The sequence below is a fragment of the Amblyomma americanum genome, chromosome 9, assembly GCF_052857255.1.
Source record: "Amblyomma americanum isolate KBUSLIRL-KWMA chromosome 9, ASM5285725v1, whole genome shotgun sequence".
Lineage (NCBI taxonomy): Eukaryota > Metazoa > Arthropoda > Arachnida > Ixodida > Ixodidae > Amblyomma > Amblyomma americanum.
This window is the reverse complement of record NC_135505.1, coordinates 129,156,220-129,300,398: the sequence shown is the minus strand read 5'-3', so window position 1 is coordinate 129,300,398 and position 144,179 is coordinate 129,156,220. Positions and strand designations below refer to the sequence as shown.

Here is a 144,179-nt window from a genome sequence, read left to right as displayed (position 1 = left end):
GTAGCAAAAAAAAAAAAAAATCAGCGGAGACATTTAAGACAGCTTACGCGCGTAAATGCGTAAGACATCCAGCTTACATTGTGAAGGCGGTCGCCATGGTTTGCCGCGTGATATAACCCTATGCCACGGAGTGTAAAATTCTACCTCTGCATGGCTCTACGTAGCCACAGGCGCGGCGCCGCCGCATCCCATCACATCGGTCGCTGTTCTGTCTTGAGGGTATGGCGCAATTAGCTAATGAGTTAATGCCCGTATATGAAGAGCTTTCTTGACCTGACATTCATTCCACGCCGGTAGGCCTGGTGCCACTCCTGGCGCGGTGGTGCAGCTGTTATCAGGTGCGCCACTGCCCCGGGATGGCAGGCGCTTGCGATCCAGGTTCCTCTTTCTGAGCAGCCTCGCGCTACCAGTCATCACCTGCCGGGTTCCAAGTACACGCTATCTTTTATTTGTTCCATCGAGTGTCACCACGCACGCGCGCACGCGCTCACACACACGCACGCACGCGTAGCACACACACACGCACACACGCACGCACGCACGCACAGAAGCTCAGATTTTTGCTTAATATGGGGGGGGGGGGGGCTAGTAAGGCGTGCGCCATAGAAGGGCGCAGGGCGCGGAGCGAGTTCTGGCCTGCAGCCAGGGCACGACGCACAATGATGGGGCGCTTAAAGGTTCTTGTAAGAGCCGGTGTACGCAACTACAAGTGGAGAGCCTGGTACATTTATGTATGTCTCCATGCCAAACAAGCGAAGCAAATTGTGGCCCTCATGTTTTTGAAACACTTCGCCATGTCTCATATTTTCGTTCTTTTTCCAGTCATGTCTCTGCTTATTTTTTCATAAACTATAAAACATTTTGCATTCGTTTCAGTCACGCTAGAGGCGTAGCTCTAGAGCTTGTAGCGTGTGGTTACTTACGAGACAACTCTCAAAATTTTGTTTATTGCTTCTTTGGTCGTAGACAACACCTCAAGACTATGCGATACCTGTCATCACTAATCATGTGTCAGAATCAGCACAGGAGGACCCTTCAGTTTACCAGCCAGGAGAGTCTGACAGGCAACGTGACGATGTCGAGGTGAGAAGTTACTACGCCGTGTATGTATTAGAACGGTATATTTTCCTGAGGAGGTTCGCAGCACGTCTAGTCGCTTCCAAAGTCTGCTAATCTTCTCTCTGCCATTCATCAATATCAGTGCCGCTTGTTACTCGCTGTGATAAAACTCTAATACGCAATCCTATGTTAACGCACTTCGATGCGACTGTCTGGCTTTCCTGGTGACTTTGAAGCTTATTACAATCTCGTATCTCATAACTTTTATGCGCATCGCGTAACGGCGATAGAATCTGAAGAATGTTTTTTTTTCAGGAACTGCGTCATAGCTGAGTTCAAAAACCCTTCGGATATGCAACTCACTTTTTTTCCATCTCAGGTTTCTTGACAGTGCTTTTATTGTAGATCTTGAATCTTCAGTACAGAAGACAGATGGCCAGGGTGGTTCTACTCTGGGAGCAGGCGCGGAGCAAACTGAAGTGCGAGGTGCAATGTTTGTTTAGCTGGTGTTATGATTAGTTCAGGGGCACTTTTGGAGGGCCAGAATTACTTGTCGCTGGAAAGAGCGACTCAGCTGGTCAGGGCGTATTGGTAGAATGTACTCACTCCGCAGAGCTTCGCGAGAATTCTCCAATGCCATGTGCACCACGAGCGGTATGTTACAAAAAAACGATATTGGTCAGTGGAATGACCTGTTCAGTTTTTGCTGCTTGTTATGCTATTTTTGTATCAACAGAGTTGTCGAAATCAAAATTATAGAAGCCGCTTTCAAAGCCCCGGGCTTGCATCGCGTCGTATAACACCGATTAGATGCCAATCGAAACCTTCAAGGGAATGAACGCAGGGAGGAACAATGCGGTGTACAAAGGGGTGCCCGGGTTGCCGAGCGAAAGCGAAATTGTAGGCATCAAAGGCCTATAATTGAGCTTAGCGCGCAGCAAACCGCTGTACACATGCGGCTCTAGTAGTTGTCACCGAGCTGCGTCACGATTAAATCCCGGAGTCGTCAGTTTGCCACATTCTCCTCGAAGGGGTCATATATCGTATCATGTCAGGTATTCAGCTGATAATGAGGTATGTTCCCAAAAGTATTATGTATTTGAGTGGAGTGGAATGTATCCTTGAGTTCAACATTTCCTGCTTCATTTCAAAATGGTTGGCAGATAAACGCAGAACATAGACGTCTGCGCTTAACTGTAGGCTTCACATAGACAGCTGCGTATGTCAGACAAAAATTCCGACATATACTGAGAAAATGCTGCGCGGTCATTATCATCTTCACTAACTTAAATTCCCTGCTATGTACATCACACCACAATGAACTGATTTTTTTTGTTTTACTGAGACGCCATCGTATCGACCTTTTACTAGACAGTCCTCTAAAATAGCTTTCATCATACCGGCAGCTGTGCCTATAAATAAATTTGATGTTTTCAATATCAACCATTTAAGATGATGCTACAGCTGCACGGATAAATTTGGTCTTCACAGCCTTCCCAATGAACATACCAATTTAAACCTAATTTTACGAAATTCGGTGTGCCGCACATATATGGATAGGTACCAAGGAATGGAACGTTCTTATTTTTCTTAGAGCATGGCTGCTACGTCTTAGAATTATTCTTCTTGGAATATTCTTCGAATACTATTATTCATAGATTATGGTTGCTAAGAAGAGAAAAGCTTGGATACATTTAGTGTTCCAATTCAATGCGAAACAATGGCCATACAGTGCTAGAGTACCAAGTTCGCATTTGGCCTAACTGCACAAATCAGTGTTGGTGGTAACACGTTACATGTAACGGCGTTACCGGTAACGCGTTACTTTTTTGGGTAACTTAGTAACGTGCTCGTTACCATTTGGGATCTGAAACGGGTAACGTACTTACGTTAACATTTTTCGGTAACGTGAGGTGTCACATTACTAGTTACTTCTTGTTCCAGTTGTCGCCCACTCCGTTCCCTTTTTCTAGAAAAAAATCGGAGAGCACCTAAATTGATGTTGCAAATAAACAAACAGGTTCTCTCGACGACCTTTGTTGCGGCTGGTATGCATGCCAGATACACCTGCCCTTCACGACGCACCAAACTAAAAAAAAGACACGATGCCATAAAGCACGAAACACGTGCACGAACATGCACTCTCACACTCGACTTCGCCTAGCTCCCCTTCCCGAACCACTCACACACACAACTCTCTACAGAGTGGAAGCATGCCAACCCTTTTTAGCATCACATTTCTCAGAATTACTGTAAATTAGTTGAAAGTTCAGCGATGTTTTCTTTGGAAAGTTAGAATTGATAATGAAGTGCCATTTTGTGTTTAATATATAAATAAATAATAAAAAAGATAAAGTACCCCACATTCAGAGGATGGCTCTCACCCCGTAGCAACCCGTTAGAATCCAACCACCCTTGTAACACTACAGGCAATTTTAGGCCACTCTCACATTGCTAAGCTCTAGCACCATTTGCGGAAAGTATTCTCGTTAAATCAGGATATCGCGGAAAATGGTTGTTTGGGCTTGAAGTTTTATGTGAAATATGAGCTTTATAAAATTGTTATCGTGAGTTCTTAAAGCGAAGTAGCAATTATTAAAATTTATGGCCGTGAAGTAACGGCAAAGTAACGTGCGGTACTTTTTTCGGTAACGGTAACGCATTACTTTTTTATAGGTAACGTAGGGCGGTAATGCGTTCATTTTTTCTTAGCGTAGCGAGAAACGTATTTAGTTACATGTTTCCCGTAACGCCTACAACACTGGCGCAAATCCACTGTTGTTCGTTTTCTTCCCCCATCTGCTTCGCTCCCCGTTGAGAGGCTTATTTCTTTGAAGGGAGGACGCTGCAGCCGACATCTTTTAACAAAAGGCGACTTCGCATACGGGGCGGTGTTGAGCTTTTGCTTTGCTCACAAAACAATTGGAGAATTATAAATTGTGGTGCTTAACGTCCTGAACCGAGACAAGGGCTATGAGGGACGCCGTTTTGGAGAGCTCGGTATTGGTTTTGATCATCTGAGGTTCTTTAACTTGCACTGACGTCGCATGAGAGCCTTTTGCGTTGCGCCTCTTTCGAATCGCGATAGCCGCGGTCTGTATTGAACCTGAGTCTTCTGGCTCTGTAACCGAGCACCCAAACCACTGAGCTATCGCGGTGAATATAGTTTGGTCGAACTTTCTGAGGGCTTTATGGAGTAACACGCCCACGCCATCAGTTTTTCCTTCTGAATACTTCTGCCACCTGCCATGCGGAACACCGTATTTTATCCGATAGATGTTGGAAGTGGTTTAGCATGTATACATGGAAGAAGCTGTGCGTACATACACCATTCGCCTCCTGACAGCTGACATGCATTTCATTGTGATGCTTGTTTCATAATCGAAGTAATTAATCCAGGTTATTTTACAATGTACACATTGATTTACTTTCAGATGGACTCCGACCCACTAGGAGACAGTGTTAACTCCAGCTTCGAAGTAATTTATAAAGCAGAGGCAAGAGACGACTCGCATTCTCATGAACAGGTGAGTTGGCGGTGAATACATTAAAATGATACAGAGTATTTTATTCAGCGTCGTCCGTCTTGTAAGAAGTTGATGACGTCCTAATGTTAGCACTAAGTTGCTAGCTACACTGAAGTCAAGGATAATTAAAAAAAATTCGGATGATTTACCGTACTTGGGCCTAAATGCGAAGGAATGGGCTAGCACTTGGGTCTTCACTCCAATTTTGGTTTGAGGCTCTTGATTTCAACGTTCGCATACTTCAGGCAACTGTCCGTGAAATCGGTGAGGAGGGGCCTTAGTGCTAGCGCACTACAACTGGAGGGTACACATAAGCAACACCTTACGGTTATGAAGAGGTAGCTTTAATGGGTTAATGCCCATATATACGAAACTAGTAATTCTCTTCTTTGTATTCATATACCCCGGGGATTTCGCATACCACACCTGACAAAGTGGTGCAGTGATTTCTACCATCGGTGGGCCTTGCGAGTTCCGGGTAGCAGTTCCTGAGCAACGTCTGGCGACAAATATGCAGTTCAACTGTAACCTATAATCGTGGGCATTTTGCTCGAAATCCGATGCGATAGTTGTGGTGGCGTCGCACGGTGACTTAACCCAGGCAGCTCACCACACTGCAGTGACACAGGCGGACCGCACAAAATGGAAGCTTTATTGCTGTCACACTAACCATTCTTCGTGTTCCGGCACGGTAATGTGGACTGACTGTGCCACTCGCACAGTTCATTCTCGATTTTTATGTTCTTTAACTGCATGCACACAACGAAAATTCAGTCCATGCCGAGCAAATGGAAGCGGGAAATGAAATTTATGTGTTTGAATTTGCACAAGCTCATGGTAATGCAGCCTTAAACCTTGCTACGTTCACTAGAAATTACGTTGAAGCTTCGGTGTCCCACGCGATGCAAGCTGCCATGGGATTTTACTGGATTGAACTCAGCCATCAACTGGATGCAAGTTTACAATTTGAAATGACATTTAATTATGAGGTGTTACCAAGCCACTCTACATAAACGATTTGGTCTTCACATCGCTTTTACCAATCACTCCCTTCATAGGATTGGAGTAGTACTTAACCAAACTGCTTACGCTGCAATGTACTAGCAACTATGAATCACTGCTTTCGGAGGTCACAACATGCGCTGTCGAGAGGAGAGCATTTGAAAGCAGTTGTGATATGATCGAACATCCTCTCTCATTCCAAAGGGGCTCTGCAGAGCGCATGGGATAGGTCACTAAGTCTGGAACCTGGAGGCTCTTCATTTTCAATCGAGAAAGGGAGTCTACGAAAAATCCGTGCGCAGTGTGAAAGTATACAAATCGATTACGAATTCTAGAAAAAAAAACAGGTTGTCTGATTATCTCTCGAGTCGTTCTCTGACAAATCCTGGTGTTTCGATGTTTGAATTTTATGAATGATGCTGCTTTCTGAACGATTTTTAACGTGAAAGTGGAATGTTATATGTACTTTCTCGTTGCAAAAGTTGTTTCCTTGCAGCCTTCACAAAAAAGTTACAGCGCATAGGTAAGGCCTTACGCTCTGCGAATGCGACAGCATCCTTCGACCTAAACGTCTACTACGCCTTAAATCAATTAACGTTAAGAGCTCCACCTTAAAGCCTTTACCGTAAAAGACTTACGCTGAACGCGTTCATCTGAAAGTTCTTTGACCTAAGTACTCTGACATTCTTCATCCTAATGCCCTTTATCAATGCTAATGCCATTAATGACCCTGGTCATTATTTAGGAATGTCCTTTATCATTTCAAATCTACCTTTATCAGTATGACTTCAACTATCACTAGCCATTGTTATTACTAAATTGTGATGTCTCACCTAAGGTCTTTGCATGATTACATTACTATCTTATGATCTACTGCTGGTGTCACACAGGACCATGGTGACGTAACTGAGGTTTTCAATCACTGCTGCTCGAGAACAGCGCAGAGCTTCGCTGCCGATGAGCAAGACAATGCTATGAGATGAAACTTTGTTTTAATATCTTTTTTTAAGTTGTTCGTGGAGTCTGAAAGAAGTGAGACTGCTTGGAGATTTCTGTCTCGGTGCAGATGACATGCAAGGAAAGAAACTAAATCGGTCTATAGAGTTCAGTGTCTTCCACTTTGCGACATAGTAGCTGTAACGATTTTATCGTAATACAAGCTCATAACTTCTTTCCCAGAATTCAAAATTTCAAACTTTTGTTCTTCATGACCCTTTTCATCCTCCCACAACGTGAATCATGCTCCCCCTTCCCCACTATAGATCAGAGTCATGTAGAGCACGCACATATATGCACCCTAATCTCTTTAGACAGCGGACTCGCAGCGAAGAAGAGCATGGTTTTTTGACGTCACAGCCCATTGGTAAAGCGATAACAGTGAAATCTGCAGGAACGCTTTGCACGTAACTGAATTTTCGGCGCACTTTTGGAATGTCAAAAACAGCAGCAATGTAAATTAACGAGATATGAGATTATAGCCACAGCTGTTTCTATTGATGTTGTGTGCAGGGACTTCTCTTTTTGTCTCAGGTGTTTGACAAGGTACATAGGCTCAGGGGGTCTCTGGCGATATATAGCTGCTTTGTCGGAATTAAATACCTGATGAATAGAAGTTCCAAGTGGTCCCGGTCTGTTTTTATAAGATGTGAAGGGCAAGTGGCAGCAGTTTCTACTGTTTATTTAAATGTGGAGGTTTTCAAGACAACTGGCATAGTTTGTAGTAATTCGCAGGTTGCGGGGGCAGGTAATAATAAATTTCACAGCATATTTGAACGCTCCAGCGACAAGAGGGTTCCTGCACTTACGAAGAGAGTTACGGATGCCTACCGAGCTTGTACAAAAACAACTTGAAGTCCAATACACAAAGCTTCATGCACGAAATAAAAAACAATCCGATAAGTTAGCCTGGCAAGCCTAGCAATTTTTATGCAAATTTGCCTCCATTGTAGTGAGGACTTGCAACAAGAGGGATGGTATGCGGGTAATCGCACGAGATGTAGTGCGTCATGCACTTTGGTGCAGTGAATTTGAAATTTCGTTCTTTATTAGGAAGGAATTTTTTAACATCCGCTGAAGCAAGCGACATGTATTATGCCATTTGTTTCAAGGAAGACCACCACTAATATTAAAAATAGGATCTTTGACATCTAAAGACGGGTTTTGCTGCACAATAATGCCTCTGATGGCGGATATCAGAAAACGTTGAATAGTAAGCTGCTTAGCTAATTTCCGATTAATAACTTTTTAAACACCATAGCCAAGCAACTAGTAGCAATTACAGATTTCTAGGCGGTCCTTCGTATTACCTATTTAATTGTGTAGAGTTCAGAAAGCGTGATTACCGTCGGCGTAGTGGATTGACAACCTTGGCTGTTTCTACTATAGTGACGTGCGCTAGAGGGTTTGCTTTGCCTTCACGTTTTAAGAAAGCCCACGTATTACGGTACGATGCAGGAAAATTTGTTAGCCTGCAGCAGCTAGAGTAATCGCGTTTTCGAAATTTTAAAAATTCATATGAATATTACTACGATAGGCTACTAATGTGTATTTCGAACCAGTTGCCTACGTCTTACAGTTCAGGACTGAGTCATGAGAAATTAGCCAGCCGGCTAAAGAGTTCACTTAATTCTCCTGTTTTATAATGTCCGCCCAGGCTGTTATTTTTCTGTCGCATAAGCTCTCTTCATACCTCCAGATTACTTTTTTTTAAAATTGACCCACCCGTTATTTTTCTATAAACAAGCGCAGTCACAACGTTCTCCGCATTTACAGCAAACCAAATCCAGTATCGTATTTAGAAAATTCCTGCCTTGTCTCTATAGCCTCAGATAAGGAAGCGCTAACCCTCTAGAAGCACCAGAGACTAGTAACCTTAAGTATGCACCCCATTTACTAGAAAGAAGCTCCTTTAAAGAGGGCTGTCTACCGACACGCCACCACCCTCGATCCACATCTCCACTCCATCCCCGCACACCGTCACCTACCAGACACGCTATCTACTAGCAACTCCGTCTAGTCTATCCTCCTGGATAAAACCCACCAGCAATCCACCTATCTCCAACCTCCACAAGTCCTCCTTCCACTAGAAGCCCATACAGAACCGGAACAAAAAAATTAAGAAGCTTTCGTAATCACATTGTCAAAGAAGGAAATGCGATCAGGTTGTCTCATATGGTGTCTACGATAAGTGTCTAATGTTGTTGCAATTCTCACGCAAAATCTTCTGTTGGAACCGGTTCCATTGCAGTTACATGCTATAAATGATTCAGCACTTCTGAATGCTCGAGTAGGTTCTATTGAAAAACGTGTGATTATACTAATCCAACCTACTCCGAATACACAAAGTAACCCGAATAATCTATCTTCATACATTTTTGGGATTGGGCCTACATCCAACATTTTTTTCGGTTGTTTGGAATTTTTGTGGGGCGGGGGAAAATTCGGAATTTTTGGGGTTCTCAGATTTTTTCAAGTTCGAACTGCGCTATGATTGGTCCGCTGGTTGGAGGTACTGTTAATGACACACGACCCTCTCAATCGCATTCATACATTCTCATAAACCTTTGCGATGAGGAACGTAAATTGGGCATAATCTATTCTCTCATATTCTTTCTGCAGCCAGCAAGTGCTGACGATGAGGACATTATTTTCATAGTAAAAGGCATGGCACGGCTTAACATTTCTGGAGAGCATCCGGAGAGCTGTACAGATGCCTAAGTAAGAAGCCCAAAAAAACTCTTATTACGCTTACCGCTGTGTAACGTGAGATAAAAAGACAGCTGTGCAGGTTTCACGACTTATTTTAGCTAAACAATTTGAGAGCTACGTAACTGTGCATATAAGTTTAGCGCCATCTTTACAGTTTTCACAAGAGGCTCGTTCTTTCACTCTCTCCTCTCGAGTCCAGCTGTCTAGTTGCGTAGCGGTAATGCCGCTGAGCCTCTCCTCGGCTGGCGTGTTTCGCAACAGCCCTTGAGGACGCAGAGCCTCACAATAATCCGCTATCGACATACTCACGCTTCTTCCCTGGAAACAACTCACAAAGTTATTCCCGTGGAATCAACCTTCTAGTTACGCATTTCTCCAATCTCTCCGTCCACTCTATCTAGGGTAACTCTTCCTATTCTCCTTCCATGGTAACGGCCCTCCATTGAAGCGCTCCTTCGCTAACGCCATACCATACTTCAATAGTAATAACCCTCCTCCTTAGACGACAACCACCATCCAGTTACGCCTTAGTACCCTTCCACAGAAATCAATCCCCGCAGGTAGTTCCCTTCGCAACTACTGTACTGTTCTGCATTATTTCGTCCTCGCCATACCCTCCTCCCGCGCTATAGCCACCCTCCGTGGCAACAACCTCCCAGGTACGCACTCTTCGGCTCTTGCTTTTACTTTTTAATGAGTCAGCATTCAGATTATAGTCGCGCAAAAGATTTCGGGCTTCTTTGTCGCGAATTTTCTAATTGGCCTAGAGCGGTCCCCCCTCCTTTTCGGAGGCGCTAGCCTGACCAACGCATTATGAAGAAATTATCTACCTAGCCAGGGGACAGCAAAATAAATTACTGCTCGAAATGTGTCAAGCGATGTTGAAACGGCAACACAACCTGGCCATCATGTCACGTGGCAGCCTGCCCAGCGTGTTCTCCGGTGCCTGCCCCTCCATCACATGGCAATTAAATCGATTCATTAAATTCAAAGCCATTGCTATCTGCCCGCCGTGGCGAAGAGTACGAGGCTTACGGGAGCTCGGGTTGAGCAACCCGACTAGCATAATGGCCACCTGTCTAGGCAGTGGTGCATTGCTTAAAGGTTGCGCCGCTGTTCCAGTAGTGAAATTAGGACTTCCCGCGATCTATGAATGGAGTTGACAGGGTCGTGAGGCTACCAACATCAAACGACCACCACCTAGTGGAACAATAATAGGGCACCGTCAAATTGAAAATTAAGGGGACCCTCAAAATTTGTGATATGGCCCACCACCGAACATTTCCAAGGACTCGCCAAATTTTAAATTTAGGTCCACGCTAGAGAATCGAAGGATAGCATAAGTTAATTTGTGGGTCCAATTATAATTATGTCATGTGATAATAACGAAAGCACTCGAACACTCTAGAAGGCGATTACACATGCCTACCATATAAGAGCAATGAAATCGGTTCAAACTGGGGTTTTGTCGAGAATGTATCGCAAGAGGCATAATAAACGGTCATTGTGCATACCGTAGGGGATAACCTGAATAGTACTGATTTTATGCTTTAAGATTGTCGTCAAAAATTCCTGCAAGTTTTTTGCTCGGACACCATCTTTCTTCGACCGTAAACACCCATCGGTTGCGGTTTCCTCCTCTCTCGCCATAGCCTCCATCCACGCATACCATCCTAGTCCTGCTTTCGCAGTAACCAACCTCCGGTTGCTGATTGCGCTGTACACACGCTAAACCTCTGTAGCGCCCACCTACACCGCACCCCAGAGACGCTGAGACCAGCGCTGACAGCCGGCGCCTTGGTGCCGGCTATGAAGGGAAACATGAAAAAAGGCGGCGTGTGCTGCGTGCGCAAATATGGCACGGGCAGTTCAGCTCCGAAAGCCTGCTATGCTGGTTCGCTTTTCCTGGCACTGCGCTGCGACGCAGTGGTTTCCAACAGTGACGATTGCGGCCTAATAGATGACCGACCCCAGCAACAAGACGACCTTCAGCAACCTGGCAGTGCTTCGGGCCCAGCGGATGCCGCAACCATCCATCTCCACCTGCCCTCGTACTGGTGCATGAACTCAAACGTGCGGTTCGCCCATGTGAAGATGTCCTCCTCATCCATCGCGTCACCACGGTTAGGTCTCGAATCCAACAGTTCATTTCCAGCCTATCTCCTGAGGTGACTCATTATGTGGCGGACGTAGTCTCTGGTGCCTTGCGCGATAACTCATCTCAGCGCCTTTACCAGACCATTTTCAACGTCTTCACGACATCCGAGCACGAGCGCCCCTCCAGCATCTCTTCACCAACAAAGACCTGGGCGATCACCGATCCTCGCAGCTGCCATTGTATAGCTACGTCCGGTGCATCCTTATCATGATGGTCGACTTCACCGGTTGGCCCTAAGCAACGTCCATTCCGGACATCACAGCGAAAACAGCTGCATAGGCCTTCATCTCGACATGGCTTGCCCGCTATGGCTACTCTGCCATAGTCACAAATGACTGCGGCCGAGTGTTTGAATGTTCCCTTTTCACTACCCCCCGCCATCTGCATGGCACCAAACGCTGCGTACCACCGCATAAATTTTTGCGCTAACTAAACGGTCAAGCGGCTTCATAGTCAGCTCAAATCTGCCCTCAGCCCACCCCTGGACGCCGGTGACTGGATCGATCACCTTGCTGTGCTACTTTTCGGTTTACGAGCCGTCGCGCGTGGAGGCCTTAGCTGTTCAGCGGCCGAACTAGTCTTCGGCGCACCCCTACTGTTTGCTGGAAGAGACAGCACCTCCTTGCGGTCCCGCCTTGATTTTTTGACCGGCGCATTATCGTGCATCCTCACCTTACGCATTCGATGCACTTCATAATGCGAGAGGCTGCAAAGGCGCCACTTACACCTGCCTATGCCGGCTCTTATCCTGTAATCCACAAGACGACGAAGCTTTTGACCGTACTCTTTAATGGTAGGGAAAACGTGGGCACGCTGGACAGCTTCAAACCAGCGTTCCTGGAGATGCCTTCCGAGGAGCTCCCCGCGGATGTCATTGGCATATCTGCCGACCTATCTATCTCCAGGGCAGCTAAATATTTGCCTCTTCGATGTGTTCATTTTGCAGTTTCCTTCTGGGTGGGGGGGGGGGGGGCTGCAGCGACGACCTACACTGCAATGGAGAAGTGCGGAGACCAGCGTTCACAGCTGGTGCCTTTGTGACGGCTCTGAAAAAGATTAAAAAAATATTAGCGGCGCGTTCCTTGTGAGCAAGCACACACGGGCACTTTAAGTAGCAAATGCATGCTACGCCAAGGGCCCCTCTTTTTTGGTACTGGACTGCGACTCCGTGATTCCTTGAACCTCGACAACCTGCATCCACTGCAAGCACCCTCCCGTTCCGCATACCTTCGCTCTCGCCATGCCCTCTTTCTTCAACGGGAACTGAGTTTGAAGTTAACCGCCTATAGATTACGCATTCCTCCGACCTCGCCATACCCTCCATCTGGTGCCCTGAGAACAAATTAAGAGGCAGGGGGGCCACCCTGAGCGACCGCACCTCTCCGCTCTCGCTGCACCCTCCACCCACGGTAACCCTCCTGCAACTGTTTCCACAGTAACCCTATTGTACCTGCTTCCACGGTAACCACGCATTCATCAGCGCTCCCAATACATTCCTCTTTACACGTGAACCAGATCAGAAGGTAACACCTTGGAGTTAGGCATTCGCTTGCTCCCGCCGTGCTCTTTTCGACGTAACCCTTCCTGCCCCTCTTTACACGGTAACCATCAGATATGCATTGCTCCGCTAATCCCATACCTTCCTTTGACCCTTTCCACGATAACGACTGTCCGCTGACGCAGTCCCCCCACTCTCCATACTTTTCTTACACCGTAATCTGCTCCTTCTGCTTCGACGGGCGCCATCGTTCAGTGATGCAGTCCTCTCCTCTTGTCGTATCCTCCTAATCCATGGTATTCATCCTTCTTCCGTGGTATCCCTCCATCTCCCCCCCCCCCTCCACCGCGAGGTATTTGCTGTGGAAGCTGCTCTGATTTTGCGCATTTGTATGCTCTCGCCATAGCCTCCTCATTCATAGGAACCACCCTCCGTGGCAACCTCTTTCAGATTGCGCATTCCTTCACTCTTCTTTTACCCTTCTTTCACATAAACACATCTCATCCACGGTTGCTGCACTGGCGCATTGTTCCGCTTTCTTCATACCTCCCTCCTTTCGTGCCACACTCACCTTGCGCGGTAACTCTCCTGTATGAACGGTAACCATAAATTGGCTGCCGGTTCCGGCGGTCTCGCCATACCGTGTTTCTTCCATGAGTGCCACACTCCGTGCCCGCAACTATCTCATTGCACTCTCTTTCATTCTGGCCACAATCTCCCTGCACGATCACTTGTTTCCTTAGAGCGTACTCACCTTCTGGTCGCGTATTCTTCTTACTCGCCATACCCTCCTCCTTCCACAAGTACCATCTTCCGTAGCAATCACCTTCCGGTTGCATATTCCTCAGCTTGGCGGTACTCGCCTGGAGAGTAACCATCCTTCTTCCACTGTAACAAACCACCAGTTGCGCATTCCTTCTTCCTGGCAGTAGCCTCTGTCTTGCACAAAAAATCGCGCTCTGTAGCAGCACTCTCCGGTTCAAGATTCTTCCGCTCTCCCCATAATCTACTTTTACTGTATCTTTGTTCAGCGCATAATTTTCTTCCTGTCGTGCGTTTTTGTGGTCTCGCCTCTCACCACGCGTTCCGCCGTCTACGGTAACCTGTGGTTTTGGTAACTACCTGCCGGTCGCACATTCTTCCTTTCGTGCGAAACTCCTCCACGCTAACCATCCTCATTCCGCAGAAACCACCTTCCACCTTGTGCATTCCTCCACTCGCAACATATCCTCCTCCTTGCACGGGAATCGGTTCATAAGGTAATCACTTACCATTGGCTTATTCTTTCTTCCTTTCATACCCTCTTCTACGGTCACCCTCCTCCCCCTCTCGCCTTTGGGCTCCCAGCCTCTGGTTACGCAGATTACTTCTACTACGACACAAAGCGCGAGGAACATCCCTTTAACGGCTTTCGCAGTTAAATGATTTGAGGCCGGAATATCTCTTTGTTCCATTGAATAAACAAATTAACAAAGCTGATTGTGGCTATTCCTCATGTAACGAGTGCAAAATATATTTCATTCGATTTCCTTTTGTGAATTTTTCAGCGCCATACCACTCCAGCTTTTCAAGACGGGAATCGCGACAGAGGAGCTGCAAGTACTGGGGTGGTCTCTCAGCCGTCGAGCGCAGGGCCAGCCACGGTAAGTGACAATTATTTACAATGCTTTAATTCTAAAATAATTATGAGCTATCGGTGTCCCTACAAAGTTGCCATGCAGAGGCTGTAGAGAATAGCCACATCGAGAGAAATGGCAATAAGTATAGCTGAATGTGTCTGACAAGAAATTGCCTGAATACTGTAGTGCATCATCACGTTTAGTTCGTAAAATTACTTTTTTATCCCATGTTTCTTTCACAGTATAAATGGGTAAGGAGGACACCAGGCGGGGACGACGCAGCAGCTCTTTCAAAACCAGTGAAATGGCAGAGAAGCGATTTGTTCTAGTATGTTACACATTCTCTTCTGACACGGGCTGCGGAACGCTGCACTTATTTTACGCAGTATGGTGTCTACAACATCGTCTGCTCAAGTAGCCGGCGACTGGGCCCTCTCATGTTATCTCAGGGTGCTTATAGACATCGTGCGCGGCATCCAAAGTGAAATGCTAAGCTTTGCGCTTGCATTTGTAGTTCACCCGTACACCGTAGTGCACAGGCCTTAGCGAGTGAAGAGTGCACAGCTAAAAAAAAAAGAACACAGAAACTCGTTTAGCATCGTGAGGCCGCTGCGTTTCAAAAGTGATCGTCACCTTGAGCGATCTAGTTCGGGCTTCGCCTATGAGAAACGCGCTAAGTGGTGATGGATGAAATACATTAATTTCGTTTTAACAAGCACCGAAGTTGCTGGCTCAGATCGCGCCTAATTTTCAGCGAGATGAGCAAAGAGATAGGGGAAGAAGGGGCGGGGGGGGGGGGGGGGCGCTGAAGCTGACGGATGCTATTGCAAACGAAATGCAGTACATATGGGAACATGCGGTGTTTGATGCCGCTGATGTGAGAATTCTCACTATAATCCTAAGGCATAATTGTGAATTTGTACATACGAGAGGTTTAAGGTATGTATGTCATGCGCTGAAATCTAGGCAATGAGTAGCAGAGCTTACAAAAAGGCCCTTCAGTTACTGTCTATATCTTCTTTTTGCAACTTTAAAGTGGGCATGTTCTAGCGCAATCTTCTTTTTTCAGGAACAAGTACAAGTAGTATTTTGCAAAAATTCATCCCAATATTGGGAATTTGCATCGGGTGATTTTTACAAGAGATGGCAACTGTTGCTCATGGAGGTAGCGTGGAAATTCCGGCTGATTTATACTTTCGCAATGAATTCCTAAATGGCAGGCTTCGACAGGAAAATCTGCAGCATGCAACGATACCCTTAAGCCTGCTGAAAGCACTTTGTCGAGCAATTTATTATCTCTCAACGCTGCATTAGATGACAGTTTACATGATTCATGGTGTATTTCCCACACTCCCTGCGACTTTTTTTTTCCGGCAACGAAGGGAAAGGGAGAGGGGTGGAGAGTCTGTAAATGTGGCACTCCAGCAATAAAGTAGAAACAGCGAGATTTGAAACTGGGAGATTTGAAAACAACCAAGGTCGAGCGCTGTGAGCGCTCGTACTTGTGTGCCTAAGCTTCTGTTCCACAAATATTTCTGCCGCGAAAAGGTCACGTGGCGTGTTCCTCGCTTCGCGTTTGCTTCGCTCCGTTCATGTAATGCCCCTTTGGGGCCTCTAAGGGGAAAAAATAAATGATGATGATGATGATGATGATGATGATGATGATGATGATGCAGCTGTCGCTACCTACGAAAACATCGTGTAGCTGCACGTACCCAAATATTGTGTTGCAATAAGAAAGTGTTTACCTTGAATCTGAAACGTTGCAAATATTCTGTTATGTTGAAATGTGCCTTGAACAGCTATGCTTTAAAACGAACCTGATAACTACCACCTGGGAGTAAATTCCGCTGCGGGAATCTAAAGGGCGTGTTTTGACTCCGTACCATTAGCTGTATTGCCTGAAAAGTTTGTCGGAAAATACATTTATACTTCGTGCTCCTGAAATGTCGCTTTGAAACTGTTTACCTCTGAAACAGCTACGCATGGACGCGAAAAGTCTAGACGGGATGTACTCTTGGCTTCCTATGTAAAATCCTCTAACCTTTGTCTTGTGTGTTTACTTGATTGTAAACCCAGACAACGCACACTAAGACAAAATTTGTGGATATATACAACTAAAACCTACAATACACCCATGAAGCTTTTGCCCCCATGGATATGGCAACCCCACACGACAGCCGCAAGGAGACCAACGAGCGTCGCAGGAGCAAAAGACACAGATAGTGCATTCACAGTAGACGGGCTACCGTAATTTCGGTAGGAGCAAACATGTTGGACGAAACATGGACTTTCTATAGGTAAACCCTAGAGGACAGTCTATAGGCAATACAAAAGCTATAGACAGTATATGAACGGTCTATAGATTTATAACCATTCACGTTTAGTAGACTTTTGTCTATGGACAGTTTATAGACTAAGAACAGAAAAATAAATATCTGTAGGAAGGCAATAGAGTCCTTAAGAACAAACAGACTGTCTACAGATCATCTTTTAAGGGTAGTCAGACATGAAACCATAACAATGTCTGTAACCCGCGCACTCGCCGGCAGACTCGGTTTTCCACTCGTCACTTGTAGAATACCAGTGACGATGTTCGCATGACTGACGTATGGACGTCGTTGCACTCTCAGACCTCGCGCGAGCGCCGTCTGAAAACTGTGTGCGGTGTGTCTCACCAGCGCTGTTCGGCAGATCAACTGTACGTCGAAAATTTCAAGCTTATATAAGGATACAACATTTATGGCTATACTCTCACCTTAGTGTTAATAGAAACGAGCTATACAGGTGTCTTCATTTCGTACGCTTACAGTACGCAGACGCACTATGACGACGACTACATTACAGCTGGTTCTGGTGAAAGCTGGCCTGTGTTCACTACTGCGATTTGCCGCAGCTGCCGCTCAGATAATGCCCCGTATAATTCTGGTGGTCCTGAAGTGCCGCGTTCCCGTGCCTCTCGCATTGAAACCTATGCACCTATCGGACCTAATCACAAAAGTTCGGTAAAATGCAAATTGCGCCTCAAAAAAAATAAAGTTATCACTGGCTTGGACGATGTACAGATATGTAAAGAAGCAATCTTGATGAGTGGCCGTTACCGTCATTGGCACATCACGTAGTGAATTTCCCGTTGGCAGCGTTGCCAGGTTAGACAGCCCCACAGCATCATTTTTTAACATTTGTTTAGTGACATTCGAGCTGTCTGCAAAACAAATTCACAAGAAAGAAGAAGGCCCCGCCGCGGTGGCTCAGTGGTTAGGGCGCTCGACTACTGATCCGGAGTTCCCGGGTTCGAACTCGACCGCGGCGGCTGCGTTTTTATGGAGGACAAACGCTAAGGCGCCCGTGTGCTGTGCGATGTCAGTGCACGTTAAAGATCCCCAAGTGGTCGAAATTATTCCGGAGCCCTCCACTACGGCACCTATTCTTCCTTTCTTTCACTCCCTCCTTTATCCCTTCCCTTACGGCGCGGTTCAGGTGTCCAACGATATATGAGACAGATACTGCGCCATTTCCTTTCCCCAAAAACCGATTAAAGAAAAAGTGAGCAGTAGATATAACAAAACGCTAGAGATCACTGCGTCTACCAACATTGGAAGAATGCGAAGGCATTGGCGCCTTTTTGACACTCGTCGCTTCCGTTTGCTTCTCCCTGAGTCCACTGACGTTTGCTTGCAATTAATTAACTGATTAATATATGTCAAACTTTTTGTTTGAGTAAGTGTCACTTATTCATTTATAATAATTATTGTATTTTTTATTTATTTCACTTATTTGCCAATTTTCCCACTATTTTGCCGTCCATGAATGATTTCTCGTCCACTCACTATACCGACGTCCACGCTATTTCGACGTTTTTTATATTATTGACTCTAATTAATTAACTAATTATTACATTGACATCGAATTTATTGCGCATCGTCCTCACCGCATCCTCTATCGATCACAATTATTGGCTTGATGCTATCTCTTCTGAAAACGGCACAATCGCAGAATACACGTTTTGGGGACACGCTTTGGTGATACGACCCCGTCAACATAGCCTAGAAGTGCTTTCGCATTAAAATCAGAAGAGGGGGCATCTAGGGAGCCGGGACACTCGAATCGGGAGGACTGTGAGTGAACTCAAGGCACCCACTTAGTTTGGTAGGGGTATGCAATTAGGCTTCGTGCTATTATATTGAGACGAACAAATTGAAGGTCTCTCTTGATGACCGACGTGTCGCGGCGCGCATTTCGTTGCCGCCGGCGCTTGCTAGCCGTTGCATAGCCGTGCGACAGACGCGGCGCGTGTCAGTGTTTTCTGTCGACTGAACCTATGGCAATACCTTCTTTTTATCTCTCTAGGTGGACACTGCTCCTAACTGCGTGCACACACACAGCACTGGCAACGCAGTTCTTCTTGTTGTTCTTTGTGCATTTGCATGTCGTGTCATCGACGGAGAACGTCGCCGTGCAAACAAACCACTGCCACCTGTCGGCAAATTGATTTCACGCAAACGCACTTCAGTTGCACGAAGCGTTCAGGTTCGGAATGGTCACGCTTTCCTGTGCTGTGTGCGTGACACCGCAAGCATTAAAGGGACACTGAGGAGAACCCTATCAAAAATTTTTTTGTTAGCAATATCTGATAGTTCGGAATTTCATGGCTTTGTTGACGCTTGTCCGGGAGCGAAAGATGCATTTATTTCAAAGAAATTTGGATTCGAAGTTGAAAAATTTTTTCCCGCCGTTCCGATTCAAACTCGAGAGCTCGCAACGGGCGCACCTTAGGCGCACTGCCGCCTGGCCTGGCAACGACAGCTTCAGTTTTAGAACACAGTTTGAATATAGAGCTCACAGCAAGAGCGGGTGCGAAACGCGACGTGGAGCAAAATGCGACATTTTGCTACGCAGCGAAACCTAACTTTTAAACCTCCATTACATTTATCTAAATAATTATTTGGGATGCCCTCACACATCTCTACTGAAGTTCAGCTCCAGACTGAGAAAACTGTTTTTTTCTTTCGTGATGAAAAAAATTTCCAGGCGAGCCTTTGTGAATAGGAAAATAGGTTATAAAGGCGCGTATATCTTCACGCCACCTGTTTCGGTACTTTGGAGCGCAAGGGAGCAAACGGCCTGAGTTAACGTAAGCATTTAATTATTTATTACAATCGGCTATTGGTCTCTTCTTATCCGAGCAGTATGATTGTTTTACCAGAACGCGTATTTACAGGATGAGTTATTATACCAGCAAGCTACACGTAAGGCGGAACGGGACATCATGGTATTGGGCATGGCCTAAAATGTCGTTATAACTGTATGACTGTTTCCGACAAAGCTATTTTTATGCTTTATATTTCTGTCGTACAATACGGACATAGAAAATGAAGCCATTATTGCCGACTTGTGAGACCGTGACACGAAGGAAGCTCCAAAAAACAGCCAGCTGTGCTAATGCCACGAACTGAGCGTTTTGGCAGATACGCTCGGTAAAAGGCCCAAGTTCCCTACTGACATTTGTCCCTCGACAGAACAACTTCTCAGCATGGCACATGCCATTACCGCGAAGGTGTCCAAACAACAGAAAGCAGCTTGTACTGCTGAAGGTGTGAGGAGTGTCATGAGGTACCCTCCTCCAAACATGAGAAGGTGCGCCACCAAAGAGACGCTTGGACTTTTTGAAGTCAGACAACTTAGCGTTACTACTGTTGCAAAAAACAGGGAAGTTTATGGTGATGAAAGACGGTCACTGTAAGGAAATGTCGCTTACTGCCCTGGAAAAGAATTTTGCTGAGACCAACTTGGGACAAATACACGTAAAACGAGTAAAGAAGCAAGCAGCAGACTTATGTGCAAGTCTGGATCTGGGACACCTTGCTAGACAAATCAAGGACCGCAAACAGCTGAGCCTGTTTGCAGCTACTGTTCACCGTGAAAACACACAAGGAAGGAAATTCGTTCCGGACAAATATTGATCGCAGGCAGACGTATCAGAGGTGTGTCGCAGGCTTTCTACAAAAGGAACCTTTCAAGACTGCATGTGGAAGACCAGTTTAATGTCCGGGGTTCTGAAGAAGTCATCGCCTTCTTGAAGAAAATCACTTCAGTTACCAGCATATCGGTGGATGTTAAAGACATATACTTTAACACTCCAGTTGCGGCTGCATTGACAGCAATTCAAGAATGTATTTATCACTTTGGGGCAGTCAGGTTTCAAAATATGTGTGACATTAGTGTCTCAGCTTTCGTACAGTTGCTGAAAAAATACCTCAGTTCTTTGGTTGTGGAATTCGGCTCGAAATTGTACGTTCAACAAAGTGGTACTAGCATTTGGTCGTTCATTGCCGCGGTCATTTCGGATATGTACATGGCAAGAGGAACCGGGCCTTGAATTCAAGATGTGCACAGTTTGAAATACTAAAGGCATTTTGTTTTGTTGATGATTTCCTGCTTTTTTAAAGACCAAACTAGATTATCCTAGTTTTGTTCATGAGCTCCGTAAATACAACGTAATGTTCTCCAGACCTTCCAAAATCATGGGGTTAGGTTCAACTCATCAAATCGTACAACGGCTCCTGTGTAATTTAAACAAACTCATTACTTTAAATATCTAGTATCGCCTGCTCTCGACAAGAAGCTCTAGTACGCATAATTCAGCAAATTTGACCACATTGTCACCCTTGACTACATTAATTCAACTAGACTATCAGTGATCCACCAAAAGCCTTCCTAAAGAACTTCATCTTGTTCGCAAGTGACCACAACAGAAAATATCTGCACTTCTTTCTACTTTTTTCAGCTAAATACTGGAACGACCTTACCATCCCGATCGCTATAGTAATGAAGCTCGAACAAACTATATAAATGCCATCGAAGAATACATTTAACTGTTAAAACCACAGGTGCAGGGCTTTCTCGTGCTAAGCTAAATTAGATAATTAAGAAATATTACCTCACGTTGTAGTTCTTTTATCTGTAAAATTCGACTCAGAGAGAAAATACTCTTCTGCTTCAGCAAAAGAATCCATAAAAAGGTTTGTTTTCATAGATGAAACGTTGAACAAATCAGGGGGCACTCGTCTTCACTCTGTGTAGGCTTAATGAGAGCCTAAATGTTGAAGATGTGAAATCTTTACATTTCTTTCTTTATTTCCTATGCAGTGCCCGCCTACCAGTCCACCTGCAACCATTGCTTTGACCCTCTGGGACTGGGTAAGAGCTCTTTACTTCTAGTGCAAAGTCTATTTTGTGAAGATGGAAAATAGCTTCGCAATAAAACTTATAAAACAGCTATGCATATGGCAATACAAGAAAGCTGTATTAATTTCAATATTATTAGTCTCATGTAATATCCCTCAAACACGAGCCTTTCTTTAATGCGAAGGATGAAACAATGTCTTCGAGCTATTGTAAACGCCACAGTGTTCTTGAGTATCTAGTATCTAACATTTAAAAAAAAATTATTCGGGCCCCTCAACAATTTGAACCAGCGAGCAGAAAGCGCCGGCACTGAACTTTATAGCTGCAAATTGACGCGTTCAGTTCGATTATAGAAAGAGCTTAGATTTGCTAACACATCCCTGCACACCCCCGCAGGTTCCAACATGGCGTATAAACAATTTCCTTCACTAAACGGAAACTAGCTTTTGTAATTATCAAAATGGCTTACGCACATGTTAATTGTGTTCGTTTGTACGCGGAGGTTATAAATGATATTTCAGAAGACCACTCAACCACTCCACCTAAACCACACAACACTATTTTGTAGCACAGGCTCGCTGTACACTCGGTTTTAAGCAGCGCTATGACTTTCGCTGGTCGTTATTTGAATCCCATCGGCGTTTCATGCCGCATGCAAACGGCTAAGACCCTTCGCCGTTACTGTGCTGATCGTGAATGTATTCTTGGTGTCCTCCAATAGCGCGATTGCTTACAAGCTAGGGCCCACAAATCATAATCAATGTGAATGAATGTCAGTCTTTCAGAAGGCAGAGGCAGTCCTTACGACGGGTATTAAGCACTAGTACCTGAATCTGAGAGGCGATTAAGCCATTGGAAATGAAATTGAGGGAAAAAATGTTATGAGTATTGCCTAATAGCCAAATTTTTTTGCTCTTTTTGTATCCATTCAAAAGGGTTAGCTTTTATTTGAGCAATTTCTAGCTTCCCAATGCTACAGTGTAGATGGTTCTGATATATATATATATATATATATATATATATATATATATATATATATATATATATATATATATATATATATATATATATATATATATATATATATATATATATATGTGTGTGTGTGTGAGTGTGTGTGTGGAGGGGGGTGTAGCGTTTTTGTTTGTCAAGAAATTCAGAACAAACAGGGCTGCAAAAAAGGCCTTTACATAGTAAACTCAAAAGGAAAACCACGGAGCTTTACGTTTAATAAGCAAGAGCATACACTCGTATGAAAGCAGCATGCGAGATTTGATTCAGTTACTGTGTTTACGAAACACTCTTGGCTGTTTTCAGTTCTTTCAAGTTTCTATTTTCAGTGTTTGAAATATTCAGCCACAGACATCCCTGATTGTAAACTGGTTTTGTGCCTCTTTTTGTTTTCCAGATTAAATCGTGTGGGCTTGGTGAAGCTGCAGCGCCATTCCAGCGAAACTAACCTTTCTTCTCGACATGAAACTCAGAGGGCTTTGGAGACAAGAGAAATGTTAATACTGAGAAAATTATCTTCTATAAACAATCTCGTATTATTACACTCTCTGCCCTGCAGGCAAACGACAAGAAATCACTCATTTATAAGTGAACAGAACATAGTTTCCCTTGCCAGTCTCTACGCATAATGCTTGAAACCTCAGCAAGGTCCCAATGTTCCAAAAGCTAAAGGCAGCGCACATATTATACATAGATTCCTTGAATGCACGCTTTGCGGGCGGATCCACGGAATTCAGCGATGTTGTACGACGTACGTCCCACAGACGCCTGTTGTAGAGTCAACGTGGATAAAGGTGTTCGCTTTCGGATTGGCCGTAGAAGAACCGGAAACCTTGCCTGGTGTGATAGTTACTTGTTCTATAATAATAAAGCGACAGTATTGTATGCCTGTGACAATTCAGACTAGAGATTGCACCATACGTCGTACTGAGAACGTTGCTCAGTTACTGCCTGCACCCGAGGCCATCACAATGGAATTCGCTGCGGTGGCTGACCACGTTGCAGAAACGCGCACCCAGGACATCGCACTCGCCATATACCCTACGCGATGAAGTTGGAGCTTCATGGCATTCGAGAAGAGGCGTATCTAGCAGCAACGGTAATCGCCAGCAAACCTAAACAATGTCAACAACAAATTCACGTACTTACACACAGCACCAAAGCACCCGGCTGCCTCGCCGGTCCACCGAGAAGACGCAGCACCGCGTACAACATCAAGGAGGCATGCTTGACTTCACAGAAAGATTTAGGAAGCACCGTAAGTGCGCGCCGGATCGCAGGGTATGAAGGGTGTCTTGGCGACGAACGGACCCACCAGCTGGCGAGCGAGGCTTTGCTATCTTTTTCGAGCAATTTTTGCGGAAATAGGACCCGCAAGTCTGATATCGGTACAGATAGTCCTTCGGGACGCTGCGTGCCAGCGGTGTCAGAAAAGATTTGAAGTTATTCTTAAAAGTAGGATTTTGAGGTAAAGATATGCCTTTTTCAGCATAGTATTAGCACTGTTGGCGGACACCAGAAAAGCAGTTGTCTTAAGTAGTAAGCAGGTTAGCTAGTTTATTAATAACTAACTTTTCAACTAGTAGAGTCAGACGCCTAATGAGAGTTAGATATTTGCAGCCAGTTGTTAACAGTAGCGATATCAGTTTTCAAAATTTTTGAAACGCGATTACCATAGGCTCCGTGGCTCGAAAAAAGCTGGATTTTTTTTATTGTTAACGAGCACTGAAAAGGTGGCGTTGTTTACCTGCTTTTGGAAAGTGGATATATTATGGCACGATGTAGACAAAATTCGCCGAGGCAGAGCACAGAGGGTAACTGCGTTCTAGAAATTGTAAAAAACTAATATGGCCGTAACTAACGACCGGCTACAAACCAGCAATTGCAAACAGTTCCCTATCTGTGATAGTTTAAATTTAATTATTAGAAATTAGTTAACCCGCTTAGCACATTACCTAATTCACTGGCTTTCCGGTGTCGCCAAAAATGGTAATCCTATGGCGCCAAAGCCATGCTTTTGCCCCAAAAATCCAATTGATGAAAATTACCTAGAGTTGTCCCTGAAACACCCGGTATTTGCAGGTAGCCCTGCTGTTGCCGGAGTGATTTTCTTGTTGTTCACTCACTAAATAAACAAAGCCTGTGTCGATGCGAGGGATCGAACCAGGGCCTTTGGCGTTTGAGGCGGAGACGCTGCCACTCCACCACGACGGCTCAAGGGTTAATCATGAATAAAGGCGCATCTAGTGAATGCACGGGTTTCATATATTATAGCTTCCGATGCAGAAATGTCAGCGCTTTCGCTACGTATGTCCTGGCCTAACAAAGCTAGGACATCAGCAATTTTTTCTAATGCCGGAAAACGTTCGCAAGTGAGACTTTGCATCTTCTCATGGACGAATGAGTGTCTTGTGCATTTTAGGAGCCACCTGCTCAGAAATCTGGGCGCGTACTTCCTCACAGGAAGTGATGAAGCTGTCAGGTATTAACGTATTGAACCCGGTTCACGTCGAGAGAAACCATAAGTGCATTTTGTGCTTGAAATGAGTGGTCATGAGAACGAAGGAAAGCAGTGAGACACTTGCTCTTGCGCATTACCACCTTTTCAGTTAGAACGCTAGGACTTAATGTTCCAGGCAAGGAATATATGCGCGGTATAGGATGTAGATAGTAAAGAAAGGTACAGATGAACAGACGTGATTAGTCGAAAGGCGCATAATATGAACTAGCACTTCGGTTCTCACTTAGTTTGAGCTCGAGGCTTGGTTTCCAAGGTCACGCAGACTTCGATCGGTGAAATCGGACGCAGACGATCGGTGAAATCGGTGAGTAAAGGCTTGGTGCAAACGCTCTAAAACGGACTCAAGGGATCTTGCCCTGAAGCCCCGCCTTAGGGGTATGACGCCTTAGCGTTAATGGTTTAACGCCCAAATATTCCGATTCGGTCTTTGGCTACTTGACATTCAGATATCGCTGAGAGTCCTCTTACCACTCCTGGCTGAGTGGTGCGCAGGTTAAGCATTGCGTCACTACCCTGCAATGGCAGGAGCTCCCGTTAGTGGTGCTTATGAGACCCAGGGAGCTCTTCCAGAGGAACCGCTCGTGATCACTCATTCGTTCAACTGCCACCTCCTAAGATGTGCAGGTTGTGATGACGTCTTAAAGACTTGTGGCCTAGGCATCCTCGGTCGTGCCACCTATATAGAGGGGCCATGTAGATTAAGCTTTATTCGTTTGCTCGCCGGCCACAGCTTGCGTCGGCTGCGTTACATGTAGGAATCCAGGAAAAAAAGTTTATAGCCACATTATCAAGTTATGAGTAGTGTTGTTTAGTGCTTGCGATTTCTAAACCACGCTCGTATAATTTTACATCATGTCACGAGATGCAACAGCGTCCGCCGTGTTCTTCCCTCGCTGTGTCAGATACTCGTGCCGTCTTGGCTGTTTAGAAAAGCGAAACTCCTGTGTTTATTTTCGCTCTCTTTTGTGAAAAACGTGTTAATAGAGTTAGTTCCTGAATTAAGACCGTCAAGCGCATATGTCTACTTTCATTCGCGTGTCACCGAGCTATGAGCTGATGTCAAGGAGTCAAAGGTTTGCAGGCAGTTTGGTTTACTGGTAATCCTTCTTAATCTTTTGTGCCCTTGTGTAATCTACATTCATTTCAATGTGTAGGTCTGTCAGAACAACATGCAATAACGTGCATTAACGTGGCAATAACGAAAATGTTAGTTGTTGTTAACGCCCGAATTTTTACTTGTAAAACAGGGCTGGTAGTTCTCATGTGTGTTAAAAGTCGCTACTACCAAGCCAAGTGTGGCCCGCCCCCGTCCCGTTTCAAAAGAAGCGCTCCCACCTACCTCCCTACCTGCCTGCCTGCCTGCCAGCCCAGTGCAGTGCCAAGGTTGACCCCACGCCTTCTTGCAGAAAACTGTATCTGCTGCAATGCTTCTGGCATTCAATCACAACATGTTCTGTACCTTGAGTGGATGGAGCGTTGAAGGTGAGATGAAAACTCCGAAAGTTTGAACTTGCACAGATTCTATTCTAGTACCAACCATTGCATAGAAACAAAGTAGTTGGGCTCCTTACTCTTGAAAGAGGTTGTAGATCGTGCTTTCTTTAGAAGATTCCCGCTAAAAATGTTTTCCTTTCGCTGTCATTTGTCCAAGAATTTTAATTAACATATTAACACTCATGTTCACTGCAAATAATTGTGCAGTTTGTGTTCAATTTGCAGTGTTTCCATAAACACAAGACAAGTAGGCATGCACAACAGGAATTGGTGAAATAAACGTAGAGCTTTTGGAAATAGATGGATTGCTTTAAAAAAAATATCTTCAGAGCCTTGAAGCGTGGATTATTTTAAGTAGCCTAAAAATGCATTCCCTTGGTGGCATGTGGTTGTTTTGTCCACTTCCTAAAAAAATAAGTGTATCTGGGCTTATAAATTGCTACATTATTGAATACCCATTGATCAAGACTGCAAATATATTAAATGGAAACATTTCTCCAAGATTTCCTGGCTTACGGTAAGTTCTCGCGTTATATATATATATATATATATATATATATATATATATATATATATATATATATATATATATATATATATATATATATATATATATATATAAATATATATATATATATATATATATATATATATATATATATATATATATATATATATATATATATTCAAAGTTGTGAAACGCTTCATTTAGCCATAGATTCATTTTGAGTCGACGTTTCGGACAGAGCTTGTGAGAAAGGACAGGCTCTGTCTTAAACGTCGACTAAAAATAAATCTATGGTAAGTGAAGCGTTTCACTACTTTGCATTTGCCTCTGGCAACCAAATACGTTTATCTTTCTATACTTTATAGAAAGATAAACGTATATATATATATATATACCCCACGAAAGTAATGAGGTCTTTAAAAGTACTTGCCAAAGAGCTGGAAATTTGCACGTTGATGTGTGGCCACGAAGAGCGAAATGAATAGCTTTTCCTGCGAAATAAAAAGTAGACTTTTGAGGCTACTACCACCAGTAGCAAACTAATATTGCCAAATTTCAGCATGTAGCGCACGACGTGGTTACACAAGCCAAGGGGTGTTTAAAAAAGGGAGCGGCAGGTGGTCGTCCAAACAGGCAGAAACTTTACATAGGGAAGCCATGGTGAATAAAAAATTGGAATAAAAGTACTCTTCAAATCAGTCTGCTTTCACCTGAACCGCCTCATCCCAAAGTGACCTATAAACACATCCTGACACTGTGCTCAATGTGTTGAATTTAAATACTGCTTATGTTGCATTTAGGCAAAATGAAATTAAATAAACACTGCTCCTCATAACAATACACTAATGCCAAAGTCGCCCCATTTAGCATCTCTTTGTCAATATAAATTCATTACTACAAGCAATGTAGCCATGACAGCCATTATTGCGTTCAATGCGCCACCTTAACAGTCCACAAGTCTGGGAAATGTAATGGCCTCCGTTGTACGCGTTTAAAAATGTTAGTCAAACTCGGAGAAATACAGATGTACAAAAAATAGTTGTTTCAACTGAAAACTCTCTAAAAGTGGTATATGTGCCCTCCTTTCTTAATATCTGGAAAAAAAGCAAAAGTTCTCGTTTTATCTATTGAACTACTTTGAGGAATTTATGTGCTTTAGCATGAAGACAAATACGACCGAGAGAAAGGGGAATAATATTGTACTAAGGAAATCGTATTGCTAGGCGTCATGCGGCACTGTGGCGACTTTTTCATTCAGTTTGTGTTTATGAGCCAGCTGCAGAGGTGAACACGTGCTGAAGACGCCAGTAATTTAGTTAAAAGTATCGGTGGCCTGTGCGGCGTAGGCGGCATTTTTTATCTCCACCAACGAGTCGTTATCGACGAGCTTCTTTCTGCCGCACTGCCACTTCACATCGCCACGTTGTTTGCTCTGAGAATTCTCGATGGGCCAAGAACTAGTCTTGGGAGGTCTTTACTTGGGATACCGAAATAATACAAACGTTTTCTTTATTCTTTGCGGAATAATTGTTTACTTTTTCGCTTCTTTTTCCATCCAAGAAATAAACATTAGGAAAATTTACTTTGTCATCTACTTTTGAAAACTTTCGCTTAATCTCTGCTGCCATTTTTTTTTACTGCGAGTCCACTCTCCTTTCGCGTTTAGCATCGCGCAGTCAAAAGACTCATTCGCGGTGCCAAAGTGTTCTTCCCATATGTGCATTTAACTTTTGCGCTTGAAAAGGGTATATCTAGAGCGTGGAGGGGAAAAAATCCTCGAAGCACAAAATGAGTTCATTCCACAAAGTGCAGTTATGAGATAATGAGAGTCTTAAAAACGTAAATGAAACAAATTAAGCCCCTCATCACGCACCGCTAGATTAATTCTCATACGAAGATTCACAGTCATTGTTTCCAGGAAGATTACCTTTTTCATACAATACAAACACTAAATATCGATGCAGGCAATTAAGCAGCCCAACTCTGGGCAGCTGCCTCGCAGCAGGGAACTCAGGAGCTGCGATAAATACAGTGCAAACTACGATCTCAATCACGTGTAAAGCTTCACGTTTATCAATTAAAGACACAGAGCAGCCACTCACGGTAGAAATGCACTGGAAAAAAAATCATTCAGTATAATGCAGCCTTCTTCAAGAAAGACAAAATATAGTCGCGATATTTTTTCAAGCGCACATTAGAACAATTTGCCCACCAAAATATTTTCCACAGTATTGCAATGGTTCTTTCATCATGGCAAACCTCCGCCTTCTGTGCTTAGGGAGCAGTGTTGAATTTTAGCTTTGGAGTAGCGCACCTTTCTGGCGCAGCGTCAAGTGCAGGAAACACAAACTGCTCATTCTAGATAGAAACATAAAGGCCGGTAAAGCGGCCAATCTAGTCTATAATGCGTCTGCCAGTCATTTTTTTGCGCTATTATAAATGCTGAGAGAGCGAAATAAGAGCAAAAAGACTTAAGTCCTGGCTCTCCAGGTGTTGTTTATCTTTAGCACTCTGTTGTCGTCGTTGCTCTTGACTTCGTTATCAGACGACAGTCGCAAAAAGTGTGCCTCCGCGTTTTCAGTACAGAGTGCAGGAAGCACGGCACACATTTCAGGAGCCTTGCGATATCGCCACGGTCCCGACGTCATCCCTTACCTTTGCGCAGCAGATAAGAGGTCCTCGGAGGAATCTAGCTCCTGGGGCCGGCAGAAGTGACGATGGCTGTTGTAGCGAGAGCAAGCTGGTCTAGTCTAACTGCACGACGTTCCCAAGCTCATATCTTCTTCATAATAGGAGCCTTTTGCACTCTCGTTGTGAATTCCAAAGATGTGGCGCCCGAATTGGTGAGCGGAAAGTATACATTCTTGCCTTCCTTAGAGGCTATGCGAAAAGAGCAACCGCCTAGGGAATCCCGAATCAAAGGCGTTGGCAGTGCTCTGTCTGGAACAGCAGTGTTGTTCCGCGGAGGAAACTGCGTGTTTCACTGCCTGGTTTGGTGAGGGGTGATGATATCATTGCATGCGTTCAATAGCCCATTCTGGAGTAGCGATCTTGGCTTTGATGCGTGCGCAGTCTGAAGGACTAAGATAAATATTGCCTCGAGCTCCACTGTATTGCGCTCACTTACGCAGCGTCACAATAAAGTTGCATGTTTCCAGCGTAATTTGGCACGTCGGCACATATCCGCCATAATAATTACCACAAGGCCTGTAACTCTGCTTCTCGATTTTATTAAGTGGGATGAGCTGAAGCACCCCAGAGAGCTGCTGAAGCAACAATGACACCAATGTGCTGCACGGGATGCTATCCAGATATCGCGCATTGAAGCGCCTTACCAGAGGCGTAAGGACACCGGCTACGTCGGCGCTGTGCCGTAGATCAGTTCTGAGGAATAGGAATGTGAAAGTTCCGTGTTCAGTTGTCGATCCCTGGTGGAACAAAGCTCAGGTGGAAGAGGTGCAGTTGTAATGTCTTTCAACATAAAGCGCAACTGGATATGCGGAACTAAAGTGCGTACGGGTCTCCCACTTTAAAACAGGTAACGTACGAAGAATTGCGCCATGCGGCTCGCTGGAACACGCTTTATAATGAAACATTATCAGATTGTACTGCTTACAGCCATTTCGGGTTCCTCGTGCGCGCATTCCATGTTCTACTCAAAGCTCGATGGCAGAAATCGCCGTACGGGAGCTCATGCAAAATGTATAGCACACGAAGGAGTTAATGCGCCATGAAAAATTAAAGCAGTCATTATCACTATCAATTATTAGAATCTCAAATCTTTTTGCGGTCCACACGTAGGGCGGAGTGAGGGAAGGAAAATAAGGCAATCACCAGCAACATAAAATAAAAGGCAGATGCGCTGCATTGTGCCCATATATATAATAAAGTTGTATTACCATGTCTTAATAAATCAGAAGCTTGTTCTTAGAGTTATTTCCTGAATTGTTCTAATAAAAATGGCACCCTAAGGACTTTGGTCGGTGTATCCATGGAAGCCAGAAAAACAAAAAAAAAAACCTTTAGGAACATTTTATTGATTGTAACGCCCTAGCACTTTTTGTTAACCGAATCACAGTTCTAGCTTGGGAACTGAACTGCGCTCAACCTATACACCTAATTTAAAGAACTAATAGAGCGTCCACTGTACGTAATTTTCTGGCCCAGTCTTGGCGTTTTTGTTATAATTAGGTACTTACAGTGTTTTAAAATTTAAACATGTGCCTTTTGTCACGATTAATAATTCGTTCTCATTTTGTAGTGTTTCAAGTGTAAACAACAGCTATAAATATTGACAAAGTTCATAGAAGCTGCTAAATTTTTCGAAGTAGGAGGTGCGGCTATACAGGGTGTGCCAGCTAACTTTAGCCAGCGTTTTAAAATACGCCTAGACACTCTAAGACGGCACGACAAAATACGTGCTGTTGGCTATTGCATGTAGTAAGTCACACTATTCTTGTACTGTGCTTAATTGGATAATTAGTCAATATTAATTAACCAACATCGCAAGCAACGAAGATAGGTGGAAAAGTCCAAAGAAAAAAGTTGTAGACCGATCCGCGAATGGTCCAACTGAACAGTTTCTATGTTTCCATCTATTACCTATGGGCTTTTTTTCGCTCATTGTAAATGACCGCGAAGTACAAAAAAAAATACCACCAGACATGCCCGCTTGCGCGCTGCGATTGTAGTGCTCTCAAACGTTCCTTGTAGGAACGAACATATCATTTAGTCCGGTGTGCTGCTGCTAACACAGGTGACAGGGCTGCGACGTAGGCGTTGGCTATGCGATTTGCGCAAGCGATAAGGACTGTGTCTGTCTGCTTGTCGCTATCAAGCGCCACAAGAGAAGCATACCGCTGGCCTATCCGCGCAGCCATCTGCGGCGTTGCTGCCCTGTCACCTTTTAAGCGGCATCACATCGGGGTATATAATCTGTTTGTTCCTACGCTTAAGGTTCGAGCGCACTGCAACCGCGACGCGCAAGCGGGCATGTCACGTGGCATTTTTTGTATTTCGCGGGCGTCTGCAGTGAGCAAAAAAAAACTATACGTAATAGATGGAAAGTTAGAAACTGTTCAATTGGACGTTTCGCGGACCATTCTACAACTTTCTCGTTGGACTCTTTCGCCTCTCTTCATTGCTTGCGAGGTTGGTTAATTAATCTCGACTAAATATGCAATTAAGCACAATTCAAAAATAGTGTGACTTGTTCCATACCATAGCCAGAAACATGTGCTTGGTCGCGTTGTCATAGAGTGCAGCGGCACATTTTTAAAATTTGGCTAAAGTTAGTTGGAACACCCTGTATATAGAAAGAATATTATTTGGCGCACACGCACATTATTTCGCTTATGCAGAAGGAACCGGAAGCTGACAAGTTTTTCAGCAGCAGGAAAACGTGGTTTTGTTTTTTTAAAAGATGGCGTCTGAAGAGCCCAGCGAAGCTACAGATGCCCTCGACGAAGAAATCTCTGTTTCCATCACTGAGGCAAGTAAGTTGGACATCTCACACGTCAAAACTCGAACTACAGCACGCGCAGCGTTTTCACAAAACATTTGAACAAATTTATTCAGGAACCCACGCAGTAAACAGCTATAAGGCAGAAGGAACACGTCACTAAGTGCTCCTCCCGATTCGTGGCCTCAAAGGCGTTCACTTTGAGACCACCACCACTGCCCCACCACCCACCCACTTACTGTTGTGAAAATGTGCCGTGTAAACTTTAACATGATTCTACACTACCCTAGGTTTTCAAGAGGGCAGCGTCAGTGCAGTCACGTGACGTGTGTCATGTGGTGTCACGTGGCAGGTCATATGGCCTACTGACGTCATCCCAATCCGCCCATCGTGGCAGGCGGCAACTGCCCCAAAGGACATTGGGCATTTCATCGACAATTTACAGACAATCCGTTCAGCAGTGTGTGTGTGGCGTTTGTGAACGTAGCCATGCAAAGGAAGCTTTTACATATCACCAGGGTTAACCAAAGTTTAAACCACAGCTAATTTTTTGTTTACTTCTAGTAAGTGTGCTACTTATGGACTAAATTTTTGAGGCGGCTAAACATCACTGAGATGAACTGCACTTTAACCTCGTGACATTGCTGTGGTGAATGAAGGCATTCAAAATAATTCAACACATACTTTCTTGAAAACTAATAGAGCAGTGAGAGAGATTTTTGGCGAAGTTGTAGGATTCACGCGTGGAATTTGATGCCAAAAGAAACTTTTTTAAAATAATTTCAATGCTTGAGCATCACCATTGATGTTTTTTAAGGTTTCTTTTTAAATCTCAAGATGACGTGATTACAATTCTGCTTTTTGCAAAAGCGTATAGGCATAAGTGTGGCTTGAAAACTACGAGGATACAGAACGCTGTTTCAGGGAAGCCTAACAAAATTTTAAACAAATATGATTTTTGAAGTGTTGAGTAGTGGCTTCAGCGGATATATGTTTTGTGGACATCCGGAAACATGCGAAACATGTTAAGTAGTATGCTGATTAACTAATTTTAATAGCACATTTTAAAAGTATTTCAGTCAATCGCCTATTTCTCTTTAGCGAGGTTTATCTGAGTGTTATCAACACCTGTATCACTTTATTGAATACCAAAAATGCAATCGCTTTCGACGTCGAAGCCTAACAGATTTTGGCCTTAGCTCGCCCGTGTCAAGTATTGCGCGTCTCGTGCCGCGCGCTCTACAACCTCTATGGAGTCTACGTCACTCCGTGGCGAACGCGCCACCTGACCCATCCTCCCTGCTCTATAGTAAACGGGACAGTGAGGGTCCCGTGACACGCATGCTTTGGAGTGACGTTCACTGGTGGGCTTTTCTGTGCGCGCGCCAACGACGCGTGATGGCTGAGATGTGCCGCCAGAAGCCAAAATTCATTGAGGCAAGGCGCCGTAGGCGACCACTTTTTGTTAATTCTAAATACTGTTGTGGTTATCACTAACGGCAAGAGAAAACTCGCTAATCATAACTAGCCATCTAACCAATATTCAAAAAGTTAGCAATTTTATATTAGTTAACATGATTGATCTGTTCTCTCACGTCAGGCAACAGTGATATAATAATGCAGCAGAAGACATGTCGATACCTCAAAAAGCCCGTTTTAAAAGAAATTCTCTATCTTCCTCACTGAAACAGTTTGTATGTATAAAGGACTATCAAATTTTGCTAAGTAGCGCGCTAAGTGCTAGTTCTATGAGGAAGCATAAAATTTGCGTCGTATATAATAATATGTTCTTTCCCTTTCCAATTCAATCAATGCACTATTATTTAGAAGCGCGTCAGTGTCATCAAAACATTAGTCGTGGTTTCAATTTCCTATAAGAAGATTTTTATTCAACCAATTCAAATTCCTTGCATTTTGCCAACTGTCATTTTCTTTTGTAGGTCCTGGGCTATTCCAAGATTTGGAGCACAAGATCATAAACGGAGTTGACGTGCAGCTCACTTGGGAAACACCAGAGGACTTAATAAATCTACATAGCTACATAGTTGAGTGCAAAGATGCCGACACAGGGCGCCAGGTATCGCAATTAATTGAAGGCGGAAGATTGTTAACACAAGTCACTGTGCCACTGGAAACACCGTTGGCTACATTCGACTGTAATCTACTCGCCGTCAGCACTGAAACCGGGAAATCAGTAAATGGGTCCTCTGCTAAGTTTACTGTATCAACTGGCAACATCGGTGAGTCGGAGCAGAAAGTAAGGCATGGTCCTGAAAGCCCTCATTGCACTGTCATAAATGTCATTGTCATTAAGAATTTTGTGGCCTCAGCCCTTAGAGATCCGAATTGTGGCTCGTGTATTAGAACATGATATATACATATTTGTTGTCAAACGCTAAAATCGTTTGCGTGTAGCATTCAGCCTAGTAGGTAAGAAAAACTGCCTGTTAACCCGGAATTTTATTAAGTCGCCGTAGTCTTTGAATTTAGTTCTTAACTTGAAGCAGTTCAGAAAAAATCAGTCGGAATTATATTTAAGTAATCAAAGCTAAACTCGTGCGGATGAAACTAATATTTCAAATAATTATTGGAGACCTAAAATTGGACCGTGCTAAATATATTTCGCTTTCCCAGGCAAAAGCAACGCGTCGTAAACAATAACATGGGTCAAGTGAGCCCCATTTCAATACTGACTGGTTCAAATATTAATGTTCCCAATTAGCACTTAGAGAGTGGAACAGCCTCAGTCCATGCATTACTATAATAGTCAATTACTGAGCAAACTTAACATTGGTATTGACAACAAATCTTGTTGTTACATAATCATTTTCTGAGCGCATCTGTTTTGTTATTGTACGCATGCTTATTTAGTTGGTTTTTTTTTCATGCTCAAAACGATTAATTCCAAATAAAGAAAAATAAGCTACCTATACCATGGTCGTACATTTGTAATGTATGATCATTGTATTTGCCTCTGTATATTTTAACAAGCAGCATTGTTTTTCGAACTTTGTTATTCTTTGTGTAATGCTACCGGAATTAACCTTGTTTGATGTGCTATTTCATGGTTTGCGTCAAAGATTTGTTGAATTTGCATACTGCCGCTTGTTGTTTCTTAACATGCTGACAATTTGAATGTTCCTGTTAATTCAACTACGCCTTCCTGCCACAGTGCAAAATGGGGTTAGCAATGTGTTTAAAGAAATAAGGAAATAAAAATCGCTAGGCCACTTGAAGCGGCACAAATGTGGGCTTAACGAGAAGTCATAGTCAAGAGGAAATCAATTCTCGGCTAGCTGCAAGCACCTGTGATCATAAATTAAAATTTATTTATCGACAACAAAAAATCAGAGCATAACGTTTTCACGCCATCTCTAATACTTCTCGATACACATTTTAATGAATGCATTATAATGCTCTCGCCCTACTCTCCTCTTCTTTTTCCCTTCTCCGGATTTATGCTGATCCCCTTATTCTCTCTTTTTGACTGATTTCGGTAAGCTAGAGCGGAAGACAGGGATAGCGGAAGGTTGTATAACATATCACAGAGGACGGAAATATATAGAATACTAACACTGTCGAAAAATTCCTGTTACGCTTGCGCCTCCATAGAAAAGTATTAAACAGCTACTGTTATGTTTTCAGATGCTGGAGGAGGAGAAGAAGGAAAAATGTTTATTTCGAGAAGCCCTCCACCTTAAAGGGCGTTCTCAGTAGTGGGGACACGTGGCTGGCAGTGCCGGAGCGGGGTGGGCTTAGAAGCCCTCTTTTCTCCTCTGTGATGGCGTTCCTCTATACCGAGTCCGCAGTTAGAGCAGCTGAGGTGTCCTAAGCATTGCAGGAAGAGATACAGTATGTAGGGAGGGGGGGGGGCGTATGTGTGCACGGAGAAATGTGGAGGATCAGTCACCAGTGAAAGAGGAAGGAAGGCGGGGAAAATATACAGGGTTCTGTTGAAGTTTCCGAAGGATGATAGTGCGTTGCTTATTGTTGCGTTTGGGGAATCTGTTTGGGGAGTAGGATTGCGGCCACAGTTCCATGAGCTAAAATAGTGCGGGAGGGCGAGTTTCCCTGTTGATTGCCCGCGATCTGAGAATTTTTGTTCTTATTCTTCCCAGTGAAATACAGGAATTATCCTTGAAGGAAAATCTACGAGGCTAGCTTGAGAGGTGCTAAAGGTCTAGTACAGCAAGTTACGAAACTAAAATAAATAGGAAGAGAAGCAGGGCGTGTGCACGCCCGCAGTCAAAGTATACATTTATCACGACAAAATTTCCGCTCTCAAATCGGAGAAATGAAAAATGAGGAAAGCAGTAAGCCACCAAAGATGGTCTAACGGGATGCAGGACTTTGTGGCTTAGACCTAACGAAATCACGTGCTCAAGGCAATGCTCACGTTAGCAAATGAACAGGGATCCAGAGAAAATTAAATCATAGACGAGGGGGACTCAGCAGTAAGGTGTGAAGGGAGCAAATGAGTACTATACTTGCTGGCGTAGTCAATTACTTTCACAAACTGGTTTGTTAACGCATTTCCATATTTTGCTATATATTTTGACAAGCGCATTCCATTTTGAGGTGGTGCAGAGGTTGCTGCTTTTCTAAGCTCATCCAAAATTCAGTTCAGAAAGTGCGGTCCAAATTTTCAGGACTCTTAATGGAATACATCTACACATAAGCATGCTGTGAAAAGTCTCCTGACATATTCGCATATTTTTTTGAAGCACGCCACGATACCGCAAGACAATGACGACATAATATACTAATTTATGCTGCGCTTTTTTTTTCCTGCAAGTAGAAAAGCCTTTGTGTTTTTACCGCGCTACTTTTCACAGATCCTCCAATTCATGTTGCTCTTTCTGGCCGCACAAGCACCAGCCTGACATATACATGGACCGCTAATACGACGCCAAGCATGTGGAAGGTTGTAACCAAGCGAACAGACCAGCTGGATGGGAATGGAACCCACAAGGAAGAGTACGGGGAAGGAGAAGAACTAACTGTGAAGCACACTGTGACGCAGCTTGAACCAGCAACTGAGTACAACATTTCTATACAGAACTGCCGTGGAATTTTCTGCAGCCAGCCGATATTTGTGGCTGGTGTGACGGATGTTTCACGTGAGTGAGCTTTTTATATTTTTGTCAGAGCCTCGTTTTAAAAGAGAACAACGCTTGACAATTCGTACAGGAAAACTCAAGGCTCACTAAAGTGATGTAATTGGTAGTAATGAACAAATGGGTTTATTACCTAAATATTTTTACGCAAGAATATGTAAGAATGTGATATGTGATAAATTTGAAGCACGAACTTCAATGTTACGGCGTCGGAAGAAACTTTCCTGTCTCATTGATTAGTGAGGCTTTAGGGGCAGGCAGTGGTATAATTGTTAAAAGAGCACTTTTCAGACGATATGCCATGAAAACCACTATTTATGGCACGTTAAACAAGTTAATACTGTACATGCATTCCCTTTGCCACGCGTGGCGCCACTATAAGTGCAAGGTGAATACCAGTACTACTCATGTCTTCTGGAAAAATAATCGATCTTATATGCCCCCAGCGTCGCGAATTATGACTCACTGCATGGACTACATCATTTCCTAATGGTTCACAGTTCCGGCAGAACGCTGTGACGCCGGCATGCGCAGCTGGACCCATATGAATGACCATTAGATGGTCCTTATTTTACTTCTTGAAGCAAAAACTTTTCAGTCATGACAGAAAAAGGCAGGTTTGCACAAACTAGTGAATTAAACCCGTGTGCAGATAATGCTGAAATAATTGTCATACAATAATTAATCACTCCTTCTATTACTCTCCCGCATTACGGTGTTCCTTTTGTCGATTTCGTACTGGGCTAGCGCGAGTTAAAGTGAGAAACTACCGTGTTTACTCTCTTGATTTGACACTTTTTTTCTTTAAACGAAGGCTTCCAAATGGGGGTGCACAAATTATGCGGAAAGTGTCTGAACACGTCATAAAAATTCTACAAAATAACGCGCAATATATACTACTTATTTCCCCTCGCTGGAAAAAAAAATTCGCACCAAATATAAGACGCATTTTCTCTCGCGCCAGGCCCAACGTTATGCAATTTCCCGTGAGACAGCATGACGGCTTGTGCGCAGATCAAAGCAATAAATGCGGAACGATACAATCAGCAAGCCAGCAGTGTGCGGCAAACGAGACAACGGGCGATCAAAATTCAGGGGGGCACTTTGTTGACCTAAAGTGCGGTGAGGCGAAAGTTTTTAGCGCGTTGTTGCTGCTTGTGTCACTGATGTGTGGATGATAAGGCGTTGAGTAAGTACACCATTGTTTGGGAATCTTAAATGCTGGAGACACTGGAGGGTGTTTCGAAAGCATCAGTCTGATCCGACGCATTTCAGCGAACACTCTCCAGCGTCCTGGACAAGGAGAGCCACATATGCGTTGGCAGGAAGTAGCGTAGTCGTTAGCACGGGGGGCTGCGGAACGAAAGAATGGTGGCGGAAGATAAGATCGGGCTTGTGGTTGCCTTTGAGGCAGTGTTGCCTGAGTGCTTTCGCAGGCCATGTTTGGTTTAACGATGTTGAAACCCTACCATTTTTAACGCGATAGCATTAAGGAACTCGTGTCGCAGAAAAGCCAGCGTCGTCGGCGGCGTTAGCCGTGCGCGAAAAATCCCTCCTCCTAATCCTCCTCTTCCTCCTTGCAACGTACGCCACTACCCCAACAGATAGCGCGCGACGGCAGCGCCTCCCGCTCGTCTCGTTGGTGCAGAGCGGGGCCGTGCGGGCACGCAGGAATCACGCGGTGAGCGGCGAACAACGCAGCGCACATCCAAAGCGCGTTCACCACGAAGCTTGCGGCTTGCTGCCAGTTCGTTCGGCGCGGACGCTATGCTGGCGTTCGGGGCATCGGGTTGTCGAGAACTATGTTCCGACGAACTACGACTGCAACTTGAGTCCCGCGCGTTTCGGCAAGGCGCCTGGCAGAGCTTCTACGTCGTTTGCCGCTCCGCGCGTCCGTTTCACGGTACGTAGCAGAGCGATTTGTCTAACAGGCTAGGCGTCGCGCCGAACGGGCGATGGCGTTCCGAGGACTCTCATGCAGTGCTGCAACACGCTGTCACGTTCCACTCTTAAGGGCGAAGCTTAAGCGCCCTCCAATTTGATTTCGGAAATGCGTCTGAAAAATTTCGTGGTGCGCAAATTACGCGAGTAAATATGGTATCTATGGCACATCCTAAATAAAGATATGGAGTGAAGATGAAAATGTGAAACTGGTTGATCACATTACCGCTTGCGGTTTCGTACTTCGGCTGTACACGACAAAGAGTTATCAGTTGAAATGGACACGTATTGCTGGATGTGGAAGTCCACCATATTAAGAATAAGGTAGTCCTTTCCATCGGTGATATGTGATGGCTTCTCTTTTAGGCGAGGTATTATATCCCCTATTCCCATTCATAAATTCCTCGCTTTAAAACAGCCTTAACATGCATTTTCTTCAGTGACTGTGTTGATCATGCGTGGCACGGAACCAGTTATGTCTGCGTTTTGTGTAGAAACATATCATGGTACCGATTTAGGTCATCGCTTTGCAGATGCCTTTTCTTTTTCTTCACGCTAACCTACTTAAAAATTCAATTGCTTCAATTACCCCAGGCGTAATTAAGTGCCCTTTAACGATTCTTTAATATTAACTATGCGTAACTCAAGATTTTGACAATACGGCTCTTTTTTTAGTAAACATTCGTTGTTTTTTTTCCTGTAGCCCCAGGACCAGTGCAAAACTTGCGCTACAAACTCATAAACGGAACGATTTTGGAGGTTGCATGGGATGCACCGGAAAGCTCCAAGAGAGTGGATGGCTTCTTCGTTACATGCGAAAGCATCAGTTCCTGTATTGACGTCTCAAAACAAGTTGAAAGCGTAGGTCCTTCTAGTATGGTGCTCCTATTTCTTGAAGAGCCAAAGGAGATATTCGAGTGTGCGGTACTAGCCTTCTGCACGGACTCTGCTGGTCGGCATCTCAACGGAACAGTTACGAAGTTTGAAGTCTCCACTGAAGGGCTCTGTAAGTAAAAATACTCGCTAACAATTAGGACTTTTTTTGCGAACTGGATAGCTGTCGGGATACCGGAAACTCAAGTTGTCACTGCAAAGTAAAAACAGTATGCTTCTAATTGTGCCAGAATGCAGTAAGGTTGGCAATTCTCGAGGGCACCTTGATCAAAGTATGGCCAGTACTATCATCATGAACAGTTAACGCACAACTGAAAACTCCACACCACCCACTGATAGACCCTAATGCTCGATGCCAGTAATCTACGAAACGCTGATGTTCGGCACATCGCGTACTGAATAACTGACTCCAGAACACAGAGTATCGTAGTGGCTGCGGAGGGCTTTGCTTTAGGGTGTATGCACAAAAGCCTAGTGGAACAATTTCTCAGTCAATTCTTTCGTGCTGATCTAGTATTGGTTTGTGTTAAATACACAACCACTGAGAATTATTATGCGGGATGAAGTCTCTCTCCGGAAGATACACACTATTCTTCCGTTAACCTCAATAATATTCATATGTCTGGAGATACCGCAGGTAGCCATTTAGCCACGAGATTGTTTTTGGCCTGTCAAATTGATGACCGCAGTCCTTCAGCGCGGACATTACCAATACGCAGAACGTAAACGTGTGCAGTGCGTATTCATTCGTCAGCTCAACAACCAGTCTAAGTAAACTGGAATGTTTACTAAGTAAGCAGTTAAATTTCAAAGTTAAGTTTTATTTTCCTTCACAATAGAATTGTAAACACAAAGAACGTTCTTGAATGTGCTGTACATTAATGAAATTTTTCGTTTTAAAGATTGTTGATTCTGATTTTTTCTTCTTGGGCACGCAGATCCTCCCGAAAATTTGAGGCTCTTGGAAAGAAGTGATAAAACCCTTTCGCTGGCCTGGGCTCCCGATGTCAATTCTACGGTGTGGAAGATGTCAGCCTGGCGCGTATTGCCATCTGGTGATGAGCACGACAGCATTCAAGAGCACGGTGAAAGTAGCGGAAAAACTGTGAAGTACATTTTAACAGACCTTAAGCCGTGGACAAGATACAATGTTTCTGTTCAAAACTGCCTTGAGAATTTCTGCAGCGAACCAGCGGTACTTCTAGCTTCTACGGATGCCGCAGGTGACTGCCGTCTTTAGTTTACACACACACGCACACACACGCGCACGCACACACACACACACACACACACACACACACACACACACACACACACACACACACACACACACACACACACACACACACACACACACACACACACACACACGCACATGCACACGCAGGCACACGCAGGCACACACACACACACACACACACACACACACACACACACACACACACACACACACACGCGCGCACACACACATATATATATGCGGTTCAATGTGTGTTTGCTTCTGCGTGTATGTGTATGGAGAGTTGAAAACAATCATAGACAAGACAGAAAAGCTTTCAGATTTTAGCATATCGCTCACCTCTCGCTCTTAATGAATTTTTAAACACGCCCTTTTTTAAGTGCAATGTTTAGTACCGCTGTATGTAGCGGATTTTTACGAAATCAAACTCCACGTTGCGGTAGCGCCGCGAACTACTTTGAGATGGATTCGCATGGGCGGAGCCAAGGTGTTTTATCCTCTGTCTTAGTGGCTGGCCAGCACTTTTGAAACTATAGTAATCATATTCTGGCTTTAAAAATGTATCTTATGAAAGCTATAACAAAAATGATTCCACGATAGGGGGGGGGGAGGGGGGGTGTATAAGAGCTGCCTGAGTTTAATGGAGCGAGCAATACAAAGAAATCATGGGGGAAGGAGGTTTCCAAACCCTATTGAACATGTTGAAGCCCATGGCTGCCCAGTTATCGACAGCCAGCCTTTATTTCTAACATATGATGTTTCTAGAGTAGAATGGCCAATGCAAATACGAGAAGACGCACTTTGCTTACAAACGCCGTCGAGCATACACAGCTATGATAGGCTCATTTAAAGGCCGAGCACTTTAGTGGATAATTGATCCAGTAATTCGAGGAATAATTAAGTCCTGTGCGTATTGTGCTATGACACCTGGTTCTCTATTGAGAAGAGTGATGTCGCGATTTTATTAAAATTTTATTATTGATTTTTCTCCTACTTTTGTGACCCCATGTCCTTGCTTTCGCTGCAATCAAGTTAAGCAAGCGGGCGATTAGCACGAATCGAACATAGTCGAATAAAAAAAATAACATTGTAATGACGCTCTAGTATTTATTATATGTATTGCGAGCGCTGTTGAAGAACTCAGAGCAGAAGGCACGAAACTGCTACGAAAAGACGGTGTGGGGAAGCAAGAAACCTCATTATTCTTGCCTTCGAAGAGTAGACATGTAGACAAAGCATTATATACATTTAAAGTAGCCGTGGCTATTAAAATTGGTTGGAAACAAACTGTTAGGAAAGGAAATGACGCAGTAACTGTCTTACATTACTGAGCCCTTCCCTGTCCTCAAAGACCAATTTTTCGACAGAATAAACGGAAATGTGCAAGTTTTATCAAATAAACCCGAGCGACTAGACTGAAAAGTTCTTCACTTATTGGTCCTAAGCAGCAGCGTTACCAAATTGACAATCGCTGCGTGTTACTTGGCTGTAGTGTAATCAATAAACCACGCTTGTAGTCTTCTCATTCACATGTTATCATAGTCTTTGTTATCGGTTTCAAATTATCTGCAAAGTGCGCTCCGGGCAATTTAAAAGTCCAGACGGTGATTGCTTCCCCGTCCGTCATTTATTCCTGCGCACTGTCAGGAAGAGAGACTGTTTTGCCCACATGATGTCGCTGCCAACGTCAAACAAGGTCTCGGAATTAATCGTGAAATAAAATTTAGGAAGAAGCGTCAATTTAACGAGGCTGCGCGTGGGAGCTGTCCTCCTTAAAGTCGCCATTTTGAATCATTTTTGGCGCCAACTCTGGGTCGTAAAAACTGCGAATGTTAAATACGAAAATTCTGAACCTTTGCCTTCGATCTGAACAACCGTAATACGCCTTAAAGGTGCACTCCAATATGTACGGTTGGCGTCAGCCTTCCCTAGAGGGGCCTAGCGCCATGGCACCCTGCAGGAAACAGCAACAGCTAATCGCAATTACTAAGTTATAACGTTGTTGCTCGTACAAAATAAGGGCACGATGAGGCTACCTGACAGCTGTCTACCCTGCTCTGTATTTGTTTTTAATTTTTGAAGCCTCCTAGGCACTCCTGAAGCACTGAAGAGAAGCTTGACGCCGTCGGTGCTAATGCAGCGATTCTTTTGTGGGCGAGGTGGAGGTGTCGCGGGAAGAACTTATTTTCTAGCAGTCAAAAGGGAGCATTCTGCCAGAACCCGAACTCGCTTGCGTATCCTTTCTAATTTTATCAGAGTGTGCACTGCACGGCATCATATGCATGGTATTTCTGAAACACAAGCCGCTTTCTGATGTAAATTCAACGCGCTTGTTATTTAAGATGTTTCTCAGTACTTTACAATCGCAAATAACGTGAATCTGAGAAGAATTCAATAGGCGTATTACTCTTCCGAATTATAAAACTGAGTTGCACTGGTCAACACCTGTAAACGCTCGCCCCCCCTCCTCTTATTTCAGAGTTGCTTCTGAACAAAAAACACAGCAAGCTAAAAACTCCTACAATACTTTCGAAACCCCCTTATGATCCAATTATTTAAGTGAGAAGTATGTTCGTTCCCTACCAGTTCCCACACTGCTTCATGTTTGCGCATAACAGTGTTCAGCACTCCCTTAAAACAAAATGCAATTGACACGCCAGTTCAGCGCCTATGCTCCATCCGCTCATAATTTTTCATTTGTAGTGGCCATAGTTTGATTATTCTTTATCATGTAACATATTTTATTGTCCTGCGAAATCTTTTGGCGGATGCGTGAAAAGAACGCCACCTCAATTCACTTCTTTCTGACAATCTGCCTGGAGAATTTAGTCGTCGTTTTAAGATGAGGCCTGTGTGAAGACCGCATCTTTATGTGAACTCTCAACAGAAAGGAATAAAAATTAAGTAATCTCTTCTGCAGTGCACATCCTTTTATGAAAGGGGGTGCGCTAGAGAACCGCTTACTTCCTTTCTACTCCCATATATGTGCATTCGCTTTTACAGCATATTTATTCACTTCTATTTACAGCACGATCGCTTAACAGCCGATGTAGTTCTTTAATCATTATGTGGCAAAGCGTTAAACATAAGCAGTATACGCACGATTAGCTATGATTTAGTAAAAGATCAGTATGTTGTAGTTTACGGTAAATTATCTATACTTTAATAAAAGAGCATTATGTGCAATAGACTGACACTGTCTTCAGTGCTGATGCCTGTGATCAGTCAACGTTCTTAAGAGGGCACTGCGCCAAACAACAATCTCCGTTTTTGTTGCCTAAAACCGTTTCGCCACTTACTGCCTTTTATTTCACTCGTGTTTCAGCACCGTCAAGAGTGGAAAACTTCGCTGTTGTCATCGAGAGTGATGTGAATGCGCATTTCACATGGGAAAGACCGGATCAGCCTAACGGTCCTATTGACGGCTACCACTTACTGGTCTACAACGAAGACAAGAAAGAAAACACATCGTTTACGGTCCCGGGAAACTCCACTGAGATCCGCATGCATTTTGCCCATGAGTTCAATCGGTTCCACGCATCCATAACAGCCTACAACGTAGCCGAGTCTAATGAAACTGTGTACAGCCCCGTATCGGAAGTCGAATTCCAAACCTTTGGCAATGGTACGTATGCAAGAATCATTCAAGCCGTAATTTAGGTTCACGGGCACTCAAGAAGATTCACAACCTATTTTATGCTTACGCGTCTTTGTTCTTTGCGCCTTACAGGGCAGTATACATGTTCTGAATGGAGTAATCGTGAATAGCTGAGGCGATGTGACTGAGGACCTTGAAATTCGCAGGTTTTTAATGGTGACGACTAATCTATTAAGCCCCTATATGCAGGATTCTTCAGCTATGCACTATGGGCATTTATTCTTTGCGGTGGTGTGTTTCTAAATGCAGCAGGTGGCTTAAAAATCTGCTGGCAAGCTTGAAACTCCGTAATTGTTTAGTAGATGAAAAAATTATGCGACCGTTTCCTGATATATACGGTGGCTCGTTAAATGCTCTGAAGCGCTGATTTCTAGAACTTTTTACAGGTAGGGCAGAGGAGCAAGGCAATTGACATGACCTTTTAACTGTAATTGTGAGCATGTTTACTCAAACTTTAGAAGACATTGGAGCGGAAAATCAAGCTCGGCCTTAAGAATATGACGCGATAACGTTAATGGTGATTGTGTGGCAAAATTGGCGATTCTGTGCTTAAATTTTGGAGATCCCGGGGAGTCCTCATACTAAAACTAGCGCAGTGCTGCAGACGTTAAGCAATGCGCCACTGCCTTACAACTGCAGCTGGTGCCATCGGTGGTCCTTGTGAAACAGAAGTTGCTTTTCCCGGGCAACATCTCGCGTGTAATCATTATTTGAACTGACAACTGCCATCTAGGGCAGTTTGTTCACATACCGATGGGCAGGTTGTGATGACGACACAAGGTTACGTTGCCTATAATAAAACGGCCTATGGGCGTCTATAGAAAAAGCTATGTCCGTCTATGGCCTTTTACGACCGTTTATACGTGCCCTAAGCGGTGCTTGTCAGTTATTGAAAAATCTACTCCACTAGATCTACAGCTTCGGAATCATAAAATTGTTTCAGCTGTTCACAGAAAAATATATCCGCCTGAAACTGCAGCTATAGACGGATACATGAAAGGTTTATGGCTATATGGGCCAAATACCTATATATCCGGCCATTGGGCATTTTTGTATGGGAGGTGGCCCACCAACCCCTTAGGTTGCTTTTCTGGGTATTTTTCGTGCATCTTTCACTCAGAGTCAATGGCAACGACACTTCATTTACTGCAACACGAGATCCTTAACGCTGTCACGCTAAGATTGTCTTCAGTGCTTGAAGTTTGCAGAGGCAGTTCTTAAATTTGTCTCGCATGCACTGATCCAGCCTCTCATCAATAAGCGAAGAAAATAAGTGGTAGGGAGTTAACAAAGCGTGTCGGACTCCTTTATCAGCAGAAGAAACTTCATATCAAGAAAAGATATTGTGAAGATCGAGCCAACTACGGCCCTTTTTTGAACTTGATTGCATTGCAGGTGCCTGAAATAGCTAACTTACTCTATTCTGTTGCAGGACCAATGCCTCCGCGAGTGGAAGTGAGTGATATAAAAGACCGCAGTGTGCATTTGTCCTGGAAACAGCCGTCCGACCCAAGGTACCTCATCGTGAAGTTTATTGTGAAAGTCAATGGATTTGACGCAACCGCAAAACCAGTGAGAGTCAACGAATCTGGCACGACGTCAACACCAGAGTACCATTTGAGTATGAGTGATTTGGAAGTCTGGAAACATTACTACGTCACTGTAGCATCTTGCATCAATGACACCACATGTGGACAAGACACCACGGTGGAGTTCAACACGGAATTCGAAGGTACAGAGGCTGATCGGAAGATAACTGCGAATTCATGCTAATTTCTATAACAAAACGAGCAGCAGGCAATCACGGGGCGAACTCTTTTATTGTCGCCTGACTCTGCCTCACGCTGAATAGGAGCTAGTTTAAAGGCGAGAATGGCATTAAGATCTGCATCCGGAGCCACTGCAGTTTTGCAAATAACCAGTTACGTGTGACACACCTTAATAAAACCAAGCAGTTAAGTTAAATTGGTTATTCTGATGAGTGGTGCATACTGATGGCCTGATTGTTCGGACTTGTCCGAGGATCATTAATGACAGTCTGTACCCATTTAATTACTGTCATTTAATTGCAGTATATCTTTGCAAAGCAATTTACCAGAAGCTCTGGAGAGCATATTGTTTTTTCAGTAATGTTATTTGTGTGCAGTATAGACTACATTAGTTTGCTCTCGCCAAGCATCTTGACCTACTGCTTGGCCACCTGAAAATGATAATTTCAAAAAAAACTTGCAGCACCATCCATACCTCTGAACCTGACGATAGGCGCTCTCAGTTCTGACTGGATGCTGGTGCAGTGGGAGAAGCCGCTGATTTCCAACGGACCATTGAGTGGATATAACCTAACCATCAGTGACGGCGTCACCCGCTTCCACGTGACCACTACACACCTGTCCTACAACTACACAGAAGTGGTTCCCGGCACCTCGTTTGATGTGACAGTCTACGCTTTCAACGACGTCGACGGCGTAGTGAAGTGCGGAGCCGTGGCATCAGTGGCGGTCTCCTCCCTGGAATCTGATAGTGAGTAACCACATTTTCTTTGATAAAAAATGAATGATAAGGATCTAACAGATATATGAGAAATGCCGGATATTAGGTTCACAAGCGCCTAAAAATTGCTGCCGCGTGGAAGTTAGCATTCTTGTTCTTCTTGGTACTAGAGCGTCAGGGTCATTTTTCGAAAGAACCGGTGAAAAACAGCATAAGAAAAATTCCGTTCGCAGGATAGATTTTTTAAGGAAAGATAGTGCTTCATTTGTGCGTAGAAATGCCTCCCTGCACTCACTGTTTGCCATACAAATGGGTTAGCTGCAACTTTTTAACATGGACATTGAGGGAGGAATTTGAGAGGTTTCATCTGGTGTTCTAGGGCGTTCGTGCAACGATGAAGGTAACAAAAATCATCTGTCTTCGTATAAAGCCTCTGAGGCAGGAAGGACTACGTAGGTACTCTTTAGCATCACTTAAATGATGTCGCACAGCCACTTCCAAATTGCTCTAATCTTCTTGATGGTGGAATGTTTTTTTCCTATTCAGCTCTCAGTATGGCTGGAATTGCTACAACGAGGATTCTCATCGGGGCACTAAGTGGCGCAGTATTGGTCCTTATCATCGCCGCGTACGTCCTACATAAACAGTGCCCACCAACAAGGTGCGTAGCATGCATCTCCTGGCATTGTAACGCACTTTCTTCATAGGCATCAGCCCCGTAGTTCGACAAATGTGTTTTTTAGTTCTATCCTGACCATAGTTAACACTGAATTGCGCCAAATTACAAGACAATTTTCTTGCTATTGGAGATATGTTTCTTGTTGGTGGAGTTGGCCGGAATGCTGCGACAATTTTTGTCAGGTTATAACGCAATGTGTTTCTAGTGCGCATTTTTTTTCTAGCGGCTACCTTTGTTGTACGTGCAATAAAAAATTGAATTTTTTGTTGTTTGAACACTCAGGAACTCGGGAGAAGAGCTGCTCTTCGAAGACATCCCTAAGCCACGTCGCTTGCTTGTGGACAACCTCTAAGTCATATTTAGCAGGAAGTCCTAAACTGGTCCTCTTTTTGCATTTCTGCATCTCGTCAATAAACGAGGCATATTTATGTGGCCGTAGGAGAACTGTAAAACCATAGCTGATGCTCAAAGGCATTCTTTTTTTTTTCATTCAAACGCATGGACTCCAGTGTGAAAAGAATGTGCCATGGTTTTAGCGCCCCTCATAGTAATCATTATTAACGGGAACATAAATGAGCTCAAAGAAGAAATAATGCAAGTAATATGGGGATAGGTCATGATAAACTATGACCTGCAACCACGATCGAAGAATGCTACAACAAGAAAAAAATTTATGCAGGTGTTGTAAAAACTGCACCCTATGATTAGCAGACTCTTAAGGAGCTATACTTGTTTTGGTGCAAAAGCAGTGCGAAAGCGAATCGAAGGGCACTCTAATGCTGAAGGTTAGCTACTAACAAATCAATTTAATTTGTGAAGCAGCGTTTTATGGCAATTTATTCCGGCAACGTTCTCCACACCTGCGCTGCATTAACCTGAGAAGAGAACAGTAGCTGATCCACAGAGCCTATTAAATCGAGAAGTGTGGGAAACACTCAATGTTACGAAATGGTATAAGAGGATTAATTGCATTTCTTCGTATACCCGCGGAAAACTGTCGGTTTTTGTCAGAGCCAATTTAATTATCTGTCGTTTAAAAGTATGCACACAGCTCACCGAATTCGCTCTAGTGCTTCATAAAAGGCATTCTTTTTCTTGTTCGCTACTGGTTGCTGGAATTTAACATGTGTATGTTGAAATGTTAGAGAAATCGGCATTCGGCGACGATAGCTTTTTCCTTCATCATGCTTCTCGTTGCTTGTTGTAAGAATGTGATTAAGGGAGGTTTTAACATGGATAAACGTTTCACTGTCACCGTCGCCGCTAGTGCCAGGTCTGAATGCAGCATTATTGGAAGACAACGGGCTCCCCTTGAGTCGTCAACAGAATATTGCTGAAGAGGGCTTAAAAGGCTGCAGAATGATCTTACTGGAGGGTGTCCTAGCCTTGGTCACACGCTTCTGTAAGGAGTGTATGCGACCGCGCTAAATAAAAAAGCGGGACCGGAGTGCAGTACAGCCTTCTCTTTTTCTGAGCTTTAGCAAGCGAAAAGGGTAAAGTTGATTCCTGCACTTTCATGTGTCATTTATATGCACTTTTGTTCCTGAACTCGCAGGATGCTTTTTGACGTGCTGCCGCTTGCACAATGCCTATGGCGCTCTCCTTCTAATGTGCCACTGTTGTTGAATTCAAGTTGCAGACTCGGGGAACTTCCGGATCAACTTTTTAAGCTCGACTGCAGAAGCGAGGTTATTGGCAAAGCAGCTAGCTGTTGTGGGTCGCTAGTTCCATTCGCTGATTGGTAGTGGTTTCTGAGCGGCTTCCCACGGCTGCCCTGAAACCTGCGGATTCCAATGGATATGACGACGAACCTGTAGACGTGGCGGGCTTCGCATTTACGTGATTTAATTACGTAAACACAAGAAAACAGAAGGGAACGAAACATTTAGAAAATAAAGTTTATTGCATCTGAACTTCCAGTGTGCTCCGCGACGAGCGGAGGACAGGGACCGACTCACTCTGCGGTGGCTGTGAGGCGAGTAAAAACTGACTCGTTGGGTTAAGGTAATAGTTCGCCCAGCTGTGCCGTAAGCGGCGCCGGCTGACTCACGGGTCTTGAGCGCGCTCGGCGCGAACAGGAGACCGTGGACGGCACCGTCAGTGTTGGCGCTTGGCGCGAACAGGAGATCACAAACGGCGCCAACAATGGCTCCTTCGCTCTGTGCCATATGAGCTCCTATAAACCTTCTTCCTGGCGTCTCGCTGTATTTAGCTCTAAGAAAACCTACGTGCGAAGGCGAGTGTAAGCAGTGTCGCAGGCTCTATCGCGTATGGGCGACGTGAGTGCTCCCGGCTCGCTCTAGCATAAGCTCTAGGTAAGTACCGTGCGTCGAAGTCGCTTAATCAAGGAATGGGTTGGCCTGTGCGAATCCCCAGTTAGATTTAGCATTAACAATGATGCTTCCATCTCGAGTTCGCCGTACTGCGATCACATTTTGAAAGTGTAAAAGGGAAAGAGCCCATGTGCTTGGACATTGGCACATGCTAAAGGACCTGCGGTAATAAATTTAATTTGCAGAGCACAATCACGGCAAGAATCAGAGCTGCTAACGCGAGCATGTAACGGAAAATTTGTGGATCGTATCATTATTTCACAAATTTAGGTCACAAAGAGTTACCGTAACATTGTGGAGCCCATTAGTACGTATCTGTCGCCGCATCAGCAATGTGATGCAGATTCTTAAATTAGAAGGTAGATTAAGCTAGGTAATTTTGGCATTAGTCGTTGATCTCCTACACAGAAAATGCAAACCGCTGCCATTTTGGCGTATCCAAACTCGCGCCCTTGAGCCCAGTCCAGAAGGGTGCTCTGTGGTTTCGAAAGTATACATCCGAAAAAGAAAAACTGGTAGAGGCTTAACACAGTTGAACCAACTAGACTTGCGAAAGCAGGTGTTCACTCAACTGGAAGGTGTCACTTAAGGCAGCCTTAAGGATATGCCTTATACTTGGTGGGTTAACGTCAATATGTGCAAAATTTATCATTCTCTACTTAAGAATCATAGACAGCGGCGCGTCATCGTGCCACTACCAGCGCATAGACGCAGCGCTTACGAGATGCGCCACTGTTATGGCAGGTGGTTGTGTATATCACAGCCACGGGTAGGTATTGGGCCACCCATGTTGCTTTTTCAGAGGAACTTCTCGAGCTGGCGCGACGCTCCTGTTAATTTGACCAAACTTACCCGAGTTACTCGAGTAACTCAGGTGAGCTCAGATTGTAACTCGGGTTGCGAGGCAACGGCACCAGATCGTACTACGTACGTACGTAGGGTGACAAAATTCTTGGTTGGTGTTGGTGAGCGTATGGGTGCTTCCGCACTAGAGCACATAACCGTACGCTGCTAGTGTGCGTCACACGCCATACCTGCCGAGACTACGCGCATTTTAGCGTTGCTTACAACTCTGCCCCCCGACGGCAGATGTACCTGCATTTGCACAAAATTTTATGCTATCTTTAGTAACTTTCATTAACTTTCTTTACCTGAACTGCTTGTGATGCGTACATATGCTATTTACCAGTACTTCCCGAGCTTTTCACAAGAGCCAATATATTTTTTGCAATCACAAAAATGCACTTCAGCGTGCTAACCTCACGTCCAGGCAAAGAACACAAAAAAATTTAGCCTAATTCTATCCAAAATCTTTGCAATGCAAAAACTTTGGAGAACAGCGGTATCATATCTTTTTTTTAGCTTTCTTATGGCGCGGTGATAGTTAGGCTTCATAGCAGCTGCATCTACTTCCTATTTGTTCCAGAGCAAACAAAATTCAAAATCCTTGCATTGGCAGCGTTACATACAGCCTTGAGGTATGTTTAACGAGGGAAGCTGCGTTGAATATCTACAATGCTGCAATTGTACAATTTGTGTCAAGAACTGCATCGGGGAGAGTGACGATCGAGCAGTCGCTTTCCTTGGCCCAAAAGAGACGGTCATAAGCAAGTACTGTTTCTTTTTTCTTCGGAGTACATCGAACATTGTTTGAGTATGAATTGTACTTAAAAACTGAAGAAAAATTGCGTTTCAGTTCTCACTGCCCGTGATCCGTCACATAATCTAATAGAGTGTTCACTGGTTATAAGTAATAACACGTCAGCTAATTCAAGATGAAAACTTCAAATCAGTGCTCATGTGAAGCAAGCGCCATCCTGTATTCATTATCTGAACCTTTTCAACGAGGTTGCTATAGTTTCAAAGGAAATTGCTCAAAAATATCAGTTTAAGAAAAATGTTTTAACTAAAACGCTACCCAGACATAAAAAAAAATTCAGATTGTTCGTCTGGAAACTTTTGCTAGAACTGCTTCAAATTATTGGAAACAATTAATCTGGCTGGTGCATAAATGGACACATATAGCATAAAGCATCACTACAACTAAGATGACACCTAAAAGCTGGTCCTACAATGTTTTCGCATCAGTACGAAAACGAAGTGAAGACGCAACATCCACTGTGACATTACAGGTGAAAATTTTGTGACTGCCAGCAGCCCAAATCCTTCTAAAATAATAGTCTACCGCACCGCGACAGAAAGCTTCATTTCAATATATGTCGCATGGTTGATATCATGTAATTCTAGGAACAGTACTAAATGTCCAAAATATACCTGCCCTCCAGAACAATGAAAATGTTTTTCAAAGGATCACTAAAACAGGGTAACGACCCAAAAGAAAACATTCGAAGAAGTCTTAAAAAGGCAAGCTGGAACTTACTCGCAATCATACCTGATGAAGGAATGGAGTAGGTTCTGAAAAGTCGCGCTGTTTTTTTTTCTTGATGTTCTTGTTTCATTCAAATAAATTTTTATTATCGCTTTCCCACGATGAACTGTGTAGATGTGGAAAAGAGTTTTAAGGTCTTTCAAAGTCACGCTTGCTTTCCGCATCTGTTTTTGATAAAAAATATTCTATGACGAGTTTTAACACACTTTATATAGTAGAATGCGAAGACATTAAAAATTCCTCCTTCTCGGGTACTCCTTCTCTTTCGCCGACATTCTGCCTACGCGCTCATGTATGCGCAAATGGGTAATTATATTCTTTACTGTATTGTTTTCCGCCGAAATGTTTTAGTGTATTAAATGTAATTATTTTGATAAAACTTGCAATGGCGGGACCGGTTGTTCACAACGCGGTGGGCCAGTTGTGATGACGTCATAAAGTCACTTGACCCCGATCGACCATCTATAACTTGTCTGCTGCCATGGTGGCAAGGTGTGATGAGGTCACAGGGTCACGTTGCCTCTTTTGCTCAAGCATTGCGACCTGCTTTTTTGAAGCACGGACCAAGCGACGGACGGACGCCGGTCTTTCTCAAGAAGGGACTTGTGATGCTATCGGATTGATGCCGATGAAATTGTATCTTTCAGGAGATTACATAGGTTGACTCCACACGGTAAGACACAAGGTAACACAGGGTAATCCAGGGTAACACAGGGTAACACAGCGTGCGAACGAAAACAGAAACGCAAATTCATTCATCCACAAGGTTTGTTGGTTCCATTTTTCTTTTTTTATCCATATATGCAGCATCCACGGTACAAAAGAACAAACTCCAGGAAGGGAATGAGTCTTTTTATAAATATAGCCACTATAAAATTTCGTGAATTAGTGGCCACATTTATGCGCAGGACAGAATGGTTTCTCAAATTTCTATGACAAAAAAAAAGCGCGAACTTCACACGGACACAGAAATGGAAAGCGAGACAATGGCTATGAATAAGAACAATTGATATGCGAAAAACGTAAATGAAAGAGAGATGAAAGCAACGAATTATCCCAGAATTTTACAGAGGTGACAAACGGGAATACTGCTGCACCAGTCTTCTTGGCTATGGTGCTAAGATACTGTAGCATACATGGAGACTGAACGCCTTCAGCTAAAATTTTTGATTGAAGTTCGCACCATACAAAGTAACAGGCTTGACATTGAGAACGCTTACATGAGTACGGAAACCAGCGCCTTCCCTGACCACAGCTGCAGACGTAGTACATCCTGTAATGGCAGCTCTGCGAAACACTGTCATGCTTGAGCTTCCATCAAGATTTGCAGAAACACGGCCTACAATAGCTTACATAGGACATAAAGGTTGGGAAATGGCTTGCTCGTTATCAAATACATATCACGGAAAGTAAAACTGAAAAACCGTAGAAGAATGTGTTTTATAGGCGATCTTTGCAAATGTGAAATTTTATAACTAATTTTTTACATAATTGAAGGTGGCTCTGGCGAACTCTCTGAAGGTAAGATTACACACAACACGTATACTTTCTAGATTAAAACATCTGACCGCCACTACCATAGCTTAGTTGGTAGAGAACCTCACGCAACATACGCGGCTTGTCGGTTAGATCCCAATGACGACAACGGGTTCTTTAATGCGGAAGCTCTAACCATGAACTTCAAAGCCTAGCGAAATTGTCTCTTGCCGATTGTATGTCCGAGAAGAGTGAGCTCTACGTTGTTGTTGTTGTTTTTGAGGCACTGTACGCTCATCCTCGTCTTCAACGTAGCACAAATCCGTTTCTTCGCGCTGGTTTCAATATATGCAGTTCGCCGCGGATCGTGGCCCAGTGTTAGCAACGGCTGTTCTTTTTAAGTTGTATCCAACTATAGTAAACATAATCTCTCATTTTTTTCTACTGCTCCGGAAATCGATTTTCTTTAAGGCAAAAATTTATTACATCATTATTTCGCCATTAATGATCATCACTAAAAAACATACCCTTATGTATTTCTTCGTTTTACTGACTGTTGGATTCCTCTATATTCAAGAAGCATGCAAAATGCTAAAAGAAGGAATTACGCTTTACAGTGCCTTTAATATTGTTCGTGCAATGAAAACATGAGAAATGTTTCTTTGAAACAGCAGGAAATAAACCAGCCTTTAGATTTACTGTGATATGGCACACCAACAAAATGCGTTGTAAAATCTGACATGAGCTACTGCTTCATCTTTACGCGTCAAAATATTGGCTGGCATGTTGGATATATCTGTAACATCAGAAAGATGACAACAAGACGACATAATGTTGGTGGCATATACCGTTAGCAGGTCAACGTTAAAAAACGAAAAACAACATTCACTTGAGGGAGGTCTGAAATAAAGAGAGGCAGATCATACTTTCTAAAAACCAATGCCGGGCTACGAGAATTGCCATGAGTTGAAGAGATGGAGACTTCTGGAGGGCAGCATATGCAACGATGATGCCTGTGTGACCTCCAAACCACGAAATGCGTTTACTGGCTCAAGAAGTTCTCTGGACAGCTTTTCTCTGCAGATTTTCAGTACTTCATTATTGGTTAGCATGGACAGCGACCGTTTGTTGTGCAGTGTATTCATGTCTGACCAAGGCTGGAATTAGACAATGCAGCGTGCGCTCTCATATATCATTAGGGTAATAACTATATATCTTTGAATAAGTGAGTCAAACTAGAAGAATATTGTAAACTACAGGCGATCCCCACTCAATAAACACACAAATGCAATTTGCGATGCAAAAACGCTTCATCTTTATATCTAAACAGCAGAACATGCATGAAGGCCTGTACACCACGCTCACACCAAATTTTCTCCGCAACCGTCAGAAAGTCAGCAGACACCAATTAACAAGTCCAATTAACCAATTAACGACTATTTCTTTATTTCTTTTCCTCTGTTCTTCCAAGAACTGTAACACAACCTTCGTAAGGCCAGTTTAAGAGTACGCGAAAACAGTTTGGTTCTCCCAGTGAATAACTAACATCATAAAATTAGAGGCTATTCCACTAGACGTTAAAAATAATATATAACAAATACAAGCGAATTGATTCCCCGACTCTGCTTGCAGCTTCATCCGGCTTTGCCACGTTATCTTCCCGAACAAGACAAGTGCGCCTAAAGTTTTGGTTCCAATATTTGGACCGCCACTACAAAATAGACCTCCAAAAATACGTAAACTGCCCACAATCACGACCATCGCGGCAGAAACACCCATGCACTCGAAACCGAGTATATGTGTCATTATGACAGGTTCAAGCATTCTTTCTTTCATCTCTCCAATAGCGAATGGAATCATTTGGATCATAACATTACTAACACTCAGTTCCTATCTGCTTCCACGTCCTCTTTGGATCGTTTCATGGTAGCGCAGTATGATAGAGGCGTTGCTACCTTCAAAAAAACCTTTTCACAACTTTTTCATGTATGCGATGTTGGGAGAATTGTGAAGTTGTTACTTCCATTGGCGATTATGTGTATAGATACACAGTTAAAACCCGATTTAAAGCCGCCGCGGTGCCTCAGTGGTTATGGCGCTCGGCACCTGACCCGAAACACGCGGGTTCCATCCCGGCCGCGGTGGTCTAATTTCGATGGGGACTGAATCCTAGAGGCCCGTGTACTGTGCGATGTTAGTGCTCGTTAAAAAAACCCACATGGTCGGCATCCCTCATAGCCTGAGAAGGTTTGGGACGTTCAACCCCTTTAAACCAAACCGAAACCCGCAGCCACGAAATATTTCGTTATATCCGGAAAATCGTAAAACAGCGGAAGGCACTTTTTCGCCCTTCTAAATGTGAAAATGTAACGTAGCGGTACTCAGGAGCTATACTGCGGCATCGTATTCGCCGGCAACCCGCACCTGCGCGTATCAAAAGTGCACGAAAGCGGCTCGAACCGCTTGTGCGTGAAAGTGCCATCTGGTGGAATATATTCGAAGTCAAGTTGAGAAACACCGCCGATTGCCGAGTCCTTTGTTCCGCACAGCGGCGCAGCTTGCTGCCCGGTCAAAACAGAACCAAGGCCGAGCCTTGAAAGCCTGCATGTTACTATGTGCACACGCTGTTAACGAGCTGCAAAACATCGTGCGAAAATAAGTGAGCAATCGCAATTTTCTTGCTCTTTTATTCCCGGAAAAGTTAATTATATCTGGTTTAGCGGTCGTCTGTTGCGTTATTTGGGGTTATTAAGAACATTGAACCCTATGGGCACTTCTCGGATAATCGAATTAGTTCGCTAGATCGGGAATGTTGTAAAATCTGGTTTCGTTATATCGTGTTTTAACTGTACCTTTTGGCCACGGCCAATTTCTCTCTTTTTTGCGCACCTGTACTTTTATATAAGGCGTGCTGCCTTTGAATAAGACGTGTATGTTTTTTCTTTATTTCCTCTTTGCAATGTATTAGTTGCCCTGGCTATGACCTCCTGAAAAGAACGGCATTTTTGTGAATAAATATAAATAAATATGAACAAAAGAAAAGAAAGTGGTTTTTTGTTCTTGACTCTCGCAGAATGTAAATAATGCAGGTTCATTTCGGTGGCCAATAAAGATTTATGCAGTCTCTGAACATATTGGCTTCTTTCACAACCGTTTACGTGGACATCGGGAGAGCTTTTTTACCAGAGTGTTTTTTCTGCCCCCCGGACGCGCGACACATATCGCTTTTATCAGAAAGGCTTCTTTGCTTGGAAGCTATCTGCTCGCAGATTAGAAGTGGCCTGCAGTCACTGGCGTTCACTTCTGTGCAGCTGTTATCGTTATCACGGCTTCACCCCAGAGAGGGAACGTGACCTGGCGAGAAAAATTTCGATCTCTTCTGGCACTGGACCTGAAACGGTATTGTCATCGTAGCCGGCTGGTTACTGCCAGTGAACTTCTCTGCTAAACACTACAGAACTGGTGAGTAACCAGCGATCTTAGTAATCGCTCGGAGGTCGCTCTTTGCCGTTGTTGTACTACCCGCCGTTCTATTAGCTGCTGTTTGTTAATCTCACGTACAGCGCCGGTTTAGACTCACTAGGCCTCGCTGGAACAGTGGCGGCGATATGCCCTATAATGCGTTAAACTGAAGAAAGCCAGACGTTACCACTTCTCAGGAAAGTAGTCATGAAATTTATGAGGGTGAACGCGGAAGCGCATGTCCGATAGTCTCTAACCCTACCTGTGTCAATACGCAGCTTCTACTTTCAAAACAAAATGGAAAGAAAGATGTGTTACTTCATTTGGCAGAAGTAGGCAAGGAAGCACAACCTAGTCCACCATGTTGCGAAAAGCGCTTCATTTGGCAGAAGTAGGCAAGGAAGCACAACCTAGTCCACCATGTTGCGAAAAGCGCTTCATTTGGCAGAAGTAGGCAAGGAAGCACAACCTAGTCCACCATGTTGCGAAAAGCGCTTCATTTGGCAGAAGTAGGCAAGGAAGCACAACCTAGTCCACCATGTTGCGAAAAGCGCTTCATTTGGCAGAAGTAGGCAAGGAAGCACAACCTAGTCCACCATGTTGCGAAAAGCGCTTCATTTGGCAGAAGTAGGCAAGGAAGCACCACCTAGTCCACCATGTTGCGAAAAGCGCTTCATTTGGCAGAAGTAGGCAACGAAGCACAACCTAGTCCACCATGTTGCGAAAAGCGCTTCATTTGGCAGAAGTAGGCAAGGAAGCACAACCTAGTCCACCATGTTGCGAAAAGCGCTTCATTTGGCAGAAGTAGGCAAGGAAGCACAACCTAGTCCACCATGTTGCGAAAAGCGCTTCATTTGGCAGAAGTAGGCAAGGAAGCACAACCTAGTCCACCATGTTGCGAAAAGCGCTTCATTTGGCAGAAGTAGGCAACGAAGCACAACCTAGTCCACCATGTTGCGAAAAGCGCTTCATTTGGCAGAAGTAGGCAAGGAAGCACAACCTAGTCCACCGTGTTGCGAAAAGCGCTTCATTTGGCAGAAGTAGGCAAGGAAGCACAACCTAGTCCACCATGTTGCGAAAAGCGCTTCATTTGGCAGAAGTAGGCAAGGAAGCACCACCTAGTCCACCATGTTGCGAAAAGCGCTTCATTTGGCAGAAGTAGGCAAGGAAGCACAACCTAGTCCACCATGTTGCGAAAAGCGCTTCATTTGGCAGAAGTAGGCAAGGAAGCACAACCTAGTCCACCATGTTGCGAAAAGCGCTTCATTTGGCAGAAGTAGGCAAGGAAGCACAACCTAGTCCACCATGTTGCGAAAAGCGCTTCATTTGGCAGAAGTAGGCAAGGAAGCACAACCTAGTCCACCATATTGCGAAAAGCGCTTCATTTGGCAGTAGGCAAGGAAGCACAACCTAGTCCACCATGTTGCGAAAAGCGCTTCATTTGGCAGAAGTAGGCAAGGAAGCACAACCTAGTCCACCATGTTGCGAAAAGCGCTTCATTTGGCAGAAGTAGGCAAGGAAGCACAACCTAGTCCACCATGTTGCGAAAAGCGCTTCATTTGGCAGAAGTAGGCAAGGAAGCACAACCTAGTCCACCATGTTGCGAAAAGCGCTTCATTTGGCAGAAGTAGGCAAGGAAGCACAACCTAGTCCACCATGTTGCGAAAAGCGCTTCATTTGGCAGAAGTAGGCAAGGAAGCACAACCTAGTCCACCATGTTGCGAAAAGCGCTTCATTTGGCAGAAGTAGGCAAGGAAGCAGAACCTAGTCCACCATGTTGCGAAAAGCGCTTCATTTGGCAGAAGTAGGCAAGGAAGGACAACCTAGTCCACCATGTTGCGAAAAGCGCTTCATTTGGCAGAAGTAGGCAAGGAAGCTCAACCTAGTCAACCATGTTGCGAAAAGCGCTTCATTTGGCAGAAGTAGGCAAGGAAGCACAACCTAGTCCACCATGTTGCGAAAAGCGCTTCATTTGGCAGAAGTAGGCAAGGAAGCACAACCTAGTCCACCATGTTGCGAAAAGCGCTTCATTTGGCAGAAGTAGGCAAGGAAGCACAACCTAGTCCACCATGTTGCGAAAAGCGCTTCATTTGGCAGAAGTAGGCAAGGAAGCACAACCTAGTCCACCATGTTGCGAAAAGCGCTTCATTTGGCAGAAGTAGGCAAGGAAGCACAACCTAGTCCACCATGTTGCGAAAAGCGCTTCATTTGGCAGAAGTAGGCAAGGAAGCACAACCTAGTCCACCATGTTGCGAAAAGCGCTTAACGCGTATCGCCGTATGTAGGATTAGATGCAATCTGCCACGTACTCCCGTCTTCACGCTTATAAATTTTATTGCTGTACTAAGAAAGACTGAATTGACCCGGTTCGATTATGTCTCCGCATATTGCGCAAGATTCATTCGGTCTTCTGCAACGTTATCTGGCGTACGTTTCTCTGAAATGAAGCGGTGATGTTGAAGTGTGGCATAAGGCGTGCTTTCTTGCAACCAAGATCAGTGGCTGGGGCACGACATTTATTGACAATAATTGAAAACACGGCAAAGCTTGTATAAAGCAGCGCAAAAACAAGACAAAAATGTTACGTTTTCGTTTCCGCCAAACATAACTTGTTGTTCTTAAGATTTTTAAAACGTTTCCTATACGTTACAAGCAAAAGTTAAAGTAACCATGCCGTAACCTCTGTTAATTATTTACACTTGCATGCAGCTTTCTCTAAAATGCCGTAGTAGCATTGCAAGAATATGCTGGTCCGGCTTGCGGCTTTGGTGAAAGTAATAAACCTCAACTGATAATGACAACAAATTGCAGTTAACCTGTATCGATACAGTACCGCTATGTAATCACATAGTAACTACTCACATCGAAAACGGAGCTTTTGTAGGGTAGAAAAGAACAAAAATTGAAATAAATGTGTCGTAATAAACATTAGATTACCCAAGCAAAGTGTGCATTGACAACGACTTACGACGCGGATCCATTTGCTACGCTGCACCGCCATTCGCTATATAAAACGGTTCCAACCTGTCATTTTTGATGACGACCTCAATAGTTAGATTCGACTGTTGGGAAGAATTTTTAGTCCTATCTTTTCGCTTCCCTAGAAACGTCAACAACATAGACACACAAAGTACTAAATTAATTTTTCCGCAGAAATTTAACTAAAAAGGTTTATCCTGACTGTACCTGAAACCAACGCTTTTTTAACGACTAAAGAAAACGACACCTTATTTGTAGAACGCAGCAGAGCCGATGTGTTTAAATCACTTAACTTCCAAACCTTTTCTAGAAGTTATTGAAAGTTGTAATAAATGTAATAAGCAAAGTTTTCCAACAAAATATTGGTGATGCGTCTGAGATCTACGGCAAGCACAATAAAATTGATTTACTGAAATGATCTGCTAATTGATGAACATTTTTACTGAAAAAAATTACAAATGTACTAGTACGGAATGCTCTCAATATATTTGTAACTGCTGCATTGTTATTATTTAAACATTATGAAGAAGTTAACACTAAGATATTATTAAAATGTTTACGTTGAACGTTGCACTAAGGTTTGCCTTACAACACATTTTGTTAAAAAAATTAAGAGCACTGCATTACCACAGTGTTAACTTCGAATGCACGGACTTCCCTCCACGTGACGTCGTACTGGGGGCCTGCGCATGATATTTCAAGATGACCCCTAACGCCCTGGCCTCCTTGTCTTTATGACCATAAAATTTTGCCACCGCCGCCAGCCTAATTTAATCTTTTTATATTGTAACCGACAAACGTAGCAGGACGCAGGAAGCACAGACGTTTGCAGGGGCGAGGCTTGCCGAACCGCCGCGCTCATTCAAGACAAAGAAGACTTTCGGCCACGCGCTGGAAGACAGGTTCGGCTACCAGGTGGCGCCGGCAGAATGTCAGGAGCGTGGCAATATATAACATATATCGGTGTTTGACAATTTTAGCAATACAGCAGTTACAGACTAACATGTATTGTCCCTATAGCTTAGGCAATATATAGCATTATTTTCTTGTTTGGTGTTACCTTGGTAGCTTAAGGGTTTTAAACTAACAATTCATCCGGCTGCTGTAGAAGTGTAGTGGTCGTTACATGTTACACAAATGTATCTCACTCGCCAAGTATTTGCGAATGGGCGGAAACCTGATAAAAGAGTTAAAGCGGGTCAAAACCATGTGGAGACAATAGGAGTGAACAGTCTCTTGTGTGTGGTCTGAGATAGCTGCACTCTGTTTGAAGATAAGGTGATAAGCAGGGTAAAAGGCCCTCGTTTTCATTGCGTTATCAACTTTCGCCCGTCGCTATTGTTGAGGTGCCTAAATCCGCTATGGTGTGTTGACTTGAACAACAGGTAACGATAGCTTTGGTGGTAAGTTGTCTAAAACATTGTACTGTAGTACAGTGTAAGACTGCCCATCTTCCACCACCATAAAAGCCTCCTTCTTACATAGCTCTTATATGCTCTTTCGTTATAGGAGTTTCGTTCGGTACAATGCGCCTCCCACGCTTAGCCATTTTGCCAGTTTTTGAACACACTATGAACAATGCTATTTAATTATTTCTTGAGTGATTTTCAATACGGCAGGCCCTTTTACGATGCCCTGGAAGGGTGGAATGCGCAATTTGTACACTCAATCTAAAGCCACATGGAGACAAGTGTAAAACAAAGGCCACATGGCCGCATGAACAGATGCGTGATCAGAGCTGAATTATAGATAAAAAACAGATCATGGAGAATCGAGGCAGACACGTACTCAAAGTGAATACGTAAAATGGACACAAAAAGAATAGGACCGGTAACATTGTTAAAAATACAAATAAATCTAAACTTGCGTACATAGGTTAACCATGAGAATGAAGAAGAAAAATAAGGCTGACGCAAAGAAGCGTGTGCTTTTTGTTCCAGAAAATGATTCAGCAGAACGTTCAGCAGAATTCAAGACCCAGTGTACAGCCGTGAGGAAAAGTGGCATAAAACACACATGGGAAAACTGCATCGAAAGGCCATCTAGCGACAGCGACAGTGGTCTAGACAGCTCAAGGGGGACCAATCTTATCTGCAGGCATGTCAGTTGGCTCTTTTCGGTGTGGCGCTATTGCTCGGTGAAATGCCGAGTGGGGTCGCAGCAGTGCCGTACCTTAAAGGGACACTGAGGAGAACTCTATCATTTTTTTTTGTTAGCAAAATCTGATACTTTGGCATTTCATGGCTTTGTTGCCGCTTGTACGGGCGCGAAAGATGCATTTATTTCAAAGAAATTTGGATTCGAAGTTGAGAAAGTTTTTCCCGCCGCTCTGATTCAAACTCGAGAACTCTTATGACGACACGGAGAACTCTTATGACGTCACAGAACGGAGTGACGTGATACGTGACGTAAACGCAGACTCCGTGATCTCTGACGGCTAGCGGTGCGGCGCGCAACCTTGCTTTGCTAGCCTCAGAGTTTCGAGGCTTCCATGAAGTAAGGAAAATTCTTCCAAGGTGGCGCCCCTTGTCCTAGGAAGTCATCACGCTTGTACTTGCGAGATTCGCCTGTGGCGGCGACACCTGCATTTTGGTTCTTGCTATTTTCTACATTACAAGAGCTTTGTTTCCAGTAAGAGTGGCGTTTTTGTGATCAGGAGCTGCTATTCTATCGATACAAGCCAACTTCAATTTATCCTCAGTGTCCCTTTAAGCGTTGACGAAAGCGTTGAGTTAAAGCTGTACACCACAGTCATGGCCTTCTTTTGGTCGACTTCCACGCTTGCGATATCGCGGATCTGCGGAGGCCGGTCATGCGCCGGTTGCCTTGCCGTATCGCGACCATGTAGTAAAAACAAAAATATGAAACAAAAAGGCCACTCACGTGGCTTTTATCGCGTCGGAGCGTTTAGGCGAGTAGGAGTGCGACGCATCGAGCAGAGCTAATATGTTTGTCGATAAAATGAGGCCCCGCCCCAATTGTCTCCATCGCAGATAGCTGTTGGTAGATGTCGCTGCAAGGCTGCTTTCTCGAGCTCCGCCATCGGCTGCGTGTTGTATATCACTTTTGCTCACGACAGTACATAACTCAGAGCATTATTCGGCCTCTCATATGGCCTCTAACTTTGCAGTAGTTTTCAGTCAACGCATGGTTCACTGAGACGTCCAGTCGATTCCATTCTCGGATGGCAAAAAGAAAATTGAGTTCCTAAATGCGTCTGAATATTAACAATAGCCAGTTAATGTGTACCCAAGTTTGTGCCGTGTGTTTCAGTGGCTGTTGGTTACTCTTATATATATATTGACGCATTGATATTATGTAATTTGCGTAGCAGTTGACATAAAAATTTTGACCTTGCGTTTTTAGCTCTAATGGAGAGAGGCGCCAGGGATGAGATAATAGCAAGGGTTATTGGGGAGTCAGTGCACTTATACTTGCTATGGATTCATCACAGTGCCTTCACCCCCCACCCCCCCTGGTGTGAGCTATCGAGTTCTAGATATATGCGGCAAATCAAATAAACACAATGAAGTGGCCACCTACCCACCGTGGTACTGCGCATGATCATGGGAGCTCTCTACCAGCTGCTTGTATCTCATAAGTCCCACCGGCGGCTGTGTTTGAAACAGCTACTTGTCGGGGTGTTGCGCATGTCTTAACCGCTGCACTAGTGTGCTAGTATTGGTATGGAGACTTCCCGCGATCTATGATTGCGATTGAGATGGTCATGACGTCGTAAACACCACGTGACCACTAGTACACCAATTTCCCAAAGCATCAAAATAGCCCCAAATTTTGAATGTAGGCCCTCTTGAAAAAAATTAATTAAGGTTCATTACTGGTGAGTAGTGGGCCGATTAAGGTGAATCAGTAGGTCGTAATACTAAAACCCTTAATGATAATCCAATGAAATTCACCCGAACATACCTGGACGGCCTGATTTCTGCATACCAAATAATGAATATGGAACCAGTTCCGATCGAAAGATTGGCGGGAAAACCGCAAGAACTTATGGCAATCAATGTACACATCACAGCAGGCACCCTGAATGCCATAGCATTTTCTTCTTTACGCATGTGCTTAAGAATGCCCTTTAGTTTTTCGCAACATCGGTACGGGAGGTAATCTACTTTTGCTGGAATGGGTATTTACTTCGATTCGATTAATATAAAAAAATCAGGAGCCCTTGATCTTCTGCGGAAACTCTCTCAATGAGCAACTTCACAAATCCATAGTTGGTGCCTTATACAAGCAAAGAGCAATTTCCGGAAGGAAACGTCCTGTCTAAATCCAATATATGCTGGCAGGTTGGTAAAGTGGCAGCAACTGGCGACATGCAACAAACCACTGTAGGTCCTTAATGTAAGACTGAAAACAAGCCGTTCAAGGCTTTTATATGTGTAGAGTTCGTGATTTGTTTCCCTATTGTCTTCTTTATGCTTTTTCGGGCAATAAAGAAATTTTTCTTGTTGGAAATTTTGATGGGTAATTACCTGTTGATTTTTAGGCTATAAGGATTCAATATGTCAGTGTATTATGGGGCGAGTAGAGCAGAGCTGTCAATCGTAGTATTAAAGTTAACAGCTAACCGAACTCCAACGGCGCGATCGTCGGCTCCTTGGCATTGGCTTGCGTTGACCACACCTCATGGGCGTTACAATAAACCTAGAGGCTGATGCGAACAACAAAGTCCAATTTTACAACTTTGCACTTCGGTCTAGTGAGCACACAAAACAGAGTCTAGCCTTTCCTGTTCGAGGGGCAGCATTTCCTGAGCCCACGAGAGCACACAGTGCTTTTGAGTGCTGATGTCGAAAATCAGGTGCATTCCCACGGCGTTGTCAAGGCGCTGCGTAATTTATTTAATTTCCATTGCTCACTCTCCTGTTGTACTGTAATTTATTTTATTACATATGTCTAGTTATTTTGGACTATAGCACGCCTTGCCATCCAGACGTGTGTTTCCTTATGCTCTATTTTCTGCTACAAACATTCATCCGTGATATCCCTAAAGCTTACGTATGTAGAAGGTGCTGAATTAAGACACATTCGATTCATTTTTAGGCTTTTAGATCTCATAAGCTCTCAGTGTGGAAAAAGTATTACTTCTAAATATAAAAATCACTCACCGATCTCTTAAATATCAATTTGGCTTTTGTGTTCTTCTTGTAACTTTATTGATTTGCAGCAAATATGCTCACACAAGATCTGAATAATCGCAAAAAATAAAACGGAAAAACTTGAACTCAAATATGTTTGGCTGCCTCTCTCAACAGCCGTAGCGGCAGGTGCACAAGCCAGGCAGCACACAGAGCAGCGAACTACAGAACAAGTTGTACGTATTACCGTTGATCGTTTGCAGACAAAAAGAGTTCACATGAATCGGACAGTTAGCGCGAGGTAGCGATACTGCAGCTACAACAGTTTACCAGAAAAAAAAGATTTGGAAGACACGACATGGTAGGAATTTAGTACCAGTGAGTTTGTAATCGCATGATAGACACGAAACGTACGAACACGTTTCAGACGCTGAGTTCAGTTGAATAAAACACCACCTGTAGCATTCAACACCTCAACCTCAACCTCAACTTCAGTTGAAAAAGCATCGGGATTCAGGAAATCTGTGAAATACGTCAGCGCGCTTGGTAGTAAACAGAAAGAATATGAACTAATTAGCAGAACCTTCCTTCCGATTATGAACAAAACTGAGGTAAAATTGTGGCTCGTTAAGGTATTTAGTGCGAAGGAACCTAGGGGATCTGGATCTGCTTCCGCTATTCTTTGGTTTCTTTTTTGCCTTCTACGACCAATGTGTATACTGACCATAAATGCAAATGGTTTCTCGGCTTTCATTTATTCTTCCCCTCCTTCTCGCCTTCTCTTTGCTGGCCGACTGATTACGCTGGCGACTGTCCAGGATAATGTCCCTACAGCATCTTCTCGCTCGAGGACTTCCGATGTTCTTCAATCACGAGGCGCCTGTCAGAAACCTGTGAGAAATGCTGCTACATATCTGACAAGCGGTTCTGGCCAGTCAAGTTTAATCATGATAACAATTTGCTCTGATGAAGGGAAGTGCGCTGTAAACGTTACTCTCTCGGTGATACGAGAACCGCGTCTAGAGAAAATGTAAGAAGGCGGTTGTGACAAAAGATCAAAACTAAGGGCATGCTGGGGAGGGCTGTAGACTTTGTGGGCTCTGTGCATTTCGCCTCCATCGAAACGCGGTCGTCGCCGCTGCGTCGCCAGGATATTGTCAAAAGCCCTGCAGCTCTACATTCAAAACCCCTAACCATCGTGACACAATCTAAAGTCTAGGACTGCTAGACAGGACCAGTGTAGGCAAAAGAAAATACGGCAGGAAAGTGACAGCTCCACTGCCCGCACGTTTAACAATCACTCGGATGTACAAGCAACAAAGAGAAGTTCCTGCTCCTCAACAACGTCAGGAGATGCAGTAGAGCCCGAAGATGAAAACTGCCCTACCGTGTGCCTGTGGTAGCTCTTGATATGCGAGTATTTTGTAGTTTTATTTTTATGCCGGCAACAGAACCTATTCTTGCATATTATTGCTCCCTAAGACCGTGAAACTTTCAACCAATTGGTATAAAACAATGCTTAGTGTTTTATTTTGTCCTTAGAGTGTAAAACACGGTTTTAGGAGACAGACACACGGACGCCTCGTGGGCCAGATGTTCGTGATAGTGGACAGGGCGGTTCAGTTACCGACCTCATAACTGTGGCCGACCTCAACACCATAAAACAGGCGGTATTTCTTTCTTTGTCCTTGTTGCTTAGCGCTGTTTTAGGAGACAGACACACCGACGTCTCGCGGGCCAGATATTCCTGATAGTGGACAGGGCGGTTCAGTTACCGACCTCATAACTGTGGCCGACCTCAACACCATAAAACAGGCGGTATTTCTTTCTTCGTCCTTGTTGCTTAGCGCTGTTTTAACATTATGGAGCATTTCCAACTCGCCCAATCTGCCGTTCTTCTACAGGCGGTATTTGTCTAACGTCATGCGCTTAGATTTTAGTTGATGATGCACCACTCAGGGAGCTGGTAACGCTGCAGTAAGCTCCAAGCAGATGCGTGGGTGCTAACAGCAACTGGCCCCTCCCGGGGTTTTCATCACGGTGCGCTGGAAAATCACGGGCTTCTTATTTTTTTCACCATCCGACTGTTTTTAATCTCATGTTCTGTCACGCGTTTCTGTTCCAGGAGCATTACAAGTCTTGCCGGTTAAACAGGAATATGGAATGCCCTCTTTGTGGAATATTGCAAGAAAGTATGAGCGTCGCGCACCACTTGCGAGACCAGTGCCCAAAGAGACTTTTGCAATGCCGGTCATGCGGATGCGACGTTGCGGCTGCCGAAAAGCCGGTGAGCTTCTCATCGTAATTAGTAGTCAAGATTACGCGAAATGATACAAAGAGAAGTAGCGTCTTAGATCCTGCTGTAAGTTGCAGAGTACGCTTAACTTAATGCAGTAATAAAATGCACGAGTGGCTAAATTTCGTAAAGTATTCTGCTGTGCGCCGAATTTAAGGTACCGGAAAAAGCTAAAGTACTGCACAGTCTTTTTCCACAGGAAAGACAAACTGTTGGAGTGAGTAGTAGCTTAGGACGTCGGGGTAGTTGACTCATCATGAACCATGGCGCGCGACAACACGGGACACAGCGAACGAGTACCCGACTAACAACAGCGCAACCGAGGTTCAGTAGCGGAGGACTTACGGGATGAAACATGTTTTCTACGCTACTAAATTTCATCTGCGTTTTGGCTGCAGTGGCGACCTCCCACCTCCAGTCACACTTTACGCCAAATTTTTATGTACACATGGCGATCAAGATCACTACGATAATCATTGGTTGCGGTGCATCTTCGTTCAATTGTTCTGTGAAAATTTAATACCTTACAGGGTAATGTCAGGTGCAGCTTGACTGCAGAAGAAAGACTGACTGTGCTGTGAATACCAGTCAGATTTAATTGCAAGTATTCTCATCGAAAGACATTCGAGGATTTCCGAAAGTTGAGTCTGTTTAAATAAGCATGCCAGCAGTTACTTTTATTGCTGGTGCTTCCACACTGATCTTGTCTCTAATGCGTAATTTCTCCTACCTGTACCGTGGACAAATCGAATACTATAAGTAGCTCAGTTCTTGATCGATGAAAGACATGCTAGCAGTAATAGTGAAAGGGGCGATTTTATTATGCAAACAAACGTTTTTAGCCAAAAAATCGCTCCTCGGACGAGCACTGAAGCTGTCATTTCAAAGGCGAACACATTTAGTAATCGCCCAGGAAGAAAAGACATTGATGTGCTTGGTCAGTAAGTACGCATCAGGTGGCTTTGCTATTTCAAAAGCTCAATCGGAAAAACTTTGCGTTATGGTTTCATAATGTTTAACGTCCCAAAAAGACCCAGGCTATGAGGGCCGCCGTAGTCGAGTCCTCCGAATAATTTTGTCCACCTGGGATTCTTTAACGTCCGCTGACATCTCACAATACACGGGCATCTGGCATTTCGCCTGAATCGAAATGTGACCTCAGCGGCCGGAATCAAACCCGTGTCTTTCTGACCAGCAGCTGAGCACGTTAATCACTCAGCTACCGTGGCGGCTGGTTAGGGAAAATCAATATTCAGGGTGTTTCAGCGAACAATTTCAAAGATGCTCACAATTAGGGAGTTTGAAATGACAAGAAAGGCGTTTCAGCAACTGTAAACCAAAAACGAGGAAAGGTGTATAAAATTCATAGAGATATCGAGCCTTCTTCTTTTCATGAAACCATCCCTCCTTGCCAACCAAATTCATCGGAGTCCACAATTGACTCTAGAGCTTCCAAATACACTCAGTACTACCGGAAGTGCAATCGGTCGTTCACGTTCTACGAACAGGGGCGCCGAAAATACCTCTTTAACGGCACGTGTGGTAATGAGTTTTTCTCTGCCATCGCTTGTTTGGCTCAGTGTTACTTCTGCACCATCTATTCTATTGGAAGATGTTTCCGAAGTGCCCCAGACCGGACGACAACTTTGAACGCTACTCTTCAGTTACGTGCATCAACGAGCCCCAGACCGGCCGACAACTTTGAACGCTACTCTTCAGTTACGTGCATCAACGAGCCCCAGACCGGCCGACAACTTTGAACGCTACTCTTCAGTTACGTGCATCAACGAGCCCCAGACCGGACGACAACTTTGAACGCTACTCTTCAGTTACGTGCATCAACGAGCCCCAGACCGGACGACAACTTTGAACTCTACTCTTCAGTTACGTGCATCATCGAGCCCCAGACCGGGCGACAACTTTCAACGCTACTCTTCAGTTGCGTGCATCATCGAGCCCGTAGCGCCCTTCCGAAATCTGAGACAACGCCGGCGTAAAAATATCCATTGTCTCCGCATTACGACCTATGCGTCTTGTTGTCTCCGTAAATCACCAGGGAGGTTCGCTTTTTTCACGCAGGTGGTTTTAAAGAAGACGATTTACAATCACGCACGTGTCTGTAAAGGCTTTTTAATCTCATCAGCTGCCTCAGCTGCAGCGCAAGTTGAGATAGCAAACTCTTCCAACCAGCACCTGCTCTTCCCAACCTTGTCAGAAGTGCTTGTTTGGCTAATAGGCTAGCTTCGTAATCATATCTCGGCAGAAATATGTCTTCGAAAAAGCGAAGCTTCGATCTCTGTTTGCTCTCTTTTTTGTTTCACCCAATGGCAAGACTCCAAATGAATATTTTTTTCTAACAGAAATCAAAATAATTTCAATTCCTGATTGCACAGTCAAGCTTGTAGGCTTATCCGAGTCAGCGTGGAATAGTGCAACAACGTGAATGGGATTTCCTTCCTTTCCCTTTGGTACATAATCAAGCAGTCATAAGTTGTAAACCAGCTCTTTTTAGTGCGCGTATTCAAGCTATATGGAGCCAGTAAAATAGAATACCTTAGTTTCATTGGTCATGTGCTCGGTTTTGTTGAGAAAAATCCGGAAAAAACTTTTTACACTGAGTAATACATCAAGAAATAGGTGTTAGGCTCAGAGTATTGGAATGTTTTGCTTCATGTTCCACATTTTCTCTTCAAGGTGCATGAAGAAGAATGCGACCAACGTCCTGCGACATGCCCCCATTGCGAGCAAGCAGTCAGCAACTTATCTGTGGTAACTACTCTTCTCCTGTCTATTGTAATACTGGGCGGATCCCACCTTCAGTGTTATATTTCTATATTATAAATTATATAATAATATATATTATATATTATTTATATTATTATAATTATATTATATATTATATTTCAGAAAACAGGAAAACATTTGTCGCAAACTAAACTGAACACTTGGACTTTAATACGTTTAATGGGCTCTACTTACCGCCTCTTCATAAATGACCGTAAATGTGTTGCCGTCAAAACAAACCGATTAATGAAAAGCAAAACGTTCTAAACTCGCGAGAAGTTGGAAAGTGTGGATGTTTCATTATTAGAATGAATGCGATTTGAAAACTGATAGTTCTTCCTTTTATTGATGCCAATGTTTAATTCTAAAGCTCAGATAACATAATAAAGTGTATACTTTTGTTTTCATAGTCTACGACAGCTGTTTTCATCACAAAACTGGCGAGTATTATCCAGTACTAAAGACATGGTGTCAGTCGATACGACCACGGGTTGAAACATACGGCTTGTTCCATTGAATTGCTTCGGTATCTTTCACTTTCGCATAAGGCACTGATGCATTTAAATCAGGTATTTTCGGTTTGAAGTATAATGTTACTTAAAGGGTTGCAAAATACTCTGCAGTGAGTGAATGTACTCTCTAACAAACAATGCGTGCAGAAAACGCGTTTCTCTTTTATGTTGCTCAGTCTGAAGCTCACATGGGCAAGCGCTGTTTAAAGAAAAGGAATGCTTTGGAATGAAATTCCAGATATTCCATTTCTCTCAAAAATTAGTTCATTTCGCTCTTTAAGAATAGTTTGGAAGCAAAGCTTTGGACCGCAATAAAAGATATAAATGCGTAGTATTCGACTCGTAAAGAAGATTTTCAATATTAATGCATATCTGTTGATTAGGATATTTTTCAACTGAGTTGAGGCTATTGAAAACACACGAAACTTCTGGCCAGATACCTGTCTTTCCGGCCGACCTCATTGCTGTTCATTTAATAAACTTATTTCTCTCTCTCTATGTTTCAAAGGGGTTTTGATTTTCATTTAACTTAGTAGAGGTCCGGGGATTATTCTCTGACTTTTTGCGCTTTAGATTTGCAAATGGGGAGAACATTTTACCGCAGGATAAGCACATATTCGTGGTCTAAATAAATACTAAATAAAAGTGCACAAATTCTGGACGTTGGACCTCCATAGAAAATGCAACTGAATGGATGTCTTCTCATCAGAAGAAAAACTCGAGAATAATATAATAAAATCAGATAAAATCCTCAATAACTTTCAATATTAAAGGAAGACATATGCCTTCTTTATTTCTCACTGAAATGTCCAAGCAACCAAAGCTTTGTTCACTGGGCTCTATTTCTAACTGGCGATTTTACGAACCGGCACATGATTTTTATTTCGTTGCGGGAAAGAGTTTCTCCGCTTGATTATCTCCTACTCTAGTTCCCTGTAATCACGTTAGGCGCAAAGGGCTTTATTCTGTACAAATCCCGCTGTATCACTGTCGCTTATTTTTATTCGACGGCTTATATTTTATTTCAGCTCGAAAATGAGCATTATCCGGTTTGCCCATTGATACCTGTAAATTGCTCATTTCAAGAACTTGGCTGCACATTTAAGGTAAGTTATTTTTACCTCCTGCAACTTTTATATCTTCTTGATTGCTGTATTTGTAGAGCAAGAATTAAAATTCGCATGCCATCCTGCTGTTGAAAAGAAACGAATGGCTACAAGTAGAGCCTTATGATATCCGAAGCGGGGTTTTGGGCATTGGACGTTTGCACAAACTACTAAAACATTCTTTTTTGGCCCTTCTCGACAAGAGGTAACTTTATTTTTGTCTTTCTTGTGGCCATCGTTTTTACCTTTTTTTAAGGCAAAATAACGGCTAACAGTCTTTTACTGCAAGGTACATGTTTCCTGTCAGCGGTCTTGAGTTAATAACGCGCATGCAAAACATCATAGTTAGCCCAAAAAGTTAGCAATATGATGGAATGAGAAATGTATATGCAAAAGCAGAGACAACGACCTCATCTCGCCTAGTATTCCTAAATTTGAAGGCTAAGAATCATGAGCTGCGGTCCAGTTTCTCACCCTTGTGATATATTTAACCACTGAAGGTAAGCGAGCTTTGCAAATTTCTGCAAGAAGTGCTTGAGTGTGATTGTGGTTAGCAAGACTATCGCCGATACACCGATGGGCCAACATTTATTTCCGTAGCCGCCACGATGGCTCATTGGTTTTGGTGCTCGGCTGCGGACCTAAAAATCGCTGGTTCGATCTCGGAGGTCGTCTTGCGATGGACGTGAAATGCTAGTGGCCCATGTGCTGTGCGATGTCTGCACCCTAAAGAACCCGAGGGGATCGGTGACCAAACTTATCTGGAGCCTTCCGCTACGGCGTCTCACATCCTAAGTCGCTTTAAGACGTTCAACCCCATAAACCAAACCAAACCATTTATTTCTGATAGAGATTACCTATTTTTTCAAACTTATCTTTAAAAACCAAAAGCCCCGACATTAGCTTTGCTTTTAACACGGAGTTGTTTTCGAATTCTCTGCACTGCAGAGAAGAATGGGCGTATCGAAGTTAACCGTTGTGAAAGTTACACAAGTGATGTCCTATGGCCAAAGCTGATCTCGCCTCAATGTATCCATTGAATTTTTCATTAAAGCATAGCGCCAATAGAGGATTTTGTTTCCTCTGTTTATCTGCACTGTCCCCTACTGGAAGCAACACCCTTGTCAATCGCTGCGTTGACAAAGAGTGCTGCGGCTCGGGAACTGTGCAAAGAGGTGGTAGACGTAAATGAACGTAGAAACATAAACACTACCACAAATCTTGTATAAAAAATTTTTAATGGATAATGCAGTGTGAAGAAAATTTTTGCTGTACAAAGCGCTGAGGCATAAAAAATTTTATTCGGTAGCTGAGGCAGCAGGACTCTGTGGAAATTTGGATCAATGCCTTAGCATCCTTTCAAACTTCCCAAGGTAAGCTTCCACCACAAAAATCAGTCTTCTGGTTCTACTTTATGAAAAATAATAATTTATGCTAAAGGAGGCGGAAAACGTCGTTTTGCAGGGAGATTTGATGTCAGCTTATCCGCTGAAGCGCAGTGCTGATTTTCGCACACAAGACCGCAATTTTTTATGCAAGGAACGCGCAACCTATCGAGTATAGGTATCATAATGATGGGCGTTAGAACAATGAATGAACAGTGTGAACTGACTCGAATACAAATTTTTTGTTTCAGTATCGCAAGAAATCTTGCTCTAAGTCTGCGAACTACACGCTCACAGAGCAGCAGTGTGCAGTTGTTACTAAGTTTGGTCAACTTATAGTCGCAATGAAAAAAAAATCAAGTAACTGAAATGATGTAGTAAGTCTAAGATTTATTTTGAAAAACAATATCTACTGTGTTACTTGAGAGATGTACTCTTGTGATGGGGAGCAAGTCTGCAGAAGTATGAAAAAAAATGTACTGAGCGGCCAGTCAGACACAGCGGAAGCGGACAGCAGGACTGTCGGAGAAGATTACGAGTAGATATGCGAGTTAATTTAACGCACTCTACGACGTACTAACTGCCAGCATGCTGAATGACACTTGAAATAATAGCACAAAGATAGCATTGTGCCAGCACTAATATATGAGCAGAAAAATCAAAGCCAACGAACAACCCTGAAGTTCTCTAGACAAAACATAAGCGGAAGGAACGAGACAGGGGACGTAAATGGCACATATTTTCATGAAATCCGGTATACGAAAGAAAGACGTGGCATCAAAATTGATGGCTGGATGTTTATACTGTTATGAAAATAAGGAACAGTCAACACGGCTATAGTCAAGTGTTGAACAAATGAGTGACCTTATAGATTGAGGGTGCTGGCACTAAGTAGCCCATATTTACATAATTCTTGATTGGGTACCACGGCTTCTGAAGCATAGTCCAGAGTAGACCACGACCAAGCTGCACTTCTTCCCACCCCCGGCGTTTGATTAAATCTAACCAAGTTTATTTTTTCTACATAAGTGCAATGCTCATAGCTTGAGTGCCAAAACGCCGTGAAGACAGCTTTACTAGGCCAGAAGACATTTTGGCATCATCTACTTCATATACAAAGCACAGTGGTTCAGACGCAAGTGAAAATTACAATATGATACATGCGCCAGATCAAGAGCATAATTTAAACTACAAAAGCGAAAAGAGCAACTACACAAAAATAATACTTCTCTGCAAACAAATGGCATTCTATAAAGTGTCGTACATTGAGACAGGGGTGCATAGAAAGAAAATATAACAAGTGCACTCCAGAAAAGTAATCGTAAGTATGTGCCTAGTCCAGAGCAGCAAAGAAAAAATAAGAGTGTTTATTGCTGGAAAAAGGAGGGAGAGAGGTAGTCTGAGTTGGCTCAGTTTAGATGAAGCAGTGGTGTCCGAGGAACCTGCATGCAGTAGCTTCGTGCTGCAGTGAGCGCCTCTTCCTGATGAACACTCATCGCCACTCCACATTGAAAAAAATTTACCCTGATGCCCCCGCTTCTGCTATGTGTTTGAAATTTGCGCAGTTTTTATGGAACTCGCTGTGAAATCACCCTCCTTAGATCTGGAAGCTGAGCTTGTGTGTATGTCAATGCGTGCAAGCATACGTGGTATTTAGTGTGTGAGTGTGTTTGTGAGTACGCGTGCATGTGGGCGTGGGTGCGTGCATGCGTATTGAGCATTTGCATGAATGCCCTTTCTATAAGAACAGCTATCAGTTGCGAACTGATTTATTTTTATTTTCCATGCTGTCATTTTGCGCTCTCAAATCTGTTAAGCTATGCACATAAGAACTTTTAATTCATGTTGGTATTGCTTATGGCTATTCTTATTCAAGTAAGAAGAAGACCTTGCCCAACTGCCTATCCTTTCCTAGAAAACAAACATCATTGGGCTGGGTGACTTGTAAAGTGTACCTTACTCTTTTGAAAGAGACACCAAGTTAGACGTCAACATGAAAACAGTATCTACTAGCTTGAAATTTGGTCCTCATTTATATCTGCATTCTCTTATCCGACGTGTATCACACTAACTGCTACGCAACATTCACTTGTTTTCACGTCTGTTTTATGAACGAGTGTTACAGATAAATCAGTAGCCGACTAAACTAGCGGATGCATGAAACATGCGCTAAATACTTTGAGTAGTAACGCAGCAAAACTCAAAGCTTATGTGGGTAAGAACTGAGGTTATAACGGCTTTAAATTCTGTAGAGAATATAAAAAAATGTTTACACGCATTAGATTCTTCAAGTTCTCTGCACAGCTGTGCGGGGTGCCAAATTGTGCAGTGTGTAGTTGTTTCTGCATTATAAGCGGCTTGTTGAAGATTAAACATTCACTCTTGCAGGCTCCACGAAACTTGATGGGTGACCACGAGTCCAGCAGCGTCCATAATGTTTACCTCATTGCAGAAATCTGCAAACTGAAAAGTGAAAAGGAGGTAAGCGGCATACAGACGTTATCAAAGACACCATGCTGTCACGTAGCTGGTGACGACCGGCACAGAAGTCCGAACCCATGCGCACTTTGGTAAAAAAAAACGCGCTGTTTATTTCGGTGAACTATGGCTATCTCCTCTTGGAGATCATCATCATCATCATCATCATCATCATCATCATCATCATCATCATCATCAGCCTTACTACACCCACTGCAGGGCAAAGGCCTCTCCCATGTCTCTCCAATTAACCCTATCCTTTGCCAGCTGCATCCACCCTTTGCCTGCAAACTTCTTAATCTCATCCGCCCATCTAACCTTCTGCCGCCCCCTGCTACGCTTACTTTCTCTTGGAACCCACTCCGTTACCCTTAAAGACCAGCGGTTATCTTGCCTTCGCATCACATGCCCTGCCCATGCCCATTTCTTTCTCTTGATTTCGACTAGGATGTCATTAACCCGTGTTTGTTCCCTCACCCACTCTGCCCGCTTCCGATCTCTTAACGTTACACCTATCATTTTTCTTTCCATGGCTCGCTGCGTTGTCCTTAACTTAAGCTGAACTCTTTTCGTTAGCCTCCACGTTTCTGCCCCGTAGGTGAGTACCGGTAAGATTATGCTGTTGTACACTTTCCTCTTGGAGATGAGGGTAGAATTACTGGCATATTCTGGTCGATATTTTCTTGTGAAGGAACCCTAGGAGAACTCATGATCTGGACACAAATATATCTTCGCGAAACTGACGAATCCAAGTGTTCCATCGAACAACTCATTTATAACTAGACAACCCTATCTGTATTGTAAAAAAACTTTAACAGCAAGATTTTACGTATGAAACTTCGATAAATAATCGAGCCCATAGTAGAAATTCGGCCGACACAATGGCCGGTCTGGTAGCAGTCGACCTACTTTGCCTGAAGAGGATATACTTCATTTTATGAGTAGGACTCAGTCGCACGGAAGGAATTTTTTTTTTTGGAAGAAACTAGAGGTGCCGTATTTTTTTTCGTCCTTAACAACGGTTAACCTCTCTTGCAAGTTTTACGATTGCTTTCGCAGTGGTGTCTTCTGACAAATACCGTTGCAGACGTGTGATAAACGTCACCACTCTGATTTTAAAAAGTTTTTATACGAAACATAGTGTTTTATTTATAGGTTTAAGAAAACATGCGTAGTTTAGTTAATCTCCCCCTTGTTAAATGCAAGGCTTCTGGCATTCATTGCCACGCATCTGATGTCAGGGTTTTGCGCACGTTGACTACAACGAGAAAACTACATTCCTGGCTTAAAAAAAACGCGTCTTAATTTTTTCCGCCGTCTTGCTGAACCCGAAATCACAATAAAGTTTTTTATTGTACGAAGAAATATGGCCTGATAAAGTAAGTGGACATTTTCACAAGAAGAAGCTCGGCCGCTCAGATAACGACATGTGAACTTGTATGCAGTTGTGTCGGGGTAGATCATGGCTCCCGGGAAAGCTTTATTTGAAGATAGATATACCCTTTCAATATAAAGAACAGTATATAGCACTAAAAATTGTGGATATTCTAGCAGCCCTTGCGCGACCACCCCGAGTAGGGAACAGAAAGTGATAAGGCCGCCCACGTGACTAGCAAAACAAAAACATAGCAATGTATCGCGGCTACATATTACGCAGACATACGACTTGGTTCACCGCAGAACAATTCCTACTTTTTCGTTTCTTTTTTTTCTTGGAGGGGGGGGGGGGGGGGAGGTGAGGTCCTGCGTGAAGTGGGCGTAGCACAGCCCCCGCCTCGGCGAGTTCGATTTCGGCGCGTCTAGTCTTTGTCCGGTCACTTGCGCACCTCGGCGGCGCGTCGAGTCGTGTAGGCGTCGAAGGCCGAGTTTGTGAACGCGGGCGCCGCGCCATATGCGCGATACGTGCCGACATCTACAGCGGAACAATCGCGCGGAAGTGCCAGAGCTTGCATAAGACCAGTGACTGCTTCTCCCAGCAGGTTATTTTCGCGAATTCTCTAGCTCGGAAATACTTCGAAAATTTTCGAGGTCTTCTAATATTTGCAATTGACTTACAAACACGAAACCAAAACCGCATTATTCGCTTCCATATTAAAAACGTTCGAATATTCGCAAAACCCTAGCAAAGAGAGCGTACTCAAGAGCGGATGAGGCAGACTATCCGCGCTTTATTGTCTTGCGAGTCAGCACGATGTGTACGAGCAAGAATAAACGATGAGATTATCGAGCAGCCAACACAGTGTACAAAAAGACTTCAGTTAGGCTCGCTTACAAGAAATCAAACATTCAAACCAATGCAGAGCTCAAAGCGCGGTCTTGGCAGCACATCCAGTGCAGTCACTCAAAACAAGAAAAACTTACGTCTTACAAACTGATATTTTTGAGACAGAATGACAAAAACAACACAAAAGGGGCGAGGACAATCTCCAGCGGCGTTGAAGAAAGCAAACAACAGGGGCTGTAAATGGAGGCAAATTAAAAAAAAAGCGCTGGCATCTGAACTGAACTCTTAAAATTAGCGAGTTATATACCCAGTGTTGAGGACGCAGCTAAATGAAGGTGCAAAGTTTTGTGTTTGTGGCAAAGTATTTTGCATTTAATACAATTTCTTCGTCCCGTAGGTTAACATTGCCATGTGCAGGAGTTCCGTGTCTGTGCCAGGCCTGCCTGTGTTTGTTCGCACACTCCAAAAAATTTCAGCATCGATCGGAACGAACATTTAAAATGCTGAAGTATCTCCGAGCAGAACTTTGTTACAGTACATACTACGCGGCATAATAAAGGCGATTCAGTGCACGCATGTAACCTAGTTCGTGCTGATGGGTTACCTTTTCTGAAATTAGAATTTAATCCAAGCGTTCAATTATACTTAAAATTGGAAACGTTTAACTGAAAACAGATTTAATGAATGCGTGCATTACACCCGCCTGTCTGCGCACTGTGCAACTGAAGACAACTTTAAAGAATGAGTAAAACACACCTTCCAGTTTTTACGCTTTTCGTACAGCATCAAATACTGGTAAACACTACTTTTTTGACGGTGCGTTTTATGGTGACATGTGGTTTAGCCTGATATTTAGCCAATAATCTCAGGTTGTTAAGATGGGACGAAAAAAAGTTTTACAGTCAAGCCAAACGCCCCATGGTTAAAATGCGAACCGTGTTCGCAAAATTTTGTTGACTTCGACGCAGTGCAAATACATCACAGATTGGTTATCTGATTTATGCTAAACAGTTGCTTGCTTTAATTGATCTCATCACCTTCTCGCCGAAATTAATTTTTTTTGCAGTCTTATCTCAATGCTTTCACGATGTCTTTCGCTGCTTTTTTTGTTTCGTGTTGCCCAAGACATCTAAAGAACTCAACTGCGAGGTCGCAGAAAAGAAAAAAAACGCTAGGATCGCGAACGTTTCGCTGTCTGGAAGTATTGGCTCCGCCCACTTCAGTGTATTGCAAACTAGTTGCAGCGCTTATGAGAAGAAATTTCATTCCAAAAGAGTATCTGACGCACTTAAATAAGATGCACGCATTCATCGCGATTTGCAGGTTGTCTTAGCGCGAGACAAACAAGGACAGGAGTGGGACACAGGACGAGCCCTTGTCCTCGTTTGTATTACGCCAACCGGCAAATCATGAATCACCAACTGGCCCAAAACTCCACTTTGCTAAAGCATTCACCACCAATGCGTCACAGCTGAACACATAAAATAGGGTCTCATTCCTGCCCATAATAGGCCGGCAAGCAAAAATGTGAGCTCAAACATCAGGTCCTCCTTTTCCAGGTGGTCCTCAACGCTGTCAATGCGTCGTGAGGGACTGGTGGGTCGCCTCGTGTATTCATACTGTGTGGCCGCGAACTGAATCGTGCCCTCCAATGAAGCTTTGCTACAGCTCAGATTTTCCAAAAATATTGCAAAAAGCACACATGCCACATCACTATTGCCATCTGGTTTGCTTTGGTTTACATGGGTTTAACGTCCAAAAGCGACTCGGGCTATGAGGGACGCCGTAGTGAAGGGCTCCGCAAATTTCGACCACCTGGAGTTCTTTAACGTGCACTGACATCGCACAGTGCACGGGCCTCTAGAATTTCGCCTCCATCGAAATTCGACCGCCGCGGCCGGGATCGAACCCGCGTCTTTCGGGCCAGCAGCCGATCGCCATAACCACTCAGCCACCGCGGCGGCCACTATTGTCATCTGTTGGCCGTTCCAAGATATTGGTCTCAGCGGTGGCTCACTCCGCATCCGAGAAAAGTAAAGGTTGCCCACCGATGGGCCACGACACGCACGGATGACTAAAATCGTTGCCGCTGTGAACGTGGCAAATGAAGAATGCCTTAAAACTATTGTCCCTTACGCTGTTCAAACAGGCATTGGAAGAAATTTTAAGCGAAGCTTTGCTCGTGAAATTCGTACGTTAAAAATTTCTCAGTGTTCTCACATGCGGAAGGCTGCATTTACCGTCGCTAAAGCTTTGTCTTTTTAGTATACAGCAAGAACCCATTTCAAGTGAAAGTGCCTAAAATCTGTTTCTGCAATTGAGAGACAAGCTTCCACAGTGGGCCCAAGGCTGTAGAAACTGCCGCTTTCAGTGGTATACCCTCACATTTCATAACATTTCTTCTGAGCTAGTAGTTGATCACGACTGCGGTGAATGCTCTTTTTCTTTGCGCAGAACTTGAGAAGCGAGTTTCAGGAGCATCTCTGTGGAGTTGAGAAAAGATACGAGAAGAGGATGGCCGATATGGAAAAAAGCATGGTAATGTTGAACAGTGCTCGGCGACAGCTTTTCTGGGCAGTGAAGGAAGGCTGTAGAGGCTGAGCGTCCATGTCTGTGTCATTCCACAAGTTGTGCCGCACGACGGTCCGCCTGGCCGCTTGATGCGTTGATCTCAATTCGGCAGTTTAGCTCTCTCGTTCGTTTGGCTGAAGCCATCATGGAAGTTCCCGAACCAAGACGTGCCAAGCAAATTTGCTGTAATGAAGGAAAGAGCAGCATGCTTATACTAAGCTCGGCGACTGCTATACTCGTAACAGCTTTTCTAGCCAATAAATGGGAGGCTGCAGGCATGGAGCGTACAAAACGTTTTCATTCTACCAAAATATATCGCCGTCACGATGGCGCGCCTAGCCGCATGACGCGTTGCTATCTCCACGGTAACTTCAACTATCACCGTTTCAGCTGGCGCCATATATGGAACTTTCCTGTAATAAGTTATGCCTACTTAATGTGATGTGATCAAGAGACGAATTTTTTCTGAATATCTAAATATGAAAGTTGGCAGGTTTATTATAACTTTGCCGTAAATAAGGAATACGACAATTCACCAAGTTTTTAACGAAAACTAAAAACTCCTAGCAGTGACCACATTTCACTGCGCCGGAAGAGAGGGCTTGCTTCGGACGTGTAGCTTGCGTTTTACTGACAGGAAAATTTATCGCAGTGAACAGAATTTTACAAAACATTTGCTGCCCATTCTTCCTCGAGAACACGAGGTATTCGTTTCGTTTGAAACCGGGATGATCATACCGATCACTTCTCTTGTGTTAGGGTGACGAGCCACTCCAGTTCCTGTAATATGCAATACGAGCTGCCTTTGTGAGTGGAATTTAATTTCTCCGACCAAGCTTTCAATCTCTGTTCATGTTTGTTCAGTGAAGACTACCTGCTCTGTGCGTGTCAATCCCTAGTATCTACTGGTTTTTAACAGGTGATTTTTCTCCTTTCATGCTCAACCACATGAAAATCCCTATTCATGGTCCGGCGAGTAACTGTTACTTAGATCCTTCTATTGCACGTGAAGCATCTTTCTGCGGATAGGCTAACGTGATATACTCTTCAGTTCAAATTTGTATTCGCATTGTTGACTTGATTCCGCCGACCTTTAAATTCTCGCATTCTACATGGTTTGCAATCCAGCGGAAGTAGGCTAAAAACACAATTTTTGAAATTTCTTTTTAATTACCCCTTTATTAAGACACCTGCTTGTTTTTTTGTGCTCACCGCAACGTACAGGATGAGATGCGGAAAGAAATGAGCAGTCTGCGTAAAGAGAACAAGAAAACAGGGGAGCGTTTTTTCAAACGCCTGGAGACAATAAAACGCGATCAGGTAAGAATTTTCACTTGAACAGAATGGCATTGTAACACTTAAAAAGAAATGACGCGAACGATTGTATTCTGAGCAGCGGTAAGTAAAAATATGGACATTTTCTCAATGGTTTTCATTACTCGTAATTCAGATTATAAATTCGTGTTTTATGGTTGCATTCCTCGGCAGGACACCCAAAGAGGAGTTGGGTCACTTGACGGAGAGAGCAAGAAAACGTTGGAAAGTTTCTCTAAACGCCTGCAGACGCTCAGCAACGATCAGGTAGGAAGTCAGACTTGACCACTGCGTATTGAAACAACAATTTCATTGAGCGTGGTGCGTTTTTCAGCTCCATTAGTCACATTTACGATCAGTGCTTGAGTCATTCTTCCAAAAACAGGGCGTGAAATGTGAAATGCAACTACTTAATTTGGTTAGCAGCTGCAAGGTCATTTTTTTAGCCACCTACCTTTTCTCATGTCCCGGAACATAAATTTATTACTGTATATTGCTCTTATACTAAAATAATCTTCATGATAGAATGAAAAAAACTGGAACCTAAAACATGACACCAGTGCGTTAATAGCATCAAAGGACATTACTAGAGGCGCATGGACATTACTAGAGGCTCAATATTTGGAAACGTAGCAAGCTTGGCAAATGGCGTTAAAACGTAAAAGAAATTTGTCAACGCGGTCAGTGCCCTGCCATCACGGCTGATAGAAAAAACCAGTGTCCAGTGTGCTAGAGATTCAATGGTTGCCTGACCTTAGTCGGACTGTTACTGGGTGTTAGTCGGACTGTTCCTGCTTGCACGGATACAGTGGCGACTTACTTCGCAACGGCATGCGGTAAACTACGAGGCAGCAAACAACTTGCCCTGACGGGAGTGTCCGTCGTGTAGAAAGCACCATGTCTTGAGTGGTTTTAAAGGTTTATTTTTGTATATATTGAAATTACCGAAGTGGTGTTCTAATATGGTTGTGTCTAATATGGCGCAGCTGGGCAGCTTGTATACTTTCTGCTTTGTTCCGGGAACTGAAGCGTGAACATTCAATGCCTTCTGAAGTCCTAATTTAGCGAAGTTTACAGTGAACTTTTTGGCGCTGTGCTAGTGTTCACAGCGCCCACGGGCCCAGGCGGTCAAGACCTCGTGAACTTAAGTACCTGAGGAGAAGTTTATTTTGGAAAAGTTTTCAGCTCGCGCGAGTTCTTTCTGCTTGGTGTAGGAGCTCATGCGGGTAACCTTTCTAGGTCGAAATACTGGAAATTTTTATACATTATTCCATCCTTTATGTCTTGCGCCATATCTACCAGGTTGCAATGTCTGATCTTAAAGCAATGTATAATCGATGCCCTCACCACGTTAGGCTGATTTTTAAATTCAGTAACTCTGTTCAGTCTTTGAAGGAAGTAGTCACGGCACTCGTAATAAAGGCGGGGTAAGTTGTACACATATGCTGCAGAAGAGGACACGCATTTTAGGAAAGCAAAGTACACAGATCCGGATGACCGTTCGAATAAAATGAAACAAAGGAGAGAAAAATAAAAGGGAATTTGTGCAAGTATTATTTCTTGCTTTGTTAACTACAACGTCTTGCAAACTTTCGGTAGCACAGAAAGTTGTTATAGTGGTCGATTTCAATTCGTTACTTTTTTTTCATTTCTTAACCTTTTCTCAAAGTCAACGTGAATAATGGGTTAAGGAAATGCTGAAAATAGAACCTCTTGTCCTCACACAACGAATTTTGAAAAATATGTCACACAATCCTATCTAATCCACAAAGCAATATTTCTGGGCCCCATAAGGTAAAAAGAATAAATATTCTTTCCTGCCTTCAGAAGTAAATAAGAAAAAAAAAGAATATTGCGACACAATTCACCGTCCTTAAAAGGATGGGCTGTGAGGCGCAGACATAACAGAGGCCTATGAGGATTTTGTGAGAATACAAGGTCCGAAAAACTTTTATGAGCGAAAGTAAAGCTCACGTGCGTGAGCTTCACGCGGAAGCTTCGAAAGCAACTTTCCAGGAGGAATGAGTCGGATGGGGTATTGGGGGGTCGCCTGTAGGGTAGGGCATTCCCATTGGCAGTGGAAGAGTGCTTATATTCACTTCTGCTATCTTACCTACACGATCATTTGTGGGTTCATAATGCTTTCAACGGCGCCCCTCAGGAAGGTGTAAGTTTTCCTTGCATCGAATGCTGTTCCCATGAAAACTAGCCTTAGCAAAGAAATGACGCATATTTTTTTTGCTTTTTTATTGAGCATCACCTTATGTTTGATACATATAGTAAAAACCAACATCTGACCTATGATATATGTGCATAGGTAGTTCGGCTTCAGTGTCATTAAGAATGCCTCAAACTCGCTTGTTGTTAACCTTTTATTTGATGCCTTCATTTCTGTACAGGCTGGAATTCAGAAACAAGTGAGTGGTGTGATAGCAGAAAACAAACGAACGAGGGAAGATTTTTCCGTGCAGCTGCGGAAACTGCGTGAAAGTCAGGTGAGAGTTCACGTAAGATAAAAAGAAACCTTGTAAACGCTTCACCGTTCTCAACGTTTGTGTGTCTTTCTGGTGGCACTACTTTAAATAATTCTGTAGCCATCTAATGCCTAAAGATTTAGTTTCGTTTCTTACCTGAAGTGGCGTGACGTCAGTTATCGTCAAGAGACCTTCTAAATCGAAAGCTGACATACGCATTATCTACACAGTAGCAAAAGCTTCATTCGAGCATTCTTTTGTTCTCATTAAGAGAGGTTCTGACTCCCACAGTTTAGTACATTTTACTTCCACCTAGACCTGACCCGCTGCTTCAGGACTATCGATCGGCCATGCTCCCAAACATTTGTATAAAGACAGGAATCATTATACCCATGAAAAGTATGGGCAGTATTTTTTACATTTTTCTTCGTAATGTTGATAAATCTGGATATGAGTACCGCGTTAATAACGCATTGGAATATGCATTATTAACACTGCTAATACGCTGATAGAGAAATGCGCCAATATAAGCGCCCTCTTGATTGAGAGCCGTCATACAAGACGAGAACGAATTTCAGTCGGGCCAAACTTCAGCAGTCGCAGAGGCATTGCAGCATCAGCGTGTAGAAAAGGCATCCGTAAAAGTACTGGACATTATCTATAGCGGCGCAGAACTGCCATAGTTCTCAATAGAGAAATGAAGAAAATAGCAAGTTTGCCAGGCCGGAAGAAACGATCTAACCAGCACTTTTTTCTGCGAGTTTAGACTGGGTATACGGAAATCTTGATCTGGAGGAATAGCGGCTATAAGGTTTTTATACTTCTTTACGCAATTAGTTCTTATTGTCTATCAATTTGTGTCACTATCGTTGAAGCTCTTGAAGCTGATGGGCTGTTTTTAGATCTGTACAGGCGATTTGACAGCGTTGCGCACAGCTTACTGATAGAAGAGCAGAAGAATACAGGCCTACTTTTTAATATAAAAACGCATATCAGCATAATTGCACGCAGTTTGTAAAACTGAAGCAATTAAATCAAGCAAACTACAAGTCATGTCTACAAGTTCCTGTACGGTATTTTTTCTTATTCATGTCTATAATTGCAGAAATTTGGGAGATGCCTTTACCCTGCAGTAGGCGTAGTCAGGCGTATGATGATGGTGATTTCTGGCAGTGAGATTTATGCAAAGTTTTTTAATGAGTGTTTTTCATTCTTCAAAGCTGGCGGCAGACGGTTTTGTCGCTCTGTTTGTGATAAAAGACGCGACCACATTTATCTCGATTCATCGCACCCAGGCGGAGCCGATTCTACTTTGATCCAGAATATTGTAGTTACTTTGCTCGCAGCATCTCGGAAGCTCTTTGTCAGCCATGAATTGAGCGCGGCCAAGAGCGGCTGGCATTATGTTCGATGCCCGCCAAGCACGCTTGTTGCTTCAGCTCTGCTGAGTCCTTCCGTTAATTGTGGGCGCAAGTCAGCTTAATAAGCAGTTTCATTTTGAAGCCTCCTTTCGCTCCCTTCCTGACTGTCTGGGCTGTCGTCACCACTACATGGCATTATCCAGAAAAATGAGCATCACTCCAAAATTGCGAAATTGTTTGCTGATGACTCTGTTATTTACTTGATTGTGAACATTGTGTCCTTAGCAACAGCTGCTCAGCGAAAACCTTTGTAAACTCGGGGAGTGGTGCAGTAGTAAAGAAAGGCAAATTAACTTTCCTAAATCTGGTTCAGTGGCCATAGCACAAACATATTGCATTAATTTTAATTTTTAAGCCAACGGTCACGTCATTAGTAGATCTACATGAGCTAAATTCTTGAGTTTGACCACTAGCAGTAAAACCAAATGAGAATTCCACATTCAGAGCATATGCGTGCGGGCTTAGAGCAAATTATGTTTCCTGCGCAGAACACAGAAACGTGCTGCTCTGACGTTAAGCTTCAACGTTATCGCACCTTAGTACGTCCTGTCCTTGAGGTTGCGGAATTCGTGCGGGGTTATTGCTACGCCAAAGATGTCACCAAGCTGGAGCGGATCCACTCACTTGTTGTCATGTTTACCTTGTCAGATTACATGCCTATCTCATCAGTTGCTAACATCCTGAGGCAGCTTGAACTGGAGCCAATCCAAGCACGACAGGAGCTAGCAAATAGAATTAAAATATTTATTTTACCATACGCAATGGGTTACGCACCGACATAGGTATTAGTTTTTCGCACACCGAAGAGACAGTCACGTCTAAGCCATTACAGGGAAGTCCCGTATCGCAAGGACCAAACGAATTCTAAAATCGTTTTTTCACACGCAATCGAGAATTTGAACTCTCTGCCTTCATCTGATGTTGAATGCGTTTATGTCTATGGAACGTTTTGTGAACACCGTCCTCTTGGAAGTTCTCCTGTCTGGGCAGGGACTCTGCCTGGAGTATCGTGAAATAATCAAGATTATGTTAGCAACCTGCGATTGGCTTATCATATTGCCTTGCTAAGTAACTTAGTGGGCAAACGACAAAGTATCATCTATGACCTAGACATGCAAACAGTACGGTGTATCCTAAACTAATACATAGAAAATTGCTGTACTAATAATTACTATGGCAGGCAAACAACAGTTTACTAAAGGTAGCAAGGAACCGGAATTAGTAGAGATATAAATCTACTTATGGCCGGTAGGGGCCGTAGAAGCGGAGCATGAGATTGGAATAACTAGGAGAAAGAGAATGGGATGAAGGTGCCCTTGGAGGGGGGGGGGGGGGGGGGGGGCACATGCTCTCAGGTCAGGTCGAAGGAAAAGCTGGATGTTACATCAAGGGACAGTGTGATAGCAGAGTAGGTCACAGAACAAACACGAGTTTAAGATTGTTTTAGCGAAAAACAAGAAATGGGATCGTGCAGGGCATGCAATGCGAAAATAACAGACGGTTGTTAGGGGCAACGGAATAAATAAGCAGAGCTTGGAAACATAGCTGCTGGCAGCAGAAAGTCCGTTGGGCACAGAAATTGCGATTTTTGCCAGGATTGAGTAGAGGTACCTTGAGTAGAGGTAGTTACGTCGAGGATAACTAATGTTATCCTTGACACTGAATCTTTTCGCTATCGCTTGTTGAAAACTTTGCTGTCAGATGCCTATTTATAGCTAATCCCACCAGGTTTGAAGCATAGACACGACGTTACACATGTCCGGTTTTTTAGTTCACTGCGATTAGTTCTACGTAAAAGACGACAATGAGCGAAGAAGGACGTTCTGGCGGGCTAGTTTTTTTCATGATGAACAGAGAGAGTATAAACTGCGCGAACAAGACGGGACGAGAGGCACACACTGCGCTTTGTCTGTCGATTTGTGTGCCTCTCGTCCCGTCTTGTTCGCGCAGTTTATACCCTTTTTGTTCACAATGAGCGAGCTGTGCAAAGGGATGTAGCGCTAGCCAGCTGGGAAGAAAGAACTGAACAGATAACGGATGATTTTTCTCGGGGTTGGCACTTATCCGATTAGTACTTAAGTACTAAGACTTTGCTGTCAGATCGCTTCTTATAGCTCAATCCAAGGTTGTAACTACACACGCCGTGAGAGATGTCCACTTTTTAGCGGTCGCAATGGCAGTGCTATCGGATGTTGTATTTCTGAGTTTAGACATTAAGAACAATCGTGCACATCTGAACCAAAGTAATTGTGTTTCCTAGTACAAAGGGTTTTAGACGAGTGCGTATGTTACGTGGCGTGCAAATTCCGTCAGGCGGCACCACGCATGTATGTCGCTGCACTGAACGCAGCCGTTCATTTGCAAGTTGGTTCCACAAAAATATTTTCGGAATATTTGTTTTTTTCAGGGTAATCTTCCTTGTATTCGATCACTCTGAGCAAGTGGGCGTCAATGGAAGATCTACCCAGCGCGACATGCGTCTCGCCATCAATGTAGAAGCTGTGGGCATTTCTTATTAAGTCCCACATTGATCTATAAACTAGTGCGAAAAGGGGCGAGAGCTTTTAAAGAGACATGCTAAAGTATACCTCCAAACTAACTGCTATCCACGACTAACTTCTGTCTCACCTATACCATCATGTGTGGCTTAGTAATTTTTTTTCCTCCGCGTGTTTCAAGAATGCATTTGTTGAGTTTTCATGGAATGCTCTTTATTGGCAACTCGCTTTCGCAAAATGAAGACGTTACTTCTTTGTTTGCCTATTTTTACTGAGCGTTACCTTATGTTTGATGCACTGGGAGAAAAGTAACATCTGTAAGTATATGTAGTTCATCCTCATTTAGTAAGGATATTTGATCCCCACCTGTTCTAAACCGTTAATTTGATGTCTTCATTCCTGTACAGGCTGGAATGCAAAACCAAGTGAGTGACATCCTTGACGAAAACCAAGAAACGTGGGATCACTTTTCTAAACAGCTGAAGAAACACTGTGACAGTCAGGTGAGAATTTAGAAAAGACAAAAAAAAAACTTCTAAACACTTATTTCACTGTTCTCAATGTTCATGCGTCTTTCTGGTGAACCTGTTTTATACAATACTTTTGGCGTGTACTACTTGAAAACTAAATTTAAACTAGTCGTTGGAAATTGTTTTGCCTCATCTGGCTTGACGTCTGTAACCGTCAAGAGGTGTGCTAAATCGAAAGGTAACATACATATCCTGTTGGACTGTAGCGCGATCTTCTGTTGAGCATACTTTATTTTCATTAAAGGTGGTTGTGAGGTCGTACAATTTATTACATTCGCCTTCCACTCAGATTTTTCCGACACTTATTGTCACGTGATGGACCATGCGACCAATCGTTTGAATAAAGACAGGAATCAATATAACCACGAAAAACATAAGGTGGTATTTTTGCAGCTTTTTCTGGTTATGACTGATTAAATCTGGAGATCAGTGCCGCAAGTTATTTTGGGAAGAAGGTAATTTAACAGAATGTCGAAAAAAGGAAACCTGATTCCCCTTTTGCGAGCCTCCCACTTTAAATATAAACGTGGAACTTGGGTTATGATGGGTGGTTTCATGCCTGCCGCTATGGCTTGAGGTTGTCGTAGCGAAAACTTCGACGTGAGGCTGCACGCAATGCCGATACAGTCCAAAGTAGAACTTTTATGAGCCACCATCGTAGATAATCTGGGAGAACACCATACGCGCAGTGAGGATGCTTGGGTTGGAACTGTATCGGTTGCCTGTGCTTGCCTTTTCTTCTCTTTTTTGCAAACGATCATCTATTTAAGTAAATTATTTGGAAAATAATTTAATTCATATTGAACATAACCAAAAAATAAAAAAATATTTATGTTCTGCGGCTTCAAAGGCCTTTAACACATAGGTATAGCAATAGGTAAGCTCTTGAAGTATTATGAGTTCAACGCTGCCGGCAATGTGTGCATACAGCAGTTGATGCAACGAACAAGGTGCAAACAATATTTTTGAAGTGCGGGTGATGTGTCTAAGGGCTCAATATTTTACTATAACCAGAAATCATGAACCTCTCAACCGGCGACGCTTTGCAAGTCATATTGGCCGTGATAGAACATTTTAAATGGTTCCTGAGTTTCTTACTCATGAGCTTCTTATTTATATCAGTTTTCTCTCTTACATTGCATCTTATCAAACATGCGCATGCTTGCTGACGACTGCTTTGTTTTTCGTTAAATGAAAACACTCGACGTCGCTGACCTTTTTATACATGATCTTTCCAATGTTTTTATATCGAGTAATGATTGGCTGATAGAATAAAAAAAATACTGAGAAGTCTACGACTACGCGAGTAACATAATGTGCTTATATTCCGCATGTACAGTAAAGTCCAGCCTGATTTTATGGATCTTGGTTAGATCAAATTTTTCTTTAAAATAATTAGTGAGAACCGCAAAGCTACAGTATGACTGTATGGGAAAATGCACGTCTATATTGTAGAAAAATTAGCCGTCACATTCGATAGACCGAACTTCGGGCAACTCAAGAAGGTGGCTCTCTCTCATTATACGTCTAGGGGTTAGCTTCGCCGCAGGTCCGATCGATCGTCGGGCTGCTCCGGTCGACTCAAGCGGATGCCTTTCCTCAACACATCTCCGAAGGTTAGCTTTCCCACATAGACCTGCGGGTGCTGTTGGTGCTACGTAGCTCGCGCAGACCAATGATAACGCTGATTTTCCATAACGTAGGGTGCAGGCGCTACCCACCCAGTCAGAATATACGTTCTTAGAGTGATTGCGTACGTTGTGCCCGCGTTCTTATGGTTCGTACGTACAGTGCGTCGTGGTGCCAGCGCCAATTTCGCATAGTTTTTGCTGTCTCTGGGCACGCGATGGCAGCAAAGAAACGGCAAAACCTCCGCTTTTTCAACAAACTAGAAATTAGCAAGCGTGTTCGACGCGGCGAGAAGAAATCCAAAGCGGCTCGCTACCACGATGGATCGGTCACCGAAGCTGCGACAACTTCTGATCGCAAAAGCAAGCCTCACCGATGCTTGCAGTACCTTCTTTCCGTTCAGCTAACGTGCAGGCCAAATGGAAAAGCGCTTGCGACCTGCGAATTTATTTCATGTGGCTGAAGACTTGGAACGATTACCTGATAAACTACGATCACTACATGTGGGCCCACCGCTGCAGGGCGGGTACCTATATACGATACGTGTACGTAGGTAGTTCGCTTTCAAAGTCAGTAACAACAGCTCAGGTCTGTTCTTAACCTTTCGATTGATGCCTTCTTTCCTGTGCAGGCTCGAATGCAGAAACAAGTGAATGGCATGCAGGCAGACAACAAAGGAACGTGGGACCGTTTTTCAAAACAGCTGCAGAAACTGAGTGAAAAACAGGTGAGATTTCAGTTAAGAATAAAAAAAAATGCCTTGTAAACATATCCTTCAGCGTTCCCAATGCTGATACATCTTTCTAGCGGCATTGTAGAGTGAATAATACCGTAGTCTTCTACACTCTTAACTTTAAAGGTGTCGTTTTAAATACTTCTATTATCTCATCTGGCGTGGCTCTGAAACCGTGAAGAGATGTCCTAAATTGGGAGCTTAAATGTACTTATTGCTAGACAGTCCCGAAAGCTTCTTTTCATCACCCTTAACATTCATTAAAAGTGGTTTTGAGTTCACACAGTTTATTACATTTTGCTTCCAGTCAAGCCAAGTGACCACCCATGTGACTATATGAATGAGCACAGGAATTATTAAATCCAGGAAAAACATAGGGCGGTATTTTTTACAGCTTCCTTGTTCAGGTTAATAAATGGAGAAATCAACAGCGCAGCGTATTTTGCTTTGAAGATAATTTGAGACATAATGTCGATAAAAAAGTAAGCCACATTCCACTGTTGCGAAGCGTGCACGTGAAGTGTGAATGTGAAACTTTTGCACGAAGGGAGGTTCCAAGTCTGGCGCTATAGTTGGCGGTAGCACTGGCGAACATCTGGATGCAAGACAGCTCGACATGCAAGTGCAATGAAAAGCAGAACATTGAAAATTTCAGAGCACCGTACGCGCATTGAGGATTGTTGGCCTCGCACGGCAACGGTTGCCTCTGCTTGTCTTTTCTTCTTCTTTCCGTTAAAATAACTTCAGTTTAATAACAGTATTAGAGAAATTATTTGTTTGGTATTCAATATGATAAAAGAAAATCTTCCTTCCATTTTTCTTTTTTTCGGTTTCAGTCTACTGTCTTTAAAATAGAGATGTGGCAAGAGGTCATTTCTTAAAGCAGCGCAACCCCAGCACTGCTGGAAACGCGTGCGCACAGCCGTTGGAGCAAACATGAATGGTTGCAAACATAATTCTTCACAGCAAACCCCTGCATCGACACTCTCCGTTGCATTCTAAAAAAATAATTTCATAAATGTCACTAAAAACGAGATGCTAGAGGGGCTCACTGACGAAAATGTGAGAGATGTTCACCACATCAAAATCCGGAAAGATAACAAAGAAATGCATACAAAACACCTGGTCCTCTCATTTAACATGAGCGTTTTTCCTGAAACCAGCAAAGTGGGATACATGAAAGTAAATGCCGGACGCTAGATTACTAGGTGTTTTAATTGCCCGTAGATGTTTGAATCGCCACAGGTTTGGCCAAGGCTCACAGAGTTGCTCTAGCAACAAAACTTGAGCAAAATGTGCGCCGAAGGACAACTCTTCTGAGAACTGTGATGACGCTGCTCTACAATGAGAAAACTGCAAGGATAAGCACGCTACTTACTCAAGATAACGGCCATTCTGGAAGGAAAAATTATTGTAACCCTAAAATGCAATGAAAACATCAGCTTCGGAGAAGAAAAAAGGCTCTTTGCGATTACACAAAGCACATTATCCTTGACCACAGAAAAGTACTTCACCGATGTGGTACGTAGAGGTGATACATCACACCGGCCACAGGCACCTTCCCAGGGTGCACGCAATGAGCGTTTGCCAGGGTTCTACACGCTCCCCGATGGATTAGCTGACAGTACTCCATACAGTAAAGGCGGTAGAGAGGCCTCAGGGCCTCTTCCCATAGATGTAAGTCTAACTCGGAGCTTCTCCTGTCTATTGGGTGTTGAAATCTTTGTTTTCTTGCGACATTGTATTCTTTTACCTACGTGTAACTCGAACATCCACGTGCCTTCCGCACAGTTGTCCAGCGCCTCTCTAGAGGTGATGCACACGATCCAAGGAAGCTCTGTGCCGCTCACATCGGACGTATGGCGGGACTCCTTGCATCGATCAATAAAGAGGTCCCGATTCATAGGCCGAAATCAACTAAATCTCGTTTTAGTGTTACAGATAGACAATATTAGGATGGCATATATAGCACAATGAAAGTGTAGTGGTCTCCAAAATAATTATATTGAGATGAAAAACATGATCAACTCAACCTCTCTAATTTATTTATGTCCACAAGAGACCATTTAGGTCCTCAGCACGCGATTGTATTTGGTAAATATACAACCTTCCTCCGTGAACGAGAGGGGGCAGACAAGCAATTGGGAGGTATAGCCATCACCGTGAAACCTGTTCTAGAATCTCATGAGCTGAAACTAAAAACTGTATTCGAAGACGCAGCAGCCACTGTGGCTGCATAAAACACTTATAGTGCTTCGTACATCTTGAACCACACTATTTAGTAAAACTCAATGAGTTGGAGTACCTTTTATAGCAACTGCCGAAGCCTTATCTGATTATTGAAGACCTCAATGGACATTCCTCCATTTGGCTTTGTGCAAAAACAGATAGCAGAGGACAGCCGCCGCGGTGGCTCAGTGTTTATGGCACTCGGCTGTTGACCCTAAAGATACGGGTTCGATCCCGGCCGCTGCGGTCGAATTTCGATGGAGGCGAAATTATAGAGGCCCGTGTACTGTGCGATGCCAGTGCACGCTAAAGAACCCGAGGTAGTCGACATTTCCGGCGCCTTTCACTACGGCGTCTCTCATAGCCTGAGTCGCTTTGGCACATTAAACCCCGCTTAACCAAACCAGATAGCCGAAGATAGAGTATTTTTTTTTAGATTAATGTTTGTTCACTTAACTATGGCAAAATCCACGCAAGACTCTCCAACCTCGAGAAAAACGATCTGTTTAGATTTGTCTTTTAGTTTACTGTGCATTTCCCCTGCAGTTATCCCGACAATGTAATGTCGTTGGAAGCTTCATTTAGCTGACTGGCACTGCTAACAAAAGAAGCCAGCATATGTAAATTTTTTTTCAATCCTAGTTTTGATTACCTGAATGAAAAACTCATAATTTGTATCCTTGATTCTCCACTGTTAGCCCTTCCATAGTTCTTAGTAAATATGCGATAACTGCAAAGTATTGTACACACGATGTAAGAGGCAAAAACCATAAAATAAAGTATGGGGGGCCTTTCGTTGGTAGCCCACCTACGAGTATACGTTAAATATTAATAAGGCAGTAGCTAATTAAAGCAAAGTATATCGGTCGAAATGGCGAAAAATATCCTGATAAAATTATGTATCATCAATAAACCACTCGGTAACATCGAAAAAATGTTGCGGCAGGTACTCCTCTTTCATATTCCCTCTTCTGACAACTTCTGGTACACAAACAAGTTCACAGGAACAGGCACTCATATTAAGAGAGCATTTCATTGCAGTTTCGAGTTCCTCACACTACATACATTTTTACAAGCACAGAAATACAGGTTAAAAAATCTACATCCTATAGCTGGCAGCCCCAACGAACCTTTTAATAGTCTGACTACACTTAAAGAAATAAATAGCGCTTCTGCTGGCAAACAGGCCACTCCTGGCCCGGTGAAATAAATTATGATATTCTTCCTCATCTCTCTTGACGCGGTCTACGAGCAATTTTGGAAATTTTTAACCAAATATTGGCATTATACATAATATCTGAGGCTTCGGAAAAAGACACTGTTGCACCACTTCAGAGACCTGGAAAATCGGCAATACACTTAGAAGTTACAAGCCCATAGCGCTTACGAACTGCCTCGCTAAATCTTGGAAAGCATTGTGAACATTAGTTTACTCTTTTTTTTGAATCTCTTGAATTTCGTGGCATCCACTAATGAAGATCTAAGAAAGCGTTCTCACCAACTGATCATCTTGTCCGCCTCAAAAATGCAGTCAGAGAAGGATTTATGCACTGATTGCAGTAGTACCTGGCGGTTTTTTGTCATCTAGAAAAGGCCTAGTAAACTGCATGAAGGTACGGGATCCTACTCAGTCTGGGTGACCTCGGCATCCGCTATCTGTTCGAAGAACTTCACTCGAGAGAACGTGTTCCTCAGTGGTGCATTTTATGTACTACACTCTACATAGTGCAAATGAACTTCATTGCAAAATAATCCCAAAATATATTTTGTATTCAGGCTGTGTCGATTACTTTACAAATGGATGACTTTTACGGTGTATGAACGTGTAAAAAACAAATACAGCGGAGATTAAATAAACTAGCTACATGGGGAAAAAGCAATGGATTCAAGTTTTTCACATAGAAATCAGTGGCTGTTCATATGTCCCCAAGATGAGGACTGCACACCAATCCTGCAGTTTATATGAGTGCAACCTGGCTGCTACTAAAGCACGAACACTAAACTTTGGGCATGACTTTTGGTAAAAAAATCGCATTCCTGCCGCACATAAAGACCTTCAAAAAGAAAGCCTCCCGATCTCTTAACAGGCACAAATTGTTCTCACGAAAACACAAGGGATATTAACGGCGATACTTTTTGTACATTTATCGGTCCATTGTATGTTTTTGCCTAGATTATGGGTGCACAGTGTATTGGTCTGCAAGACCATCTTACTTGAGACGACAGGACCCAGTGCATAACCAAGATTTGCGTCTCTCAACTGTCGCATACAAAGTATCTGCCATTAAGAAGTTTACAGGAATACGGTGTCAGCAGCTGGCAAAGGACAGAGTTAATTGGAGAGACATGGGAGAGGCCTTTGCACTGCAGTGGGCGTAGTCAGGCTGCTGATAATGACGAAGATAATGAAATGCATACATTCTGAAAATAAGGTCCATACCGAAAAATGTATGTTACCCAGTAGTTACAAAGTTCACTTCCAATTCTGAACAGCAATAAACCTCAGTCGATTAGACATTTCCTGGTCCGCTTCGAGGAGAAATGTGAATAGCTTGAAATAAAAGACCCACTGTCCAGTATCGCTCAGAGCCCTCATCTTCTGCGACCATCGCACAGTCTCCCCTCTGAAGGTGGCTTTGCACTAACTCGCGTTCACAAAAAGATAAAGCCACATGAACATCTATTAATGGGTTTCTTGACTGTAAATGAAAATTGTAAATATTACATAGCTTTTCAGAAAGAGGGTCTACAACAATGCGTCACGACGGCATTGCTCAAATGCAAAGAAAATGGGAGTAAGCAGGTTGCTTCGGTGCACATCAGTTTTCGCTGCTTAATGCTACGCTATTTCTGCGGTCGTAGATTATATAACATTGATAATATTACCATTTACACAGACTCTTTGAGCGTAATCACAGATAGAACTCTTGGTATTAAATATCCCACCTAATGTAGTGACAACTGAAAAAAAATTACATGTAATATAATTCTGCTCGGTACCTAGTCACGTAGAAAACGTCGGCAACGAGAGAGCTGATATGAGTGCTATTGCGGCTCGTAACGCAAAAATTCTGCAAGTATACCGCCTAAAGATTGCAGGAAATATGTATGGATAAAAATGAGAGCAAGATAGCAGGCTTCAAGAGACAACAAAATATACAAGATGCATCTCGTGAAACCGATCACTGAGGAATAGAAATCGATGCATTGATCAAGAACTCTTCTTCGCAGTAATCTTGTGTCGACTTCACACCGGACACACACATGTGACGCACAATATCATTCTCATGATACATTATAAAGCTGTATTTGAAAGACGTAGAGATGAGCACAAAATAAACCACATCTTATTCTCATGTACAAAACGGGAGATTTTAAGCTAAAAATGTTTTCTAGATTTTACAATGAACACATCCCTTTTCACCCCAGATTGGTCCTTGGAGATACTGCATATGTCTAAATTCCTTATCTTCGTATTTCCTTAAAATCATCAATGTTCCTAAGGAAAGTATATAATTTTAGGAAATTTTACCCCCCCCCCCCCTCTCACAAGCTGACGTATCCAATTTTGTGTTTCACGCATGATGGCCATAGTTGCCTGTGTGTCATAAACCCCAACACAACACAACGATATTCTCAGTGCACTGCGTACGCATTGAAAGTCATGTTGATCGTGACAAAACATTTCAGCAGGCCCTCAGGTTCCTCACTTATGTGTGTTCATGATGCAATTATTCATGAAATTGAGTGGAAAATTGTATTCCGCGGATGTAGTTCGCTAAAACACACTGGCACTTTGTACACATTGAGGATCAGCGCATGCACTCCAGATATGTGAACTTCTACTCTAATTTTTATTAATGAACTGAAATATTTTCTAAGGCTATGGAACTTTATACTGCCATATAATTGGGGGATATGGACCAAAATTCTTACGCCCTTTTCATAGCAAAATATCCCCCTCACAATGTAGCTCAACTCCAAGACGCTCATACATAGCTACAACAATTGCCCATTGTGATTGATTATCAGCCATGTTAAACCCACATGGAGTGACCACGTTTTGTGAAACAAGGCCTGTGAAACTTTCCACAAACTTCAAGAAACCTCAGAAACGAGAGAATAAGACCGCCATCATTTGAAAGACTTTGAAGTAACGAGCGTTAGCTGTTTGGTTTATTAGAATTGATATGAATGAGATTAACGGCAGGTGCATCAATGGAAATTATCGCATTGTGAGCTCGCTTGCGTTTTCAGTTGTTCTGCAGCCTCGTCTTTCGTTTCTCTTTGGTTTCGGCCGCCCGGCGTTCTCGGAAGTATCCGAGTATGTCTGATCTCTTGGGCTTATTTCCGAGATCTTTTTTGGCCACGGCGTGAGATGTCGATGGTTGGGATATTCCATGTCCTTCAAACACACCGCGGTAGAGAACGTGTCGGCGAAACGAGCGCATCTTAGAGGAACCCCCGAGGGAGACGGCTCATTGCGGATGGATGGATGGAACATAAGAGCGTCCCCTTTGAAACAGGGTGGGTTGACACAATGTTAGGGATGGATGAATGGATGGATGAATGCAGCTCAACCCTTAAAATCGGGTGGTGGTTCAAGCCACCTAATCATGACTTGTGAAATTTTACACTTGTCTTGATTTTACGCACCAATAAGATAACCTTCGCTTGGTTACTTCTACCCGCTTAAAATCTACTTTCCCTTCACTGTCCTTAAACCCCAGTGCCTTGGATGAAGCAGCCCCGCTGCTTTTAGGAAAGCCCTTTACAGGAAAGTATGAAGTGTTCAGCAATTTCCTCCTCCTCTCCACACACAACGCACAAAGTGTCTATCTCGTGGTACCTGACTCTATATGTCGTAGTCCGTAAAACTCCCTTCCTGGCCTCAAAGAACAAAGAGCTTCCCCTGGAATTCTCATAGATATTTTCTTTGGAAATTTTCTGCTTCAATATCATATATGTTCCCAGTGCCGATTTCGTCAGCATCGCTGTTTTCCGCAGAGCTCCCTCTGTTTATTTAACCTTTTTCTTAACCGATAATTGCTGATTTGCCACCCTACTGCTCTCCAGGTATTTGCTTGTCGATTTTCTAGCTCCCTTCCTCCATTTCGTGTCAACATTCCTGATGTACAGGTACTGAAAATTTTCTTAGCCCACTGCTTTTCCCTCATATTTCTCAATTGCTCCTCAAATGCTATCTTACTGCTAGCTTCTCTGCTCTCGAACGACGCCCATCCCATATCACCCTGTACCCCCTGATTTGGTGTATTGTCATGTGCTCCCAAAGCTAGCCTGCCTACGCCACGTTGTTATAATTTCTAACCTTGCTTGAACATCTGGTCTCATGCACAGGACCGCATTACTGAAAGTGAGGCTAGGAACCATCACCCCTCTCCAGATCCCTCTTACCACTTCATACCTATTGTAATTCCACAGTGCCCTATTTTGGCTACACGTGCACGCGCGCCGCCTAGCGGAGCGATCGACGCCTAGTGCCATCTATCAAAGCAAGTACGATACGTCCCAAACGAAATTTGCTTTCTTTGCGGGTCAAGGTGGTCCTCGAATTCGGCTTGCGGTGCGATATGGTGACGCTTTAATTTGTATTTTCATATATGCAATGTTTCATAATCATCATCATCAGCCTTACTACACCCACTGCAGGGCAAAGGCCTCTCCCATGTCTCTCCAATTAACCCTGTCTTTTGACAGCGTCATTCCCCCTTCGCTGGAAAATTCTTAATCTCATCCGCCCACCTAACCTTCGCCCCCCCCCCCCCCCCCCCTGCTATGCTTACTTTCTCTTGGAATCCACTCCGCTACCCTTAAGGACTTAAGGACCAGCGGTTACTTTGTCTTCGCAATACATGCCCTGCCCAAGCCCATTTCTTCCTCTTGATATCGACTAGGATGTCATTAATCCGCCCGCGTTTCTTCCCTCACCCACTCTGCCCGCTTCCGGTCTCTAAACGTTACACCTATCATTTTTCTTTCCATGGCTCGCTGCGTTGTCCTTAACTTAAGCTGAACTCTTTTCGTTACCCTCCACGTTTCTGCCCCGTGGGTGAGTACCGGTAAGATAAAGCTGTTGTACACTTTCCTCTTGAGGGAAATTGGTAAACTGGCATTGATGATCTGTGAGAATCTGCCAAATGCTCTCCACCCAATTCTTATCCTTCTAGTTATTTCCCTCTCATGATCCGGATCAGCTGTCACTACCTGCCCTAAGTAGACGTATTGCTTTACCACGTCCAGGCGCTCACTGCCAATTGGGAACTGTTGTTTCCTTGCTAGACTGTTGAATATTACTTTGGTTTTCTGCATGTTAACTTTTAGACCCAGCATTCTGCTCTGACTGTGTAACTCTTTGATCATGATTGAGCTCCCGAGTGACTCAGCAAGGCAATGTCATCAGCGAATCGCAGAATATTTAGCTATTCTTCATTTACTGTTCTCCATTCCCAGTTGTTCCCAATTTAGGCCTCGGAATACCTCCTCCTGTAAACAGGCGGTGAATAGCATTGGCGAGATCGTGTCTTCTTGCCTGACGCCCTTTCTTATTGGAAATTTATTGCTGAATTTGTGGAGGACTATGGTAGTTGCGCAGTTGCTATATATATGTTTCAGTATTACGACATAAGGCTCTCCTACACCCAAATTACGCAATGCCTGTATGACTGCTTAGGATTCCACTCAGTCGAATGCTTTCTCGCTATCAATGAAGGCTATATATAGAGGTTGGTTATATCCTGCGCATTTTTCTATCACCTGAGTGATAGTGTGAATATGATATATTGGGGAATATCCTTTACGAAAGCCTGCCTGATCATTTGGTTGATTAAAGTATAAGGTTGCCCTGACTCTATTAGCGATTGCCTTAGTAAATACCTTGTAAGCTACAGATAGTAAGGTGATCGGTCTGTAATTTTTCAAGTCCTTGGTGTTCATACAATGCACGATAATCTGACATCAATCATTACGGAGTGCGCAGTAGTAGTAGGCGGTAGGACAGTTCGACAGAATATCGGAAAGCTATCTCAGGTGACGAAAGATCTGACTAAAAAACGCCAAAGCATGAGGGCATCTAACGGTACCGACAGGATGCAACTGACAGAGCAATCGATGTTAATAAATAAGCTCAAGGTAGCCGACATAAGGAAGTTTAATAAGGAGAGAATCGAGCATCCTCTAAGAAATGGAGGTAGCCTAAAAGCGGTGAAGAGGAAACTAGGCATAGGTGAAAACCAGATGTGGTTTACGTTTTATGGTTTATGGTTTATGGGGGTTTAACTTCCCAAAGCGACTCAGGCTACGAGAGACACCGTAGAGAAGGGCTCCGGAAATTTCGGCCAACGTGCACTGGCCTCGCACAGTACACGGGCCTCAAGAATTTAGCCTCCATCGAAATTCGACCGCCACGACCGGGATCGAGCCCGCGTCTTTCGGGCCAACAGCCGAGCGCCACAACCACTCAGGCACCGCGGCGGCTTGAAAACCAGATGTATGCGCTAAGAGACAAGGAGGGCAATGTCATTAGCAATATGAATAAGATAGTTAAATTAGCCGAAGAGTTCTATACAAATCTGTACAGTAGCCAATGCATTCTTTGCGTTATTGAGAGAGACAGTAGCGCAGAGCAATGTGTCATCCTGCCAGTAATGAAAGAGGAGGTAAAGAAAGTCTTAGGAGCAACAGAAAGGGGAAAAACAGCTGGGGAGGATGAGGTAAGAGCAGATATTTTGAAGGTTGGAGGGAATATCGTGCGAGAAAAGCTAGCCGCCCTGTATACGCCATGCCTTATGACCTCAACCGTACCAGAAGCTTGGAAGAATGCCAACATTACCTTAATTCATAAGAAGGGAGATGCCAAGGATACAGTGTTTACCTATTATTTAATTGTGGTTTCATTTCTATACCACTACCCATAGGGTTTTATTTGCCTACCAAATTCGGTACACAACTGTCCTCCGATGGGTGCGCCTTGTTGTCAGAGTATATATAGCGGAACAAATGTATACATATATAGCGGTCCCATTACGATAGTTTTCCGACAATTTATAGGATATTTGTTGGGTGAGGGGAGAAAAGGATGGGAGGGCACAACCAATTTTTTATGGCCTCCCGTCTTGAATTTGAGAAACGGAAACTGTGCCGCCATTTCGTCCCTAGACGTCATACTCACATTGTACCACCATATTGGACCGTGACGTCATCATTGACACGCGGCAGGTGGTTGTTTCTACAATGCTATTGTAGATGGCGCTACAAGTCTCAATATGAGATGGTTTTCTAGTTCCTGCCACAGATGGCGCTATGATCTCAGGGTGGTAGCAGACCCCAAGAAATGTCCAAACGTCATGAGTGGGAGCTAACACTCTTAAAAGTTGAAGAACCATGCCTGGACGAATAGCAGCCTGGATGATTTTTGACTGGCGCAGCTTCTCTACAAAAAAGTCAGTGATGGGGTCAAACCTCACTCTTTTATCCTGCTGTGGTCTGAAAAAACTAACGAAGAAAACATCGAATGCCCCTCTAAGGGGGCCATCTACACAATGCTAGCGACCGCTTCTAATGACGTTGCAAAATATCACCTCACTTCAAACCAGAGATCAATTACGGATGCCTCCGGGAAATGGGACTAATCGCGACGTCATAACAGGTGGTCGATCGACTTGGCTGGAGGGCCTCTTTTAAAAGGTGTTGATCGCTTCGCTCTTGAGTTTTATCATAGTACAGTGTACCTCACTTCGTGGTCAACATTTCGCGCCAAAAAAGAGCGCCTCTGTTTAATTCACGAAAGCGCGGGAAGCTTTAGAAAACAAAATGATAATGACAGCGTTAAGAGAAAGAAAAAAAGACTTTTTGCTACGGGGAGAGCTAGAGGCCGCGAATACCATTGAAGATTATGGAGGATTTTTTTCATGCATGGAAACCAACCTTGTTAACGGTGATGATGATCACTGCAGTGAATGCTGATTGGTTTGTGTTTTTGCCGAAAAGCATTTAATTAGTTATTTATTTTAAAATGTTGTTTTTGCCCCCAAGAAAACTCTGTTCTTTTCCTCGCCATTTCTTAAGAAGTGCTCTGCAAAGAAGGCAAAATTTGTAAATATAATTTATGCTCCTGTTCTGATGTAAGACTTAAGCAATAAGCTGTTCACCTGATCCTTCTGAACGCATATCTGAGCGCCGCTAGAAAAGATTGATTTTCAGCTAGTTATGAGGTGCGCTGTGGTTTAAGCCGGCAAAAGCTATCCAGCGTGCAAGCCCTTTAAAAGCCAACCCTCATTCTATGGCTAGCAGATAATGCGGCAGTGATGAGGTCTATTATTTATCGCGCTACCTCGTTATCAATGTTGTGGTGCTACTCGCAGAAAATCTGCAATGCTATGCAGGATCCGCAAAAACAGAAAGGCCCTGCTGCAGCAAAGCCCATTAGTTCCCACTCTTGTAAACCTAGCCATTTCTAATCAATCCGCTTTCCGTCCGCCGAACCGACATAACGTTGGCGAACCCAAGAAAGGTATAGAAATTCAAATAGAAAGCAATTGTCGGAAATCGACAGTGACAGCTACCTTTGCTTATTAGGAGCGAGAATTTGGTGGTGATATCTATTTTATTGTTTACTAATTCATCCCATGTTGGACGAATTCGGCACATTTTCTCGTTGGTATGCATTTCAAAAATGCAGATTAAAAACATTTGTAGCAAACTAATTAAAACTTCCAAATATAGTTACTACCATGCCACTTGTTTTAAGGTCTTCATAGTGTGATTTAGATTTGGTGACCTCCAAGCAATTAAAAAATAACTAAAATGCGCGCCTTGTTAATTCATGCGTGTATGTCAAGATCACAATTATTGGGATATAAAGGCAGCTTCATCTATTGCTTGGTGATTGTGATGTCAGTCACCTGACAGCAGTAGGATACCGCAGCCTGCTGTCCGTCAGGATAACCGTAATGCCGAGTGAGGTGTGCGCAGCCGGGTCGGTCAGCTGCTACTCTCGTCAAGTCCTCGCCGCAATCGAGCACTCTAACTTGTTTGTGGCTTTCTGTTCTCATAATTTTGTTCCGATACAGTTGTGTACATGCTTCCACTGCAACAACTAGTTGAAGGTTCCTTGTTCTGCTTTACTACTTTTACTTAAACAAGAAAAGAAAAATTGTGGTTGACACCCAACCATCATCATTTGACTTTTGCGGCACTGCGCAAACAATAATGTTATAAAGGCGGCTTTCACGAGACTGCATTGCCCTCGTTCGGATAATTGCGTGCAACTAGAAACATTGTCAAGCGCTCGGCCTAAAGAAGCGCCACATGCCGTAAACAAAGCGAACCTAACTATATGAAAGCTTGCTTCCAATTTACAATTATTTATTTTGGGCAAAAAGCTGCAGGGAGGCTGATAATCGTTCTCGACCTTCCATTTTCTAAATTTCCAAAATAAAGATGCCCTGATAGGTTCAAAGCCTTACATTTCGATTCGCGGTATCTATGCTTGTAACAGAGTATACTTGCAAACAATAGTTTGGTTTGGTTTATAGGGGTTTAACGTCCCAAAGCAACTCAGGCTATGAGAGACGCCGTAGTGAAGAGCTCCGGAAATTTCGACCACCTGGGGTTCTTTAACGTTCACTGACATCGAACAGTACACGGGCCTCTAGAATATCGCCTCCATCGAAATTCGACCGCCGCGGCCGGGATCGAACCCGCGTATTTCGGGCCGGCAGTCGAGCGCTATAACCACTCAGCCACCGCGGCGGCTTCTTGCAAACAATAGACAGTAAAAGAATATTTACTCATCACAATGTGAATATATTTATTAATTCAATTGCACTGCACTGAATAAAACGTAACCTCTTGCATGCTACTTTATGAAAGAGGCGACGTTCAGAAGTCAAGCTTTGTGGACACCATTCTCGTCACTTGTGTCTGGCGCACATGAGTATGCCCTTTGCAAGGAATCGTGCTTGCACTATCCCACTGTAACCCTAAGCTTAACTTTGGGCAGGACATGTGACGTTTGTGTAACAAGTCGTTTAGGCGCGTGGTTCCTAATCAAGTGGTTTCGTTTTGCAGGCAAAGGCGGCCATACCAAAGGGGGATCCAGTTGTCAAGTGTCCATACTGCGAGGACAAGATGCACAGCTCTAACATAGAGCTTCACAAGAAGAATTGTTTCCAATTTCCAGTATTATGTCAGTACTGTCACATAGAGGTGCCAATATGCGACAAGGAGGTGAGAACACCCTTATAAGTCTTCGTAGCTTTTATACACTGCTAATTCCAAACAAATATCAGTGATGAGGCTGTGTTGCATGACATATTGACAAAACTTGAGAGGGACATCTAATTACCTGATGTGTTGGAAGTGCGGAGGCATTCAAAGCTGTTGATGTTTTTGCCGGAAGTGACTTCACTTCCATCCAGCCAGCCGACAAATTTTATGACCTGCACAATTTTTTCTCCGTATAGTCCTTTAATGGTATCCCCGTAAAATATTATCTGACTCGTCATGGCTCCTTTGCCAACTAGATTTGTGGAAACAATAATTAAGCTTTTGTCTGAAAAATGCGAAGTCGTACGGGGAATAATGCACTGAAACAGAATCTCACTAGCGCGATATGCGCAGACAGACTGAGCTATAATCCCTGAAGGCACGATGAGCTTGCTGCAGCCACTCAAAGCGTGAGCTATACTTGTGCTACACGGGTACGTTCGAATGGCATCAGAATAGCCGATGAATTCGAAACTTGGAATGGAATTTAGACTCGGCGGACTCCTGCGGTGCTGCGCGGCACTGCCTAAACACGTTCAAAGGCTGCAGCTCGTTTTCAGCGTACAACAACGACGGCGGTCACCACGGTTATACTAATCCAACAATGACACCAACGCATGTTGTTGTAATATACCCTGTTTTTCAGGCCAACGACAGTGAAGAATCCAATAGGGGGACGGTCGCCTTTCATGTCATCGACTGATCGGCGGCTGAGCAAATACATGAACGTTATTAGGCGACGGTGTGAATATATCCGCGCTTGTCTCTGCCCTATTTGTTTTGCAGATAAGTGAAACGAGCAACTACATTAAACTTGAACACTACTTCAACACTCACGAGCGATAAACGATTGCCAAGTTCTTACATTTCAGTCGCCGTCAACCCACTTTCATGACTACTAGGCCTAGCATGTACGCAGGGTTAAGTGTGCGACTTCAGTGCTTGTGGAGAACGAACCCCCAAGTTTTACAAAATGCAAATGGCGATTAAGTGTAGTTTCGCCAACAGTGACCTGAAATCAACTATTGCTTATTTCGCAAGACATGCGTCCCAGACTGCCGAGCATTGCTTTAGGTGGCCCGCAGCAGTCGTCGACGTCGCTTGTGACTGCTAATAGCCTACGAATATACTTTTGTATTAAATGATTTAATGTCAAATACTGGGCGCTTCGGAGAAAGCAGGGCAATTATCGAGGATCGGTGGTCTTACGCGATTTAGAATGAAGCGCGAACTGAGGGGCGACTATTGCTAGTTGAAAACTTTTCCCAATACCCCGCCGAGACGACGTGAAATACCGTCGGCTAAGGCAATTTTTGGCAGGCCCTATAAAAAAGAAAGTGTTTCCTAGGTGGGCAATCGCATCGGCACTTCCAACAAATTCATGGGTGCAACAAAGTCAACAACAAAGTCACGGGTGCAATCCAACAAAGTCCGAGTGCAATCTGTACAAAAGAGACTATATAATAGAACTAAAGCACAGTTTGCTTTTTGTGTCATGTAAACAAGCACTAGTTCCATGTAAGCAGCAATGTAAACAAGAGAATGAGAGCAGTCGTCCTCACCGGCACACTCGTAGGAAAATTTCCGGTTCACGCGATAAATGTGCAGCGGTGTACTATTATCAGCAAGGACCCACTTAGTGAATTCGCGAGCTATGTTCTAAACAGACAGCACAAAAGAGCGAGTAGTGGAAGTCAAATTCAACAGCCACAGAGCCGACGCTAAACCGAAGCAGTCGCGCGGGGCGAAGCGGTGGCGGCGGCGGCTGCTGTTGGTCGGCGCAGGCTATGTTCCCATTTCGAAGGAGTCCCAAAAATCTCGAATGTATACTTGGAGCTCCGTCGAGTCAAATGACATCTGAGCCAAATGCCGTCCAAAAACTTCATGTAGCAGCGCAAGTTCAGCAGTCGAGTAGAATGATATTTGCTTAAAAAACATTCTAAATGCCCTTGGGGTGAGGGTATTAACCTCCCATTCAATGCGAAGCTTGGACACTCGAGCGACTAGTTAATGGCCGAAGACAGCTACAAATGACGCCGACTAGGTGACTAGATCTATGCACGAATCGCTGAGCATGATCTAAACATAAAAGATGAAGCGTGAAATGCATTGATATAAAGGCGCAGCGCAGCCAAAGATGGTTCGTAGATTGTGGCAGCCGCATGCCGGTCCTGGCAAGGACCTTTGCCAGCAGGACTTGCCTTCGCTTTCGTCCGCATCTGTCCTTCGAGCTAGGAAGCCTGCATAGCCTCCTTGACTGCCCCTGCTGCTTAAGCGGCTGCCGTTAGCCGATTCTCCTGTGTGGACAGCGCTGTAATCTTCGTTTGCCGCTTTCGGTGCTTTGGGAGCAGTCGCATTCAGCCGCGTCTGTCTCTTCAGGCCGAGGTGAGCTCGCTGAATAGAAAGCAGCGAAAATCTATGATTTCTCTGCGTCACTCATCATAGCTCTTCGCCGCCCTTGGCTAGCTTCAGTGACGCGTTCGGCTACTTAAGCCTCCATCAAACCTTTTTCTGTGTGGATATAAAATGGGGTCGTTTGCACAGATGGGCGAGCCTCTCTGTCTTTTGAATCATTTATTTCGCTTCACACAATTCATATTGCAGCTTTACTGTTTTATGTTTACCCACCGACATTACTGTGATTCCTCTAGGAGACGCTACATGTCAAGACATAAAAAGTGCAACTTTATCAAGGATTTAAGAAATGCACTTATAGGTGAACAAGACCACCTGTCATATTAACCTTTTTTTTACAAGCTTATAACTGTTCGATAACAAGGTTCGTCCGAGGGAGAAAAATTTTTGAGTCCGAACTCTGAAGGGTTTCAAATTCAATATCGAAGGCGTGGCTAGCGAGAATAAGAAGAGTAAGAAGAATGCCGCTGATTTTTTCCCTTCGATTTCTACTTGCGGCGTTGATGCGTCAGATTTGGTTTTTGCAACTCATATTTTTTTGTCAACGTGTAGGTTTGTCTTTTTTTTTCATCCTAGTTCTTTGCGCTGCTTTGTCTCTTACTAGTTTTTCTTTGGTGTGCTCTTTTCTTGATATGGCAAACGCAATAATCGATTTCCTTGAAATCCGTGTATTTGCTTTATGTACCTCCACAGGAAGTAACCTTCCATACAGTTAAATTTTTACATTTCAGGACCACGAGGACGACTGTACCGAGAATCCCGATAATGAAGGCCGTTGGGGTGAGTATCTTCCAATTTCTAGCGGCAAGTTGTCTTTCGATGTGCACTCCAAGAGAAAGATTAAACTCGTAAATCAATGTCCATATTACTCCTTTCCTGTTTGCCCTCGTCGTTTCGCGCTTTTTTCACTTCAATTAAAATGCCTTGTTTAAAACCATCCCGTAAACTGGACTTTTTTTTCTGTGCTTCTCTTCACATATATCAGAGCTGAACCTTAAATAGATATAAGCTTGTTTCTGCAGTTAGTAGAAAATTCAGTCCAAGGTAAAAAGCTTATTTCGTGCCAGCAATCTTCAGTGTCTGAAACATTGAAGCATAACAAGGGTTGGAGCTCACTAGAAGTAGGGAATCTGCTATTGTTTTCAAAACGAGGATTTGGCGCGAGCTACATGAAATGAATATATTTCATTTCTAGGGCAGATAAGACAATCCCACAAAACTATTACAAGCTGCCGCTCATGAACAAATGGAATATGTAGCTGACGCGCTAATTTATGGGGCTGCATAGACAAACTTCCTCTTTTGTTTACCGAAACACAGGATAAGAATGCAAAAATTTCATTAGAGCCTTAAGAATCACGAACAGAGAATAAATAGCTTTGTTGCTTTTCTTGTTATAACATTTTTACTTCAATACATTGGTCTATATTAAAAAGCTCTTCATTGGTTTTCACCTGCTGATAAGATAAAATGTCTCGCGCAAATTTATTGAAAACTTCGGAAAATTTCTTTTCTGCTATCGCTTTCTACGCCTGCTGTCAGAAATTGTCTTTCATTTATCGGTAGCTGCAACTTAGACCCGACTGCAGTTTATTTTCTGCACGATTTAAAACTAATAGCATTTCATTAACAAAGGCGGGGCCATGATTGATCTGTTACTGTTTTTAGTCAAACAATGCGACTGAGCGAACCTTAACTTTCAGGATCAAAGATATCCACAATATCAGAGTTTTTTCATTTGTCCTAGCAGCGACAATATTTTTGTATGAAGGTTATATTCCTAAAACTTCGTGCTCATCAACAGTCTGGCTACGCCTACACTAGGGCAAATGTTTCTCCGACCTATCCCCAATTAACCCTGTTCATTGGCAGCTGTGGCCGCATACTTCCCCGCACACTCCATTGTCTCATCCGCCAACCTTTATGCCGCCCCGTGCAATGCTTCCCTTCTCTTGGAATCCACTTCGTTGCACTTAAGGATGAATGGTAATCTTGCCTTCTCATTACCAGCACTGTCGAAATCCATTTATTCTTCTTGATTTCGACTGGAATGTCATTAACCCGCGTTTATTCGCTCACCCGCTCTACCCACTTCCGGTCTGTAAGCGTTACACCTATCATTCTTCTTTCCATGACTCACTGAGTTTTCCTCGACTTAAGCTGAACCCTTTTCGATAGCATCCTTGTTTTTGCACCATAGGTGATGCCGGTAAGATACAACTTTTGTGTGCTCGCTGCAGAAAGATGTGGGGATTAGGATTGTGCAAATATTCGAAATTGCTGAACAGCTAACCGCATATTGACCGTCCTATTCGATTCACTGACAAAAAAATAAAATAGTGCGGGGTCAAAGTTATTTCAGGCTATTCTATCGGAATATAATTTCAGAATATCGAATTGGTTTTTGAAAAAAATGACATGAAGAAAAGCTGCAGTTCTCTTTTTTACAGCTGTTTCCAAAACAGCGCTAACTCTGACGCCGCACAGCATGCTGCCGGAATCTCTCTGCACTGGAAGGTGGCTACAGAGCCACGACGCCGTACAGTTATATGATGGCGTTCAAATCGCCATGCATATCCTGCAAGATTGAGTCACGTGACAGGGTATAGCCAGTTTTTACATCGCGGCCCAATTCTAAGGAACATGGCTGAAGGCCTCGGAAGCCAATGTGGTTGCCGAAATTATCCTTAATCCTTCACAGCGGCGTCTCTCATAGGTTGTAGCTTTGGGACAATTTAAACCTATAAAAGCCATAAAAACAGCTAGTAAGATATTACGCTAGTTTTTGTGCTGTGATCATCCGTAGCGTCTCTGATCTCGACATAACGGCTATTCATACATACATTCATTCATTCATACATACATACATACATACATACATACATACATACATACATACATACATACATACATACATACATACATACATACATACATACATACATACATACATACATACATACATACATACATACATACATACATACATACATACACACACACACACACACACACACACACACACACACACACACACACACACACACACACACACACACACACACACACACACACACACACACACACACACACACATACATACATACATACATACATACATACATACATACATACATACATACATACATACATACAAGTTTTATTCTCCACAAAAAGTGGAAGGAGGTGGAGGTAAAAGCCGTACATTTGCGGCTTGAAAAATCCTCCGCCCCCTTACAGTGTATACAGCAGCAGAGTGGGGCAGTAGACAGTCACATTTTTTTGTTGCAAAGAGAAAAGAAAACCAGCACTGTATCGCATGAGACAATAAAACAAGCCTATATAAGAGTTTCAATAGAGCACTGGATTTGGACGCCTGGGAAAATTTTTTTTTTCGATAATGAAACAATGTAATGTAATTTAACATAAAGATAGACCTTTGCATTCATTCACAAAAAAGAATATAAGTAGCAAAATATTTGTACATATTTGGAAGAGACATATCGAATATATCAGCACCTTCCTTTTCTGCAGCATTCAATAATCGCGGAAGATTATACCGGAATGTATGTTGTCCATAGGCAGTGCGAGATTTTGGAAATTTCCATCGTTCTGGAGTTCTGGTGCTGTACTGTTCTGGTGCTGTGATACACTAAGCCCTTGGCGATCTGTACTGCAGCTTTTCACAACTTTGCGTCTAACTTCGTAAGTTATGGTGGTAGACATCTCGCCCACCGACCTTTCTTCCGTACTGGCAGTGGCGTTCTTGTTCGCGACGTCAGTGGCCCATACTCCTGGATCGTAGTGGTATCTCGCACCCTTGATGTTACCCAGGATGAGGTCAAACATCAGGAGCTCCATGCATAGCGCTTTCACTTCTCTGATGAAGTACGCAGTCTTCACATGCTCTCTGGTTTCGCGCAACACCTAAGCGGCACCATTTAAGATTTTCATATGTCTCATCTCTCTAGTAAGTTTTTCACCGCTAACAAGTTTGTCTTGATGAAAACACCAGTGCTTCCTGTGCTTCGCTGCACAGAAATTAATTTTCCTCGAAATTTTGCTATGCGAATGGTTATTCCTTTAGTTAGAGACCCTGGTCTGGCGCAAACAACTGTGCAGAACACGGGAGTTTTCTCCCAGCACATCAGCTCTGCGCGGTCGGCCCTAACGTGCTCCTTCTGGTTAATGTATAAAGTGGCATATGCACGCGATACTTGTGAGACTGGCTTCCCTAGATTAGGGCACGCCATTGCTCTGCCTCTTATCTGCACATGTGATACAAACGGATGTTCAGTTGCTCACTAAATCTCTCAATCTCGGCTTCTTATATGCCGAGCTGCCGACCCAACTTAACGATATCTCTTAGATTTGTTTCCGAGTTAGATCTATTCAGGCCTAAAGCTCAAATCGGGTGAACCGTATCCAACTGATCTTCGCTCTTCTGCTAAACACTGTTTACCACTACTTTGTGAACTCCTTCCGACTCTTCACAGTCCTGCAAAACACCTGTCGCGGACGCCAGAGATATCACCGCAGCGCAGCTGTCACGTGCACTCCCAGACACCTTTAACCCGGTTTCACATGCAAGCGAAAACGCTAACGAATCCTGCTGCAGCGGCCCAAAACACTGTTTTGAGTCGTCATCGTGGTGGCTTGAGCGCCGAAGTTCCAACAAGTGAAAAATATTTTGTGGCAGAGCGCCGCTCAATTCCCTCAGTCACTCGCCTATGAACTAGCCTTCAGACTATGTGCGGGAGCGGTCTCGTTCTCAGAGGAGATGCCTTCGACTCGGCGTGTCAAGTTGAGCAAGAAACCAGCTACCCAGTGAAAAGAGGTGTAGTCGTTTAGTTCCCAGCTTTCACCTCTCGCACACCACCTTCCCTCTCTCGCAAGCCAGCCTCTCGCAAGGCAGGCACGCGCATACTCACAGTATCAGCCGTGCAATTCCTCCCTCGCCCGGGCACGCATCGCCATTGTTCAGACATGCAGAGTGGCTTCCAGAGAATTCGAGTCGCATCTTTCCGACCTGACGCCGCCGGCGCGTGAGTAAAGTGGACAGGGCATCTCGAAGCGCGCTCTAGACTACGCGCTCTACATTGGTAATCGGGGTTCGTTACTCAAACTCCCCCCTAATTTTCGCCGGCGCGCGTGGGCGTGATTCCTTCTGCGCAGCTCCGGCTTTCTGAATGTGCGCCGAATTTTGTGACAGTGCTATTCTATAAATGGTGAATTGGCTTGTTCATAGAAGGTTGTGGCCAAGTACTACACCAGGGGCCAAATCCTGCTCTGGCGAGGCAGTGTGCTGTCGGTTCTGGTCACCGAGAAGAGATCGCAGCCCAGGCCTGGTTATGCAATTCTATCGACTTGCGGAGTATTTTTTTCCAACCCGCGTCACCGGGATTCGAGCCTCGGTCCTCTTGCACACGATGAGAATGCTCTACCTCTGTGCCTTCGCTGCGTAGCACTGTATGCTATGATCGCGGTACGTTATCACGGTATCATCACGGTATGCAAGGTTGCTATCATGGTATGCTCATAGCAATCTTAGCCGACTGCGCAGAAGTAGGTGACAGGAAGGTTTGACAGGATCCTGGCAAGCGATCTCAGGCGACGAAAGATCCGATTAACAAACGCCAAAACAAGAAAGCATCTAACCGTGCAGAAAAAACAAACAAGCAGAGCTATCAAAGCTATAAATAAGCGCAAGGTAGCCGACGTCAAAAAGTTTATTATGAAGAGAATCTAGCCTGCTCTAAACAACAAAGGCAGCCTAGGAGCGGTGAAGAGGAATATAGGCATAGGTGAAAATCAGATGTATATGTTAAGAGACAAAGAGGGTAATGTCATTAGCAATATGGATAAATTAGTTAAAGTGGCCGAAGAGTTCTACACAAATCTATAGACCAGCCAATGTATTCAGAACATGAATGGGAGAATCAGTAGCGCACGGCAATGGGACATCCCGCCAGTAACGAGTGAGGAAGTAAAGAAGGCCTTAGAGGCAATGCAAAGGTGGAAAGCAGATGATGACGATCAGACAACAGCAGATCTATTCGAAAACGGAGAGGAGATTGAGCTAGAAAAATTAGCCACCCTGTATACCAAATCCCTTATGTCCTCGAGTGTACCAGAAGCTGGGAAGAACGCTGATGCTATCTTAATTCTTAAGAAAGGAGATGTCAAAGACTTGGAAAATTACAGACCTGTCGGCTTACTCGCCGTTGTCTACAAGGTATCTACTAAGGTAGTGACAGATAGAATCAGGACAACCTTAGACTTCAATCAGCCGAAAGATCAGGCAGACTTTCGTAAAAGATAGTCGACAATAGACCACATTCACGCTATCAGTCAAGTGACAGAGAAATTTCCAGTATATAACCAACCCCAATATACTATAGCCTTCATTGATTACGAAAAAGCGTTTTTACTCAGTGGAAACCTCAGTAGTCACAGAGGCATTGCGGAATCAGGGTGCAAAAGGGTCTTATATTAAAAAACTGGAAGATATCTACAATGACTGCACAGTTACCACAGTCCTCCATAAAGTCAGCAATAAAATGGTGCCAGACACGGAGATACGATCTCGCCAATGCTATTCTCCGCCTGTTTACAGGAGGTGTTCAGAGGCCTGGATTGGGAACAGCTGAGGATGACAGTTAATGAAGAATACATAATTAATCCGCGATCCGCTGATAACATTGCCTAGCAAAGTCGCTCAGGAGTGGAACTAGAAAGCGTGATCAAGTGTTAGATAGAGCAAAACGCTGGAGCTAAAAATTAGAATGCAAAAACCCACAGTAATGTTCAGCAGTCTCGCAACGGAACGGCAGTTCACCATTGATAGCACTATCAATGGCTTATGAATAGAATGCCCGCCGCTCTCTGCCGTGCTCAATTTAAAGCTGATAGCGAATATTTGGTATCAAGCGTGCAGAATTACTGCTACATTCGGGAACAACGTAGAATCGGCTCCGCCTGGATGCGATCAGTCGGGATAAATCTAGTCACATCTTGCATCACAAACAAAGCGATGAAGGAGCTTGCCGGCAGCTTTTCAGAATGAAGAAACACTACAAAGATTGCGGCAATATGCTTTTTTATATTGGTTGCCTTGCGCTTAATTTTTAGGTTTCAGAGCTCTGCCTGTTTTATTGTAGCGAATGCTACATTTGCCACGAACTCGGAGTTTAGCCGTGCCCGCAGTCCCACCGTGGTCGCACCGCACCACGTGACCAATCAAGTGACTGGTCACGTGAACAGCCGCGTGACGAACCACGTAACCAGGCATGGCGCCGCGCCGCCGGCAGCTGCTCCCCACCACGTGACCAACCGCGTGGTCGATGGTGGGAGCCAGTGAAACCCACGCACACTCACTGAATAAAATAAAAAAAAAAAACCTGTGTCGAGGCTGGGAATCGAACGAAGGCCTCAAGGAATCAAGGTTTGAAAAAAAGATGTAGCGTAAAAGAGACGAGCACGGGGATTGTCATTTTCAAACATGTCACCTACTCGCCCAGCAAAAACTTTTATTCTAGGAATCAAGGTCTAATCATGAATAAAGCCGTATGTAGTGAATGCACGAGTTTCAAATATTAACTCTTCCGAACCAGATGTCGCCGCGCTTTCGCTACGTATATCCTGGCCTAAGAGAGCTAGGCCATCATCAATTTTTTTGTGTATGGGGGTTAGAGTTTTTTTTTGTGTTTTCGATTTCTCAACCACATTTTCGGTCTCCTGAGAGAGCTTGTGCTTTCCTGTCTAATCATCGCACCGCCTGCTTCTGCTGCGCACTCCGTAATTATCGTCGTGAGATAATCATTCATTGGGTGTGCATTAACGCCGGCGTCCGTTCCGCTCGGGTGCAGCTTATCGGAGGCCTAAATAGGAAGACCAGCATAAGCCAATCTCTCAGCCATTCGGCTGTTGTTTTTTTGTACGCCGTCGAACTGAGAAGGGAAACATGACGTTTTCAATTGTGCGATATTGATGGAATTGTACCCAGAGGATAGGAGCGTACTAATAAAACGGATGTATACAGCGTCGGTCAAAAGCTCCCAGGCCACAGGGCCTGCTTATGAGCAGTATAGTGCGGCAGTTACTGCTCCGCGAAGCTCTAAATATCTGTAGAGGGCAGAAGAAGTATCGTTCTAAACTCTGCAAACTTTGATATTTTTATCGGCGTCTTAAGTACCAGGATATACTGGGGAAAAGCACACCCTGTGGCCTGGAAACATTTCATCAACCTTGTACGTGTGGTGGCGGTGTGGAAAAGCTAAGAAAATATGTTTTATGGTGTTACATTGGTTGTGACGTTCCAATGCGACACAGGAGTGATGAGGGGCTCCGTAGAAGACGGCTGCGATTTTATTCCGATCATGTGTGATTCCTTAACGCGCAGTATTATCGTACACTACAAGTGTGTCTTGCAGTTGGTCTCCAACGAAATGCGGCTGCTACTGAACTTGTTTCCTCGGGCTCAGAAGACGAGCGCGGCAACAGTGGTTAGTTACATTCTGAGAAAAGGCATCATGAAGAGATAACTACATGCTTTTATTCACCAAAGTGATAATTAGTGGTTGTGGCTTCTATAAAACGCAATGCCTCTCCAACAATGAGTTTAACTACTGCGTCATGTGCTTGCTGTGCTTGTTGCGAAAATTAGTTTCCAGGGGGTGATTTTGGTGTTTCTGAGGGAATTTTAGTGGTTTAGCATGGTAGGCAATTTAAAACAAAGAAAAATGTGCAAGTCGTTTGGACCAAGCTGATGAGCTGAGATGGCTACTACAGCTGACTGCGTCACTGTGGTAAGATATAATTATCATTTAACTCAACGTTTTTAATTTTACTTTAGTGGCTGTTTCCTAACCTCCGGCGCTACTTATACTGCTGAGCACAAGAAATTTTTTCTTCGAATATTCACTTTTGAATCTCCTTAACATTCTCCCTGAAATACTCCGTGCAGCAATGTTTCTGTAAATGTTCAGGCTTAGGGCTTCAACTCTTTTATGTGTAACAGTTGTCTAAGGCTGCTATAGCGAGCGCCAGGCGTTTCCAGCACGCCCGCGGAAAAAAAAAAACTTCCGGAACATTCTCGATGGCGCGCGGCTGTAAGCACATCAGCGTAGGGCCCAAAACCTCCTTTTCCGCCCCGACCTTGGCGAAGCGGGGTGTGCGCGGACAGATTTTCGAGACATTTCCAACGCTCTCGAGAAGCTAGGGGGAGGGAGAAGCAGCTTAACGTGCGCTGCAACGCTTCCTCTCTCTAGGCGCCCTCGCTCGCTTCTGGAAAGTTCGAAGAAGGTTATTTAAGAGCGTGTTGCATCTTGTTACGCGTCTCTAGGTCAGGCTTTGCGCAGCAATGTATGCAGGCCCGGCTTTAGTCAAGCAGTGCAGAACGAGCTTGGAGCTCGAATGTTGCTGTTGTCACAGCTTTGGTAGTTGAGTTGCGTAGCCCCTGTTTCTTCGCTGTGTATTTGTTTCTGTACACTTTATATAAGTGTTATAAAAGTTCAGTTCCTTTGTTCGTCTGTGCATGATCATCCGTCGATCGTCTGGTTGTCTGCTACGAGTCCAACGCCAAATAAACGAGCACTTCGAAAGAAGTGAAGTGTGAAGAAGGAAGAGCTTGACATGTTTACTAGTTCTATTAGTGAAATCAGGTTGTGAATGCGTTTTTTTTTTTGTAGCGTGAGCTACACTGGCCGAGGCTGAGCAGTTTCGCGTGGCTCCTGAACAGCCGTGCATGTAGAGCCGTGCTGCGCATGCGCGAGGAGCAGTGATGTCACGCGGCGCACAGCTGGTGCGCCGGAGCTGCCACCGCTGCGCGCCCCCGCCACTGCGGCGCGCGCCTCGCCGGTCTGCGCCGTTCCAGTGACTTTAGTCTGCGCATTCCAGAGGAGTGACGTCATAGCCGCGGCAGACGCACTGGCACCGGCGCGTGCCCAGCTGTGCGCCTCCGTTGCGCAGTAGCCAAGTCTGACGCCGCGCCGGAGCCGCTTGACAGCGCCTCTCGTTTTGTGCGCATGCGCAGAGGTATCAGCGGGGGTATACATATAGCGGGGCGTTTGCCAGTGTGGTATAGCCATGGAGAAGGAGAGCGAAATTGTTGCTCAGCGGCAATTGATGCTCAGCGGCTCAGCGTAGCTCGCGCTACGTATATCTTGGCATAGCCGAGGTAAGCCACTGCTAATTTTTTTTATTTTACGTAGGGTAGGTCATGTGCCTAAATACAACAAAGTATGAAAATCTTGTTTTCCAGATGATTATTACAACTGTTAGCAATTCAAAAGAACGAGAAGGGAAGAACAGCATGCCACTGGGGACTCTTGCTGGATGAAAGGAAGATCTTGTAAGAAGACCTCAGGAAGCAAGACGACGAAGTGTACTTGGACACTTTTCAATGCTAGCGCGATGATTATAACATTCATTTTGCCAAACATTTTGACAGTTTTAGCAACCCTGGAAATGTGCATTATAAATAAACAAATGGGTTCCATCACTTTCGTGGGTGGTTAGAAACAATGCTATGAAAACCCTTTGGGAACATGTTCCAGTGAATTTCGTGTTATGTCGAAAGCGACGTATGAAGTTTAATCGTAATTAACAAAAGCTCTTGCTGATACCCGCTGTGGGTCCAGATGCAGGACTTGTGGTTTCCGAGAAATCATTGGGAGAATCACCGCTATCAATACAGGGCTATACATCTTGTAACAAAGTGTATGTGCACAGCGGGACGGTGCTCTTCCGCTTCGAACGACGGGACCAGCAGGTGTTGATGGTTAGCGCTGATTATCTTGAATTCTTAAAGATAAGTTCGAAACATTAGTTAAACTAAACAAACTGATACACAGTACCTGAGAAAAAAATACCGAAACAGTCATATATACCCACCAGAGAGCAACGTCTTCCGAGCACAGGTGCCGATCAGCAGACAGAAATTGGCATTTCCCCTCACGCCACCGTTAGCCATCAAAAAACGCTCTCAAATACGTGTTTGTCCAGCATCCTGGGAACCGTTTTGGCAACCAATTAGAAAATTCGGTTGTCGTAGTCAATGAGAATTTCTTTAATATTTAAGAAGCCAATAGTGCGCCTGGCGCCGCGAGATTGTTTACTCGCGAGCACCGCTTGTCTACAAAGACATGTGTATTTTCGTTTGTAATAAAGCACCGATAAAAACACTCAAAAACAACCGAAATGCAAGGAACATGAACTTACATTCGGCACTACGTGGAACGTTCCGTCCGTGCTCTCTGCTTTTTTTTTTCGCTGCCCGTTTAGAGCACATCTGGGCCGTCATGCGGTGTGCCATCGAAAAAAAAAATCAATCAACGTGTGTATTCTCTGCAAACTCCAGGTGACCGAGCGTCGGCTGCATTTCAAGGCTCGATCACGACGTTTAAAAAAAAATGAAAAAAATGAACGCATGCAGGAATACGCGGGTGAAAAACAAAAAAAAAATGGCAGAGTTTTAACGTTTTCAAGCCCAGTAGACGCGATAAAACGTGTGTTTAGCCTGATTGGCTTATGGTTTTGATTTGCTGGGTCGTCGGCACTTCTGCCGACGATATTAGACTCAGGTTAAGCTTGCTCGAGGTTAAGCTGATCTAATATGCTCGCGCCGTAGATAGAAGGTGCTGAAGACGACGATGAGCACTGTACATTTTGAGAGTGCTCCAGCTTGAGACGAAGCGTGATCAGCTGCGGGGATATCGAAGTGCTTTCGCGCAGTGGCCAGCGAAGCTGTTCTGTTCGCGCCGCCGTGTGTTCGGCAGCCAGTCGGGGCAATGTTTTTTAGTACCTATTTTATTTCCGGACGACTAAGGCCACCCTCACGGTCAAGCTTCACACAATCTCTGTGAGCCGGTTCGACCTCGTGAAGTATTATTTTCGGACCAAAAAAGCTCCTTCACCAAGTAGATATAAATCACATCGAAGGCGTTCAAAAAAAAGCACTAAGATTTATCTACAACGCATATGGTACGCACGTGTCTGTCACTAATCTACTAAGACAATCTGAACTCCAGACGCTTCAATCCCGCCGCAAGTTACACCGTTTAAAACTGCTGCATGGTATTGTTAATAATTTAACAATAATTAATTTTGGCTCTTACATGGAATATAATACTTCCCGCCCAACACGCGGCAAACACAGCTCGACAATAGTAGTTCCACGATGCCGAACTAAAGCTTACTAGTTTTCTTTCTTTCCAAAAACAATATCAGAATGAAACGGGCTTCCGCGTGGCGTGGTCAGCTTGACAAACCAAGATTCCTTCTTATCTGCTGTCGTGTCGCTGTTATAGACGAAGTGTGTTTGTTCATACTCTTACTTTTGCATTTTTGTATTCTTAAGAAGCGCAGAGTGTTTGTTATTGCTTCCGTGCTCGCTTTTTATTTCGTGTGTGCTTGCTTTGTTGCATCGCATTATATCAACGATGTATGTTTGTTCCACTCCTGCCTTGGCTACCAAATGGCGGCTGGCAGTATTGAATAAAAATAAAATAAAATGGCATGGCTCTCTTTCACATTCGTGTCGTTTAACGCAGTAAAATTTGATAATTGAAAAGGAGGCCGTTAGAAACGAAGATTTGTAGCGAAAGCTACACTACGCTAGCACTTCGAGCCTTCAGCGTGGCATCCCATGAGCTCCGTGGTGGCGCCGTGGCTGGTCGTGCACGTGGTTGGTCACTTGGTGCGGAGCAGCTATTGCTGGCGGCGGCGCGGCGTGCCGGCGAAACCGAGATGGGGGGGGGGGGGGGGAGTGGAGAGGGGGAGAGAGTGAATCTACGTGCAGGGACGAAGATGAAGAAGGAACGCCCAGCGAAACGGAGCGGCTAAAGACTGACTTTGCTATTCGAATGAGCGAGCTCCGCTCGGCCAGATGTAGCTCTCGCGTCTCTCCAGGTTTAACCAGAGTTAAAACGCAGGCAATTTTTGTTTCCGCTCCTTGCGCCTACTGAATATATTTTCAAGCATAATATGCTCATAATGTAGCCAATAAATTGGGTTAATCTACGAGTACAAGGGAGGAAATGCTTGGGAGGAGGACCGTACGAGTCCTAGTGAATGTTCATCAGAAGACTTTGTCCTGTTCTTCATTCAACACAGCCGCCACACGTCTGACAAGCTCTCCGGGCGCAGATAACGCTCATACGCGAACATGTCAAGGCGATCGACGATGGCAGCGCTTAACGAAGGCCACATGGTCGACTTGCGTCTTGCAGAGCCGACTGTGGGCCAAAGCATTTCTAATGACTTAACTGACGCCGCTCAGCAGGGTCGGCATGACGAAATGACCTGAATATGTAAACAGGAACTTGCAGTACAAATGAAATACAACGAACGAATGAGTCCAATGCCAAACGAGCATGACTGAAGGTTAGAATACCGCAATGTGTCGTTCGACATACTCATGTTTGGAGCGAGCTTGAGAATTCAAGGTGCGTATGCATGCTAGCCGACGAGATTATTTAGCTCAGTATAATATTGCCTTTCTAAGTCACTCAGGCGGTGTGCTGAGAAGCATGTTAACTAAGTTAGACAGGCAGAGGAGAAGCGTAGGTCTTAAAATTGACACGCAGAAAACAAAACTAATGTTCAGCAGTCTCACAAGGAAGCAGAGGTTCACAATTGGTAGCAAGGTGCTGGAAGTGGTAAGGGAATACGTCTACTTAGGGCAGGCAGTGGCCGCTGACGCGGATCAAAAGAGGGAAATAACTAGAACGATAAGAATGGGATAGAGCGCATATGGCCGGTCCTTTCATGTCATGAACTGCAGTTTACGAATGTCCCTCAAGAAAAAAGTGTACAAAAAGTGGGTGTTATCTGTACTCACATCTGGAGTAGAAACGAAACGGTGAATCTATAGAAAAGTGTTCAGCTTAAGTTAACCGCAACACGGGGAGCTGTGAAAAGAGAAGTGATAGGCGTAACATTAGGTGACCGGAAGCTGTCAGAGTGGATGAGGGACAAAACACTGGTTAACGACATCCTGGTCGAAATCAGGAGGAAGAAATGGGCTTGCGCAGGGCATGTAATGCGAAGGCAAGATAAGGGCTGGTCTTTAAGGGTAACAGAGCTGATTCCATGGGGAGGCAAGCTTAGCAGGGGTCGCAGAAACTTAGGTGGGCGGATGAGATTAAGAAGTTTGAGGCGATACATTGACCGCAGCTGCCAAAGCAATTGGAGAGATGTGGGAGAGGCATTTGCCCTACAGTGGGCGTTAGCATGGTGATGACGATGATGATAATGCTAAAGTTTCGATTATTCATTCGTGAGTAAAATTACCGGACTCTCCCGGAATACGGCCCTTGATCACCCCTCACTTGCGGCTAGATTGTATAACAGTTCGAATAATGTAGCCATGGATTCTACCAAACAGTTACAGCCGGAGGTAAGTGAGTACGCCATTGCTTCTCAGGATTCCGCTTTGATGATGTGCAAAAAAAAAATAATTCCTCGGGCCAAGCCTGTATGAAGAGAAGATGGGAACATATTTCTCCCATTCTGGGTAGTTATTACGGCTTGGCATACCACTGTGACTAATATTTTTACGCTCTACCTGCGCCGCTTCGGACAAATTGTCGCAGAGAAGATAGTTTCACAATAATACGGAAATTCTTCACAATAAGAAGCAACAAAGTACACAAAATGTTGTTAACATCCATGTAAAACATAACAATACGTTCGAATTATTAAGGGTAAGAGAAAGTTAAAAAATACACTCTCACAAATGCAGTCCAGTCGGTAATGTGAAATACCTTCCTTTGGCAGCAAGTCGAACTCTTGAACTGTTTTTTTTTTTTTGTAAAGACGGTTTGGAATGCTGTTCATTTTGCAGCCGTATTCGTGCACCTTCTTGGAGTGAGGTCATAAGTTGATCCCAACAGGTAGCCGAGCCTATCGATGCCCGTTTTCTATACAAGATTCATTTTATTTTGATTAAAAAGTCTTACGTCATTCTCAGAAGATAATAGACAGGAAGAGCAACCCGATTACCATTCGGATAAGTCTTCACGAGAAAGGCGACGAGGAAAATAGAAATCATATATCAACAAAATAAAAGCGGTAGTAAAACCGGATATTATGATGCCTAATTTATGGTTTATGGGGGTTTAACGTCGCAAAGCGATTCAGGCTTTGAAAGAAACCGCAGTGAAGGGCTCCAAAAATCTCGACCACCTGGGTTTCTATAACGTGCACTTATATCGCATAGTACACGCGCCTCGTGAATTTCTCCATCGAAATTCGACTTTCACCCTTGTCCATAGCGGAAGTGACACGCAATTTTAGAACTTAAAAAAATTTTAAATAGGCTCCAGGAATGTGTGATGCAGTCAAATATACGACGGCATACACAAATCCGCAGACAGGCTACAGATTCTGCGGTTAGTTGAGGATTTAAACTAACACAAGCAAATGCAGTTCAACGCATCAAAATTTTTAAGGTTCATTTTGCAGAGGTCACTATATTTAGGCTAATTAGAGTGACTATGGAAAGCTCAAAAGTCCATCCGTAGCAACAGTTTCTGCAACTATAATTTTAAGTTTCTTGCACTTCAGCCGAATATTTTGTTGCGACCTAATGCACTGGCTATAGTTACAGGTTTTATTTTCTTTTATTTATGATTATTTTCGTCTGGCCAAAAAATTATAGCAGGTGGCAACACAGTTTTGTCAGAATGCATACACACAAAGTGACTTTTACAAAAAAAAAAATGTGAACCTTAAGGTCACACCAGTAGAGATTCCCTTTTACACGTACTGTAGTGGTATCACTGGCCGGCACCCACTGCTAACAGTTTTGACTTCTTCGAACGTCCCTGTTCTCATACAAGTGTCGCCATCTACACGTTATTCGATGCATCACTCTCCAATGACGTGACGGGATGAACTGCTTCCGGTGCGCTGCGTTGTCGCGCTTCCTGTCTACTCGTATTTCTTTTACTTCCCGGCAGCGAGGAACGAGTAGACCAGAACGGAGCTTGTCGACGGGCCAGGACGGCGAGTGACAGACACGCTTCTTATCTCGCTCCTATAGTTGTGCCACGTTCCCATGAGAAGTGTCGCAGCGCCATCTTGACCTGCCGGCGAGTTTCGAGGTTCATTGAAGTAGTGTTCGTACCTATGCACAAGGCTCTCAAGTGGACAGGATTTCGAATGCACAAGCCGGTCTACGAGAACAGTATAACCGTGCAATGGCAGAAGCTCACTGTGCAAAGAATTTCGTGAGTACTTTTTTTGTAATTGCCAAGACGTGCTCAGGATGGACCTTCGCATTTCAAAAGTGCCGGGCTCTTCAACTCTACGGCTTGTCATAGGTTCCCACTCTGTGATATTTCGTGATTAAAAGTTAGACATAAATCACAGCCAAAATCAGCACGAGTTTTGTAATTAATGCTCTTTGTTTCCAATAATTTAAATCAATACCTCTTGCAACCATATTTTGAAATATGGTGGTTAGAGATGGCATAGCGGTTGTCATTATGCTTGCTAATCCAAAGAGATTAATTTCAGACACAGAACATTCCAGTTTTCTGGACTTATGTCGTGTGTAGAAGTAATGAATCAGTGCCCTACTATTTCGAATAATTCTGAAATTCACCGCCTCTCATTAGAGCTGGAGTGCTAGAGGCTCTTGTTGAGTGCGATGTCAGAGTACGTAAATGAACCCATTGACGTCGAAATTGTCTGGAGCACACTAGAACGGCGTCCCTCATAGTCTTAGTCACTTTGTGACGTTAAAGCCCAGAAGACTAAAACAAAACCATACTCAAATTCAGTTCTCTCACCTATCGCACGGCGCTGCTAGTAGGGATTCAGTTAAGTCTCCTGTTATTCGCTGCTTTCCGCTAGTACTGACAAACTCTGTTTTTTTTTCGGAAATCAAAAGACTGTAGTTATCTGCGCAACACATCCCCACATTTCACAAGTCCATCACCGTCAAAGCCACGCAATGTGTCAAAAAGCCCATCGTGCATCTAATAACCCAGCTTACACATGAGTGCAAGCTGGGAAATTTAGAAGCTAATGGAACGATCGGAACCACATATCTGCGCCCTGTATTCAATCTCCCGGAGTGAAAACTAGTTACCAAACAACGTAATCATAACTAAACTCTCAAAAAGAGAAAAAAAATTCCTTAAAACTAAATTTTTGTGTCTTGTTGTAAGCTCCTCTTCAATGTTGCGCTGGTCATAAAATTCTTAACGTCACAACAATATTGAAGTTTTTGGCATGTTTCCAGACCCGCCGCGGTGGCTCAGTGATTAGGGCGCTCGGCTACTGATCCGGAGTTTCCGGGTTCGAACCCGACCGTGGCGGCTGTGTTTCGATGGAGTCGAGACGCTAAGGCGCCCGTGTGCTGTGCGATGTCAGTGCACGTTAAAGATCCCCAGGTGGTCGAAATTATTCCGGAGCCCTCCACTACGGCACCTCTTCCATTCTTCTTTCACTCCCTCCTTTATCTCTTCCCTTACGGCGCGGATCAGGTGTCCAACGATATATGAGACAGATACTGCGCCATTTCCTTTCCCCCAAAACCTATTATTATTATTATTATTATTATTATTATTATTATTATTATTATTATTATTAATATTATGTTTTCAGAATAGTGTAAGCAGTTACAAAACTGTCGCTGTGTCAATCAGAGTAGTGCAAAAAAAAACAATTTTAGCACTTATGAACCATCAAAAGAACGATCTTCATGGTCTTCGTTACTTGAGGAACCTCTTGACAAATCTCTGTCATCGTACGAAAAGGATTACCAGGACCAATCCAGCAAAATAATTAGTAAAAACTTTTTCAGCCATCGGTCGCCGCAAAAGCCTGTTTCAGTAAGCGCTACTCCGCAGCGGTCACCGCAGTGTGTAAATATGACCTCAAACCAGGAGGTAGGTGGCCTTGGTTCATGTGTGAGGCTTAAAAATGGAACATATTTTTCCTGCACGCTAGAAATTTCGTTCATGAAGATTGCTGGCAAAACGAACTTCATGCTTCATACAGGTTGATGAAACTGGCTCGAGGACGTGCCAGAAGCTTGGGGCAAATTGGCGTTAATCGAATACTAATCAAGTGTCACTGCAGCACTGCGTACCATTAATGCGACGCGACCTGCCGCAATCAAAGTTGGTTCCGCAAGTTTAAAAGGTAGTCTCGTTGTCGGCGTCTCAGAGCGAATTTGACACCCGAAGGTAGACCTCAAGAAAGCTGTCTACGCACAACTCATTTTTACTGCATACCGAGAGGTATCCAAATGAGTTAAGTATGACACATTCCTATTTGGCTGGGAACAGAAGCCAAATCTTCGGGCGTTGAATCGTAACAACCGTAATCTCAACCCAAAACACGCACACCGATTGTGCCGATTATTCAAAACTGTACAAAATCAAGCGGCTTTGGCGGTTTTTTTTTGTGGATAAAGCCTCTGGGTTTGGAATTAAATCGTCATCGTTCTTTCTTCTCTGAAGTTGCCTGTTATAATCATAATAATTGGTTTTGGGGGAAAGGAAATGGCGCAGTATCTGTCTCATATATCGTTGGACACCTGAACTATTTGCCTCCCGCCGCGGGGGGTCAGTTGTTAGGGCGCTCGACTACTGATCCGGAGTTCCCGGGTTCGAACCCGACCGCGGCGGCTACGTTTTTATGGAGGAAAAACGCTAAGGCGCCCGTGTGCTGTGCGATGTCAGCGCACGTTAAAGATCCCCAGGTGGTCAAAATTATTCCGGAGCCCTCCACTACGGCACCTCCTTCTTCCCTTCTTCTTTCACTCCCTCCCTTGTCCCTTCCCTTACGGCGCGGTTCAGGTGTCCAACGATATATGAGACAGATACTGCGCCATTTCATTTCCCCCAAAACCATTTAATAATAATAATAATAATTATTATTATTATTATTATTATTATTATTATTATTATTATTATTATTATTATTATTATTATTATTATTATTATTATTATTATTATTATTATTTGCCTGTTCGGAGTGACCGTTTCTCCAATATAGGATATATTTTGAATTCCACGCGCGATATTGTGGTTTTATGAAGAACTTCTGGTAATTTGAGTGTGAGGAATCTCCTTCAATTACTTTGGCATTATTTGTCTGGATTTTACTTGGCTCTGGATTTTTTATGTGTATTGCTTCATATATCTCACCCGTTCCTTTTCCATCACTGTTAGGGCAATAACAACTTGTGGAACTATTAAATGTGGTAATTCTAAGCTCCCGCATTTTAGGTGCGCAACTTCAATGGTCTTGTGGGCTGTCGTCGATATTTCTTGCTTAAGCCGAGATAGAGCTAATTTTAATAGCCCTATTCCTTGATAATCCTGTTATGACAGTTCTCAGTTTTGTTCTGAAATTGCTGCTTCCTCCCATTCGTAATTCTGTCTCGTTTCTCGTTGCAGTATGTAAATTCAAAAAATTCGGCAACACTACCAATTAAAATATGTGGTTACTGCAAAGGGGAATTCAAGCCAAACGATGCGGCTTCACACCGAAAGGTATGCCGGAAGAGACCTATTCGCTGTCCGTACTGCAGTTACCTGGTCCCCAGAGAGGAAACTAAGGTAGGCACAACTGCGCACTTCATGAAGCTTTTTTTTCATACAGTTGGGCTGACGCCGGTTTTATGAGCATTGTATGTTTTTGCTAAGACAAACGCATTGAAATCTGCGAAATGTACAAAAAAGTGTGCCTACTGTAGGCATAAGGGTTGAAATGCGGGCCAGTTGGTTCATAGTAACTTGAAAAAAACCAGTCACAAAAGACATGGGACAAGAGAAGGAGTGTACACGCCACACCAGTCGTTGTGGCGTGTACACTCCTTCTCTTGTCCCTTGCCTTTTGTGACTGGTTTTTTTCAAGTTACTGTAGGCATCTTAGGCGACTACAGCTCTGCAGGACCCGTCAGTCGTGTGGCGCATAATGCTGCAGAGAGTGGTCAACCAAGATGTAATCACAGTTCATACGGTGGTGATGTTGCTCCGCACTGATTTGTAATTCATCAGTCACTACCACAACTTTAGAGGCACGTAACACAAGAAGCTCCAATGTTTGAAGTCACCGCTTAAACAAACCTTATTCGTCGCCAAAGGCAGTGAGACACCGTTGGTATCAAACATATTTCGGATCAAGTTCAGCATTGTTAATCATTAAAGTTACTGAGGCCTAAAGGTTCAGTTCGCAGCATTTTATTGATAATAATTTTGTAGCGATAGCTACATTACGGTAGCATTTCAAGCCTTCAGCGTGGCGGCGCGCCACTCTGTGGCTGCGCCGCCACGCTGTCATGTTGTTGATCACGTGGTGCGGAGCAGCTGCCGGCGGCGCGGCGCCGTGGCTGATCACGTGGTTCGTCACGTGGTTGCTCACGTGACTAAGTTCCACTCGGCCAGCTGTAGCTATCGCGTCACTCCAGGTTTAACCAGAGCTATACCACCGCGAATTTTTTTCTTGCCGCAGCAGAAAGCGTCTTGCTGAAATAAATATATGCCCAAAATTGCTCCTGAGAGAAGATTTCTCAAATGCACTTCTGCGAGATGTAAACAATGTTTTTTTTTTTGGTAAGCGGTGCCTCCAAACCAAGAAACCAGTGATGAACAGTAAGTTCAATTCGAGAAGACTGCTCCGAAGGGCATAAAGTGATACAAAGATACAGCAACCTTTAAACTCATGTTTAAAGCACTGCGATAGTTTTAAGAATTAGAATAAGGCTGCTCAAACCAGACGCAAGTGCCTGCAGCCGCATTTCATTGGCAACCAGCAACCCCGTAGCGGTCAGATGTGGCTGCGGATATATACAGATAGCAGAACGGCACGGAACAGTGAAATTATTTCTCTTAAAATTTTCAAAATATAATCAAAAGGCAAAGTTAAACCATGCGGTTCATAATACCCAATCGCCAAAGAAAAATAAGTGAAGGCCCTTAAATGGTCGCGTGAGAAAGACTGGAATATTGCGCCCTGTATTATTTACACAACACAGTACATTGGCAATACTATTCTCAACTGATCAGCCTATGGACAGTATTTCTAACAGGTAGCACTACCACCATTACACGTGAGTTGAACTTTTCATTTAGTGAAACATGCAAATTTAACAAAAAATGGGTGTTATTCGTTCGTTTCGACCACCGCATGCCAAAATACACTGCATAATATGGCGACATTTTATACTTCTCTCAAAAGTCGGGTGACCTTTCCAGCACCAGCACTGTGGTGTGCTCAAAACGTGTAAACAAAGCAGAGAGGTGCTCCTGACGAACTCTCCACCAATTCTGTAAAGGCTTTACATACGTGCTTTTCAGTGAAAACAGTCAATAAAACACGATCTGCATGATGCTTGCCGAAGTCACTTAGGTATAATCATATTCAAGAACAGTCCTGTTCCTGCCCCACCTGGAATATCCGGTCACCGCTCTTGAGCTCCCTTCTTTGTGGACGTCATAAGAGCAACATATGAAACAACGTCTCTTTCTTTTTTCGACTCTTTGAGAACACCTTCTTAATGAAGCTACTATTAAGAAAGGTAGCTTCAATTCATAATGCAAAACTGCATTTTAGAACATGCAAGTAAATTTAGCACATTCAGATTTTGAAACATACAAGCATTGTGGACGAACAGTTGTGTCATCTGTTGAACTGAACAGCATTGCAAGGACCACAGGGTGCGAGTGCCTTTTGCTGGAAGCTCATTCCTACGTCAGCAAGATATGGAGAATATTTTCGCCACGAACTAAAGTGTGTGTGTTTCAAAAGCGGAATGTGATTGCTACAACGAGGACGGTAATGCGACCTCGGATGTGCCATTTAACATACCAGTGACTCAAACTTTTCTTCTTTCTTTCGCAGTGGCATATTGGGGAATGCAGAAGGTGGACTGGAATTGATATTAAGGTAAACCGTTGATATTTTTTCTCCAATTAGTAATTATGTCCTCGATCACCTTTTCTCCTTTTGTTTGCGCGATCGGTGTTTCTTTTTTTCTTTGCTATGTCGTGGCCTCTATCCATTGACGACATTTTTCTCCCAAAACTTTCCCTTCACGAGTTCCCTCAATCTGCTTTTTGATCGGCCCTCTGCCGAGTGAACGTGTTTTGTATACACCGAAATGAACACTTTTGATGGAACATCTTTGGCACAAATGTTCATCTGGTTTCCAAAGAAGATGTGCCAAACCTTCAAAATTTCTCAAATTGGTTTATAGAACTTAACGTCCCAAAGGGACTCTGGCTGTAAGGGAATAGGTAGTGGATGACTCCACGTAGTTTACACCGCCTTGGATTCTCTAACGTGACCTGACATTCCACAGTACACATTCATCTCGACTTTCGCCTCCAACGAAATGCGACCACCGCGTCCGAGATCTTTCGGGTCAGCAGCAGAACACACTAACCACTGAGCCACCGTTACGCCCTCGAAAATTCTTATTCATATTTTTTCAGATTATACATTAGAATTCAGCAGTATCGCGGAATCCATAACTGCGCTGAATTCTTCTATTTCGGTAGCCATCATATCTGTACTACTTTCTTGTATAGGTTCTTTAAATACTTCAGAACTGGCGCAATACCGCGCTTGTTTTAGTTCCAGGCCCAGCCTGCTGTTGAAACCTCCGCCACAAGACAAGGCATGGACGGAAAGGTAAGAAGCTCTCCTCATTTTCCAGCGGTAAATTTTTTCGCACTCCCTATGCGGTAAAAAAAAATACATCCATTTTGATACTTCTTTTGGGGAAACGCCACATTAGCGAACTTCCTTCTGATTTGGATGGGGAAAAGAAAATAGATAAACAGTTAGATGAGGTATTGTCGTACTGTCACGATGGAAATAAACGCGAACAGAGCGGCGCCTACGCGATCCGCTGTTCGTATTTCTCTTCATCGCGTTTTTACTTCGCTGGTAGCAAAAATACGTTGGAGTCATCCTTGATGCATTCTAGAACAACTGTAACGTCATATTCTTACCACCCTGTTAAAAGCGCGATGAAAAGAAATTCAAACAGCGGAGTGCGTAGGCGCAGCGTTGTTCGCGTTTCTTTCCACCGTGATAGTACATCACAAATGTGCGGTGCACGGCCACAGTAAGGTCACCTGCCAGTTGCTGGCTGGTCTTGCTGAGGACGTGCCCAGCGACGGCTCCTGTTGGGAAACGGCTCTTCTGGCACGTGGACCTGCGGTGGAACCTTGACTATGACTATGTGAACTGAACTATAAACATGGTTTATGGTTCTGGGTGTTTAACGTCCCAAAGCGACTGAGCCTATGAGGAGAACTCTAGTTTGGGCTAGTTGGTTAATGTTTCACGGGTGTTTGTTTCTATTTTTCCCCCGCATTTCGCGCTGTGTTCTTTGTGAATCAGGCTGTGAGGAACGCCGTAATGAAGGGCTCCGGATGTTTCGACCGTCTGGGGTTATTTAACGTGATCTGACATTACACAGTACACGGGCCTTTAGAATTTCGCCTCCATAAAAATTCGACCACCGCAGCTGGGACCAAACCCGCATCTTTCGGTTCCGCAGCCGAGCGCCATATCCACTGAACCATCCCGGCGGCTCCTCCCTCATATCTATGCTAACTTCTTGTAGAGGCTCTTTAAATACTTCAGAGCTCGTGCAATACCTCGCTTGGTTTACTTCCAGGCCCAGCCTGCTGATGAAACCTCCACCACAAGACAACACACAGACGAAAAGGTAAGAAGCTCTCATTTTACAGCGGTAAATTTTTTTTGGCACTCCCTCTGGGGTAAAAAAAAGTCCGTCCACTTTGGTACTTACTTTTTTCGGGAAAACGCCACTTTAGTAAACTTCTTTCTAGCATAGATGGGGAAAAGAAGTTAGATAAGCAGTTAGATGAGGTATTGTTAGATGGGAAAAATAAGTTAGGTAAGCAGTTAGATGAGGTATTGTCGTACATCACAAATGCCCGTTGCACGGCCACTGTGAGGTCACCTGTCAGTTGCTGACAGATCTTGTGGACGTGCCCAGCGGCGGCTCCTATTAGAAAACGGCTCCTCAGGCAGGTGGACCTGCGATGGAACCTCGAATGGAACAATCTGAAGCGGACTATGAACATAATTTATGCTTTATGGATGTTTAACGTCCCAAAGTTACTCAGGCTTTGAGGGACGCCGTAGTGAAGGGCTCCACAAACTTCTACCACCTGGGGTTCTTTAACGTGCACTGGCATCGCAACAGTACACGGGCCTCTAGAATTTAGCCTCCATCTAAATTCGACCGCCAAGGCCGGGACCATCGAAATTCGGCCTCTGCATACGGAATCGAACCCGCGCCTTTCGGGTCAGCAGCCGAGCGCCATAACCACTCAGCCACCGCGGCGCCAAACTAACCATCACTCCACCGAGAACCTCTGCGACTACCTCAGCGAAACAGGTCTTCACTCCTTCTTTTAACTCTCTACCTCCTGCATTCGTTCCCCCTTTCTCAAGTTACGCCTCATGGCGCTCTTCTCGAATAAAAGAAAAAGTTGTACTGAACGTTGGTTAAATACTTCGAAAATCTTACAAACTCTCGCTTGTATTACTTCCAGTCGCTGCCGGCCGACGAAAATTTCACAAGTCAGCATATTGGTACCGAGGTAAGGAGCTTTTGGCGTTTCATGGCGACAAATTTATGTTCAACTTGTTGCGGATTAATTGTCCCGTCTTGGTACCAAAAGCGTTTTGAATCCACCACCCGCTGGCCAGTGCTATGGTTACCTTTGTTGGTGAAGTGGCGGAATTCTCATGATTGAGTTGTGTTTTGAAATGGTCAGTTATAAATGCTCTATTCCCGCAAAGACGAAGCGTAAAGGTAGGACGACCAAATACACCGCCATGTTACTGCGTTCCAAGTCTTTTCTCTGTGCGTGTTGATCTTCAACGTCAGGCACGAATATCACAATCGTCGATCTTACTCCATGTCATTTATTTGGCCTTGGCTGATGTCAAACGTGGATTCAGAGTTCGCACAAACAGAATCGGTGGATGGAATGCTGCTGTGGTTAAAGCCATTGCTTTTGTGATAACGGCGAGAAAGAAATTTCACGACTAAGTCGGGAAAGCCCATCACCTCGTATGTGTGCAAAGCTAGAATAATTCGGTAGCACAACGCGTTTGCGGTGCCTGAGTATGAAAACTAGAAAGCATTGAGCTAAACAACTAGACCCAAACAGCATCATTTAAAGTGCCAGCAGTTACGATAAAACATCACATTGCTTCCTCACTACTGATTTCTTCATCGACCTTGCCCTGCACATTGATTTCACTACTGGTAAAGTTCGTGCGCTTGAATAGTTTACTTCAATCAGGGAAATTAGGTACCAAAGCCGAATACAAACACACACATTATATGAAATCTTGATGCACAATAAAGCATTGCCTTCCAAAGCAGTCGAATCGACAGCTACAGGAAAGAGGGCTAAATTACTAAACCCGTCAAATCATTCCCAAGCTGCTATTTGGCAGTTGCTGCAGCCGGTCCAGATGGCGCATTTTGATGTGTTTAAATTTGGCACTTCTGGAATACTTAGAGGAAGCAGTCGTATTGTTGTATGTACTCGCATATAGATTTGTTGTGGTTTCATTTTCAGCTTTCTGGAGAATATGTTTAGAGCCGTGGCATTGTGTACACATAATCCTTGAAGAGATCATATACAGTCTCTGACAGAGATGTTCACTTTAAGGACCGCCGAAAAAGCAACTTTTCAGCGCATCCTTCGTGACAAAAAAAAATTAGGGCACTTCAGTCTGCTGCATTGGATCGCGGTGATCAGGTGCTTCGTTTGTACACTATCACGCGACTTTAATGAAGTTGGAAATTTTCTTAGTTGTCACATGACACTATCATGTGACTTTGAATGACGTTAAACTTTCCTAAGTTCGTTGTCACATGACGCTTATCATATGGGCCTTGAGTGACATAACTTTTCAAGTTCGTTGTCATGTGACACTGTCGCATTACCCTTAAGTCATCATTGTAAACTGACGCTTATCACAACGTCATCGCTTTTTGGAGCGAAAAGCTCCACTTCTCGCATGCAAAGATGGAGGTCAAATGACTCTTGGATTTGACCTCTATCTGGAAGCTCACCGAAGGTGTGGCTGTGACGTCATACCACGTGACGTCCCAGTTCTTACCGTTTGTCCCGCCGCTCCGAGCACTCGCTCTCGCCAGTTGTGTAATGTGACTAACCACATGATTCGCTCTCTATCGCTCGATGGCACGGCAGACACATGGCGCCATATTTACTCACCTGGATGAGTTCTTCGACTGAGCATTGGAGGCGCAGGGCTGCTTCTAGCGATATCTATGAGAGAGGGTCGCGAAGCCGCGTTGGCTAGAGATAAGACGCGAAAACGGGCTCGTCGAGTTGATAAGAGCGATGAAGAAGGCGAGGTACATCTGGAGAAGCAGCTGAACAGGCAAAGAGAGTATTTCAAGCGGAAAATGTCAGCGAATGCTGCCAACGCCTCCCTTGTCGACATCGCAACTGGTTATGTTGCCTTTCGAATCGCATAACCTGGCTCAGCCGAGTTGAGCCAGAGCATTTTTTTAATTTTCACAAATCAGCGTTATTCACTTAACAGTAGTCACATGACCCCTGGATGACGGCATCGCTACTTATGCAACGCATGGTTCATCACATGTAACTTCATTATAACAAGTTTATTCATTTGCTTTAGTGCTTACGACCCTATCATCACACAATCAAATCTAACACATGAGACGTACCTCTTCATGTGAACACATTTTGCGGACACAATCTGCGGACCCGATCTGCAAACTTCCAGTGACGGGTTTTGCTCTCATGAGGCCTATAATGCTTTCACATTAATAATGAAGGGCGACCGAAATTCAACCCTTCAATGTGTATACCACCCATAATAGCAATATAGTGCTACCGATAATGTTCGTAAAGGTAATCTTCGTAATAACATTAGCAAATATCACGGAGATTACTTTCAGAATGTAAATAAATGTCGCTTTCAAGTCTTCAAGAATTTCTTCAGTTGGTGCCTAATTTGAAGTCGCAAGTCACCGCGCTCCAGAACGAAAATCAAGTTTCAATGAAAGTCACAGCAGTAGAGTGCAGAAATCGGTACTCATTAGGCTGAGGAACAGGTTGTGCTTATTAGCGTGAAGCCATCCACAACAGCCTGCCTAATAACCCAGTCTTCTGGCATGTGAGAACCCCTGAATCATTAGCATAACTGCACAAGGCATTCCTCATTGATTTGGCATAAAACGAAATACAGGAAGAGATAGTGTGAGATGTAGTACATCATTGAAGCTCGTGATACCCACACCAAAAAGCTCGAATGCATTTTCAGAAGGTTCTACCTACCCGACGCCCAAGCAGTAACGAAACGGAACAGCGAGAGCGAAATGAAGTTTAAAAGCGTAATGAAAGGGCGATCAATGTAAAAGGGCATTTAATAACCAACATTTGTAATGCAGATGGGTCGCAACACATCGAATTATCGCATGTCTATTTTTTTTGCTTGCTCTTTTCCGTATCCCTATCGTAGGTGATATCGCACCGCCACTTTTGGTGCTGGATTTTATTACTCTTTTTTTTATGGGCTTGTATTGACAGTTGAAAAAGCTACCATTATTGGTTGAAAGGGAATGTAAATTTTGCAGGTTTCAGCCGAGAGGTGCACGCTACTGACCCCCGCAAGAAAGGAACGGAGAAATGCACCGGACCTTAAGGTAGTCAACTATTCTCACTGGCATGTATTACTTCAGTCTTCCAGTTTATTCATCATAACCAATGCTTCATATGAGCACTGGTTCTGTTAGCGTTTGAAAACGTGTAGTCATATCTTTTGAGCGTGTTTTATTTTGGAAAACGGTGCTGAAGTCAAATCTTTTGAAGCATCTTTATTCTTAGATATATTTTCTTGGAAGAGTACTCTTTAATGCGCATACTATAAACAAAGCATATGTTATTAGATAGCCAATAATGTTCATTCTTTACGATTCTCTATAAAATTAGCAACCCACAAGTTTAGGTTATTCATTAAGTTAAAAAGGGTATGTTGTTCATCTCTTAGCATTCTTTACCTTATTTCCGCAAATATCTTAGGTATGTGGTTAACGCTAAAAATTTGAATTTCACATTAGAAATACTTGAACACGAATGCCTTGCATGGGAAGAACATTTTCGCGTGAAGGTTGTCTTCACATCATCTGACATTCGTTGTGTTGGGTGTAATTGCCGGTGAGAGTAAACAGCCTCGTTCAGAAGAAAAAGAAGTTTGTTTCTACAAAAAAAAAAATGTTACGACCAGATCAGTTTTAAAGACTCAGTGAGCGCATGTCCTCAATGTACAGGAACTTTCCAAGTGCAACCTAAGGAGATCAGTTCCTAATATACTGCATTGATTGCTCCTCTTTTGATTTATCTCCTTGGCAACTGCCACCTGTTCACAAACTGGCATCTGGGATGCAGTGACACCGGTAAGCATTGTTGAAATGAAAAGCTGTATCTTGTAAAGCAACTGCAAACTCGAGGCTGTATTACTTAATTTTTCTTGAAGCAGATTTGCCTTGAAAGGCGCTTGATTAGAAGTAATAATGAGAGGGGGACAGCTTTGGTGCAGAAACTGAGTGGTGCAATCTAACAACAATTGTTTAAAATAGCACATTGCTAAAGAAGATGGCGCATACACAGGATAATGCAGCGCTTTGCTTTCTTGCCGCCACCGTAGCAATAAAAATTGGCTTTGGGCTATGCGTTTCACTAGTAGTCAGCTCTGGTTTTTTTTCCTGCTTGTTTATTTCTGGAAACACTTATGCTTTAAATTTTTTCAGGTTCTCGCTATTATATTTGCGGCATCATCAGCTATACTGGAAACCATCACAAGATTCCTCTCAACTTCCTTCCTGGCGCCCAGACGCTACCGTGTCCCCAAATGACCCAGTGTGCCTACACACGAAAGTTTCTTTGGTTGGATTCAGGATCTGGACTCACATTTAGATTGTCTGTCTGTCTGTCTGTATGTTACTGTCAGGAAAAAAAGAAAGGAAAGTGCACAGGCCTGCTCACTGGCTCAAGGCGAGCCACAATCGCTACCACGTGCAGATAGGAGATTTGAAAGAGGGGATAGAAAGACAGGGTAGTAAAGACGCGCGAAAGACAAGGCCGATCCCGGAGGTAGTGCAATACCGGGCCAACCGGGGGCGGGAGTGAAGCATCCTTCAAACTCTCCGCCACATTTCCAAAAATATGTCCAACTTGGACCCGTAACAGATCCTCCACAGGTCCGGACAATCGCTCATTTAGATTGGCAAAGAGCAGAAAGCGAAGTAGCCAAGTTTCGCTGGTTAATGGACATATTGCCGCCGGAGGCATGGCGCCTGTTTCGCAAAGGTCTTAAAGTCAGTTGAAAACAACCTCGGCCATACACCGCAGCCAAATCATTATGACCTGTTTGAAGAGGGTACGGTTTGAAAATGAACCTGGTATCCTTTTCTATGGCGGTAAAAGATAAACAGCAGGCCAAAGAGTAAACTTGAAAGAAGCGTGGACCTTCCTGGGAACAAGAACCTCTGTGGCCTCTGAAAATCAGAGACATCGACCACGGCAAGGCTCATAGTGACAGCTCACAGTGAGGACCTGGGTGAACGGTGTGCAGAGACCAAACGTGCTTGTCCTTGCAACAACGTGGAGTGTAATATTTCGTTGTAAGTAATGCGAGCACTGTCAATCTCATATTAATTCCTAAATGGAATGCCAAAGGAAACTGACGCTGGTGAGTATTGCAAAACACTGTTTCACCCAATAAAGAAGAACAAAGAAGAAAAATTCTGTTATTTCCCTGTTCTTTCTTCGGGATCCATAAACCAAGGTGAATTATAGTTGTTTTTTTTTCTTGAGCGTAAAGGCTTTGCCCGGAAGTGCACTTTTAAGGTGCGTTCACTTCGTTGCACCCTAAAAGTCAGAAATGGTTGTCAGCTTAAAAGTCATAAGTCTGCTTATTACGTATAAGCAAGGCCTTCCAATTTTAATCATTGATCAAAGCCTAATTCTAACTAATCCTGTACACTCGGTTAGTGCGTTATAGATATTTCGCTTCATTTTCTACAGGTGTCCAAGCTTTATGGTTTGGTCGGTGAGGCGAAGGCTGCGGGATCGAAGCTTTATCGCTATTTAAGTAGTGCCATTGAGGCGAAGAAAAAGCGCGGCGACATACAGTGCGCTATGTGTGCATATTATGAAGCCTTGGGTGGTCGAAATTAGCCGAAGGCCTTCCAGTATGCCCTTCCTTCTCACTTGTATTGGTTTATGTTGTTTAACGTATCAAATCGACTTAGGCTGTGAGAAACGCCGTAGTGGAGGGCTCCGGATGATTTAGACCATATTGGGCCCTTTAGCGTGCGTTGACATCGCACAGTACACGGATCTCTAGCATTTCGCCTCTTCCGAAATGAGGCTGCTGCTGCCGGGATTGCATCCACGTCTTTCGGGTCAGCAGCCGAGCACCATAAGCACTGAGCCACCGCGGCAGCTCCTTCTTGCTGGTGGGTCTGAGCTTTGTAGTGTCACACGCTATCCTGCCTTTTCAAGATTATTTCAATGTTTAATAGTGTGTCAGCTTTAAAGTCGGCGTTATCTCATATTAGAGGTCATCGTAATAACAATCCGTTACAGAAATCTCGATGCTCCTGTCGATTTAAGTAAATGCTCTCGTAGACGCAAGCAAGCTGTTATGAGTAGCAATAGTATCATAAATAGTTAATGACATGCTAGTCGAAATCAAGACGAAGAAATGGGCTTGTGCAGGGCACGTTATGCGCAGACAAGATAACCGCTGGTCCATAAAGGCAAGCTGAAACGGTTTTCAAATTGCACGAAACGCCGTGGTTGCGAAGAAGGGACCTTGGAAATCATGTATGTAAATTTTTTATCGATTCTGTCCGCAAAAAGAGCTCCAATCGCTTCTCAAAAACCCGCCACCGACACGCCTTCGTCGCTTCCGGAAGCGCCAAGTGGAGGCACGGCAAAAAAGAACTGGCGGAAGTGACGCTATTCACGGAGAGTTGACTGGCCGTCCTGCTTTGCTTGCTCCGCTGCGGGCCCCGCTTTGGGGAACAACACTATGTACTGCCAGTGCTGGCTCTTTCCTTTCGTCTAGTTTGGCCGTTGTGTGTAATGCTTGAAGCCTGTATATAAACCAGTTTTGGCTAGGTACTTCTTTCGAACAGCGCTCGGCACACATCTAGGTAGAATCCGTCGGTTGTTGTCCTCCAGCCTCTTCCACGTTAACCAGGCAAACTGGCAGTACACAGCGTGCCGAAACTTCCTGAACTAAATGTATTTATTGGATCAATATTTCTCGTTTCGTTATATTACGTTCATACCTGTTTGTAAACTTTTTAGCCTTTTCCAGCTCATTCACATCCATGCTCAGCTAAAGTCACTTCCAGCACTACCTTACTGAGGCACACAGCCCTCAAGTCTCTTGAGCTCGTTGCGCAGTGGGCGCTTTTTTGCTTTTTCCTGATTTCTTGGACCTCCTGGCAGCACAAGCAATCCTCTTAAACTTTCATCAGCGCACAGCACATGCAGCTGCACCTTATTGAACAAAAATACTCATTATAACAGCTTAGTATATACTTGAGCAATGCAAATATTTGCATTCACGAACGCCTGGTCATGGCTGACGATCGACAATGGCGTCAGAATTCATGAAAATTTGTCCTTGAGTCAGAACGGCATAGTCGCCGAACCGCGGTGCGCATATAGCTGCCACAAATAATTGTGCTTGTTATCTCGGTACGCAGCAGCAGCAACTATATATATATACATATATATGTCTCGCAACACACTAGTTTTGATGAGCAGCACTGCGAGCTCCGAAACGGAGCCATAATTATTGTTCAAAAGCGTGTTCAGCATGCAAAAAAACGTACGGGGATAAGTGCAGAAGTTTCTTGGTTGAACCGTAGCCCAAACATGCGACAGAAGGAATAGTGTATAGCAGTGGACTCATTCCAACCCATTCAGTTTAGCAATTTTTTTGTAGTTCTAGAAGGCCTTCTGCTGCGGTTAGGCACGTTACTATAAAAACAAATAAACAAACAAATGGTTTACCTCCCACAACTTGTGTAAACATGCAGGCGATTTGAATTCGATCATGTTTACAGGCGCTACAAAAAGTTGGTTGTCCGGCTTTTCTGCAGCAGCCAGTACACAAAAATGTTTAGACGCGAATTCATTTTTTTATGCGCCGCGGTGGCTCAGTGGTTAGGGCGCTCGACTACTGATCCGGAGTTCCCGGGTTCGAACCCGACCGCGGCGGCTGCGTTTTTATGGAGGAAAAACGCTAAGGCGCCCGTGTGCTGTGCGATGTCAGTGCACGTTAAAGATCCCCAGGTGGTCGAAATTATTCCGGAGCCCTCCACTACGGCACCTATTCTTCCTTTCTTCTTTCACTCCCTCCATTATCCCTTCCCTTACGGCGCGGTTCAGGTGTCCAAAGATATATGAGACAGATACTGCGCCATTTCCTTTCCCCCAAAAAACCAATTATTATTATTATTATTGCGACTACTGATCCGGAGTACCCGGGTTCGAACCCTACCGCGGCGGCTGCATTTTTATGAAGGAAAAACGCTAAGGTGCCCGTGTGCTGTGCGATGTCAGTGCACGTTAAAGATCCCCAGGTGGTCGAAATTATTCCGGAGCCCTCCACTACGGCACCTCTTTCTTCCTTTCTTCTTTCACTCCCTCCTTTGTCCCTTCCCTTACGGCGCGGTTGAGGTGTCCAACGATATATGAGACAGATACTGCGCCATTTCCTTTCCCCAAAAACCAATTATTATTATTATTATTCACTTGTACTTGCACCTACGCAAAAGATATGCACGCGCATGCACCTACGCAAAGCATACGTATCAGTCGAGATTTCCAGCACGCGAAAATGTCGCGACTTGACTTTCGCTGCCGGCGTTCTTCACGATGTCGTTGGCTCCGTCGTGTTCTGAAGCTCCTAATCGATGGCTCGAAGATGTGCGGTGAGAGTCCAAAGAGTTCAACACTGCTTGAATTATCTATAATTTCCAAAATGTAGTTCTCAACCCAGCCGAAGCAACGCGCTACGCAGCAACGCCGTCGGTGCTGGCCGGAGATCCCCGTGGATGACGTCACGACGAACCCGGCCAATCGCGGAAAACAGAAGCGTTCGCTCGGGGCCCTGAGGCGTTGGGGCGCGTTTGCTTCTAAAAAACAGCATTTTGCGTTGATTTCCTCCTATTTGAAGACATATTCTTTTTCAGCGGACTAAACACTATAAAATGCCGCAGGGAACACATATTTTTCGAAAAGTTCTTCAGCTTCCCTTTACGGGCAACGGAGTGGATTCCAAGAGAAGCCAAGCGTAACAGGGGGCGGCAGAAGTTTTAGGGGGGGGGGGGGCAGGGGTACGAAATTAAGAGGTTTGCAGGAATTGGGTGAGCGCAGCTGTCAAAGGACAGGGGTTAATTGCAGAGACATGGGAGAGGCCTTTGCCCTGCAGTGGGTGTAGTCAGGCTGATGGCGATGATGATTAAAAACAATAAACAGGAAATCAGTGCTGTGCGATCTCACTAGTATGTCAAGGAGCCCCAGGTGGGAGAAATGATTGCAGAGCGCCCCGCTGCGATGTCTCACGTAGCCCACGTGCGGAGCTGGAATGTTAAACCCTGCACATTTCACTACGCCATATTGTGTAAAGCTCCCGCTGTAATCTCTGAAAGAACGCGTATTTCTGTGAATCAATCAAATGAATATGCAAACACGTTTTCCTGCGATCTAGTATATGCGAATGCTTATTTTGGAGCGCCCTGAATATCATACCAAGGGGCAACTCGTCACTTGTGCTGCTGATGATGCACTGCCTCGGAAGTTGTGAGGAGCAGCCGAATACTTTTTTAGAATTCGAATCTTTTTAATTTAAACTTTATTGGGTACATATTAAGCGCAAGCCGGCGCCAATATCCCGGTCATCGATGCGACGGGCGGAAGAAAACGAAGTGACACATCCGCTATTGCAAACCGACGTTCTATATTTGGTGGTTAACGCAACTCGAAAATTACGAGAGCACTGAAGTCTGCTTCAGTGGAGAAATGCGAAAGCATTGCGTTTCTGACTGCTGCTGCGTTTGAGTGCTATACACCACTTCGGCAATTTCTGGTTACGACATACTATGACACTCATTATATCCGGCCTTGTTTCTTATGTTTGATTTTTCTTTACGATATACTACGACGCGGAGAACCATTGCATGACAATTTTAATTAAAATGAGAATTGTTTTTTTGAGGAAACGAAATCGAGCAGTAACTGTCTCACATATCTCGGTGGACACCTGAACCACGCCTTAAGAGAAGGGATAAAGGACGGAGGGAAGAAGATAGGAAGAAACAGGTGCCGTAGTGGAGGTGTCCGGAATAATTTCTACCACCTTGGGATCTTTAACGTGTACTGACATCGCAAAGCACACTGGGGCTTTTTTGAGTTTCGTCTCCGTCGAAACGCGAGAGCCGCAGTCGGGATCGAACCCGAGTACTCCGGCCCAGTAGAAAAGCACCTTAAGCACTGGGCCACGGCGGCGGGCACAGTTTTAATGCGAAACATTTAATACGAAAATTGATTTTTGAGGAGAGGAAAGGGCGCAATAACTCTGACATCCCGACATCTCGGCGGACACCTCAACCGCACATTAGTGGAAAAAGTGATTTCAGAAAGCATGATCGTCATCGGTCCGGACCTATGTCGCAAGTTGCCTCCAACTTGGCTAAAAAGTGTAAGCTACATGCAAAGAGAAATTCTATGACACACTTGGATCTCTGTACGATGAATGGTTGCTCAAAATTTTTGTGCTAATGTAGTCGGGAATACTGCCACCACATTGAGGTCAACCAATGATGCCACCTCTGGAATTTCATTTCCACCTCAGGTCTCTGTTGCTTAAACCAGAGTCGTCGCTTCGGCGGACGCGGTTTTTCGCCACGCGTCCCTTCTTCCAATCACTGCTCTCAGCCAGTGGGAAAGCCCGTGCACTTTCTTTCCTTTAGCATGAACTATATAATGCTTTCTCACTGATAAGAGCTGTGTGTCGCAGACGGATGAGACCAACGACATGGTGTTTGAATTCTAAACACGTAGCCATCCTGCCTCAAGAGCCTGAATGACATCGAACGTAGAGGCAGCAATCATGTTGCAGTTCATATCTTTCGTCACCTGTAGCGAACTATGAAGGAAACGCTATCGGTCGTCCTTAGAATCGGAAAGCGAAAAGTCATATCAGAAAGAATTGAATTATAAATTCTTTAGCGGTCGTAGGCGAATACATTACATTATACATTACATTACATATCATTACAAAGACGATAACACGAAACCAAAGTCTGCTGTTTCTACCCTTCTTATTGTCTTTTCTTGTAGTTTAAGTTTTCCTGTTATACTTGCTGGCTATCTGGTAATGCTGTTCTTCTTAAAATAACAAATCAAGAACGCCTGCAGAGTACAAGCTCGATGCTTGCACTATTTTTTAACAAAGCAAGTCAGTCTGTAACTGTTTTCCGAGCAGTGTAAGTCGCATTTTAAAGCAGGTTTTGGGTCGCTGGTCTTCCATCAAAGAAACTGCTGCTAGCCTGAGCAGCGCGGCTTTTTATCCTCTGGGACAGCTTTCGGTGTCTAAGCCGTGGATACCACGAGCACGCTCCGCAGCTTAAACACCCATCCCTCTCCCTCGTGAGGGCGTGGTGAGAGCGCACTTATGAA

General features: G+C 43.9%; 5 protein-coding genes and 1 pseudogene across 11 annotated transcripts in view; all 6 read left to right on the top strand.

Moving 5' to 3' along the window:
• LOC144104346 (uncharacterized) overlaps positions 1 to 23,673 on the top strand; it is a 33,302-nt gene extending 9,629 nt beyond the window's left edge. Inside the window, exons 5-9 of the mRNA XM_077637291.1 lie at positions 967 to 1,083; positions 4,494 to 4,586; positions 14,500 to 14,595; positions 21,721 to 21,771; positions 23,168 to 23,673. Coding sequence (XP_077493417.1) covers positions 967 to 1,083; positions 4,494 to 4,586; positions 14,500 to 14,595; positions 21,721 to 21,771; positions 23,168 to 23,218 — 408 coding nt within the window. The 3' untranslated portion in view covers positions 23,219 to 23,673. The remainder of the gene's footprint in view (positions 1 to 966; positions 1,084 to 4,493; positions 4,587 to 14,499; positions 14,596 to 21,720; positions 21,772 to 23,167) is intronic.
• A 6,263-nt stretch (positions 23,674 to 29,936) lies between these two features.
• On the top strand, positions 29,937 to 50,678 carry LOC144104343 (receptor-type tyrosine-protein phosphatase delta-like). 3 transcript variants are annotated; one of them, XM_077637283.1, is made up of 11 exons: positions 29,943 to 30,136; positions 32,716 to 32,788; positions 34,695 to 34,994; positions 37,590 to 37,874; positions 40,516 to 40,818; positions 41,645 to 41,929; positions 45,272 to 45,571; positions 47,037 to 47,336; positions 47,837 to 48,124; positions 48,641 to 48,755; positions 49,056 to 50,678. In XM_077637283.1, the coding sequence occupies exons 1-11, from the start codon at positions 30,011 to 30,013 to the stop codon at positions 49,123 to 49,125; spliced, it is 2,445 nt and encodes an 814-aa protein (XP_077493409.1). In that variant the 5' UTR covers positions 29,943 to 30,010; the 3' UTR covers positions 49,126 to 50,678. The 3 variants fall into 3 exon arrangements, with proteins under 3 accessions (XP_077493410.1, XP_077493411.1, XP_077493409.1); XM_077637284.1 differs by lacking the exon at positions 48,641 to 48,755 and having other exon boundaries at positions 29,937 to 30,136; positions 49,056 to 50,656; XM_077637285.1 differs by lacking the exon at positions 37,590 to 37,874 and having other exon boundaries at positions 29,942 to 30,136; positions 49,056 to 49,233.
• A 16,029-nt stretch (positions 50,679 to 66,707) lies between these two features.
• Positions 66,708 to 83,205, top strand: LOC144103669 (TNF receptor-associated factor 6-like). The gene is made up of 7 exons (XM_077636329.1): positions 66,708 to 66,747; positions 68,637 to 68,798; positions 71,502 to 71,576; positions 73,132 to 73,209; positions 76,983 to 77,075; positions 81,751 to 81,834; positions 83,092 to 83,205. Exons 2-7 carry the CDS (start codon positions 68,670 to 68,672, stop codon positions 83,203 to 83,205), a joined length of 573 nt encoding a protein of 190 aa, XP_077492455.1. The 5' UTR covers positions 66,708 to 66,747; positions 68,637 to 68,669.
• A 148-nt stretch (positions 83,206 to 83,353) lies between these two features.
• Positions 83,354 to 118,897, top strand: LOC144104342 (uncharacterized). Its single transcript, XM_077637282.1, has 7 exons — positions 83,354 to 83,448; positions 85,581 to 85,676; positions 89,982 to 90,077; positions 92,365 to 92,460; positions 105,784 to 105,942; positions 109,128 to 109,176; positions 118,658 to 118,897. Exons 3-7 carry the CDS (start codon positions 89,988 to 89,990, stop codon positions 118,675 to 118,677), a joined length of 414 nt encoding a protein of 137 aa, XP_077493408.1. The 5' UTR covers positions 83,354 to 83,448; positions 85,581 to 85,676; positions 89,982 to 89,987; the 3' UTR covers positions 118,678 to 118,897.
• LOC144105770 (U4 spliceosomal RNA) lies at positions 107,167 to 107,322 on the top strand (annotated as a pseudogene).
• Positions 118,898 to 124,353: 5,456 nt separating the features above from the next.
• LOC144105496 (uncharacterized) lies at positions 124,354 to 138,218 on the top strand. Of its 5 annotated transcripts, none has more exons than XM_077638618.1 (9): positions 124,354 to 124,628; positions 127,815 to 127,976; positions 130,261 to 130,305; positions 130,996 to 131,052; positions 132,050 to 132,100; positions 132,957 to 133,004; positions 136,052 to 136,121; positions 136,824 to 136,870; positions 137,225 to 138,218. In XM_077638618.1, exons 1-9 carry the CDS (start codon positions 124,599 to 124,601, stop codon positions 137,327 to 137,329), a joined length of 615 nt encoding a protein of 204 aa, XP_077494744.1. In that variant the 5' UTR covers positions 124,354 to 124,598; the 3' UTR covers positions 137,330 to 138,218. The 5 variants fall into 5 exon arrangements, with proteins under 5 accessions (XP_077494744.1, XP_077494747.1, XP_077494746.1 ...); XM_077638619.1 differs by lacking the exon at positions 124,354 to 124,628 and adding an exon at positions 126,233 to 126,296; XM_077638621.1 differs by lacking the exon at positions 127,815 to 127,976.
• Positions 138,219 to 144,179: the final 5,961 nt, after the last annotated feature.

Bases quoted from the DNA above. Each gene is read 5' to 3' on its own strand.
- LOC144103669 (XM_077636329.1), top strand. From the start codon at position 68,670: ATGGAATGCCCTCTTTGTGGAATATTGCAAGAAAGTATGAGCGTCGCG. The intron at 73,210-76,982 runs GTAAGTTATTTT...TCACTCTTGCAG, and splicing joins AACTTGGCTGCACATTTAAG to GCTCCACGAAACTTGATGGG. The intron at 77,076-81,750 runs GTAAGCGGCATA...TTCTTTGCGCAG, and splicing joins AACTGAAAAGTGAAAAGGAG to AACTTGAGAAGCGAGTTTCA.
- LOC144104342 (XM_077637282.1), top strand. From the start codon at position 89,988: ATGCAAAACCAAGTGAGTGACATCCTTGACGAAAACCAAGAAACGTGG. The intron at 92,461-105,783 runs GTGAGATTTCAG...TTCGTTTTGCAG, and splicing joins AGAAACTGAGTGAAAAACAG to GCAAAGGCGGCCATACCAAA. The intron at 105,943-109,127 runs GTGAGAACACCC...TTTACATTTCAG, and splicing joins TGCCAATATGCGACAAGGAG to GACCACGAGGACGACTGTAC.
- LOC144104343 (XM_077637283.1), top strand. From the start codon at position 30,011: ATGGCTGTTGTAGCGAGAGCAAGCTGGTCTAGTCTAACTGCACGACGT. The intron at 40,819-41,644 runs GTAAGTAAAAAT...TTGGGCACGCAG, and splicing joins AGTCTCCACTGAAGGGCTCT to ATCCTCCCGAAAATTTGAGG. The intron at 48,756-49,055 runs GTGCGTAGCATG...TTGAACACTCAG, and splicing joins AAACAGTGCCCACCAACAAG to GAACTCGGGAGAAGAGCTGC.
- LOC144105496 (XM_077638618.1), top strand. From the start codon at position 124,599: ATGGCAGAAGCTCACTGTGCAAAGAATTTC. The intron at 130,306-130,995 runs GTAAACCGTTGA...CGCTTGTTTTAG, and splicing joins GGACTGGAATTGATATTAAG to TTCCAGGCCCAGCCTGCTGT. The intron at 136,871-137,224 runs GTAAGCATTGTT...AAATTTTTTCAG, and splicing joins TCTGGGATGCAGTGACACCG to GTTCTCGCTATTATATTTGC.